The 144,179-nt window shown below is 46.4% G+C and overlaps 1 protein-coding gene and 2 long non-coding RNA genes across 8 annotated transcripts; 1 reads left to right on the plus strand and 2 right to left on the minus strand.

Moving 5' to 3' along the window:
- Positions 1 to 31,097: 31,097 nt before the first annotated feature.
- On the minus strand, positions 31,098 to 34,735 carry LOC149328916 (uncharacterized). The gene is made up of 3 exons (XR_016285809.1): positions 34,386 to 34,735; positions 33,804 to 33,871; positions 31,098 to 31,267 (listed from the first exon to the last, which is right to left on the minus strand). It is a non-coding gene; the product is annotated as an uncharacterized LOC149328916 (long non-coding RNA).
- Positions 34,736 to 37,294: 2,559 nt separating this feature from the next.
- On the minus strand, positions 37,295 to 60,126 carry LOC149328917 (uncharacterized). Of its 6 annotated transcripts, XR_016285515.1 has the most exons (4): positions 59,997 to 60,126; positions 54,912 to 54,983; positions 54,275 to 54,312; positions 37,295 to 39,495 (listed from the first exon to the last, which is right to left on the minus strand). It is a non-coding gene; the product is annotated as an uncharacterized LOC149328917 (long non-coding RNA). The 6 variants fall into 6 exon arrangements; XR_016285511.1 differs by lacking the exon at positions 37,295 to 39,495 and having other exon boundaries at positions 47,186 to 54,312; XR_016285513.1 differs by lacking the exon at positions 37,295 to 39,495 and having other exon boundaries at positions 47,186 to 54,312; positions 54,811 to 54,983.
- A 767-nt stretch (positions 60,127 to 60,893) lies between these two features.
- On the plus strand, positions 60,894 to 106,014 carry LOC149328918 (venom metalloproteinase Antarease-like). The gene is made up of 15 exons (XM_089559139.1): positions 60,894 to 61,050; positions 70,092 to 70,252; positions 73,096 to 73,188; positions 75,058 to 75,199; positions 77,603 to 77,659; positions 81,086 to 81,142; positions 84,615 to 84,751; positions 85,050 to 85,121; positions 85,727 to 85,854; positions 89,426 to 89,475; positions 90,348 to 90,456; positions 93,451 to 93,618; positions 99,340 to 99,475; positions 103,550 to 103,666; positions 105,907 to 106,014. Exons 1-15 carry the CDS (start codon positions 60,990 to 60,992, stop codon positions 106,012 to 106,014), a joined length of 1,596 nt encoding a protein of 531 aa, XP_089415265.1. The 5' UTR covers positions 60,894 to 60,989.
- Positions 106,015 to 144,179: the final 38,165 nt, after the last annotated feature.

The raw sequence follows: 144,179 nt of genomic DNA on the forward strand, positions 1-144,179 counted from the left end.
TTTAACCGCAGTTTTTAAGAGTTAAAAATCAGTTCTACTCGAGCAGTGATCCTACCAGTGCGTAGGTACAGATCGTACAGACAAGGTGTGCACATTTTGAAGCCAAAGCCTCATTACGGTACCGTGGGCTTCAATCACGGACCGTCTAAATTTCACCTTAAACAGAGCGAGATGTCAAACCATGAAAAAGAGAAAACAAATTGAATCACTATCTATCAGTGGGAGTCGAACCCGCGTCTACGGGACCAGATCATTTTTAAAGGCCGCTCACCGAGACCACTACCCTATCGCATTTTTCTTCTTCAACATGGCACTTATAGCTCATGTACCCAAACTAAGTTGTTAAGCTGGAAGCCTACGGCGCCAGTAGCTCCTTACCCTCCTTTCGCCTGTAACTGCCGTGTCCGTTGGAAAGTCTGGAGGGTTTGACAATGATGGCAGCGCGTCGCACGCTTCGGACGCTGTCCAAGGCTACGGGAAACGGGGACCAAGGGGCTGACGACCCCTTCCCATTGAAAAGATCAGCTCTCAAGGGGTGGCGCTCAGTGGGGTCGGCGACTTCTGAAACGAACTAGCGGTGGACTTTACTGGCGCCTCGTTAGGTTGCATGTTCAAAGAAAAGTGCACTGTCCGCCGAGTCGGGCTCTGGCGAGCACTGGGCCTCGGCCACTTGTATGTACAGATAGTAAATGAGTCCTTTAGAGAGGACTCCCCGCATTTGTATGCACAGTGCCATTGCAGCAGTATTGGTTGAAATTGGGCGAGAGCAGATTTAATAAAGCTCCGCCCAATTATCGAAGGTATTAAAACCCGCTGCAAAAAAACAGCGAAAGAGGAAGCGCTCCGAGTCCCTGTCTAGGCCGCTTTTGCCAGCCTTTCTTTACACTTCGTTTCTCTCTTGTTGACTTTATTTTTGGTCTTGTTTTCAATAAATAAGTTTTGTCTATAAGAAGTTTGGAGTGGCCGCCCCAACCGCTAACGTGTCGCCAGACAAGTGGACGAAGGCGCGAAGTGCCCTTCTAACCGCTTACCACGTACGAAAATAGACGAACGGGCCATTCCTTCCGACGACGTTTACGGAAGAAAGTTAACTTAGGCTATCGCCGCAGCCAACACGCCTCATGTTATACAGCACCATACTCTCGGGCTGTGCAGTGGAAAGCGTCGTCTTCATCAGCTTCCATCGGCTCCGTCCCGCGGCACTGCCTGCTCACTGTCGTCTTCCTCGTAGTACAAATCCGTGGTTTCGGTCCGACTCGAATGTAGTATACACCCTCTGCAATTTTTTTAAATGAGCCCGATTTAGTGATTACCGTGAATAAGCAGTCGACGTTTTTCCACCCAATGCTTCCAATTCATTACCTTATTTCGTTTTTGAGATGAGAAAAGAGGACTTAACTCTATACAATGGCTTCACGTGGGCCCTTCCCTTTACACGCTTTCGTTTTATACAGATATCGCTATTCAATGACTTTTGGAAGGGTTATAAAAAGCACGCGTATTACTACCACACGGTTGGGCAGTGACTGCGAATCGAGCAGTAATCGAAATTGGAGCATGATCAAGAAAAAAAGAGAAGTGTAGTAACCAACCGGTCATGAGTAATGGACATTGAAGCATATTAGCATGTTATTTATCCTCAAAATTAGCGCGCAGTTTTCAAGGCGCATACCGTAAGGAATATTCAAATAGGCATTTAAGCTTTCAGCGTAACTTCAGCGTGGTTCCGTTTGTTGCAATTTAACCCTGCGAGGCCTGAAAGTTCACGCATCACCATGCGTTCCCGTGTTGTGATGCGCTCAGACGGCAAACACTCCGCAATGAAAATACTTCGATCACACAAAGCTGCAATGAAAAAACAGCCGACCGAGAACAGCGATGGTTCCGCGACAAACCAAGGTTCTTCTTTTTCCGAAAGCTATCAGGCTATAGCATGGGGGGGACCATGTTTAGCAGGGCTATTATAGATTCATTGCTTGGTGATAATCCCAGCGCTCTAGAAAATGTTCCGTTGTCGCCGGAAATAAGTGATCATAATATACTGATAGCTGCCATTAATGGTAGCTTATTTATCGCAAATTATTCCTCGAGACTAGTTTATGTACTCACCCTTTCTGTCTGCTCCGGTAACGGACCCAAAGGGTAGCAGAGGCCGAGTAACACGTCGGGCTGCAGCCATCCGAACATAGAGCAGGTGTAGCCAAAACAGAAACGGTTGGACGATTAGAGAGCTTAACAGGGATTTATTCACAAGAAGACAAGAGAGCAAAACTTTTTTTAATATAACAAGGTTTGAACAGAGATAGTCTGGGCTTCTCTCCCGGGGCCTAGGTCTTCCTTGAACTCTATAAACACCTTCCTTAAAATCACAAAGGTAAAGGCGCTCTCTCAGGATGGCGGCCAATCAAACATCTCACGCATACATCCAAGGCGGGATCCTATCAAATCAGCACAGCACTACAGCAGTAGAAAAAAAAGCTTTTGTTTAGCTCTCGTTAAACCTGGAGCGTCATTTTTCGAATTTTGAACTTTGATTGCGGTAATTTAGAATTGAAATCGAATTTAGCGGTTTCCATGCTCTCGTTCATGAACTTAGCATTTCAGTGTATCCCACTAAGGCGAGCCACGGTCATCACAGTGGGAGTTTAAGCTCCTGGAAAAGCCAAGTGTTAATCTAGGTTAAACTGTAGGTTGCAAGCTGTGAGCAGACAAAAAAAATCATTTCATATGCAAATTAGAAAAAAACGCGCTCTTGGAATTCTAGTTGAGCTGAAAAGGTTAAAGCTTCGTTATAAATCGTTAGCAGCGACAGCCAGAAATTCTTATTTTTTAAACTTTCCGGCTCAAAGGCTAAAAGTAATTCTTAAAATATCCTCGCCGCCATACTAAAGATGAGAGTTCTAAGTCAGCATGGGATTGCAAAACAGGGCAAGGTCCCTTGACGCACAAAGGCAGAGACCTTCTCTGTTTCAAGGTGGTGTTGGCCGAGGCCAAGGGTGATTTACATGCGCAGACCCAAGACGTGCGCTCATGGTGAAAGTCGCCAATGAAAGATTAAAAGATCTTAAATTATATGCTCGCCAAGCGGAAGCCTCGTGGGAAAGACGTGAAGCGTGCTACCCGTGTAGGATTCATAATACTCAAATTTGCAATTTATGCAAGACGAATCTGCTCGCCGCGGAGACTCCGTGGTTAGCACGCCCGTCTACCGAGCCGGAGTACCCGGGTTCAAACCCGACCGCGGCGGCGGCGTTTAGATGGAGGCGAAACGCAAGAGGCGCGCGTGTGCTGTGCGATGTCAGTGCGCGTTAAAGATCCCCAGGTGGTCGAAATTATTCCGGAGACCTCCACTACGGCACCTTTTTCTTTCTTCTTTCACTCCAACCTTCCTCCCTTTCCATATGGCACGGTTCAGGTGTCCGCCGAAATATGCGTTACAGATACTGCGCCATTTCCTTTCGTCAAAAACCAATTTACCAATTTAATGTACTCGCCGCAGTGGTTCAGTGGTTTTTTACATAGAAAAGAATCTGAAACAATAGATCACGTGTTTTTAGATTGTTGGGGTGCGTTTTTCTTCTGGGATGTGCTTCAAAGAACCTTAAAGAAAGATTTACCGCTACACCAACATGGCATCAGGTTCTTACCGGTAGGAAAACAGGACATCCCTTATGACACTATTATGCTCCTTGCCCTCCATAGTTTATGAAAAACAAGGACACAATTCAACAATGCAGAAATAGTTGTGAGATCTCCACGCGAGCGTTTCATTGGAGGTGTCATACGTTTGAGGGAAGTGTATCAGTCACTGCCTGATCAGCCAACTTGGTTAAATGTGTTGGATGACTTGGTTGAACTGAAAAACTTTTAACCTGCCGTGTCAGTGCAAGTGTTGCTGACATGTTTTACTCCTTTGTACCCGTTGTGAAAATGAAATTAAAAAAAAGCAGTGGCTCAGTGGTTAGGGCGCTCGGCTACTGAGCCGGAGTACCCGGGTTCGAACCCTACCGCGGCGACAGCGTTTGGAAGCGAAACGCAGAAGGCGCCCGTGGGATGTGCGATGTCAGTGCACGTTAAACATCCCCAGGTGCTCGAAATAATTCAGGAGGCCTCCACTACGGCTCTTCTTTCTCTCTTTCTTCTTTCACTCCCACTTTCCTCCCTTCCCTTGCGGCGTGTTTCGGGTGTCCTCCGAGATATGAGAAACAGATACTGCGCCATGTCCTTTCCCAAAAAACCATTATTAATAAGACTAAACTTCACGAAATTTGTAATCAGAGAAGCAGAACTGTAAAGTATGCAGTGCGCTGCATCCGCATTATCACTATTAATTACATTTATACATATGGGGAGGTTCAAGGCGAGAAAATAAAAATAATTTATTCCGGAAATTACCCGATGCAAACCGCAGAGAGAAAATTTGCAGCTCTCTTCAACGCTCACAGTGCTGCCTTCAAAGAAGCAAATGGTCAGCTTCCACTATTAACGGAGCTTTATGACCTGTAGATACAGTTGTGAGTGAGAGTTGTATAGAATAAATGCGCTAACGTTGACAAAATTACTCCGGGGTGTGCTGAGAAGGAAGACCTTGCGCAAATAAAGCGAGAGGCGAAATTCTGATTTTGGTTTCCTCGAACTTGAATCAATAAAAGCAGCTGATGCCTAAATGAATTCGTGTTTACAGCGCCTGCTGAATGTCTTGGTGTGAAACGTGCTCCTTTGAAGAAAATTATATGGACGCCATAACAGAAGTGTTATGATCAGCAAACGCAACTGAGTAATGTCAAGATTTAGGGAAGTAAACAAGAAGTTAAGCCACAAACATGCATGTGCCACTCTCTTAACTATTATCCAGATCTCTTGCTGCATACCTGCCAAGTGTCCTGGGGGAGATGCTGGACGACACAGTGAACTACGTTTACACAATCCTAGATATTCAACTGTTTTTCGAACTGCAAATGTGCAAGCTGTCAAAGCCACCTCTTACTCGGTATCCAGCTTTGTTCAACTGTGATCCAGCAGCTCGACAAAAGGGTTCAAGGTACAAAGTTTATTTTTGAGTCCATGCTTGGTTGAGGAGAAGCAAAAAAGCCGCAATTCAGGCTTATCCCAACCCCTATGCTCGGTGGAAAAAAAATTGTTAACCCGTCCCCCCCCCCCAAAAAAAAAAGAAAAAGAAAAAAAGCAGACATTGAGCAATAAATAGAATAGTCAGCACTCTCGGCGCCCTTACAATATACACATTCGAGCGAAATTCACAAACAAGCAACTAATTAAAATGAATTGCAAGAAATCAACTTCTGATAATGGATAAACGGCAAAACATTTCACACAGTACACTGCACAGGCACGCAAAAACAACACCCTGCAGCAACAAATTTCAGATTAGTTGACCGTTACGCCGCAATTTGGAATCATTTGTTAACTCAAACTTAATTAAGTAGAGAAGGTAGCACATATATTAGAGACTGGAGACCGTAATTAGTTCTCGGACGCGGCACGTGCCAGTATTCACGGTGTCTTGTTGTACGGGGCACTGAGTTGTTTTCCAGGTAAGTATTATTTATTAAATCATTTCTAATCTGACTTGAAACTGAATTCTTGCTGCTTCTTTTTGTTGCGTTCTGGTACTGCTGACCTTGCGAATCTACGGGAAAATACCGCTGTTCAAAACCAAGACACTACGAATATTGGCATGTACCTTGTCCACGCACAAATTACGGTTTTCAAACTCTCAGGTATGTGTTGCCGTCTTTCCTGAATAGAAACACTTTCACTAAACAATCCATTCCTTCCGTTTCATATAACGCTGTCAGAAATATGTTCTTACAAAAGAATGAATCATATCCAACTGTAAAATAAACAAAGTATCCATGTGCTGTGATTAAACTATCATTTTCGTGGGTGCAACAGTACAGAGACTATTCTGGTGATCTTTTTTGAAGATATTGTAGAAATTTGTTAGTTCATGCATTCTCTTGTTATTTTTTTATTGCTTTCTGTCATCGCCGTGCCAAGCCGCTACGGGAGATGGGAGCTTTGTCAAGCCGCGTGCGCGGCTTTTTTTCCTTTCTCCTCAGCCATTGTACATGACTGAAATAAATGCACTGAACTGAACTGAACTACTGACGGGCTTCCCCTCTTGTAATGACCGATAATGGAAGAAGCATTGAGATAAGAATCTCTAAAACAGACCGCAACTGAATTTAAACCTAGAGATCCCCGTAGTTAAGCCTCAATCACATAGTTTCCGGCACGCACCCAACTAACTGTAGAGAATGGTGCCGACCACCAGCACGCCCAAGCTCTCTTACACTGGCCTTCCGCTTTAGCGAACAAGGGAGAGGAAGGTGTTACACATATAATAAACCCGTGTGCTGGAAACCTACAGGCTTGCAGACAGGTTAGCCAGACACGCCCCAAACCTCTCTATGTTCTAGACAAGGCGTAAGAACACATCCTCCACAGACTACCAACTGACACTCCCGTTACACCTCTTAAACTCCACAAGTAGCACCCGTCACACAACAAAGGGTACCCACGATATGGAGAAATAGCAACGGCTTTCACGTGGCGTGTACATGCCAATTCAATGCCACTTTCAGCGGACTTCGTAATCGCCAACTGGTACAGTTGGAGGCTATCTGTACAGTGGGAAGAACACCGACCAGCAACGAGGACTGATTCGCAAGGCTAGCGCTGTGGCGTAAGTCTCTTGCCTGCCCGATTAGGCAGAACACCTAAGTCTCCGAGAATTCCCGATTGCATAGCTAAATTACAAATCAATCAGGTAATGAATGAATCTGCTGTCCCGATAGCCAAGCTACTTAGAAGAAACACATTGGCAGGTGGCTGCCGTATTGAGTTTTCTTGCTGCAAACAAAATGACCGAGCAGACCACCTCCTTTCTACACTATATTTCAGGAATTGTATAATGAAATGTATTATTTCAGAAATGTTTGAAATTCACGCACCCTCCAGCAATCACAATCGCCATAACGGTGTTCAATTCCAGCATACCACATGAGCATCACACACGATTAGGCTTGCTAAACTCTACAGCCGAAAAGAGCCCAAGGAGAATTATTTCACAGCTCAAGCGTTCTCCACATTCCACCACAGTTGTGATGGAGGAGTAAGGAAAAAAAAAACGATGTGCTATTGCTCTTCTTTGCATCGCTTCGCCTATTCGGAAAGCGCTGAACTTTTCCGAATGACGTGTCAAATGGGTATATTTTTAGAACATGAACAATTCGTTTCGCACGTCATAACAGCGTGAACAATTTTTCTGTTCGAGTATTTTGCATCACATGAAACGAATCACAATGTGGAATCTGTAACCTTTGCAGGCTGCATTTCTAGCCAAATGTCTCTTGGAAAAGGAGATTTGGTTTTGCCGGTTGCTTTCCTTGCTCAAGCTTCTCGGCTTGATATCAATATAATGAAATTATATTTTGCTTTCGCTACTCACACCTGATACAATCGATGGATAGGCGGCATCACTGGAGGGTCATACCATCGGAATATTTTCGAATGATTGCATCACGGCACTGCCACTAATTATAATATTTAAAGTTTTTCGTCTTCTTTCAAATTTTAAGTAGCGCAAGCTTGCACTCAACGCATCACTTGTGGATTCACGAGTATCTACATCACACTTGTCAGCACAAATATAGCTGCTACGGACGCCTTTTGATCGCTATGGAAGTGCGGAGTTACACGAAATTACATCCATAGTCACTTTATTATTGTGTAAGGCAGAAGAAAGTCCGCGCTATTGTGATACATTCCAGCGACTAAAAAGACAGGGACGAAGGTAGACGAGACAGGACGAACGCCGGACTTCAACTGAGGTTTATTTCACAAAGAGCGATAATATACAAAAGGGGGGGGGGGGGGCAAGGAAAAGTAATCCGTGACAAGATTAACCCATTTTTTTTTATTATGAGTTAATCTTGTCACGGATTACTTTTCCTTGCCCCCCCCCCCCCCCCCCTTTGTATATTATCGCTCTTTGTGAAATAAACCTCAGTTGAAGTCCGGCGTTCGTCCTGTCTCGTCTACCTTCGTCCCTGTCTTTTTAGTCGCTGGAATGTATCACAATAGTACTACCAACCAACTAGCCCAACTTTCTACGCTTAAAGAGAGTCCGCAGTTTATGCAGGGAGTCGAACTTCTTTGTTAATATCAGGTTTCCAATTTCCGATCTTACGAAACAATGTGAACAATTGAATATAAATGACACGTTGATATCAGAAGCAAAAGAGCAAAATATTTGGAGGGGAACCTTAAGCTCCTCCTTAAGTGTATAACGCTATAGTGGATTGGGTTAACTTCCTTCTATGCTGAAGGTCATACTCTACTTTGCATATTTATTTATTTGTTCATTTATTCGATACTGTCACTCCCTTCAGGGATCGTAACATGTATATCATAGATCCGTGGGAGTCGTCAGGCCCCTTCTGGCGCAGTGGGGCAGAGGTTAAGTGATGCTATGGCAGGTGCTCGCACTTGTGCGGCACAGGTTGCTCCGCCCGGGCTCACCGTCATTATTTTAAGTGGGACCTGCCAAAATGGGCAGGTTATTCACTATCAGGTGGGCAGGTCGTGATGACGCCGCAAGGTCATGCCACTTAGGGGGCCCACCTGCCTCCCTAGGCTGCTCTCTTGTCACCACCTGCCAGAGTCATTCACGGGATTTTTCTCTCGAGTCGCCTACGCCTAAAATTCCGACAGGGGATTTTCTGGACAACAGGGCCTTTAAAGGGAAGCTGAAACGGTTTTTTGAGAATTCGAGGTTATTCAAGAATTCGAATCTATCAAGCTTCTAGATAAAGCATGAAAAGTATTTTTGCACTAGCATTTAAAATGGTGTCACAATCATCGATTAAAACCGCGACGATGTTTGGGCTTCTTCTCACTACGCTGGAGGAGTGCGGGGAAACTCGGCAGTGACGTCATTGTTGCCGAAATTTCAGATGTCCGCTGCCTACGCCTGCAGCTGCTGTGTGTCGTCAGGTGGCGCCAAACAATGCATCATGAGCTTCACCTTCGATGGCGTCGGTTTTCTTCCATGGAATAACCGTTTCTTCTTGGGAAACGTACGGCCGTCACACTTGACGTCATTATCGGGGCCTCTGCCCGTCGCTGTGCACTTCAGAGAAGCCTGAACGCCGACGACGACTTTATTCGGCGATTACGCCACCATTTTAAATGCTAGAGCAAAACGATTTCGCAGGCTTTACATGCCCGTTTTGCACATTCGGCAACCTTAAACTCATCGAATTCTAAAACCGCTTCAGTAGCCCTTTAACGCTACCGCTTTAAAAGGACAGGATGAGGTGAATGAGAACAGTCATTTACGCCTCTTTCTTGCTGTCTTGTTTAGAGCGCTGCTTTGATTCTTTGCGCTTTTATGAACAAAATGACCAAGCATGATTATTGTCATGAGATTGATTCCAACTTTAACTTAATTATGATGTGATAAAGGTTGCCGTCTTACATAGGTGAATTTCCTGTACGTAATTTCAAAATGACACATCAACACTACGCTCGAGCCGCTAATTGGGCAATTTGGCACCTTGATGCGCAAATTGCAAAGGGCCTCATTGTGAACTGCTCCGTAGCAATGATTCAATCAAAACTGGCTATTTTAAAACCCAGCATTTGTCTGCGACTACTTCACTGGTCTTCGAAAAGGCCGCGCGTGTGTCCAAGGATTTAAGGTGCAAATTTCGTCGATCGCCAGAGGTTGTTAGGCGGATAAATCGGAGAGGGTTGGGTGTTGAGTAAAAAAAAAAAAAATCAGCTACCACCTTGCGAGATTCACGATTTTCCTTCATGTACTGCTAATGCTTTTTGAGCTATAAATAATGCCTGAAAGTACACAGTGGTACACCGCTATCAAAGGGTCCACCGTCTCTCCAGGCTCCTTATTTCCTCACTTTCTTAACTTCTTCCTATCCCTGCGAGTAATTCCTACTCTACAGCTGGGACGTGCATTTCAAGGATACGGATCTTTTTCAGATCAGATCGATTTAAAAAATTGAATTGGACGTAATTTAATTGATTTTATTATAGGTCTGAACGTATAAGTCCAGGCCCTTGTTACTGTGTACTTCGAACAAAGGGAATTCCAACACATCGAGATGTGCCTCCATAGCAGTCAGAGATTGAAGTCTCACAGCTCTGCCTACACTGACCTCTAAGGAATGAGCATTAAGATAATAATAAACAAGACCACATATGTCAGTGTCCGTGTTTGTCCATGTTGCTGCGAAGCTGTGCGGATTATTATAAAATATCAATCTCTAACATTCCCCTTCTGGTAATGCCATTAACATAGATCGTACTTTGAATTATTTCATGTACGAAAGGCGTCATATCATTTGTTCGAGAGCGTTTTCAGAATTCGCGATTATTTATGCTCCAGATCTCTTACTCAATAGTTCAAAGATCCTGGCAATAAGTACAACACTCCATGATCCGTCAGCGGTGCTGCGTTCGCCTGCTCGGTACGAAGTCGCTGGCCCAGCATCGGCCGCTGCAAATGCACTTCGATGGAGGCTGAAGGCAGAAATGTCTGTGTGCTGTCCGATGTAAGTACGTCTTACAGAAAATTTCACGGTGGAAATTATTCCGGAGGGTCCTCTATTACAGCCTCTTCACAGCTTACGCCCTTTTCACATGTTGACGCCACATATTATACCATCCATTTTCAGCTGGTCCGTCTGGTTAGTATTTACTTTTGTGACAGCCTGCAGCATTCATGCGTAGCGCTTGATAATCTTGCAGGAAGCGGAAATAACTTTATTTTACGAAAAGGCGTTAAGGGCCCTTGGGCCCAAGCACGACCCTACTGCACTCAATGTTCAAGAGTTCATGACGGTCGATGATCGTCAGTGGGCCAGTCCATCGCGATCTTCTGCGTGGCCGGATCCGCAGTGCGCAACAGGGTCCCCTATCAGGCGCTCCAAGCACCGCGGGCAATGATCCGTTGGACATGAGGAAAGGACGTGGTTAAGTGTGGCAGGTGGGTAGGTTCAGAGAGAACAGAGAGACAGAAACAGAAGGACGCAAAGGTAGGGAGGTTAACAAGGCGACGTCCAGCAGGCAGCCTTACACGTGGGGAGGGGAACAAAGGGGAAAGAAAGGAAAACGACCTGCAACAAAATAAGTTTTAAAATTGTCCATCGACCACTATGAGAGGGGAACGCAAGGCGCACGCTTAAGGCTTAAAGTTTATACAAGGGAACACAACCCCGAGTCCTTTACGAACCTCAGGAGCGCTCTTATCGCTTTCCTTTGTGATAAAGATTTTTCCGAGGCCCTAGAATCTTGGATTGTGTTAAACGACAAAGTCCAAGCGGCGGAGAGTAGCAGCCAGTACGGCGGGCTCTCGCTGAAAACGAGGGCAGTCACAGAGTAGGTGCCCGATATTTCATCGCAACCGCACTGCTCACACGCTGGAGAGTCTGCCATTCCAGTGAGAATGGAATTGGTGTTTGTGAACGCCACTACCGGCCGCAGGCGCACAACAGCGTAGGACATAGCGGGGGAGGTCAAATGGATTTTTAACGTGAAGCAAGGGGTCGAAGTGGTGCGAGCGGGGTGTTCTACCTCCAGGGGTAGACACGACTGTGCAGTTACGTCAGAAGAAGTAGAGAAAGCTTCGTCAGAGAAAGCAGGTGGGGGTGTAGTATCCCGGGGGAATCTGGGATAAGATATAGGAGGATGGGAGGGTGCGCGTCTGAAAGCGTTATCAGAGAATTTGGTGGAAATTATCCAGAAAGGGGTAGAGTGGGTGATAGAGTTGGCGTTCGGCCCGATATGCTTGCGTCAGCTGCCTGAAGTTTTCCATGCGCTCCCAAGAGGAGCCCGGCTCGCATTCTGCCACCTCCCGGTTTGTAAGACGACGGGCGTGGTCATTGGCGGCCGCGCTGCCGGGATTTGAGGAGTGCACAAGCACCCTGTTCTGCTCCACATGGTGATGCGGGTACGCGGGAAGCGAGTTTAGAATACATAAGCCCGTCTGGTGGACTCACCCGCTTGCGAAATTTTGGAGGGCGGTTTTGGATTCGGTGATTATTTCCCGAACTTCCATGCGAGTAAACGCATGGAAGTATAGGAGGATGGGGAGCGTAGCAATAAGTTGTAGGGTGTTGTCGATAATTGTTGCTGCGGCTTCAGAGCCCGTGCATGTTATGTCTACATATACGACACCAGGATTGGATCCATAGCATTTGCTGCAAATCCGTAGTTGCAGTTTTTCGACTTCGAACTCTCCTTGATACAAGACGGAATTTGCTGGATGTGTCACCCTTGAGCTCAAAAAGCGCTGTTGTCATACAAATCGGCCGCCTCCAAGACAGTCAAGCAAGGCACAGTCGAAGCAGGATTAGAGTCCTCTATAAGGATGTCACTATAGAACACTGCACTCAAGGAAGCTTTCAACTTCAGATGGCATGTCTACAGAAGACAGGCTTCTTACAGACTTTTGTATTGGCGGTAACTGCGTTCTTGTTTTTAAAAGCAAGAGGGTAAAAAAGTAATACCACTCAGGATGATTCAACGAGGGTGAAACCTGCGGGACACCCACAAGCCCAGCCTGTTGCACACAAGTTGTAAAGGGTTGAAAACAAGGCCAAGATGCTCGTAGTTTTCCCGCCCTTGGCAAGCTGGCTTCCTTGTGCCCCCCTCCCCCCTTTCCCCCGGTTTAATCGCAAAAAAATGAAGAGCTATCCTGTGAAACTTAGAATGCCGCAGTGTTTGTCAGGTGCAAGGAAGGGTTGGTTTACCAGATCCCATTCATGTAGGGTAAGGTATAGACTGGGTAAACAGGAAGTTGTCTGAACCAGTCTCTGAGGGAGAATGACGTCACATGAGAAGGGTATTACATGTTGCCTCACGCTTCATTGCAAAACGCGTAAATACATGCCTCGCTTAGATGAAAGCGATGCGCAGGACCCAAGTCGAGACAGTGTGGCTTGCAGGTCCAAAGAAGCTTTCTTGACCGAAAGAAGTGGCTTTCTTGATCAAAAGAATATCTGTACGAGAGGGAACCTGCCTTTTTAGAAAGCAGCTATTGAGTTTCGAACGTGAGTTTAAGATGGGTACCACGCGCGCCTGTTTAGCCGAAAGTCAGTTTTTTGTGAATGTGGTTGCAAAACAGGTCGAGGCAAAACAGTCGCGGAAAGATTTGATAATGCCCTCGAGGCAGCGTTTCTGATGAGACCGGAGGTTCGGGTTCACGTCGGTCTTTATGGGAGTGGTCGGCGCCTCCACTAATGCCGGGATTTCGGACAACGCGTGCTGTCCCGCGAATTCACAAAGTTCTTCGAAATACGCAATAGCCGTTTTGCCAGGCAAACACTGAGGTTCAGAACAAAAATTGGTCACCAAAAGTTCGCTTCGCCCACTGTTCAATTCAATAATTCCGCGAGCTACACACACTTGCCGACCCAGGAGCAGCGAGATGTTGGCTTCAGCGATGCCACGAGTGCTGAGGCTGTTATCGCACTCTACGGTAACAAACATGCTGGCTCTTGACGGGATCAACACCTGGTCATCACAGACGCACAACTTAGCCCTGCGTAGCACGGTATCGTCGTCGACAGGGCCTTGGGTGGAAAACGACACGATTAGCTCCTGATGACGGCACCGTACTCCTGAAGGAAATCCAAACCGAGTATGAGGTCCTTGGAGCACTCGGGTAACACAGCAAAGCAACCAGGGAAAGTAACACCGCGGATCTGGATTCGCGAAGTGCAGACACCAATCGGAGTTACGACATGGCCACCAGCTGTCCGGATCTGAGGCCCAGACCAAGGAGTTAGAACCTTCCTCAGGGCTGTGGCTAACCGACTGCTCATTACAGAAAAATCGGCGCCGGTATCCACGAGTGCGGTAACGTCATGGTTGTCGGCGGATACCGGAATTTCGGCGGAAACCAGTCGGTCGCAGCGCGTCGTTGATGTCGTCGGGTCACGTCGTCGTTGATCGGAGCGTCGCGGCGAATCTTCGGGTGGAGGCTCTTGACACGTTCCAGTAGCGGCGGCCCTACCCCCGGAGGACGCCGTCTTCAGTTTTCCCGATGTGGGGACGCGCCTCTGAACTGGCCAGAGGACGACGGGCGGCCGGGCGAGGAGAACCGCCTTGGGGATGGCGATCGGGACTGGCGTCGCTGCGGGGTCGAGGACTGCACGTTATCAGCCAGGTACAGCTCGATATCCCATGGTCTTTCACCGTAGCCTGGTCGAGGTGCGTCAGGTGAAAACCCCCTTAAACCCATTCTGCGGTAGGGGCAGTGACGGAGGATGTGGCCGGGCTCCCCGCAGTGGTAACAGAGCGGCCGATTGTTTGGTGTACGCCACACGTGCGCTTTGCGCATGGGGGGCCTGAACTCCTGCTGCACGGGTGGTACTGGCATGGCAGGTACTGGCAGTGATGGTACTGGCACGGGAACGACGGGGGAAAAGGCTTGCATCGCTGGCCTAGGACTTCGTAGTGCTTCGCTGTACGTCATAACGGAGGGCGCCGTGTGTGGAGCGGGAGGCGGCTGCACAGCTCGTCGGATTTCGTCACGGACCACGTCCGTTACGGCAGCGACACTGGCCTGTGGAACTTCAAGACGAAGTTTTGCCAGTTCCTCGCGAACGAGGCTCCTTATGAGCTCCCGAAGCTCCTCGGCGGGCAGCGACGTAGGCGTGTACTGGGAAGCGGCTGCTACGCGAGCCTGACGTCCGTAGTGCGCGCCTCGTTCCTGCAGAGAGCGCTCGATACCTGTTGCCTCCCTTGTGAAGTCGGCCACTGTTCTTGGCGGGTGACGGACCAGTCCGGCAAAGAGCTGCTCCTTTACGCCGCGCATTAGGTGGCGCACTTTCTTGGCCTCGGGCATAGCAGGGTAGGCTCGATTGAAGAGACGCATCATGTCCTCAACGAACATGGTGACGCTCTCATTTGGCTGCTGCGACCTGGAGTGCAGAGCGACTTCCGCCTTCTCTTCTCTTTCACTGTTGCCGAATGTCGCCAGCAACTCACGCCGAAAAACCTTACAGGTGGCAAAAGAGGTCTCGTGGTTCTCGAACCAGACCTTTGCCGAGTCTTCTAGCGCGAAGTAGACATTCCTCAACTTGCGCTCACCGTCCCACTGGTTGAAGGCTGCCACACGGTCGAAACTGGCCAGCCAATCTTCAAAGTCTTCAAACCTGTCTCCGTGGAACGTCGGCGGTGACCGGGGTGCGTGGAGCACGAACGGAGCGTCAGCTCCAAGACGTTGAGTGGTCTGGCTACCAGTGGTTGTTGTCATCTTCCGTGACGGTTTTGTCAGGCCGCTAAACTCTGGCTGTAGGCCTAGCAAGCGGCGGCTCCCTATGTGCACGGGGGTTGTGTCTACGCCCTGCGAACTGGCTTCAAAGGCGTCTTCGGAGTCGGTGTACATGGGACGTCTCCCAGCACCTCCACCAAATATGTCACGGCTAGAGAGTCGGGACGGCCAGGACACGTTTTAGTGTACAGCGTCAGGCAGCAGCGGACTCCCGAGGGGACCACACAGAAGAGACGACGAAGAAGAAAACACTGCCCGCCACCATGGCTAAGGCTAGCCAGAATAGCGGGGAAGGCAGTTCGGCCGGGAGACGGCGCCACGAGAGTACCCAGGAATGTGGCAATATGTAGCTACACATTTTTGGAGCCGATTATAAGTTTTTCACCCTTCTTTTAATTTTTTCAGTTATTTTCTTTATCATGCATTTTTCTGTCGCTTTTGTGGCCCTTCACATCATATAACGTCTACTGCCGCTGATTAGTCCTACAACTGTGCGCCTATATAATGAGGGTCTTGAATAAATTATCAGTTTTAGAAAGCGCTTCTCTTATTTATATTATTTTGTATTGGTGCTAATTTTCGTTACAAAGTATTTCCAAAACCGCTGGACTTCAGAAGTGAAGGGTATATGTTTGGGCTTCTTGGTTCATATTTGAAAGGTGAAAAACGTAGCGCAAAGAGACGAGGACACAGAAAGACGGACAACACACGGCGCTAACTTCCAACAATGGTTTATTTCAGAAAGAAAGGTGGTTTTATAACGACATCACGACAACACGCCGTCAAACCATGTGCTAGCAAAGCGTATCAGCCAGATATGGGAGCTCTTTTGCCATCAATGATACAGAGGGGGTACTAACACAATCATCATTCAAAAGTGATATCCATTCCGCTTCTATGATTTCTCGTGTCAACCGGTTATTGTGCACTTTTAAAACCATGCATTGTTCAAGAAGCGGTATGCAGTGACACGAACGGCAGCGGGCTGACAACCCTTTTCCACGCATATCATCTACATCACGCCCATGCTCTCGAAGCCTATCATTCAGGCATCTGCCGGTTTGCCCTGTGCAAAAAGTTAGACCTTGGTTCTGTTTTGAAAGAATTACGGATTGTAAAAAGGACTTGCTTCATGTTTTCTTCAATGCAAAAACCCATAAAACTGATGTTCCTTTCCGAGGTATTGTATCGGAGATTGGTACTTGGCAAAAATCGGTTGCCACGTGCCTACAAGAAAAACTAAAGCTGCTTTCTATTCAGGATCCCTTTCTTGTCCGTAATTCTGAGCAGGTTCTAGATTTTTTCAAGTCACATGAGGGACAATGCGTATGCGCTTTCTCTGTGGACATAAAGGATCTGTATTATTGCATTCCGCATGTTGCTTTGTTATCCTGTATTGAAGAATGTATAGACCAGCAAGGGCCGATTGCTTTTCAAAATGCTTCTGGCATCTCGGTGAATGAATTTATAGAACTTTTGAAATTATATCTCAAGTCAACGTTCATAGTATGGGATGAAAAACCTTATCTTCAGAAAGATGGCATCTGTATAGGTTCATGCATTGCACCCATCCTCAGCTATTTGTTTTTAGCACGTTTGGACAGGTCTTTTGCTGATATTGTAAAAGATACCAATGTAATCAAGATTTTTAGGTGCGTTGACGACTTTCTGATTGTTCTTAACAGTAATGACAGTTCCTTTAAGGATGACGTTCTTAATGTTCTCACTCTTTTTCGTAATCATTTTAGTCCTCTTGAACTAAAGTTTGAGCTACCTGAAAACAGGGTTATCCAATTCCTTGGCATCAGCATCACAATGCATCATGACCGGACGTGCTGGATGTTCAAACCTCGCGGCGAAAAACAATTGTTACCTTTTCATTCAGCCCATTCTAAGCTCGTAAAAAGATCTATTGCTAGCCTTTCATTTTTTAATTGTTTTAAGAAGTCTTGCCCGCACCTCATGCATGAAAGTTTTTCTCAGCAGTGTAAGAGGCTTGAGAATGCTGGATACCCTTGCCATGTCCTAGTGTCTGTGGCGGAAGGTGTTTTGAAGAAAGTCTGCAATAAAAAAGGCCAGGATAACCAGGAAGCCATGAGTAAGAAAGAAAAAGTTGCCGTCATTCCTTATTTTCATAAGTTTTCTCATAATCTCAAAAAATAGCGCAACGTTCGGGAGCCAGAGTGGTTTTTTCGGCGCCTAAGAAGTTGAGTCATCTGTGTACGAAACATTTCAAAAAATCTAAAAAGGGTGTTGGTTGTACGAAAAAACATAGGAAAAAGTTTGTCAATTGTACTGAAAATGTCATTTATCAGATTCCTCTTTCCTGTGGCAAGCAGTATGTAGGGCAAACCGGCAGATGCTTGAATGATAGGCTTCGAGAGCATGGGCGTGACGTAGATGATATGCGTGGAAAAGGGTTGTCAGCCCACTGCCGTTCGTGTCACTGCATACCGCTTCTTGAACAATGCATGGTTTTAAAAGTGCACAATAACCGGTTGACACAAGAAATCATAGAAGCGGAATGGATATCACTTTTGAATGATGATTGTGTTAGTACCCCCTCTGTATCATTGATGGCAAAAGAGCTCCCATATCTGGCTGATACGCTTTGCTAGCACATGGTTTGACGGCGTGTTGTCGTGATGTCGTTATAAAACCACCTTTCTTTCTGAAATAAACCATTGTTGGAAGTTAGCGCCGTGTGTTGTCCGTCTTTCTGTGTCCTCGTCTCTTTGCGCTACGTTTTTCACCTTTCAGAAGTGAGGCAGATTCAGCCATGTCGTGGAGGTTCCAGTTCGGCATCGTAACGGAATGCCGTACATTATCGAAGTGTTTGACTCGCTGTGACCGTGAGCGACGCAACATTTTATACTGGCACCGACTCAGCCACTGCCTTAGAAGTCACGAGAGTGATTCGAGTGGAAAAAAATGCGGAAACGAACGTGAGGAACGGCAGCAAATATTCGCGACTCTGCAGACAACAAGGTAGAAGAACATGGAACTGGAAGAAAGTTACTCTAAACGAGTCGTAGGTCTCATAACAGTAACCCGCACTGAATTGAGAAAATGCTCTTTTTTCTTAAAGAAATCCCACGTGTTCATTCAACACTCAAACATGCTGATAAAAATACTATCTTCGCTTTGCTTTGCGAAGCACCACCAATTAACTCTCCGGCTGTACATAATTGTCAAATAGCTGCGATATAAGAGAAAATGTATGTTTGTATGTACTAAGTCCGTCATACCGAAAGTAAAGATGGCACTTTTCAGAACTCGTGTCATGGCATTACTGAAAACGACACTTTGTAATTTTATTTTTAGAGTTATTTCACAATTCTCATTAAAGTCCTTATTTCACCACACACATTTACACTCATCAAATCATCTCCATTTTCATTATTATGCACAGGTTCTGGACGTGTCGTTCTTTTGCGGGCCTCAGTTAACAGCTGTGGAACGCAGCTGTCAGAAATAATTGTGCTAGCCTAAACATTTATTAAAGCGAAAGCCTGTTATGGCTTATGAGCGGCGCGGAGAGGAAGAGTTAGGCTTTCTCCAGTCCATTCCCATTCCACAATCCAACCATTAGTCACGCAAGTTGAATGAAAACACAACACCACTTAACTTGACACAACCTAACTAAATGGGGGCAAGGAAAGACAAGACATCAGAGCAGCGATTACCACGGTTCGGCGTCTGCACCTGAATAAAGTCCCAGTATTGCGCGCTTTCAGACTCACGTCGCAAGCACTGTTGGTCGTTACTTTTTTGTCGTTACTGCTAATATTTAAGCCACTAATCGCAAGACATTTTGCTTGACGTAATGTTTATTGTTCCTTTCGGCATGATCATCATGCTCATCATCACCCTCACTACGCGCACTGCAGGGCAAAGGCCTCTCCCATGTCTTTCCAATTGCGGCCACCGTATTCCCGCAAATTTCTTAATCTCATACGTCCACCTAACCTTCTGCCGCCCCTTGCTGCGTTTACCTTCTCTTGGAATCCACATCGTTACCCTTAAGGACCAGCGATTATGTTGCCTTCGCATTACATGCCCTGCCCAAGCCCACTTCTTCCTCTTGGTTTCAACTAGGATGTCATTAAACTGCGTTTGTTCTCTGACCCACTCGGCCCTCTTCGGATCCCTTAACGTTACACCTATCATTTTTCTTTTCATAGCTCGCTGCGTTGTACTTGATTTAAAGATTATCGTTTTCTTTCAAGTTTTTTATCAGCACCAGAGCAATCTTGGTATTCCACTATTGCTTTCTAATTATGCAATGATTGACCTGACAGAATGCGCTACAGCGGCCAAAATTTAGTTGCAGTCGTATTCCAATTTAGGGTGTAGAAAATCATGTGTGTTTCATAAGGCTATTTCCTACATCTTCTCGGAAATTTGTTGAAGTGTGATGACGTGCTAATATTATTTAATAGGTGCGCAAAAGCGGTTCCTGTTCCACCAGGCGGCAGATTCAAACCGCGATGAAGGTGACAAATCACTTTTTCCTTTTCCTTGGACTTCTGACGGGAAAAACATGCGGAGGCAAGTTGTTTTCTTCATTACAACATCGTGCAGTTTTTACGTTCTCTCACGTGAATGGGCTTATGCCGATGTAACTCTGGCAGTGGCGCGGATCACTGATATGTTCTCAACGTTAACCTTCAATAAAGTACGTTTTGTACATGCTAACGCTGAGATGTTGACATTGGTTACAACCATCCGGACGGAAACTAATCACAGAAGTGCACTGCCGCGACATTATGTTCTCAATCAAAGATAATAGGAGATGGATGTTGAAGAATGGTTGCATTTTATTTTCGACCAGATGACACAGCCGCATTAGAAATACTAGAAATGTTTAATAATATCTATATATAAGAATCACCTCTGCGAAGAATTTAAAGAATCAGGGAATGTAGCAAGTTGCTCTCCCTTTCGTGACGTTCATTATCGTCCCATCTTTCTTCTTCTGAACTGTCATGCAAGTCAAATAGCTAAGAACCATTTTTTATGCTCTCAGATTTCCGTGACTTGCACTGATTCTCCAAGAAAGGCTGCCACAGAACTAAAAACATATAACTATTGCGGAGGAAGAGCCAGCAAGCGTAAACCTGAAAAACTCATATTCTCTTAACTGCCCTAGACGAGCAGTAAGCTTCAGTAAGGTGTCCTTTAATGACCGAACTTGACAGGTCCAGAAAATAATCCAAGTGATCCCTCTAAAAACTGGGCACTTTCAAGGGGATGCTACAAAAGAGTTCAATCTCTAAATTTTGCGTTATTAGCAGCGTGAACTACACATTACAAGTGACCATGATCATGAGCTCTAAGATGAAGAAAAAGAACAGTCCAAAACGTAGTGCTACTCCTACATCGCAGAGCGGTAAAGCATTTATTTGAAAGGAAATAGGGCGAAAACACACCATGTTTCTCAGAAGTCAAGAAGAGAGCTGTCATGAACAAACATTATTCGATAAGCCTATACACCTAAACGTAGACCACTTTAAACATATATAGTCACCATGCTTGTTTATTCATTTTTACAAGCGCAAAGCCAGACATCGTTGCTGGCTCAGAAGGAATCTGCATCAAGTCGAAGTGACGTCATGACAGCTTTCTAAACATCTCTATCCCCTGCAACCTGCTGACGACCCTGGTGTGCATTCAATTGTCCCAGGAGGTAGCAATGAATATGTTACAGCTCGAGGTCGTAGGGAGGATGATGTGGCGTGTCCCACTGGAAGTGCGGTTGTGGTGGATGCGTACTGATGGCTATGGTCAGGCATTATTATGAATCATTACGAAGCCAGTTGTGGGCCAGTATCTGTCCGAGCTCACTAATGCTCTCATGACGAAGGAATCAAGCAGAAGCCCATAATCTTTGTAGAAGTGGCGTTCGCTACAAGTTTGCTAGTGCTGATGTTCTGAAATTCTCAGAAGGTAGGAACAATGTATGTGTCCAACCAATCCTCCCTATAACCCCAACCCGAAGCGGAGAGGCAAATATCTAGAAGAATAATAATGAAGTGGAGTGCGCTTGCAACGCATTCACCGATCATGAATGGCAGTCTGCCAGTATCGTTCACGAGGAAAGCATATAAAGGCTGTAAGCTACTGGCACTCACCTGTGCTGTAGAAACGTAGAGTTTGACAAGAGGAGAAGACTGTTATAATTTACCAAGTGCGGGCGAATTTCACGTTGGGACTCGTTTTAGCTGATGTCTTGCATCCTTTTAAGGTATCCGACGTTTTCAATGGATTAATATTATTGTCAAAGGAGAAAACAGTGTTTTCAAGCTAACTTCATTTTGTACCTGCCCTTGTTTCTCTCTAAGTCTCTGTATCTGAAGCTCTATTGTTAAATGCTAGATCAAAACAAATATGGAAAGAAATTCGCCAGCTTCATGAATATTCCCGCCTAAGTGATAAACTGCCCTTCAACTCCTGCGGAGTCTGAAGACTTCGTATTTAGGAATGTTTTCCCCACTATACGCAAAAATTGTTTTTCCTTCCTTCTAAGCGCAAAATCCAGACTCCTGTCTGGATTTTGCGGCATCTTTGACAGAAGCAAATGACCGCTTCTAGTATTTCACTCCTCTTCCAGCCCCGCCGCGGTGGCTCAGTGGTTACGGTGTTCGGCTGCTGGCCTGAAATACACGGGTTCGATCACGACCGCGGCGACCGATTTTCGATGTAGGAGAAATTCTAGAGGCCCGTGTACTGTGGGATGTCAGAGAACGTTAATGATCCCCAGGTTGCCGAAATTTCCGAAGCCCTTCACTATAGCCTGAGTCGCCTTGGGACGTTAAGCCCAAATAAACCAATAAACGAAACTCCTGGCTCAACTAAAATTTTTTTCGTAAAAAGCACCACCTGCTACAATAATGCTTTTCCCAGAGCCAATTTTGTTATTCCCAGCGGTATTTTGGGGATGAGGTTCTCGTTTAGCAGGTAGAGTAATAATTGCGTATAAGCGCTCAAGGCATTCAAACTATACTCTGTTACGTTATATTTTAAATTTTGGTTCCGTGTAAAACTAGGGTTCTGCATCTGCAGACTGACGTATGCTTCCTTCTATTGTTCTTCGAACCGCTTCCTCGAGACGTATTGCTGCGTTTATGTGTTCTATTTTTGTTATACTGAATCCGAAATTTTCCGCATACACTCTGTATAAACTTTATGGTTATTTTCTCGTGCGCTATTCTCGGGTTTACTGATTTCGTAAGTGCGCGTGTACCGAGTTCGATGTTCCGGCCACCAGGCCGCTGCCCCTCAAAGTGCCAATAGCTTTAGCAGGCCTGAATACAACTACCGTATTTATTAGTTTGCTAAAAGTACGGTTATTATTAGTATTTATTTATTTATTTATTTATTTCACCAATACTGCCAGCCTTCAAGGGAGGCCTTAGGCAGCAATGATCGATAAATAGTTAATGCTGCTTTTCAACACTGCCACTTTTTCTTCTTTTTTCTACGCAGATTTACGTGTGTACCCGAGAATTTTGGAAAGCAGAAACGAAGAGGGCAATTTAGTGCTACAAATTCACACAGGACTAACGCTTAACCTCGAAAAAAGTTCGATATTGGCAGAAGACCTCATGGTTACTTTATCAGCAGCCGATGACTCTCCAATAGTTGTAAGTTCACGGCGGTTCATATTTGGGAACACAAAGGCAATGGGCGCAACAGAATTGGAAAAAGGAATAAAGTATTTGCGTTTCAAGTGGTTCTATATTTTTTACTAAATAATCTTAAGGCGGATCCTTTCAACATTAGTACAGAATGCGAATTTTAGACGGTTTTCCAAAGAGAGTGAGCTGATCTATCAATTCCACGTTGACTTTCAATAAAAGAAAAGAAAACGCTGAGTACTTCACTTAGGCAATGTACAGGAAGTATACAAGCAGTTCTGCTGTCACTTCAACTCTGCTACAAATGTTAATTCTGAAATCCTTGCATGCGTTGCCATATGAAACCAATAGACAACATTTACATTGAAAGCAAACATATCATCCTTGGTATTTGGTATACAGAAGACGATTCATGATTCGTGCACAAAACTCAGAACAGTCCATCTGGACATCAGTTACGGACCAAGAGGCTCTCAGAGCAGAGATAAATTTTTGAACACGTTTTAGTTAGACAGATCCGAAAGGCGACGCTGGTATGCATTTTCGAAACAAAACTATTGAGATTTGTTCCTCTCGCTATAACAAAATTTACTCCGGTTGAAAATAATTATATTTAATTTCCGACCTCTCGAGGCCCACTGTGCCAGTAGAAATATTTTTTGTGCACTGGCACCTAATCCCACATTCACGGAAAAAATGGTAGGCTTTTAAGCTCCTTAACGGGGTACGACGGGCGAATGCACTTGAGGCAACCGCATGTAAGGGCCTGTCATTAGCCGCTATCGACCGCCGCGCGCGGGGAACGAGAGGGGTGGGTGGCCCCGCAAGGGAAATGGTGGTGGGAGGAGGGGTGGGGCAGCTGCGCAAGGCATCTGTCGCTGGCGCTCCGTCAAAGGTCAAAAAGTTAAGGCTTCACACATACCTCGGGTTTTCCAGCTTTGCCAGAGAAGTAGCGCTTTCGCACTAAAAGCAGCTTGTAATTCATGTCCTCCGGGGGAAGGTGACAACCTGTCTACCAGGTTTCGTGAAACCTTCCCAGATGTGTATGTATGTGTATTTATATGCAGGGCGCCGTATGTAATTAATATCAGGTTACAGCTCAGAATATGGTTAATACACAGTGAAAAAATTGCATAGATTTAGTGTGTCAGACAAAGCCTGTAATTTACAAAGTTTCATGCGCGCCTAACTTCTTTACGTATCACAAGACTGAGCCCTTTACCTTGGATTGCAACCGTGACTGATATGCATGCATAGAACGACTGAAATGCGCGCAACACACAGAATGCGATCGAAATACTAATTTAATCGCCTACCTATATCATGCTTACAAAACATAACCAGAGTAAAAAAATACAAATTAAGGATAAGCAGTGATCAACAATCATCGCACACCTCTAACGCACCTAATTTGCAATTGGCCAACTACACAAATCGACCTTCATTTTTTCAGCTAATTACGATCTTCGTTTAAAACACAATTTTCCCTAAGAAAGAATCTCTCACAATGTTTCTCCTCTCTAACTGCGCAGTTATATGGGCGGAAACTAGAGGAGAACTTTTACCACGACAGTAAGCTTCAGTCTGCTGTGGCCATTAAGAGACTTCCCGATGGCGTGGAGGTGGTAAGTATTTTTTACACTGAGGTAATTTTTGAACACGTTTTAATTATACAGTTCCGAAAGGCGACGCTGGTATGCATTTTCGAAACAGAACTATTAAGATTTGTTCCTCTCGCTATAACAAAATTTCCTCTAATGGAAACAGTGTTCCAGTAGAACACTGTTTTCACTTCCGAAAATAAATTGGCGGGTTGTCATACAATATGATGCGAGAAATCTGCGTTTGCAGGATTGGTTTTAATTTAGCGTTTATCTCTTCGTATTTGCAAATGAGTCCTTCCCATTCCTTTTTTATTTTATTCTCTCCGGCTCTTTTTCCTTCTGCTGCTTACTAGGTTTAAGATGGCTGAAGGCTTCCGGAGGTTGAGATAAGTGGCGGGTGTAGGTTTTCTGTAGGGTAGAGATGACTTCGCGGGTGGCGGCCTCCTGAAAGGTGTAGGTTCGTGGATAGGTCGCACCTTCAGACGCACAGGCAACGGCACTTCTGCGAGTCACACCTATACCGCTAGCAGAGTAAAAAAAAAATACCTTGTGCTTGGAGCCTTGTAACGCTGAATTCAACGACATATGGAGGCTTGAGGCCAGTGCAACAGAAATCTCTGTCACCGCCGGCTGTCTTATCGCGCATTCTGGAGAGAGAACCTCAAGTATCCTGCTTATGGCGCTGTAGTATTGTCATCTTTGTCCCATTGTATGATGAGAAGAAGATGAGATACATTTTGATACATTGAGATACAGTGGCGCTGAGATACATTTTCACAACGCCGCTGTTAGTGGATTGTTCTTTGTGTATTCGGCGTAGGCCTCATCATAGAGCTGGTGAAGAAGGCTATCACGTCACCGGCGCTACCCACGTGTTCAACGCTGGCCAGCTGACGCTGCGCCGTGAAGTCACCGCTAACATTCGTTCGTCAGAGCGTAACCAGTGATGCCCACTTGACCGGTGTCGGTCACGCGACCCTGCGTTATATCGTCAACCCGGGAATGGGACCATACGAGCACGCTCCCCGGAGTCTGGCCACGTGACTATGCAACGTTTCTGATTCGCTGAACCACGAGCGCCTCGACTGAAGTTGGCACATTGATTAAAGAGGAAGAGATCACAGCAGGGCAGAATGCAGGTCGTCAGCCGCAACCGATGGCACGATGAGGTGATGGTGTTCGTGCCGCAAGAGTGCGCAGTAGCTGCACTTGTCGAAAATATTGGTCAGGCAGCTTAATACTAATAGAAGAAACGTTCAGAACAAAAAGGTTTGGTTTGGTTTATTGGGGTTTAACGCCCCAAAATCAACTTAGGCTATGAGAGACGCCTTAGAAAAGGTCTCCAGAAATTTCGACCACCTGGGGTTTTTAACGTGCACTGACATCGCACAGTACACGAGCCTCTAGAATTTCGCCGCTACCGAAATTCGGCCACCGCGGCCGGGATCGAACCCTCGTCTTTGGGGCCAGCAGTCGAGCGCCGTAACCGCTCAGCCGCCACGGCGGGGCAGAACAAAAAACTGCGTGCAGTCCATCTCTCCAAAAGAGCATAACACATGAATAAATGCTTCTGTCATAAGTTTTAAAATGTTTCAGCAGAAGTTGCCAGTTCGTGTTTAATTGATTTTCCTCTGGATAAAGTTCAGATTTTACTTATGAGATCAGCGTCACATATAAGGCTTGCCTTAAATTGCAACTAGCACATTTATATTGCGGATTGAGAGGTATGACTGCGAATGAAATAACCACCCAAAATTATTTATTTTCAGCGAGGAGTGCTCAATGGCAACCTGAGGATTGCTCCAGTTTCCGGCGTTCATCGGTCAGAGGGCGGTGCTAAACTGCACGAAATTATTAAGCTGAGCGAGAGAACCAACAATTTTTCTGAACAACGTAAGCTACTTCATCATCTGTGAACGTCTTTATGTTTCTAAAGAACAGCGAAACTACATATAAATGCCAAATTTCACGCTTCGCAAATAAGCTTTACGCAAGCTTCGCAGAAAGCATTCCTAGAAGGGCAGACTTTATAAGTCTCGAAAACAGAATATCACAACAGTGGAACATCACCGCCTGTGCTCTGTATATTAGCTAATATTAAGCATGGAATGTTTTGAACTCCCATCCTTGCAAACAAAGGCGAACATCAATTTCGGCTCAACTCAAGCCGACTATCACGCTCAATGTGGCGCTGAAGCTGTATGCCTACAAAGCTTTCGGCGGCGCAATTCCGCTAGCATCCCACCTCTCGAAGACAGAGTGTGCACAATCTAGAAGTTTCGCCTTGTTGTTAAGGTATACTTTAGAGAGTTGAGTTTAACGAGAGAAAAAAGGGGGATGAGAGAGGCACAGGCGAGCGCTAAATTGCAGTTTAAAGAGTTGGAAGCGAAGTGACGTGCTCGAGGAATTAAACACGCATGACCAGCTATCCACTGCTTTGAGTACGCGACCAAATATCAGTGCAAATGAAATTAAAATAACCAAGTTCCTAAAAAAATCAAAGACGCATAGAAACAAAACAATTAGCGCCTCCCCCATCTTCAAACAGCCACTACAAAGAGGTTACCCGCGATTTTGCAACATGGATACTTATCGTAGCAAAACAACAGACGTGTCACTGACGCACTTATTGCTTCTCGACTTATGAATGAATGAATGAATGACGCCTAAGAAACTCTCTTGCTTGGTGGGAAGACAGCGCAAAAAAACGACAACCACAGGGGAGGACAGAACACAAAAGAACGCTACTATCAACTGATTTATTGGTCGTCAAATCATATATTTATAACCGGACAGTCACATCACATGTCACATTTTGCGGTGCCAGCAATCCTGGACAAACAGAAATCAAAGGTGCTATCACCTCATCAGCTGTAAAAGTAGCTATAGTTAGATACAGATTGCAAAAAAAAGAAAAAAAATGAAAGAACCACGCATGACAAAAGACCAGGCAAGTAAGAAAAGATTGCTACAAAGATTGTTACAAGAATTCTTCCAAAAAAACGCGCTCCGCTGTGTACAGGCCTATAGACGCATCGCTAACGCAGTGGTCCGCCTTCTTGTCAATATGAAACGCTTCAAGCAGAAGTCTTGCTTTTGTGGATAAACTCCTGCCCAGAACCTTCGCCCCTTTGAAGTCGGGTACGCATTTGCAAGCCAAAACATGTTGGCGAGCTTATCTTGTCTTATTATATTTAGAGAATGCTCCCCTAAGCGGTCGTTAATGAACGCCCTGTCTGCCCGATATAGCATTTTCCGCAGGACAAGGCGATCAAGTAAAGAACTCCTATGGCACATCTAACAAATGCTTCATCATGTTGCTTTTTGCAACCGCGCTCGCCCTCAGCGCATATGCGGGGGAACAGTTTAGCCAACTTGTTTGGCGCAGAGAAAACAAGCGGAACATTGTGCCTGCTGGCCACTTTCTTCAGGTTGTGAGACACCTTATGAATGTAAGGCATCACCTCTGGTTTGGCTTTCGCGCGTTCAGAAGCAGCCGCCTTTTGACGGGTACCATGTTTCTTGAGGAGTGTTTCAGCCACAGCCGTTAAGACCGTGCAAGGGAAACCAGCAGATAAAAGCCGGCGTACCTGATAGTCGAAGCTATGCATCATTCATATTCATTTCTGCATTGATTAATTGACTGCTGCTGTGCATGAAGTGGTTCTCTTGCAAGTGTACTGCGGAAGCCTTCAATGCGCCCTCTCTCTGGCTGTTGTCAGTAGACGTTTCTTAAATGTTAAATAGCACGGTGTATACTTGCCGCATTTAGACACAATCGGCCCCTACCTAAAAGCTGATGCCTCGATATCTACCAGTGTAACTGCGGTTAAGTTTGAAGATGTGAAAAAGAGAGGATGCTAGTGGTAAAATCAACTGACTTTCAGGAGAGGAAGCTGCCGGGCTAGTTGCTGAAGCATGTTCAATAGAATTCAGCGCAAAAAAACAAACAAGGGACTAAGAAAGAGACACAGAGACGTTCACGAGCGCTAACTACCAACTGTTTATTCATGCTGAAGTACAGGGGATATACAGTATACGAAGGGAATGAAGAGCCTGCGCGTAGAGAGGTACAGATATTGCACATCCGTCAAGCAAACGAGATTCGTTTTTTGATTAACTCGTTTGCTTAACGGATGTGCATTATCTGTACCTCTCTACGCGCATGCTCTTCATTCCCTTCCTATATATCCCCTGTACTTCAGCATGAATAAACAGTTGGTAGTTAGCGCTCGTGAACGTCTCTGTGTCTCTTTCTTAGTCCCATGTTTGTTTTTTTGCGCTGAATTCTATTTATCAACTGACTTTATTTTTGGCTGTTATTGTGTGCTGGTATTTAATCAGCCGCAAAAACCACACGCTACGCAGTCAATCACCCTCAGTAGAGGGATTAGTTTCCAGCTGGAGAAAAGGCGATATGCAAGCGGTCCTGTTAATTTTGCATTTGGAACCTGACTCTATACTTTAGAGTGCTATCACCTTCGCAAACACACTCTGCCTCTCGCCTATTGCGAGAGATCTTGCACTCATCACCGAGGTCTCGAGGCTACCATCTTCGACCGGTCTTGAAATACCCTGAGCCGTCTAGAGGGCCGGTAAGGTTGCCAAAGAAAACCAGCCCCTCCAGTAACGTGCGAAAAACAGGGGAGCGACTAAAATATAGACATCATTATCTACTCGCATTTCTCTTGAATTCGTCGTACTATCTTGATCTATGCTGCAGTATTTAGGCAAACAAAATCGACTGAATCCAATGACTCTTTTATTCTTTCAATTTGTCCCTTTTTTCACACGCGATGATGGTTCTCTCTGTGATTTAGTGCTCAATGAGAAAGTGTGTGTGGGGAGGGGGGGGGGGATGAATCGTTTCCTAAAGCGGCCACTAAGCCAGCTTTTACAGCGCTCTTCGGGGAGCTGCGGGCAGTATAACTATTTCTAGCGGCTCCCGTCAGCAGATGACGCTCAACAGTTTTTGAGGCAGCCAGTCGAACAATAAAATTGTTTGAAACTTGATTACACTTTAGATATTTTCGTGTTTCCAAAAATACATTCTTACCATAAATTACGAAGATTTCTACGTACGGAAACTTCAGCAACAGTCCGACTGAGGGCGGTGTGAAATGACTGATGAGAAAATATTTAAGGTTTGTAACCTATATCACTTTGACTGTTCATGACCTTACTTAAAGCAGATTAATGGCATTGCGCTCACTGGTTTCGTCTGCGTCATTGCTGTTCTCTCTATCTATATAGCAGTGAGAACTGACAAAAGCCCAAAATGATATCGAAACGAAACAAGTTAAGCCAATGGTAAGCTTTGCCGAGAACGTAGCCCCGCTTTAAAAGCAAGCCCATTTAGAATATCGCTGACTGATGGGAAAAAATGCAACCTGAAATAGAAGCCATCCCTGAATCACTGAGCTCATTAGCTTCCTAGTTTCTTTGCCCATACTAACCTCCTGTGTAATATTTTTTTCCCTTTTCTTCTGTGCGGATAATAATGACAGCCCAGGGTCACGTGGACAAAGAGATAAAACTAATAACCCAAGCTTTTGGGCAATCTCACTGCCAATACCGCTCAGGAAACGCAGCAGCTAGAGTTGGAACAGCGTTACATTTTGGGCGTGTTGGTACTGCATACTTTTGTGGAAATAATTGCGTCCACCTAAGACAATACTTGCATGTGCCCCTTGTTGCGTCTGTGTGCGTCTATTTGCATGTCCTGTCTGGTGTGGGCGCAATTATTTCCATAACTATACGGGTGCGAAATCCGCAACTATGGACTAACGGGCGTTAGAGTAAAGAGCAAAACTTTGCGGCAACCGCGAAGGAGCCAAGCAGCGATGAAATTGACATTTTATTTTACATATCTGCCGCCCCGAAGAGGCCGGGGCTACAAAAATAAACATCCATTGTTTGCGGAGCGGCGATGTTCACAGCGGCGCTGGAATCGTGTCTTCTACAATAACAAACACTAGATAGTTGCCTAACCTTACGATTTCGACAATTTCATGCTAGTTTATCAGGAAATAAGGCAGCAGAAAAGCGTCAACAAAAACGTTGAGCGAGATCAACATAAGATAATAAGAATTTTAAAAACATATAATGACCACGGTGTGCGTGTGTATGTGGACCACGTGTGTGTACGGGTATCTGTGCGTCTATGCGCGAATGCATCAGAATTGGTCAATGGACCCCAATCAACCAGTGTACATTCAATGGACGTCCGAGGTATGTCCTTTACTGGATATACGGATATCCGTGGGAGATCCGCCGACGTCCAACGGCTCTCGCACGGACCTCCGACGGAGGTACAAATATAATTATTTAGACTGCCAACAGATATCCATCTCGGATATCCGCCGGCGGATCTTTTGAGGATATTTGCAGGTAATGCATTCTTCACCATTATGAGGCAAGCCAGAACTACAACCACCAATCAGTGCACCTCCCAGGGCCACTGGGCTTATTAAAAGCCCGCAGTGTCTGAAATCGGACATACACCTTGCTGTATGTAATCTGCATGAATCTGTAAAGCAATCGACCAAAATGGCAAAGCATATCAGTCGGGATGATTTTATTATGACATAAATGCCGTCTTCAGTCTTCATGAGGAATTCATCAAGCCGGCCATACACAGCATCAGGAAGGATACTGTACAGGCCATGATGAATTTGTAGACAAGCCGGGGACGTCTTCTGCAGAAAACAGTAAACATTAAGTTCAGAATATGTCATTAAAGCAAGCGAATTTGACAGACACCATTCAGTTGTATGCAGTAACTCCACCGTGCCAAGTAAATTAGTCATCTGCAGCTCCGAAAGCATGTTTACATCTTGAACAACTAGTAAGTTGTAAGCAACAGAGGTGAGAATATTTCTTGCAATACAAAATATTTTGCTGTTCCAAAAAAAACTGCAAAAACAAATGCCCCACTGCAAAGCTTTGTACCAGTTCATGAAAAATGCGTATACACTGCAAGCTCGAAGGAATTGGTGAGCGCTATAAAAACACGGAAAAGGGATGAACACACAGGACAACTGTTTAATCTCGGAAGAAACATGTCTAAATACACGCATTTGACTTCATATACACAGAAGAGGGAGGAACACACGCGCTGACAAGAATGAAGGAAAAACAGGTAAAACTATGCGCGCTTACAACAGCCGAAGATTACTATTCTTGAGGTAGGTTCTGTTCCCCCTAACATCACTGAAGGGGAGCTGACGCATTGCTTATCTGGAGCAACGTGCATTGCAAAAGCTTCGATAATTTCTCGTTCCCGTCAGTTTCTAGCCCTACCTATTACCTTGGTGTTTTTTAGCAAGGGTATGCATTTACAGTGTGCGAAATGAGGTGCCAGATTCCCGGATTTCACAAGTTGTTCGCATGATCTTTTGTGTTCCCGGAGCCTCGTAAGGCATCTTCCTGTTTGCCCTAAGTAAGTTAGTTGGCAGCTGAGCGGAATGCTGTAAATGACGTTTTCGTCACACTTTACATAGGTGTTTTCGTGTTTGATGTTGCACCCAGGTTTCTTTTTGTGGTCTTCATTCTCGTTGACCTTTTTACACATTCCAATGAGCTTATTGGGAGCTGAAAAAACCACCTGGACTCCGTACTTGTTAGCTGCCCTCCTTATTCTGTGGGAGATATTGTGAACATACAGCATCACGGCAGGGCGTCCCTCGTAGCTCGTTTTCTTAGTTTTGTGGGACCCAGTAACTTCTCTTAGTAAGCTTTCAGCAGTACAGCAAAGTAACTGCTACGGGTAACCGCTCTCCTTCAATCGGGAGACCTGTTGGTCTACGCTGTGAATTATCAGTCATTCCAGAATTGTAAAGCGAGCTGTAGCTACGTCTTGCCTGAAACCAGCTATAAAAAAATCTTGCCCCCAGTCGATAATTCACAGCGTAGACCAACAGGTCTCCCAATTGAAGGAGAGCGGTTATCCAGAGCAGTTACTTTGCGGCATTGCTGAAAGCTTACTAAGAGAAGTTACTGGGTCCCACAAAACTAAGAAAATGAGCTACGAGGGACGCCCTGCCGTGATGCCGTATGTTCACAATATCTCCCACAGAATAAGGAGGACAGCTAACAAGTACGGAGTCCAGGTGGTATTTTCAGCTGCCAATAAGCTCATTGGAATGCGTAAAAAGGTCAACGAGAATGAAGACCACAAAAAGAAACCTGGGTGCAGCATCAAACACGAAAACACCTATGTAAAGTGTGACGAAAACATCATTTACAGCATTCCGCTCAGCTGCCAACAAACTTACGCAGGGCAAACGGGAAGATGCCTTAACAAGAGGCTCCAGGAACACGAAAGATCAAGTGAACAACTTGCAAAGTCCGGGAATCTGGCACCTCATTTCGCACACTGTAAATGCATACCTTTGCTAAAAAAACACCAAGATAATAGGTAGGGCTAGAAACAGACGGGAACGAGAAATTATCAAAGCTTTTGCAATGCACATTGCTCCAAACCAAACCAAACCAGATAAGCAATGCGTCAGCTCCCCTTCAGTGATGTTAGGGGGAACAGAATTAACCTCCCTCAAGGACAGTAATCTTCGACTGTTGTAAGCGCGCGTAGTTTTTACCTGTTTTTCCTTCATTCTTGTCGTCAAATGTGTGTATATAGTCCTGTTTCTTCTGAGATTAAACAGTAGTTAGAAAGCGCTTCGTCCTGTGCGTTTGTCCCTTTTCAGTGTTTCTATAGCGCTCACCAATTCCTTCAAATATGTATTTCCAACTCGCCCCAGTAGTAGCTCTTTTGTCTTTTACATTGCAAGACACCACAGCTACTCCCACAGGCAGTCACTTCCACACTGATGGTCAAAAAAATTCAAGTGCAAGAGTAGGGATCCTTACCACATCGTTGCAAGCTAGCTAATGACTTAGGTTGGGCACAAGGTACACTCATAGAGAAAAGTTTGCTGGATGTCGATTTTCCGAAAATATTTATTTTTGCATTGCCTCGCCAGGCAGTCAGCTAAAATTTGTTCAATAAGATCGAGTATCCATGTCCCCTCCTGGTTCTAGGCTTTTGATTAAATTGCTCTGGCTAACAGCACAGAGAAAATGTTTCACAAAGAACCCTCATCCCACAAATTTTTATCCATTATTGTACAAGTACACTGCAGTATAGCTAGATACCCTCCGCTGCACAGAGCAAACAGAATGAAAGTATCCATTATGTGACAGGGTCAAACTTGCACTGTAGTTCAAACTTACCTGAAGGTTGCTGCTGTAAGCTGCAGGTACTAGTATATAGCTGCTAGCTTAGGTCAGTCACATCCACACTGTATGGACAAGAAAATAAAGTATGAGAGAGCACCTTATACTGCACGTTGTCAACGATGCAGCAAAACACAATCTCTGTCGAAACTACAATGCCCACAGGGTTCACTGATGAATCACGCATCAGGGCACTGACAGCATATTTGATGATCTACAGCGGCACAGGAGTAAGGAAGAGAGGTCTGGTCACAATCCAGGAACATGTGGCTCTAGGGGTGTCATATATGGTCCTGCTATCTGGCTCAGCATTGAGCCCTGTGGGCATAACATGTTTGGCAAAGTTATACCAAAGCACTGCAAGAGCTCATTGCACTCAGTGATTGGGAAGTAAGTGAAAAATGTGACTGAAGCTCGCAAATTTAACACAACAGTTAAGCTGTCCTAAACAATGCCACTGCACAGTGCAAAGTACTGTGTAGTGAGTGGATGGTTGGAGACTTCCATTTGGCAAGCCTAATAAATAAATTGATAAGCTGTGGAAGTATGGAGAACTTTTATATGACATTTTCAACCTACCTGTGCTTTCCACGGCTTGGCATAATTAATGTAGGCACCAATACACTCGGTAGCCGGGCCACATCCACACTGCAAAGGCAACAGAAAAGTAAGAAAAACTAAGTCGCGAAGCACTGAAAAACTAACACCATCCTGGCACTTTGCTTTTCGTGCATTCTGTTTTATCGCAATTATGAACCTACGCGCAATTGCCTTAAGATTCACACCATATGCAACTACACACCGTCTCAACTTTTTTTCACAAACACGAGAAACACGTTTGCGGCAGCTAATGCATAGTGCTTGCAATTTCCACTCCGTGGCAAACAAGTAGCGCAACAGAGTACAGCTGCGTTAATGCGGTTTAGTCATCCCACAGCAACACCCTGAAAGTAATTTTCAAGCAAAGTTACTTACCTCGCAAGTGTTAACACCATGGCTGCTTCTTTCATCCAAAGCAACAAAGCATGTCTCGGCAAGGGGTCAGGCGACACCGGAGCTTTTTCACGAGAGCTTCAGAATCAAACGAACGTCTTTTCGAGCGCGTAGATGACACAACACATTTGTAGCACAGCCAAGCAACCACAGAGCGAACAAACCGCACATTGCAGCAAAAGTAAAGGTCGAAAGGAGCACCACGCGACGAAAACCAACGAGACCATCCATAGACCATCGCGCTACAAATATTGGCTTGGCTGATAGATTGGATTGGGTTGACTTTTAGGCTACCGCTCTGCCGCGGCCATAGAGTTTCTATGGCCGCGGCCCCTGGTAGGAGTTTATTAGGGTTTGTTTTCATGGAAGGCAGCATGCATGGCTACATGCCTCGGTTACCTCGAAGGAGTGCTGCAGGATAAAAGGGCGTTAATTATGAGCACTGGCGCCAGAAAGCCAAGCGATTCGTTTAATTCTGGTTCTTTAACATCAACACCATAGTTGAGTGATCTTAATCAATCTGAATATTAAACTAGTTGGTGGTAGAAATGTGATTGTATGAATTTTGGCTTTGGCAAAATAGAATTTGTTTTAAAATGTTCGTCTGAGGGAAAACAAATTATATATCCCATGTAAGCTCACATCCCAAGAGGGATGTTTACGGATACTCCTCGGACATCCGCCGGCGGATGTCCGCCAGCCATCCAAAAACGAATGTCCCTCGTACATATACAGAATCTCCGATGCGTATATCCGAATATGGACATACGTAGGCATGCCCTATGGACATCCCAGCCTGGCACTGGAGATTCGGACCTTACTCGGACCTACCACGGATATCCGTGGTTGACTGGGACCAGAGAACACTCGCGGAAAACAGTCACAACCTTGTTTTCTGTGCGACGCATGGTTAGGGGACTTCATGTCCGGTTTGTAGATAACCGGACTGGGAGGTTGCCTGCCGAATCACAGTCTTTTATAGAGCCAGAGAAGGGCAGCAAAAAACATTACTGTTCGCTCGATAACTGGAGAAGCGAACGACACTTATTGCGTAGAAAAGCCTGCTGTAAAAAAAATTAAAAGGGACAAAAGACAACGTTAAGCTGTCATTGTATCTTTGTTCGCGATTAAAGCGTCGCAGTCTCTAACATGCAAAACCTGTGGCATCAGAGGCTTTCTAATTTCTTCCAACATTTTTCTCTGATCGCATATAGCAACTTGTATTCAGTCATATATCCTTACGATTGCAGAAACTAAAGGCATGGAACCAAAGGAAAGTCCTTGGAAATTTGTCGTTGAAACATGCTTTGTTATCGACGAGGCTTATACAAAGGCATTTAAAACACTGTTCGACCTTATCGACTACCTCGCTACCATGTTGAATGCAGTATGTATATTCATTTCATTTTTAGGCTCTTCTAACTTATTTATCACACATAAGTAGAGGCCACGGACAAAATCCTTTTTGAGCTTGGCTTTGCTCTAACCAAACTTCTCGCCCAATTCGAATCAAGATTTTTCTCATTCCGCTAAATACAAGGCGGTGAATACTATGTCAGAAATTACAAAACAAACCTGAAATACGTCAGTAATTTCAAGCATAGCTGGGTTTTAAGAAACTGCGCAGTGAACATGCCTGTCGCACATTCAGTAACCATGTTCACTTCATTATTAAGGGCCGAAAGAACACAGTTATGGTGAAGCTCAATTAGGCATAAAGCGTTCGCAAGAATGTGTATTATCTTTGATTATGGGTTGAAAAAATTATGTTTTCAGCATATCATCTTCGCAATAATGAGACCGGATGCTTATTAAACCACCAGGAATCACGGCACGTGCCAAGGCATTTCTTCAATGGCAGCTGGTGCGGCTCTGTAAACATACCAAAGATTTGCCAGGCGACACATTTCAAATGCAGTGAATGCTTTTAGAAGTTCGGTTGAGCCTTGACCATGGGAGGTGCGTGTATATAACATCGCTTGATTGTGTCAATCAAGTTCGACGACCACACTCAAAAGCAAATCAGCGCCAAGAAGTTCTAACTCTTCCTCTTATATAAAATACATTTTCCCTGCTGTATAGAGTGAGAGAAATAGATATGCAAGAAAAGGAAAGCAGGAAAATCAACCTGGCAGAGCCCGGTTGGCTGGGGAGGGGACGAAGGGAGCAAAAGAGAAAGAGACGAGCGATGAAATGTATGTTCTGATCGCAGTAATTCCTTGGTAAGCGTTTATTTCACCTCCGGCATCCTAGATAGCATATCAGTCCTATCACTTCACGTGGTGATGTGTCGCATTCGTACCTATCTTGCCGCCGCGTTGGCTCAGTGGTTATGGTGCTCGGCTGCTGACCAGAAAGACGCGGGTTCGATCCCGGCCGCGGCGGTTGAATTTCTCTGGAGGAGAAATTCTAGAGGCCCGTGTACTGTGCGATGTCAGTGCACGTTAATGAACCCCAGGTGGGCGAAATTTCCGGAGCCCTCCACTACGGGCGTCCTTCATAGCCTGAGTCGCTTTGGGACGTTAAACCCCATAAACCAAACCAAACCGTACCTATCTCGGCACCAGGTGCTCAGAGATCAGCAGATGTTCAACTGCGCTCTTAGCACCCGGCTGAGCACAGAATTCTTTATGCATCCCTGTTCTGTCTGCGCATAACCGTTGATGGAATGGGCAATTCTGAGCACAGGACTTCTATACGTCACTGCGCGCTGAACCGGAAACCTATATTGCTAACCTGAAACTGCTGTAGCCATCACGTAAACCGCAGTGGAGTATGTGCTGTCTGGTTTGCATGTTACCGAGGTTTTCGTCCTTCATTAAAACTCGAAGGCGACTTAGAACAGAGTAATTTTTATGGTTTATATGTTTTAAGCTGCGCGTGTTGTACACTGGTAATTTTGGACTATACTTGCAAGGTGAATGACTAGTGGTATTTCTGATGAAGCAGGTGATGGTTGCCGCGTGACGGACAGAAAAAGAAAGGAATGTTTATTTGAGTTCCCAGTACAAATATTTACGGTTTGGTTATTTCTCAGTAGACAATGAAGTAGCCAGGGGCGTTGCTCTTTTTCGGAAAGCCCTTCTAATTATTATTGGTGCTGAATTTTCGCAGCAAATTATTCATCTTTTCTCGCCCTCTCATCAAGCTTATTCTTTCGTTATAAACTCCCAATGTGTTATTGTACGCGTATATTGCGCGATTTTTTGGCACAGGTTAATTATTGGGATTTTCTGTTCCATAAAGGTATCCCTCAGGTTCATTGATACAGAGGAACCGAAAATAAGCTTCCAACTTAACCGTATCATGACGAATATGGTAAGTGTTTCCCCTCAGCAGCAGGAATCATCAATTTTCCTGATGCAGACCTCCACAAAATGCATTTATGTTAGATCTGGGAAGAAAAATTGTTCTGCACAAAATGAAACTATGCGGACATCTTTTAATTAATACTTCTGTTAAATGGCAATGCTCTAAGCCACGCATACTTTCTATCACGCTATCTTTTCAAGAATTCAGCTACTTGGTTGTTAAATCAAACAATATTATTGCATTAAGGAATACTAGGCAGGATGATAATTAGGGTCTGCTCTGTCAGTTCGTTGTGTGCATATTTTTATTCCTTCATGCGTACGTCCATCTCCACCATCACAATCATTAAGCAAAACGTGCCTCACCTCAACAAGAACATCTCTTATTATAACTATGCAAACAAATTCAAATTGACGCTCAGCTAGGTAGGACAACCGTGTAACATAATAATGCATTGCACCTTGAAAGAACAAGATTTAATGCAAGGAGAAAAGGACTTTTTGTAAATCATAGTTAACCATTTAATACCAATATCCCAAAAGTTAAAGATTAAAGAAAAATTAAAGAAAATTATGTTGCCGAGAAAAGCGTATGTGGCAGGGAGGAGTCAACGCAGCATGGAGGAGACAGAAGCCAAGATCAGAGAGCTTGATCTCAGCAGCCACGGGAGGGGGTGGGGGGAGTTCCAGCACGACCTCTATGAGAAAAAAGAGAGCGCGAGCGCGATATCACGCTCAGTTAAGAAACACAAAACCTCACTGCAGTAGTATTGTTGAGCAATGGCTGAAAATTTTATTATGTTGATTCGTATCGTAAATCTTTTATTCATGGTAATATGATATCTGGATATGTATGCATGCATTTCTTGGTTTATAATTTGTGCCGAGAACTACAGTCACATCGTAATTATTTCTCGTGCTAAATAAAAATTCCATGATTAACGTTTCAGAGTAAAGAAGTTATAAATAACACAAATGAAAACTACGTGGATATAGCAGTGACACTGAAAAACATGCAAGCCCTTGCACATCGTGGTGCTTTCAACGGTTGTGACCTGGCCTTCTTCTTAACATGGTATGGATGGTCTCTGGAAACAAACGACAGCCATTTGCACTTTTTGCTTTGCGCAAGCATTTTCAGTTCTGTAGCGCTTCCAAGTTCAATTAATTCCTTCTTAAACCTGTTTCCGGTATAGAATATTGTTACCGTTACTCTTTCTTCGTGGCGCTGTTAGAAGTCCATAACAATAATACAATAATAATGCTAGAATTTCGCCTCCATCGAAATTCTAGAGGCCCGCGTCTTGTGCGATGCCAGTGCAAGTTCGAGAGCCCCAAGTGGTCGGCGTCCCTCATAGCCTGAGTGCCTTTGAGACGTTCAATCCCTGTAAACCAAGATTTTTTTTACCATGCTTTGCTGCTGCTGTTTTCAATTTTTTTTGTCAAAGGGCAGCAAAAACGCTGTTTCATCAAGACGCAGGATACAACAGAACAGGGCACAAAGCAACCACATCACTAGCAATTGGTGGGAACGTTAGGCCGGTTCATGACACCGCCTCTCTGACATTCGACGCGTGCACTGCCGATGCGAAATATGTATAAAACAAGGTGTGTAAATACGAAAGTGTGTCGCCTCAGGAGCCGCATCAATGACAGCTTTGCAGATAATAAACTAAAGTTTTATGGCCCTTCATAAACTCTCCGCGGGTGAAGAACTTCGATAACATAGTCGTCATATGCCTGTGAGCACATAGGCCGGCAGCGAATTAACCGTGAGGTATCCACCGTTGAACCATACTCGAAATATTGCCTACAAAACCTTCCTTAAATAAGATCCCGAGGTACATTCAGGTGAGAACGAAGCATGTATGCACAGAGATTGCAAGTAAAAAGCAAGCCGATGTCAAAAAGCAATCCCCAAAGAACGATGAGTGGAAATCTATTTTTCCCCGAACGCCAGAGCTCCCTGGCTTTTCCCTCATCCCCGTGAGAAAAGCAATGGGGGTCGGAAAGAAACAAGCACAGTTTTAATCTACAGAGCTTTCTTATATATTTACAAGCATTTTTCAGCAAGAGCTTATAGAGAAGTTATAAGAGAGTAGTCATTATTTTTCTTGCCCCTACACCAAAAACTCAACCTATGAAAACGGAACTTTTACTCGGTGCACATCAGTAGCCGCGCAAAAGTGTTTTCATATCCATTTGAAAATTCATGACGACCCCTAAATACAAAAAATTCGCTATTTCGATTTAACAAAAAAAAATATTTATCATTTTGTTTAGCCAAGACCTATCATACACGGGAGGGCACTGGCGTCAAAGACGTGTTGAAGGTAAGGAAATATTTATATTTACTACAGTGATCGTTACAACAGTATTTATTTTACTTTACCCGAAAATACTGCTGCTAGCCACCTCTAAACCACTCAATACTTTCACGCTGTCAGAAGAGATGATTTTTTGGCTATCCATCGCTCCCAAAACCCATGTACGACTTTAGTACGCAATGTAGTCGTTCCTGGTAAGGCTAGTACGCAGTGGACGAACCGGTGATACACGAAGTAAAATGCACCTGCATACTGTGGCGCCTGAACATGGGACTATAAACACAGTTGCACAAACGTTCGGCATGCGCTACACGTACAAAAGAAAAAAAATATTGTAAGGCTTTGTCTGCTAAATAGATAAAACATGCGCTGTTGCAAAGTGTACAATAGAGCCGGTTTTTGAACCCAAAAGGCCGCCATTTAGTTCGGCCAGGAAATCACTGGCAGGTAGTGATAGTGGACGACCACTTGCATCGCATTTCGGCATCATATCGTGGGGTATCTCTGTCCATGTAGAAGCATAGGCACCGCCAGATTTTAAAATGAAACTAATTCATACAGGTTTGTTCTCAGCCTACGTATGTAGGCTAAGCTTTGTTGTCCAAGAAAATATACTGTATTGTGAGTGTCCACCCGCAAGTATTTATACACCGACTTACACATTTCTAACCTACTGAGCTTTGAACGTGGTCTAAATTAGTAGCAACTGATGGCCGTTGTGTATCTGTTTGGATTTTAGCTGCTTCGATTAACGTCGTACGGGGCACATACAGTATATGTTAACTATCTACGGGGAACAGACGACTAATTTGTTTCTGATAAAAAAAAATCTTTTTCAGGTATGGCGTATATTGGTGGTGTCTGTGGAAAAAATAACGTCGCTGTCGGAGAAGACAAGCCCCTTTCCTTCATTGGTGTAACCACGATAGCCCACGAGCTGGGTCATTTGTAAGTTCCCAAGTGCCTTACACTATGCAATGATTTCCGGACGCGTGATACGCATTTCATGTTAAAGCGAAAGCTTTTTATGGCCCAGAATCCGCAATCACGATCCGTAACCACAAACTATGCGAGTGGGTGAGAACAGGTGAGAACAGTGGTGGAGGCCAGCGCTCGGTTCTCTTAGCATCGGTGGGCGGGGAAAACAAAGTGGAAGTTGTAATGTTGGATGCTCTGGCGAGTTTGTTCGTCATGATGAAACTTCTAGCACATGAAGAAACGGATGGCTACAGACAGCGGCCGTGTTATCTACTTCGCATCTGTACGTTCTTCAAGCGCTAGGAGTTTTAAGGCGAAAGCCTTTAATGGCTCATACTGTCGTTAGCAGACGCGTCGGCAGCCGTGTCGACGGACGCGTCGGCATATGTGGCCGCCTTTCGGCGTCACTGCTTAAAAAGCAACTGCGCCGAGGGTGGCAATCGAACTAGGGCATTTGGCATTTGAAGCGGAGACGCTACCACTCCGCCACGAAGGCTCAGGGTTGTAGCATGAATAAAGGCGCTGCTAGTGAATCCATGGGTTTCATAAATAACATAAAAGGAATAAAGTCAAGAAAAAGGAAAATAAATGATAAACATTAGAAAATAAACAAAAATAAAACCAAAATAAAATTAAGACATGAAAATAAAAATAAAGAACAATAAAAATAAGAAAAGGAAAGAAAATATAAAAATAAAGAAGTAAATAAAAACAAAGAGTGCGCCAGGAAACGCTTTCCCCTTGCAGCACTTTAGAGAGCCAAAGTGCCCCCTGAATTTTGGTCATGAAGGGGAAAGAGAGAACTCGAAGCAGAGGTGCTGTCTGCTTGCCAAGCAGGGAGCGGTGGAGGAAATCCGCAGTTGAGCTTGGAGGAGGTGCAGTGGGGATTCCTGCAGACAGTGATAAAAAAAACTGTCAGAACTAGCTAAAACATATTTGTGTCCATATGCAGCTCAGCTGTCGTGCAGTTCACACCGTAAAAGATTTATTACGTATCAGAACCTAGAGTCATAATATAACACAAATTCCGTGCATTTTTTTTTGTTACAATGAAAAGGAGCATTCCATTTCCGCGTCATGTTTAGCTGACTACGGCGTAGTCACCGATTTGGGAATATATCAAATAACTTTCTGTGGTCATTCGAACTACGCTACTTCAAGGTGACCTAATAAATCCTAGAAAGTAATGAAATAATACTATTAACAAAGGTAGAAAACACCGCTACGCTTTCCATTAGAAAATAAAACTGACGATATGCAGCACTGGAAAACTTCTAGAGGAAAACTTCTAGGAAAATTTCTAGTAGCTAGAGCAGAGACGTGAAGATTTGGAAGACTTTTTGCGGGCGCCTCGACACCATCACCCAACTACTTTGAGTACAACTAAGAAACCATAAAAAAAATTGGCTTTGTTTTCGACGCCGGTGTACGCAACTCGGTTCCTTCCTTTCGGAGATAGCAATGTTCACACCAGCGAACAGTATCAAGAACAAAATTTTCTACAATAGCATGAATGATTGTTTCAATGCAATGATTTTTTTTCTCATAATGTTTTCTGCCTGCGGCACAAGTATTATCTTCATGCCTAAAAATTACATAGCTTTATACGCAAAAAGTCAGTAACACCTGCCAAAGATAGACGTTCCATGCTTTATCTAAGTGTCTAATGGTTATTCCCTTTGTTTTGGGGGTCACATTTTTTCATGCCTTTTTCAACCTGTCACTGAAAGGCACACTCACCTGGAAAAATGCAATGGAGCATTTGTCGGCAAAAGCTGCGGCGTTGGTCCAGTTCATATTTTTTATTTTTTTCATATATTTTTTCGGATACTCTGCAGTTAAACTTTTAAGATGGTTGCGAACATGTTCGCTATCACTTGACTTGTGCTTGCTTGTTTCTACTACAAGAAGGAAATAAGTGTCGCGCGTGGGATGAAAGCGAGAAAGGAATGCATGGCCTCGTTCTCGGTGGGAACCCACATCAAACCGCTGCTCCAATCTTTTTTACTACTGCTGAAGCAGTGCACCGACCTAATTTGCAGATAAGTGACAATTACCGGGATATATGCGGAGATGAAAGCCTCGGTTGTGTTCAGTGAACAGGCGGATTGCTTTGCTTGAATAAAGCGTACGTTTCGAACTGAGTTTCTTCCATGTCATGTGACATCCTTCTCCTATCGCTTTCAGATTGGGAGCCTTCCACGATAACACAAGCGACAAACTTTCGGGTTATCCAGACTACCCAGGGGCGGAATGCTGTCCCTCGATGGACGGATATTTAATGAGCCAGTGGGGCTTTGATAGCAACAAATACAGGCTATCCAACTGCTCCAAAGAACAAATACGGGTTGTGTGCAGGTGAAAACTCCACGTTTGAAACATCCAATGCTTAACCTGTGCTTTCATGCGTACATACCCCAATCGCTGGCGCCATCCAATCGAAGTTACAGCTACTTAAGAGCTGCGTGTGAAAACGACGTAGTAGCCTCTGCACTCAGTGCGCAAAATATTTGCAGCAGCGTCGTCTCACGGTAACATCACTAAGTGTGGCAGCTGACTGCAGTACGTAGGTGAATTCGGTATGTTTATGCGTGCGATAACTCAGAAAGTGGTGTAGATTTTATTCAACGCTGCCGTCATATTAGTTTTGTTAGTTTTGATGGAAAGTTAAGGATATTACGAGACCCTTCACGATGGCAATCGAAAGGGCGAGATCAAAACAAGCAACAGAACTCTATTGAAATACCTGAAGAAATCAAGCCTGCGTACACAGATATTTACCGTAACACCGTGCCATTAACTGGTATTTCTTATGTAGTAATTATTTTCTAATCAACGAAGGTATATTTGCTAACGCAAGAACATTTGTGATCGCGTAATGAACGAGAAGTTTCTTGCTGCTTAGTAAAAACCCTGGCAACGCCGCAAGAATATCTTTGTGAAAACCAGTGTCTTGTTCTTGGGCAGGAATTTGTCAAGTTCTTGCACTGAAGTCAGTAAAGAGGCTTGTTACACAACCGAGTCATTCCCTGGGCAAGATATGACGAGTGAAGAGTTTTGCAGACTAATACATCTTGGTGACCCCACCGCAGAGCCAAATAAGGTACGTTTTTGGTAACCACTGTGTGTTCTCTATGGCATGTTCTTTGCTTCCTTATGTACTCCATCAAAGCTATTTTGCCTCCACTGCGCGTAGAGATTCTATTATGAGAACGTGGTTTTAAGCTTATTCTGGGCGCTCCTCAAACAGGAAGTGTGTTCTCAAAAGTTTGCGTTCCGGGTAATTTATTAAACAATGGAAGGTGGTGACTGGTAAACTGTTTCTTTTTGCACCTTTTAATTCGTTATAAAAGCAATTACTTTGAGGTTCTTATGAAAGCGCTTCCTTGTAAAATATTGCATTTTAATAAGCACCCTTCACATTAGCTCCTGAAAGCAACAAGAAGGGCTATCTCGATAATAATCGAGAAATTCATGTCATGTGATCAGCCAAACAATATTTCATGTGGTCAAAAAACTTCCCCTCCCTTAGGGCAATAGTCACTCACATTTTGCCCGATATCTGAGGGGCAGAAATCACTACCGCATGTTTCTTCCAACCTATCAATTATTTCCACCGTCTGCGCTGCACTAGCCACATTTTGTTTCGTTGTGACTTCATAAGTTTATGATATCTTACTTTTATTTTCACGATGAAATGTCTGCTACTAAGATTTGTTTTCTTTTACTGATTAACTTCGTACTGTGCATATTTCTCAATACTAATTTTTTGACCTATCACTTGTCAATATTTGTAACTGGATATTTGTTCAGAGGATATTTCCTAGTCTTTTCTTTGGAAATTTAACGTAATGACGTTAAGGGCCGCTTCAGCCGGAAACTCGGTGTCGTCATCGACGGCGGCGGCTTGAGTGAATAGAAAGGCACACCTAAACTCCGCCTTTAGGGCACGGCGCGATAGTGTTATTGGTTAATTCGAATACATAAAGGAAGTCATTCTCTACCTCACATTAATGTAGATCCTTGGGAGTCGTCATATCCCCTCCTGGCGCAGTGGTGCAGCGGTTAAGCGACGCGCCACTGCCCTGCGGTTGCAAGTGCTCCCCGCGGTAGGCCTTGTGCGACCCAGGTTGTTCTTCCCGGGCGACGAGTTATTAATTTAACTACTACTTGCCACGGTGGCCGTTTTCTCATTATCTGGCTGTTGTTGTGTGGTGTACAAACGGCAATAGCCGGCTTTACCTAGCAGAGTGAAGCTATCGCTTCACTATCGCTTCACTACCCAGCAGAGTGAAGCTATCGCTTCACAGGTGACCCTTTGACATCCCCACAACCTGCCCACCACCACCATGGCCGATCGGATGGTAAGAAAACTACCCACGGTGGCAGATGGGAGTTAAATTAACTTTTGGTCGCCAGAAGTTGCTCGGGAACAGCAATCCGGGTCTAAACAGCCACCCGCGGGGGTAAAGGCTCATCCCTTCTCCGCTTAACCGTTGCTCTATGAGTCTTATCAAGACTCCCAATGATCAACGAATGCAGAGACTATATAATTCTGCATGTATATGGGCACTAACCCGGTATCTCATCACACTTTGAAAGAGAAGTTTGTGTGTCCCTCTAGTTTTCTTTATTATTTAAGCGCTGCCTTCCATAGCAGCAAATATTTGTGTTGAGTGAGGATTTGATTTGGTGGAGAAAAAATGTTTTCACTGGCATTTCACTCTCCACAGGAGTCCTCAAGTCTACGTAGCAAGTGCAGAATTCAGTGCTGCGTGTGTGACGAAGAAATAGAACTGACCGTGTGTGATGAGTACAGCATGCCTGACGGAATGAATTGTGATGCTGGAATGGTGAGCCTATAACTGTATGGAAAGTGTAGCCTTCGGCGAAAATCAGAGCTCGTACAAAACCTTCTTTCCCGAGTGTTCGCTTCAGGATACTGCTGTGCAGGATGCCCGATACTGCGAAACTCTGAATCTGCCTGAGCTCTGATTCTGATTTTTCGAAGACCAAATTTCCTCCTCTCTACATATCCACTTTCATTGGGTCTGGAATCGATCTGAATACCCCACCATTTGGGAGTCACCTTATGTGTTTTGTGGGCGGTCTACAAAGTACGAATCCTGTGATCACACTGTCGGTGCTTCTTTAATTTTTTTTATCGTTCCAATGAGTGCATCACCTGTGTAAGAAAATTATTTAGAAAACACTTTTAGTGCATTTTTATTTAGTGCACTATTGTACGAGTACAATACTTCTTACTGTGCAAGATGCGTACTGAATGCGATTCAGAATAATCAGTAATTTTTCTAACAAAAATTCAGGGGGCACTTTGGCTCTCTAATGTGCTGCAAGGCGAAAGCGTTTCCTGGCCACTGTTTGTTTTTATTTACTTTTTTATTTTTCGTGTTTTTTTGCTCCTTTTCTTAATTTTATTGTTTTTTCTTTTTATTTTCACATCTTATTTTTTTTTGTTTTGGTTTTTGTTTATATTCTTAGTTTTATTTTTTATTATCCTTTTCTTGACTTTACTTCTTTTACTTTATTTATGAAGCCCATGCATTCACTAGATGCGCCTTTATTCATGCTGGAACCTTGAGCCTTTTAAGCAGCGGCGCCTAAAGGCGGACGAATCTGCCTACGCGTCTGTCGACGCTCCTGCCGACGCGTCTGTCGACACTCCTGCCGACGCGTCTGCTAACGACAGTATGAGGCATTAAAGGCTTTCGCCTTAGTACGTTCGCTTCATCAGCAGTGGGGGCTTTGTCTTTATGCAAAAAATACAGGAGGGCGAAGGGGAAGGGGGGGGGGGTTTCTTGTAAGTGATTTGCTTTCCGCAATCATGTGTGAAAAAAATGAAGCAGCGCTTACGGTTGACGGCGGAGGAACGGCGAAAAGTTTTCGCCGCCGGTGCACTTCTTTTTCTGCTTTAGGAATTGCTGCCCTCGACTTCGGTACTTTATTAACAGTGGCGACTGTTCCACCTTGCAGAGATGACACACACACACACACACACGCACACACACGCACGCCCGCACGCCCGCACACACACATACACACACACACTAGTGGAAAATCGATGATTAACCTCGTGAATTCGACATGAAAGCATTTTTGACACTTTAGATTCCGAAAGTCAATATGCGCCTTTTCGCCTGTGATCATAATGATTAGTATTTTTCGGGGCCTAATTTGCACTTATGGGCAACGTCGGAAGCTTTGCTCTGTGTACATTAGATTATTTTAGACTCTGTCTTTATAAATACTGTTTATAACGGTTTATTATAGCCTCACTAGAACCCATTCAGCAATGTGGGATTGGCGGTAGGTATAGCTGAGGGCTAGTTCGCGTCTGGTCACTTTTAACACATTTCACCTGAAATGGTGACTAATGTTTAAAAATTGCGCTCACAGCGACACATACAATGACTTGACATTTTAGCTATCCATCTTTATTGGAATCGTTTTAAACTCAGGTCCTAGCAGTTTTCCACTTACCTGTCCTCGTGTACTCATTTTCTTGGACAGAAAATATATTTAACAAAACAGCTCTGAAGGGGAAAGCAGGAGAAGCTTCCCAAAAGAAACCGGTGCTTATTTATGATGAAATACCGTCAGGGGCAGTTCATCATAAATGACATAAATAAGATGAACTACCGTGAACATTAACTGGCGCCGAATGGCCAACCTTTTCCCAGGTAGGCTATTTTCGATTTCCCAGTGTTCGATCATTGCGATAAAGGGCGTTGTTTTGGTTGCTTGTCAATGCACTTAGCAGACATTTAAATGTGTCGCACTTGGCTGCTGCTCTTGTTTAAATGTGTCGCACTAGGTTGCTGCTTTTTCGCAGTTTTCTAGCTCACGCATGGAAATCTTGTTGACTGCTCGATCATGCCTGGGTTATACTTTAAAGGGGCTTTCATTCCAACATATGTGCAGTGGAAAGAGACCGCGAAGTCTGTGATGCTGCCGTGACGTCGGAAACATTTTTTATTTGAAGCGCTGTCGGCCGCAGTCTTTCGAACAGCGCGCCACCACTTCTGCTCTCTGCGTCGCAGACGTACCTTATACAGCGACTCACACTTATCTGGTGAGGCCCAATGTATCGGTGTGAGCCGACGGCTCTCTGTAAATTTCCGGTCCCGTAGAATCAGAGTGCACAGAAGACACGCGCTTCTGTTGTGAGCGATTGAGGACCCACAACCAGCGTCCACAGATTGGGTTCTCGCCTACCTCGTCGCACAGCGCGCGGACGTTTTTGGGGGGACAAAATGACGCAACACTTTTTGTGGGTAATGTCATTTAACGACTCCAGCCGGTCATATTAACGCTTGCGGCCACTCGAAGCGATGGTCCCAACAACTGGTGCTACCGCCTTTGCCATCACATCATGACATTCCTGATTTAATTCATGGGCTTCCATCATTCACGAATTTGGGCCTAGTTAACCCGTCAATCAAAACCATATTTCACATCCCACACATGGCATGTAACTTTTATGCGCGCAGATGCTGCGGTTGGTCTATGCCCAAAGTCCTTGTCGGCTGCACCAAAGCAGTGGTGACCGGCAACAGCAATCTTGGCCGTCGAAATATATAACGGCTACAAGCAGCTTCATCACCGATCAATCCGACCATCACTGTAAAAACACATAATGCATGGACTGTCGTTTGGTTTCTATGGCATAAGAACACTATAACCTGAATTTTAAGCAAGTAGCGCATATCAAAAAGCTTTCAACGTGCCACTGCATCTGCTTATAAGCTGTTGGCCGCGGACAACAACGGTGATGTTATGGAGCATGCGCCATTGTTCGACAGTATCCTATCACACAGCTCTGTCAGTTGGCATGGTCGTGGTTTCATGAAAGGCTTAGCGAAAGAATTCATCGTGTAATCACTGTCCGTGTTCTACCGTGGATCGAGAGATATTGATCCAGAAGTGGAAACGTGCCTTTCGCGCGCCCAAAAAAGGCGGGCAAACAGCTTCCGGCGAGTGAATATACAGACAGCGGATAAGTCCCGATATTACTGTTTGCAATACTGCGTTTAAGCGGCGCTCGCGCTTTACATTACGGAGTCTGGTGTATTTGAAACATACACGTGGCAGGCGTAGGCTGCGCTTATGTTGACGTACGTCCCATTATCTCGACACTTTATTGTCAGGTGTTTCTGCGCGTGCCACACTATCTTTGTTGAGTGAGTGCCCTTGCACAAACTCGGGGAAAATTCATGATGGTGATCATGATGATGGATGATGAAATTTTATGGCGTAAGGGCAGCTTAGGCCAAACAGTGCCATGCTGCAAGGTATTTTAAATTCTTCAACTCACAGTGGGCTCAACGACACATTTCCCAAGCATTTCACCCTAAATAAGCCGAGTACCAGGTCAGGGGAAAGCTTGTACCCGTTGTATCACCGGTGGGAGCCCGGCGGCACTGGGGATCGAACCCCGTACCTTCCGCATGCTGGGCGGATGGTCAGACCACTAGGCCACCTCTGCGGTACTCGGAGAAAACTGAGTCGAGAGCAGAATTTGGGGAATCCCGCATAGCAGCCAAGGCTTCAAGATACATTACGAGAAATCATGATACCGTGCGTACACGTCACCCAAGTCCAAACAACCATAAATGGTCAGGCTCACAAGAATAATTGGTGGCACATTCCGGATAATGGCAACCCGTTTGCCATTATTCCGGTTATCACAAAACCCTGAGCATATTTGTCATCGGGCAAAAGATGAAATCGGTCTACCCCATTGTGTCATGACAATATTCTAGTGAGAGAGTTTGCCAAAACAAATTTCTCATGCCTACATCGTAGTAACATGAATACTACAGTGAAAATAATAAAAATGCCTTTGCTTCTTTCTGTTAACGATGAAGGGGGCGTAAGAGATGTTATATATGTCGGAAATTTAAACGGACCGCAGAGGAGGGATCCGACTTTATTTCTTGAAACTGGACCTAGTAGTAACGGCCTACTCAGTCGACAAACGCTAACCCTCATATCGTGCTGTTATCACGCAATTCATTTTTTTTTGTCTGATGTGAAAGTATCCTGGAATAAAGTTCAATCTATTCCGTCGTTCGTTCATTTGTCCAGGGGCGCTATGCCGGAAGGCCCGAGTTTGGCGCTCGCCCGAGTTTCATCCGAGTTTGCGATGAGGGCAGTCAGTGAACGAAGATAGCGCGGAACGTGCGCAGGCAGCGGACAATGAAATGTAGAGATAAAGCCACGTAAAGACGATACAAGCGCACCCTGCGCGCCTGTTTCACACTTCAAACAAAATACACTGCGCAATACCAGGCCGCAGCGCTACCTGAAGTTATCAGCGCCATATCAGCAATCGCGAAATCGTGACTTCTCTGCTATCTATCTGCACACTCGCCGCTAGCTGTTTGACACGCCTTTTCGGGCGCGTCAAAGGCGTGCCTTCTCTTTCAGCTCTATCTGTCTCTCCATTTCCGAAGACGAACAGTGCGCACTAGATGCACTCTTGTATCAACCCTTTCTCTTCTCTCGAATACGTTAAAAGGCAACAGATAATATTATGAACATTTTGTTCATTTCCAAATGTATTTTAAAATCTGAATCCAATGAAGCGTTGTTGAAAAGCATAGCTTTAGGAAATTAACAAAGATTTGACACTTTCTTCCGCTAGAGGCGATAGTGAGGCCATTGCTTGCAGCGTGGCTTGCATACAAACTAGAGCGGCAGCCCACCGTGTCGAAAACGAGAGAGCTCCTGCGCTGACACGCCGCCGGTAGCGCTGCCTTCGACTGGAAAGACTGGGCAACTACTACACGCTGAATCTGTCTTATTTTTCGGCTATTGCGATAATATATTTTATTGTGTCGTATATCAAAATATAACAGTCATGCATCTTCTGGCTTCCATAATAAACAAAAGCAAAAAACTGAACTTCACTGCACCCCCGCGTCACTGCTGCTCTCTTCACTGACCTCAGGTGGAGCTCTCCGCTGCTGCGGCCGCTGCCGCACCCCGCTATGGCCAACCATTGCTTTTAGTACGCTCTTGGCGAATCTCAGCGGTAGAAATTGGCCGTGCGAGCGGCTGTGATGCGGTGTGAGAAAAAAAAATTGCTGTTTGGCTCTATTCAATGATTCATTGCGTATGCCTGTTGTGTGTGACGCCTCTTTAGTGCACTGCGGATGCGAAGAGCGTGCTACCCAGCGACACAACTCATCCTATGTCATCAGACGCTGACTAAAAGCTATGAAGGGGGTGGCGCGCGTATCTGCGTAGTATTTGTTAACGTCGCGCACTTCAAGGTTTTGCGGACTGGCTTCGTCACTAACGTCGATCGCCGTTGTATACCGCAGGGACGTCGCATTCATATCATTCGGGCAGGTGAGGGATCCTGTTTGTAATAATGGAATCGGACTTCGCAACAGAGAACAGAGAAAGGTGTTACGGTTGTGAAGTACGCAGTGCTTGCGTGCTGGAAATTACAAACACTTTATTGCACTGGGTCTGGAGCAGCGATCGTTTGTCCAACCCAGATGTGTTTGACACATAGATGCTGAGTATTATCACCGATGAAGGGACGGCCAAGCCAAACACCTGTGATGCGATGTTGTTGGAGTAGGACGTGCTCCAAGCACCGGTTCGTCGTCGTGCTCCGTGTTTGACGCCTTGCAAGTAGGTGTGACGCGCCTTCAGCGTTGTACTGTGTCTTACGTGGTTGCAACAGGCTATAGTGTTGTGCAATCTTGGTACGCGAGCGAAGAAATTGGCGGCTTTCGCCACGTTGCGTGTCCTTCGCAGAAGTGCTTAGATTTATCAGTGATGACGTTCGTTTTGCCTGTTATATTTCGATGGTCAACATCGTCGATGTCTGTCAGCGATCAGCACAGCCGCGCAGCATACCTGTAGCCGGCAGGGATGTTGGGAGTGGCCCACCCATAGCGCGTACGCCTATAATTTATGTACGGCACGCCGGGGGCGTGACCAATGGTTTTGATTGACAGGTGAACTCGGAGCTAAACTCGTGAACGGTGAAGTGCCCCGAATTCATCTCGGGACTGTCATGGCGGCAGCAGCAGCAGCCTGGGTAATCGCTGCTTCTGACGGCAAATCTCAGTACGGCCGGCTGGACCCGTTTACTGCCTTGGCCGACGATGAATTCTAACGACATTTTCGCCTCTCCAAAAAATCGGTACGATGGTTGTGTAAATAGTTAGGCGACGACCCACGCCTGCGGAGAGTGCGTACCGGGCTTCATTCGCTTTCGGTCGAAGAGCAAGTCCTCTGCGCCCTCCGGTTCTTCGCGACCGGGAGCTTCCAGGGGAGCGTCGGCGCAGACCGCTTTAATGGACGCCAATAAAGCACTGTGAGCCGCTGTGCGAGGGATGTCTCCGACGCGCTTATCGACGCGGCTGTGCAGAAGCGGTGGCTCGCTTTGCCCACGACTGCGGCCGAGCGTGCGTATGTTGAGGAGCGTTTCCTTCTGCGCTGCGGCATCATAGACGTCGTGGTATGCGTACACGGGACCTACATTGGCGTAAAGGCCCCTTCGAAGTCCAGCCCTGACATGGTGAAGGCCAACTATTTCACGAGGAAGGCACATTATGCATTGAACATTGCAATCAGTAAAAAATAATTGTTCTCGCCAAGTCCTTTGGGCTACTCTACAGCACAGTGCCAAAGTCGGTCCCAGACTCTTTTGGCGAAGACTGGATCAGCCGCTAACCGGTTCCACAGAACAATTCATAACATGCCAGGTACCTTAAAAGAGGCTCACAAAAAAAAGTGAGCTCCTCGGCAACGGCGAAATCGAAAGTTGCAGATGGCCACTTGTTAATCGGGCCACTGCAGAGCACTCGCCACTGTGCTAATTAATTAAATCCGACGAATGAATGTCATCTTGCGCACAAACCTCTCACTTGCATCTAAAAAGTATAGTCACAATGCTGCAGAATCGGGAAGATAACCGCCACTGCTGACCAAAAGCCGGTGCGAGCTCATTGACAACGAATTTCGGACAGCTCACATTAACGCGGTATGCATGAAATGAACAGATGCATGCAGTTCATTTAAGAACACTGCATAATATTCAAGCGATTCTGAACAAAACGAGTTTTCTCATTGAAGACACGCGAAATTCAACTTGCGATGAAAAAAAATGTGCAATAAAAAAGTTACACCATGCGGGATTTGAACCCACGCGCTCCCATTGCCTGTCGACTCTCCGGAGCGACGCGTTAGACCACACGGCCACAGAACAGCGCGGAGTGATACACCTCTCTTTATTTTTTTTGGCGGACTACTTCCGTAGCTTTGCACGTGTACCTCGTCGCCATTGGCGGTCAGCTGATGACAGGCGTTGGTAGCGTTCCCTCGCGGTACAAAGCAAAATTTAATAATGCATAAATCAATCCAAAGCGCTTTACATCCAAATCTTGCACACTATAAAATGCTTATAAAGGGGGTTCATTATAAAATTCAACAACCCTCGTTTGTCTAATTGCACACGCAGTGCACTTGGTGGAGCGACACACAATGAAAAGTGCACCGGCGGTTGGCTCACGTGACCCGTTCTTTGTAGACCGCCCAAGAAGCCGATGAGGTGGCGCCGATGTGATGATAAAGCACGGAATATATCCAGATAACCTAATGAAGTTGGACACGTGACGAGGGTGGGATTTTGTCTTGCTACCATTAGTTCACTCATCTGAGGGCGTCGCCAGAGCTCGGGAAGATTCCGAGTTTCAGCAAACTCGGGCCTTCCAGCATAGCGCCCCAGCTGATACTACCGCACTACCTTTACAACTATAGGAAAATCCCCCTGTGGGTTCACAAGCAACCTTTGAAAGTATTTGTAGCAGCATACCTCCTGTGTCGTCATTTCGTCAGACATATAAAGCAAGCCTGCAAAAAAAAAAGAGAAAAAGGACGTGACAGCACTCATTCCCTACGATATTTCAGTGCATGTAACCGTGATTTCAGTGAGCGGGGCTCTCACCCTGAGTCATGCCCTAGTGAACATCCGCCACTCATTTTGACGGGCCACGAAAGAAAACAGAGGCTGCATTAATTTGCGCTACTCTTATTCTGCTGTCCTCTAATTTATAAGCCAACTCCTCCCCGTCAACAGAAGCCATAAATAATGAGTTACTTTCCCTTATTGCTGCCATAGCCTAAGAGACCTTGAGCCTCATCCCCTCCCCTCTCCTAGCACGTGCCTCATGCTCCCTTTAGTGTCGTCGGCGATGAGGGGGGTCAGCTAATCCTTGATTACGGGGCCATCTCATCTCATGTTCGTACTGCAAAGCTGGCTCTTCGTGCAGTCTACAACAATGGTGCAGTGTTTTAAGGTAATACCCCAAAGGGAATCTTCACTATTCTCAAAAGCCTCCGATCACCTACCTTCATGATCCACCAGCTTCCATTCGCCCGAAGCCTTCATTCACCAGAAGCCCAATCTGCGCCGGAACGAAAGGCCCACGGTGAAACTAAAAAGCACTCACCACCAGCTTAACCTCGTTCCGTTCCAGAAGCTCCACCAGCCACTTCCCGCAAAAGTTGGTACCCAGAGACACCTACAAATCGAGGCCCCCGTAATTCAAGGGCAAAGATGCAGTATATTTTCGTCATCCTGCGTAACATTAAGAATATTATATACAGTGGCATCTAGTCTCTGCACTGGTGACACTTCAGACTTAGTTCGCAGCAGAAGTCGAGAAACGAGCGCCCTCATTCTTCCCGATGTTGAAGAGAGAGAACGCCTTTGTGGAGATAATTGCGCTTCTAAGGAAAGGAACAGTAGAAGTGTTACTGCGGGTGTACACCTCTACACCTCCGTAATGGAAGGAATCAAGTATGGACGGGAAGGAAGATCTGAAAAGTAGCGGGAACGTTTGCAGTAGTTTTCAAAATTGGGCTATTTATACAACAGGCGTAACTTACATTGCGTTAGCTCTAGAGCGTTCGTTCAGTGGAAAGCCTGTTGCCTGTGTGTGCATGAAGTCTTGACCCTCTGGTACCACCATCCGTTTAGTGCATCTATTCGGTGCGCGGCGGCAGAAATTTGCGGCCACCCTGCAAGTCTGTGCCCGCCAACAACTCCGCCGATTTCCCTTTCCAGAATTCTAAGGGCGATTACGATTCTCTTTAGTGCGAAAGTTGAGAGCAGCTCGGTCGGTATATCAGGCTCTGTAGGCTCATTGTTTTACTTTCTTGGGTCGTCGGCATGTCTCCCGACGATATTAGTTCGATAGTAACCTTAGTTCAAGAAGACGACGCTCTGCTAAGCATAGCGCGCGAGGATGTGAATATGAGGCCGATAGCAGTATTAGTAGAAGAATACGACAATTTCCAACACACAGCGCAAGAGTACGTTGATGAGGACAAAAACAACAATAGTTTAACATGAAGCGGGATTCGCTACCGAGTGCTATTAGCAGTTTCCAGCGAAGCTGATCTGTTCTCTCCGCCGTGGGTTCGAATCCCGGTGGCGGCAGTGTTTATTCTTTTTATTTATTTATGGTTTCCCCTCGGTTACACCTACGGCAGCGACGGGGCTTAAACTACTAACGGGCGCTGGAGGTGCGCCCTAAAACAACGACCACCGCCACCCATCCACCTACATCCTTCTGAAGGCCTCCATTCTCCTATCTTCCTCAGTCTCCTATTCTCTTCAGTGCGCCAGAATCTTCCATCCAGCAGACACAAACTAAGCACCAGAACGAAAAAGCCGCGAGGAAAGCCAATTCAAACAAGCAGTGAGAAGGCTCTCAATTTAAAGTAAAACATATAACCAGTATTCATTAGACATATCAAATCAGATATTTTTGCAGGTGATTTTTTTCAACGAAGCCTTAAGTCTTCACTATAACCTTTAAAACATTGTCCCGCGCTATTTTGCGGCACATTGGGTAGGAAGCAGAAAGCGGTCTCGCTATGAAAGCAGACCGCCCAGTCGCTAGCAGACTCAGGCCTTACGTCCACAGACATACATAATAAAGTTTATGAAAATTCATACTCCACGGCCGACACGACTGAGTGAATATTCAGGAATTTACTTTTAAGCTATGTAGTGGGAACGTTTCAGAGTCCGTGGAAGTATTCATTGCCACATAAGTGACGAAGACGGCGTCAACCGACTAAACCTTCAACAGGATTGTAACGCTCGTGATGCAGAGGAAGCCACCCTACACTGCTAAGAAAAACTTACCATGTTCTTACCTTTTTGTCTGAATTACGTGAATGCGAATTGCGCACACACTATATCGGCAATAGATATACATCACAAACTAATTAAACAGAAATTAAACGCGTTAAACTCGAGTGTCGCTGGCGACGACTTCCTGTGTAAGGGATGCTGCGCAACCATTTACAATGTTAGGCTAGAGGAAGTCCCATTTGCCGCTACCGTTGTGCACAAATCCTCCTCACTTAGCGCAATGGCCATGAATTTATTTACACTTCCTATACATGCAAAAATCACGTTGCCAGATTCTATGCATTTTCTACGACTCACAAGGAAAACGGGCCAGCCTAAGTATTTTTTATCTCTTTTCGTAATCTATTTTCCTGATCAAGTTTTCATACTTTTATTTGTTTGTGTTTTCATTAAATTATGCTAGTGTATTCTTGACGAGTGATTTTGCTGCTTGGTAGATAAGCAATGTTGTCCGCTGTCTCGCACCGCCCTGATTCTTAGTAACAGCATATGTACATAGTATTTTCGTAAATCAAAGCCTTATGATTATTATACAGTATAGAGCTGCCGTACACAAACACTTCCTTATCCTTCAGAGTTAAATGCTTCAAGCATGTAGTACAACGAGGATATAAGGAAGTAAGCGCTCCAGATATTAGCCGCTTCAATTTGTTTCGTTGAAGTAGAAGTGAGCTTTCAATGCGAATCGCCGTGAATCCCCGACGGCGGAAATTCTAGCCCTGTGTTGAGTGAAACAATTAAATAAGAAACTCCGTCCGGTACTTTCGCCTCTGCATTCCTGCGACATTCCTCTTTCTCGCTGACATGTTTTCTGCTCCACAGACCCATAATTTAGAGAGCAGTGCGATTGTGTGAATATCTTTCCTTATTCTGAAGCAACCAAGTACCTCAAAGTACTCCTATTAGAGTATCTAACACTTTGAACACCCCCTAATATACAAATACGGGCAGTTTCACGTGCTTTTCGCATAATGAGACTCTTTGTATGAACACTCTTTCATTCTCATTCACAGACATGCTGGCGTGGTGTCTGCGGTCAACAGAAATGGAACCGGACCAACACACGGCCTATGCAGAACAAGTCCGAACACTTTGCCCCCAGATCGCACAAAAAAGTATTTTAGAAGCATTATGTTCTCTAGGTTAAAGTGGTTTCTAAAAAACTCCAAAGAATAATCCTTACAATAAGCAACGCTTAAAGTACACTGCTAAATGAGCAGCATCAATTTTCGAGTTTAAGTTCTTCCATAAAGTGCCGTTCCCAAAAATCGGCTAAATAAACGGAATTTTTTTTTCTAAAAGTCGCGCGTCTTGTCACTTCCACGATTAAACTCAGCGTAACTTTCGCTCAGATAAAAAAGGCCAAGGTTCTTGCGTGAACGAAAATCATGTGCAGGTGGAATATGTCAATATTAACGCTGTTTAAGGAGGATGTTTAATAAAGGAAGGTAGTTTAAAGAAGGAATAATAAAGAAGTTGTTCTGTGGTTGCAGGGCCGCTAACATAAATTGTCAGGTTTCCGTTTTAGTTGGCTAGGCAGGCGAACAGCAGTCAATTCGGTGATTTTGCTAATCTCTAAATCAATCGACTTCTGCATCATTTCGGAATGAATTCACTGGGAGCGGCTAATGAGAAATACCCGTGCTATAAAGTCACGAGCACTACGAATTAATTGTCTGCCAGAAGCTTTCCTATCAAGTGGCCTTTCGCCCATAAGCAGTTAAAAAAACTTACATTTGCTAGTCGTTTACTATCGAGGCAGGTGCACCACGCAGCAGTTAAGCGTCATTGAATTTTGTAGCCAGGCTGATGACGTGGTACACGGCTGGTGGAAACGTACCGCCTTCGTTTACTGAAGCGGCATGCTAGACGCGGCTGCTGAGCCTGTAGACGTGACAGTCAACGCTGCTGCCTTGATCGATCGCGAGGTAGTTGTGATCTTCACCAGCGTTCGTGTTACCTCTGGCCTTTCGCCTCGTTGTCGGCGGCACCATTGCTTATAGAAGCGCATATACAGAGACTCCACCCCTAGCGATGATGGCTCGCGATGAAAAAATGAGCTGTCTATAAAACTGGCTGCATGCGATCCGCTATGATCATATGCCGGAAACGCTAGTAGTGTTTACACTCTAAACTTGAAATAGTATATATATCAGTGAAAAGGGATTAAGCTGTCCTGTAGTGCTAATGCTTTAAGATGGGCTAATTGGTAATCGGTATCACATATATTGACTAGCGAAATTCACACACAGGACCTAGAAGGCGACAGAACACACGCTAGACTTGCAACTCAGAATTTTACTGGACGAGTAACGTATATATACAAGCGCAAGGACAAGTTGGCTGTACATACCGTATTGTGCGTTTTTATCGTAAAGACTTCCAAAATTTTTCTTACCTCAACTTCTGGCTCGTTTGCGGTGAAACTGCACACAGAGCTTGCGTATTATAGTAACTTTTGCATCGTAGCAAGTTTTACAACGGTATTTACATAGTTGAGCCGTGCATGATGCAAAAGCGTAATTGTCTGCGTCGAGATCGGCGTACCGAAACCCAAAACACCGAGTTTTGCTGAAGGGCGGCATTAGCGCCTTCTGTCTTCTGCAGTGGAAAGCGTCACATGGCGCCAAGGCGAGCGTTGCAAAGAGTGCGGGCCCTTTGAATACGCCGTTCCGGCCCTTTCGTCTGCTTCAACTAAAGCGCTTTCTGAGCGAAAAAAATGCCAGAAACAACTATTTTAACGAGGCTATTGCATTAAAAGAATATTGTTTGACGTCTTTTTTTCGTCCATTGAATTTATCCAGTTCAACTTGTACCACCTGCTTTCGTGGTTCTCCTAAAGCGTCGGAGGACGACGTCGCGAAGTCCTGAGCTGTGTTTTTCTTGCTTAATTTCATTGTGGAAGACAGATGGCGCTACTGCCGCTCTTAAGAAAAACTCGGTGTTTTGGGTTTCGGTTCACCAATCTCGACACAGACAATTACGTTTTTACGTGATGCACGGCTCCACTAAGTAAGTACCGTTGTAAAACTTGATACGATACAAAAGTTAACATAATACGCCAGCTCTGTATGCAGTTTCACAGCAAACGAGCCAGCGGTTGAGGTAAGAAAAATTTTGAAAGTCTTTACGATAAAAACGCACAATACGGTATATACAGCCAACTTGTCCTTGCGCTTGTATATTTACGTTACTTGTCCAGTAAAATTCTCAGTTGCAAGTCTAGCGTGTGTTCTGTCGCCTTCTCTGTCCTGTGTATGAATTTCGCTAGTCAATATGTGCGATACCTGTAGTCACTCCCTTTTAGGGGCAAGGTATGTTGCCTAGGACCTGGCTTAGATTAATGAAATTAAAATATTGAGATACGTACGGTTGGCAAAAGAAGCAGCTTTTCTTTTCCACTGTACATCAAAAGCTTTGCGTCAGAGGGCAGACGGCGTGACGAGCTCCTCTGAACAATCGGGAGGATCGAGACAGGGTGTGGGTGCAACTTCTTTAAGAGAACAGTGACTGCCGCTTCACGACTGTATATTCGAAGAATGCCGCCGCCCTTTTTGTTTTCTCCAACATTTTAATCTTTTTTCTTGAGCCTACCGCATGCGTTTTCTCGGATCGCAATCCCAGTTGTATTGTGAGGAAGACGACGAAGCTGGCAGTGGCGCGAGACGGAGCGCTCGGGAGAGACGAGCAGCATTCAAAATCATCCCTTGTTCATCGTTCATCATGGCTCCGTCTGCAGCTGGCCGCATCGTGACAATATTATTAATACAGCTGTATTATGATTTATGTCTCTTTATAACATACACCTTTGTCACACTTTCTTTTTCCTTCATAGCAATGCACGCCGTAATGTGAGCATAAGAGCATAAATGCACGGGTCTAAAATTGCAGTTTTCCTACAAAAGTCACCAAATATTGCCTGAAGTGCTTTTCCAATCTTTACTTTTATTTCGTAAGTAAGGATCTTACGTGACCAGTGGTTAAAGAACACTCAGAAAGTAAGTTCATGTGAAGCGAATTCCTTAGCAGCTGCGACGGCCTATTCTGTCAACAGCTGGCCGACCTTTTCATACCACAGCTGCTTATATTTCAGCTGCTGACAACTTTCACTTCTAATATACGCGTGGAGAAGTCTGTTCTTTTATTTTCATTGAACTTTTTTTACCATGGATTTAAATGTTCTCATGATGAAACACTATTCAATGTATATATGAAAATCCATCCCTGCTTGAGAAGATTCTCTGCCAGAGTTAGTTGGCGCAAGGCACGAAGTGCTAAGCCTCGTGTCATGTGCTCCTGTCTCTGTCTTTTTTTTATGGTTGCTGCTAACGTTGTTTGAGCAGACGAAAGAAAGAAGCACATAATGCAGACTGCCATTCTCTTCTCTGTTCAACTTGTGCTCAGCGCTATGGAATCCTGCGCAAGCAAGTATCGTCGTTTTTCCTATACAACTCTGTTTAACCGCATGTATGACGCGGCGCAGTGTTTCGACAACATTTTCTAAGCAACAATCGTTTGTAGGGTCAGCGACGTCTTAGGAACATACTACTGTAGGCTACAATATCAGTTCTTCACCACAACTTTCAGTTTTGCCCTCCTGCTAGCAAGTAATACTGAATACCCCCCCCCCCCCCCAGATCGCTTCCCTATTGATGGATGATTATCCATGCATTGAACCTTTATTTACAGGAATCAAAATCAAAACTCCCTGACTGTGCACAACCAAGACTACGCTGGAAAGGCAAAGGAGAAGACAGAAATCAAACGGGAAAAGAGCACTAACCTCTGTTATATGCTATATGCCGCATGCCGTAGTAGTCGGCATTTCTCTCCTCTTTATCCAAGTTGTCTGTCCTAGAGCACATTGTTCGTATTCTCTTCAACATAACGGCAATTGCAAAAGAAAACCGGCTGCAGATCGTTTGGTAGTGCTGTTCACGATGGTGCTTAAAACGTTTTCGAGAAAGGCTTTGTTACAAGAGCGACTACTAACCATGTTGGACCACGATAGCCTTTGAAATGGTCGCCTAGCACAGCAATGCACCAATTCTAGCGTTCGTCTCAATGCTGGACAGCAGCCTTCACTTAACTTTTCGTAAGCTGTTCCGAGAATTTTTCTAAATCGCAATGCGTATTGGCACTGGCGTGAAAAGGACGACTTTGGGCTGCATCTTCAACCCTGAGAAACAAAATCATCAGGTGTAAAATCTTGCGAGTAGGATGGGTACTAAAACATTAACATGTTGTGCTTGACGAGACACTAACGAGCAATAACTGCTCTGGGAGTTCTCACGGACACGTTGCTCCTTCAGCTCAGGGGTTAGCAATCCGGAGATAAACTTGGCAGTGACACCCGCATGCGTATTCTGAAGTTAAGGTTGTGGCACTGACCCTTGCAACGCACTAACAATGCCTGTCTGCAATCCCCTTGACTGTTCTTTGACCATCTGTAAGCACGAGTCGTTTAACACGCTCTATGCATTGCGGGATTTTGCTCGAGGAAGGTCAAGATTACTTATTTTCTTAAAGGGGTGGGCTTTTACAACTCAAGCGCCAGTGTAACTTAAAATATTGCGTACAGCTCCTTGCCCTACGCTTGCCAAAGCGTGTTTCACGTCTCTAAGGCCTATTTTCCAGTTCACGCACAATTTCATACTGCATTCATCTTTAAACATTTCTTTTTTTATAATTGAACCGCATACTGGGAACATTTGCTTCCAAAATCATCTCAAGAACAGCTCTCGGCGGTGCAGCAGCGGAGTCTATCCGAGTTTACACATCCGTCTGGCCCAGTTTTTGGCGGGCTACAGAGCTATTCAGGAAACTTTATGACATATCCTTGTACGCCGTATGCACCCAAACAAGGCAGTACAGAGAATGCAATGTGTGTAGTGGCTCGTTCAGTTTCCCAAGGCACAAGTAGGAGCATGGAGTGTGTCTCCCGATACGACGCAAAGCCCTGAAATCTACCAGTTGTATGTAGCCCGTGAATCTGTTTCAAACGCTTGCATACATTGTCTCGGGCATTGTCCTCGACATTAACGAAAAGCGAAACCGCTCTTTGAATGCGAAAGAAGCCTCAACAAGCTCGAGTCTTATGACCTTTATTCGCGGTTGCTTAGACGGCGTACCGCCTGTTTCTTCAGGGATTGTGTGGAGATGTGAATTTTTCTTCCCTCGCAGGGAAACAGCGGTGGATGAAAACATGTAGCTCTCCTGGCAACTGGGCATCGTCAAAGGTGTTACCAGAGTCCTTGTTGCGGCACTACACAAGCAAGCGCTCATAGGAAGCAGGAGTGTCTAGCAAGCGGCATCGCACATTAGAAACAGACGATCGCAGGCTGCGATCCAGAGCTAACATAACCGACAAGAGACACAGAAAAACTTTATTTGAAGAGGAATTCGGGGCACGCCCCAGGGTCCCCACACGACACGGTCGCACTCAAGTGTTTATGTTCCTGAGGTCCATAACACTGGCAGCCCGGCCGGTGGCAATGGTCTGCACGGCCGGGTCTTCCGAGCACAGCAGGGTCTCCTAGTCCTCCCAGGTCTTGACGTTCTCTAGGTCCCGCGGGGGAGGGTCTGCCGGGCAGAGGGAAAGGATGTGGAGGGAAGAATCGAAGGGTTCTGGGCACAAGGCGCATGCCGGAGTGGGGAAGGAGGGATGATAGTGGCCTAGGGTAAGGGGTGATGGGAGAGAGTGTGTCTGTAGTCTGCGCCCGAGTGTGTCTTGTTTTCAAGGCGGAAGCCTTTAATGCCTCATCGTTGTAAGCAGGAGTTGCCGACAGAAATGTCACGCTTTTCAATTGGTCAAAACGGTCGTGACGTCACAGCGCGCGAATTTCAAATGGGGCCAATTGTACTTCGGTTAGTTACCATGCAACCAATTAAAGGGATCGTATAGTGATGCTGCAACAAAGGGGGACTGAGTTTAGTTAATTGCTTAATCAACCAATTAGCCTAATTAAGATAGAGGCGAATCAAGACGTCAGAAGAAAGAGGAAAAGAAAGACGCGCGTCGCAGCAACTACAGCTACTGCAAAAAAGATAAGCGGCCGAAACCTCCACCACCAACCATTTCCCCGCCAAGTTCGACGCTGCTCGTTTCGACGTTTCTCGTTTCATATACATTGTGTGGAACATCCTAGACAGTTCCACCATTTGACAGGTGAATGACAGAACACGATGGATAGAATTACAATAATGTAAATATCAAATAGCCTAATTAACCTTTCTAGTCAGACCACATAAATCAATAAAACCGAGTAGGAAATTGGTCGAGTTGGGGAATCGAACCAGGGTCTCCGGAGTGCGACACGAGCACGCTAGTCACTCCGCCATGACAGCTGAATGGTTTGGAAGAACAAAGGCGCGTCTAGCTAATACGGTGTCTTCGTTCCCTCCCATCTTCCCCCCTTCCCTTACGGCGAGGTTCAGATGTCCACCCATTTCCTTTCCTCAGAAATAAATTTACCGTCCAGCAAGTCGTAGAGCGGAATGGCCGATGGCGTTCTGTGGACTCCCTGGCAGCGTTGCAAGACGCTGTCGCGTTCCATTCTCAGAGGCGAAGCTTAACATCTTAACCCCACATCAGTGACACAAGCAGACAGCCAATGAACGCTTAATTCGCTGGCAGCACTTGAATCATCATTCACAACCACATTCGTGGGAGAATGCTGTACTCAGGCTTTCGCCTTGCACCACTTTAGTCGCCAATGTGTCTCCTAATTTTATGTATGGAGTACTGGTCTCCGTTCTTCACACCTGGGTCCGGCATCAAAAAAACTTGGCGTCTCCTCCCCCCCCCCCCCCCCCCTTTACCAATAAGAATTTGGTGACTACCACCATTGCAGCAACCCGCACACTGTGGCCGTGCGCGTGGCACCCGCCTACGCCTGGAAATGGAGCTACGCTGCCGTGCCCTTCTTTTTGTCCTGAACCACCAGAAGCAAGGTCTCGCGGAAGTCGAGGCCGTCGTGTTCGTCAACAACGTCACATTTTAGGTGTGGCCATTCATTTGATTAAGTATAGCCTGCAACCAAAATGAGCCGTGCGACCAGCTAAGCATCCTTCTGCCTGACGCAAGCCTTCTCCAAACACAGAGAACTGAATTTCATGGGCATTTCGGCGTGCGATAATAATTTCAAGATGTGCCAGTTCACAACGGTACAGCGCAACGAGCCGACTCGACGCAATGCGCCACCAATCCTCAATTTGCCCCTTCGCCTGCGGAGCATCCTCAGCTTGTACCGACGTTCCTAGCAAGCATGCACGTGCTGGTATCTTACGACGATGAGATGCCTAACTAGCCGAACTCACTTGCAAGGTAACCTCGTTGCGCAAGTCTCTGCCGCGGTTCGCATCATTGATTTGCGGACTCTACTTGAAGCTATGATGTCGCATCCACGATGGCCTGCTTCTGGCAAGGAACCGCAATCTTCATTTGTGGCCGTTACCGTGGAAATCTCAAGTGCTCTCTTGCTCTGGCGAGCGGCATATCAGCCCTGTTCCGTGCACATCCAAGCCTCTGCCAAACCCCGTTCTCCCAATCGTTGGCAACAGCAGTGTCGACATCACTGCCTCCGCTACGGACCATCTCAACGACCCTGTCACCATCGTGTGCAGCCCGCTAGTGCCTCAACTTCACATTGGAGATATCGGCATACAAGTAATTTTCGATAGCTCAAGTTTCCCGTCCACTCTGAACGCTCCACTGCCTTCAGCGTATTTTTTGAGTGCTTGTACAACCGCATCTAGCAGAGCAGTTTCATGGCCGTCTCCTGTTCGCAGCGAGAATTAGCCCCACACACGTTGCCCAAGTCTCAGGCCGGCTAGGTTACCACCGGCAGCACAGCTGTACCACGCTGCCTGCTTTTCCCGAGAACACCTGCAGCCACTACCTCCTCTGCCATCGCACCTAACCCACCGTCTTTCCCTGCATTCGGCAGGCGTCGCCACTCAGATGGCGACGAGACCCTTTTACACGGACGCCGTTAGTCAGGATTCCTTGGGCTCGCTAAAGCCTTGCGCACATCCTCGCTCCACGTTGACGAACTCTCGCCCTCGGCCAACCTCTTAAAATGTCGCAACAGCCTGATACACGCGCCGCCGCGCTATGTGTACCGCAAGCACCGTGCTTTGCCTTTCGCCTGAGTCGAGCTTCCATAATTGTCCCAACAGCCTGAAAATGCACACTGGACTGTACATGGACTGCAAACTCAACTCATAGTGAAGGCCCAGGATTGCAGTTTAAGGGCTCGCGAATCGTGATCTTGCCCCACAAGTAACGTACTACCAGCAAGGTTTCAACAGCGGTTTTTTCAGGGAAGAAAAACGCTGGCAGCTGCAACATACTGCGGAACCGGCTATATGCCGGGCTGGTACTATTTTAACCCGACCACACCTCGCTAATCCCAATCATTAGAAGGCCTGCCTTAATCGAGCACTCAATCGTTATCTTCCTCCGAGCCTCGGTTTGCCCCGGTAATACCACAGCTATATTCCCTTTAGCCGACTGCATCCTACTGAGAGCAACAGCGTGTCGGAACATTTCAGCTGCCGGTTGGGAAGTCACTGTCCGCATTTAAATGCCTCTTTCAGTTCATGGGGAAGCCACTGCACTCTGAAACTATTGCTGCCACAACACAGACATTTCACGGAGCCGCCGCAATGACACTTCCACTCCAGGACGTTCCACATCATGCCTGCGCACCATGGCACTACCGCGAAACAAGTGGTCCAGCACCCCCCTCCCCCCCCCCCCCCCCAAGACCACCAATGCAGCTTGCCAAGGGCTCCCGCCTTGCCCTCTGACTGTCGCCTGGTTGTCATTAGCCGAAACCACCATGTGTCGTCGCTTGCAAAAGTTTACAGCCAAACGCGCCATTTGGATGAACTGCGCACTGCCCTTCAAACTTTTGCAACAGAGAGTACATCCTCGCCGTCACATATCGATACCTGCTGATAATGTGCGTACTGCAAAATGAGCTGTATTGCGAGCTCATTCACCCTGCACCTGTCCAACACGTCTCCGCTTCATTGAAGGCTGTGCTTTATGAGGATTTTACCCCTCCATCACATTGTCATCATGAAGTGACTGTCCACACCTCTTCATATCTGGCCTCCCGTTGCAAAGTTGCACGAGAAAGAACACTCGGTCTTGGTAATTAGCAGTTTAAGTTCGCTGGGTCCTAACGCTTTTTGACTGCCGTGATATTCTTGAAACCCAGCAAATTTGGAACGTCGATTTTTTCGAGATTCCTTGGAGCCATTGTCAAGTTTCCTCATGGACAATGAAGATAACCCACTCTAAGTGGTGAACAGCGCCTGCAGATTTTATCCTAATAAACGCAAGCCTTCCTTAGGTGCCTTCCTTAGGTGCGCGTGAAGGAAAAGCACTTGCGATGGACATACTGTTTTCCACTGAGTTGCAAATCCAATGGCCGCTGACTTCAAGGACGCCGTCTCTGAAGCAATATGTCTTGCAACCTGTCACTAACAGAATTCGAGAAACGGGGGAGGGGGGGGGGCTGCAGTATCACGGTTATAATCTAAATATAAGTCTGTTCCTCTTAATGCTCGACCACTGACATCACACATACAAAACAGTTTTCACAGAAAGGTCAAACTGCCCCACTGCTATGGGGTGCCTATGTGGAAACATTTCCTTTTAGGAAGAGTCCCTGTTTTGAAACAAAAAGAGCTCTTATCGTGTATCCTTTCGGTTGAAAATGGCTTTATTTTCCTGTCATCAACTAGCAAATGAAGTTAACAACCGCGACCATCCCATACCTATGCATGTGTAACAGGTACCGTAATCGGCCACAATTTAGTGCCCGTGATGAGCATAGTTTACATCTCTGAGTAGTTGCTCTCTTCCTATATAGTTCTTTTTTTTATCCACTAAGGAGATGCCATAGACAGAGAGGAATGGACGTCCTTGCAACAAGTAGTGGCTGGTAGGTACTAATTAACTCCGAGGGAAACTGGAATATCTTCCGCAGAACCCCCCTCCTTTCCAGAAGCTTCGCCTCCTTCTTAACATAGCTTCATCACAACGTGCATTCAGTGTAGCATGTGGTTGCTCTTTAGGGAGCGTTTCTAATGTTATCTCGTGGGCTTCGACTCAATGCCTGTTCCTCTGCATCAGGAACAGTAGCGGAGGCAGGATGTCTCCCACTAGAGGTGATTGCCGCCCAGGAAACTATGCGTACCCATCTCCGCCATGTTCTTCAAGGGAAGAAGCACTTCCTGCACCGTGTCCACCTAACTCACAGCAACTCTAGCTTTGGCCAGGCAGTGCAGCTCCTGCCCATCCCTACTATTAATCAGCCACAGAAACTACTACCTCTGACCTTTCCTCCATGGACACTCTCTCCTCTAAAGGTGAAGAAGTTTGTTCCAGGTGTGAATGCAAAGAGCCGCATGCCACAGGCAGCTCTTCTGCAAACTACTCTCGCCTACTTAACGGAGGAATATAGGCAGCACACCCATATCTTCACCGATGGTTCAACTACTAAAGAAACCTCTTCATGTGGCCTTTATGTGCCCTGAATAGGCCATGCCCTTTCTTACCGGCTGCAGCGGAGGACATCCTCTACGACAGCTGAGCTTCACGGCATTAAGGAAGCTGTTTCTTACATCCTGCGCCGAACCGCCGACCGTTGGGTTATCTTCACCGATTCGAAAGCATCTCTTCAGATCCTGGCCAACCTGCTGAAGAAAACGAATCACCAGCCAGTTTCCCTGGACATCGGATATCTACATCATTTAGCTATTGCCGCAGGCCACTGCATAACATTTCAGTGGGTACCTGCTCACTGTGGCATTCAGGCTAATGAAAGAGCACATGAAGCGGCCCGTAAGGGCCACCAACATCGGAGATACATTAGAACTTTTTTTACGAAATCTGATGCGTCCCAGGTGGCCAAAAGTTTTGCTTCCGAAGAAATGTATCGGCTTTGGAGTTTGCCGACATATCAGTACCAATTTCTTCACTCAATCGACCCACATCTTAGATCAAGACTCTCACCCAGAATTCCTCGCCATCTGGAAACACTTTATCATCGACTTCGTCTTAATGCTGCATATACAAACGGCTTACGATACCGTTTTAGACAAATGGACAGTCCGCACTGTGACAACTGTGCCGCGATAGAAACTGTGGAGCATATCTTGCTTGAGTGCCCTGCATATGCCAACGAGCGTGCGTACTATGAACATTGCATGCAGAAGCTCTGCTTAGTGCCCCTTACAATGGACAAAGTTTTAGGTCCCTTAGCCTGCCTTAGGCAACAGAGACTTGCAATGACTTTTCTATTCACATATTTAAAAGACATTGGACATCTTGATAAGCTTTAAACTCACTTGCACGTCACCTTCATGCATTCTTCATGCAGTGAACTTCGTCAGCCCATTTGACGGACTATGCACTCCATCACTCCATAGGTTACATCAATTCTCGCCATTGCATCCTTAGTACCCATTTCATGGCCGCATTTTATTTCGTTTTTTTTTACCTCTTCCACTCTCCTCTCCTTCTGTCTTTATCTCCCAAATTCCCCTCCCTACGCAGAGTAGCATGCCAGCGATTTTTAAACGCCGGCTAAATTCTCTGCTCTTCATTAAAGAGTCTCTCTCTCTCTCTCTCCCTGTATAAAAACTTCGGTGTCATTGAGTGGTTTTTCCTTTCTTTATTTTTCATTAGTAAACCACGCAATAGAAAAATGCCATGTTATGTGCAGAACGCATGTTATGTGCAGAAACAGGGGTTCGATCATTAGTGGCGTGATCTTACCTCTTGCTCTAAAGAGGTAAAAACTTATCGCGGTCGTGGTGCTCGACTTCTCTCGGGTGAAATGCTTTGGCAAATAGATCTTTCAACTATTTTCGTTTAAAAAGCACACTTTCCTTTAACTTCCTTTCTGTTTGTTTAGCTCCTTCAAATTTATTATACATTGGCTAAACACCCTAAAAATCTGTGTTCGTAAGAGCTCCCTCTCTCATTCATGTTTCTTTTGGGAAGAACATTTGAACGGAATGAACCTCCCACTCCCCGCTGATCACAAGCGTTAGCCGTCGAGCTCTTTGCGCAAGATTGTCTTCCGCCATTAATAAAAAATTGTCATAAAAGCGCACATAATTCAGTAAGTTGGTATAATAATAGCCTCGATACAGGTAATTAATGCGCAATTTCGTTATTCCTGTTGAAATTTTATCCGGCGTGAAAATAAATCAAAGCTAGCTTCAAATATATTATAAAGATGTTTTTGTACCAAATTTCGCATGATTTAAAAAGAGGGCTGACCGGTAGGGGAACAGTGACATTAATCCGCAACGTTGCGCATTTATCCTTTGGAGTTTTTCTCAGGGGGTCAAACCATTTTTTAATCTTGCCAGTTCAATGACGGTCACACCACTTTTTAATCCGTCTGGTAAAGTGACATCGTGTTGATCTATTTTGCAGGTTTTCTTGTGTACCCAAGGATTTTCGAAAGCAGAGCTGATGACGGTAGCCTACTATTACATATTCACGAGGGTCTAACGTTAAGTCTAGAAAAAACTTCGATACTGGCAGAGAACATTCTGATCACTTCATCAACGGACTTCGACTCCGACGCAGTCGTTGTAAGTTCCCCGCTATTTCGGTAGACTAGATACTAAGAGACATTTCGAAATGCAATTGTTCGGTATTTATGTTATACAGACCAAACTGTCATATTATTCTTAGAGATATGGCCGACAAAAAAGAAGTTTACTGGAAGCAAGTCCTGCTCGGCTCATCTGTGAAGCAGGTGGATTTCTTTTCAATCAGCGCCCCCAAACAGTTACTCTGTCTTCGCAAAGTGCAAAAGGTCTGCACCGATAACATCTCAAAATAGTTCATGTCCAATATGCTTGGACATAAATTTTTAAAGTTGAAGAACTGTAAGATACTTCTGCGGAAAAGTTGAAGGCAATGGTTCATTCTTCTGATATGTCACAAAACTTTTCTTTTAAAGTGTTTCCATTGATAGCATTGAATAATTAAGACTGGCATAAAAAAACACTGAGGAACGCTTTTGACGGCAGCACAAAAATTAATAGAAAAAAAGCGTCTGCCGTCGGCTCCTCTGCCGATATATTAATTGTGAAAGTGAAATCTTACATTTTACGTAAAATTTGCGTTCATAATTGTCTTTCCGCACAAAAATGCTTTTGTCCAGAATTATTTGCCTTCGTTTGAAAGATAGTAGCTGGAAAGGCATGCGTTTTTTCTATTTTTTACCCGTCGTGCACGAGAAATTGTATTCGGAGTTCTTATTTCTAATAATATAAACCTAACTGCAGTTCAACGGGCAAAACTAGAAAGTAGTCAAGAATAGCGATAAAATCTATAAACTTGATAAACTGCGATACGTATAAGCGATGAAACTGCATTTGTTTCCTAAATAGCGAGCGCATATTCATGTTTAACGTATCCGAATCTACTCGGAAAGTAGGTTCAGATGATTCAGAAGTTACTCTACCCGGTATATCAAATAACATCAAATCTTATCGTTATGCTAAGACTGGGTGATTGGCAGGCAGCTTACCAATGAAAGTAGGATTTATCCTCGAGTGTTTGTGATTACTATTTTGTGCGGACGCAGCAAGAGATGATCCGCTTCGTTTAATGATGATTTGGAAGACACCGCACACCTAGATTCGCAGTCCGATAGCTTTTGGCCTTAATGGAGTTGCTACACTAGTGCTCTGTTTTACTAAAACGTTCTGCTCTCCATTTACAGCCATGGCTCCACACACGCTTAAATGAAATTGCTTCATTTTACCACGAGCCTCTCCTCTGTAGATCCTTTTACCCCTCTATTAATTAGAACGTTTTTGTTTCAAGCGGAAAAGCCAATTCTCATATCTTCGTTAGTTCAAGATCATACTGCCACTTGTTACTTTCGCGCTTTTTGCACCTGTAATACAGCCAGTTCAAGCAGACAAGGGAAGGGAATTTAAGGGTTTATTATAATTATCAGAGCAGCCAACAGCCACAAATACCAAGGAGAGATTTGTCTTTTTTTTAATTTGTTCTGTTTTCAATGGAGATTACTAGTGAATATTTTTTCGCCAAAGATAATTGATTAGAAAGACAAATGAAAAAATGACCACATGCAGCCAGTGGTATCCACGCCCACGACCTCTGTGCGTACGGACTTACTTGTGTGGAACTAAAGTGGCATGTTTTACATTTATTGGGGTTCTACTCAGAACTTTTATAAGGAAAAAGCGGTTATTAATTCTTATTTTGACCAACGTATATTTGCTGTATTCATATATCCTTCCTGGAAAGTCTTCAAATGCTTGATAATTGTTTTACAGGGGCAGGAAAGTTCCATTCTTTATTGCGTATCGTCAGAAGAAACGTTTTTGCTGGGACTGCGGCGCCGTCTCGTAACAAATCATAGAATCCGCACATAACGAATTGAACGTGGCACTGCTCTTAAAAGTTCACTCATTTTGACTTCATAACACTCAGCGAACAACCATTACTTAGGGCTCTCCCAAAATATATAAATCACAAACAGAAAGGAGCACTGCACTGTTCTGAGACTGAATTTCGCCCACCCTCCACGTGACTGAGCTCTGTGCGTGTCTCTTCTATACAGGCATACTGCTAAAAACCTTACATAAAGTGCTCCCGCCGTCAGCTATCGCACGACCTGGGCATTGCGATTTTAGCTTTTTTGTATCACGTTTGGTGCTGCATGCCTTTTTGACATCATCACTTGTGTATTGAAAAAGCTCCTCTGTGCACCATTACCAACCTTCGGCTGCATGCATCTTTTATGGAGTTTTTTTTTGCTACTTGGCTCTCCACATTTCTTTTAAAGTTTATACTGCTTTTCTTTCTTTTATTTCTTTCTAAGTGTTTAGTTCTCCTTCATTGCACTAGTCTTGATAGCCTGTTTCTTTTTCTAAACCTTTTTCATTCCTCTTCCTCCTGAAGCCGACAGGTGGAATCCTTCTACGCTTGCAACTTGCTCGCCTTTTACTTTCGCTATTTCTTTTGTCAAGTCTCCCGTAATGACTATGTATTAGAGAAAAGAGTCATGGCAGTATGATGGCCAACATGAGGCGCAAGGAATGAGAAACAAATTATTTATTTTTATATTAAACAAATTATTTCTTATTCAACCTCAGAAAAGATCGCTAGTTGAATATTTCCCTCTTCTTTGATGCGCAAGTACTATCGGGGTCAAAAGTAACTGACTCCCCGTCTCTCTGCAAGTTCCGAACAGTGCCACACTGCACGGCGGCGCAACATGACGATGCACATCTGGCGCCCGCATTCAGTACAAAACGGTTCAGAACTTGCAGGGGGGTCAGTTATCTGTCGCCTCGATAATACATTGAAAAAAAAATTGAATCTTTACTCCTTTGAGAACCAATTACTAAGTAAGGTCCCTCAAGATATATCTCTTCATTTTCTTTAACAGCTATATGGTCGTGAGCTGGAAAAGTACTTGTACCACGACACGAACCATCAGGCCGCTCTTGCTATTAAGACAGTGGACGGGGGTTTAGAAATCGTAAGTATTTTGTTTTTGATGGAGGTATCTTTTCGAAAACAAAAGGAGCGGAAGAATCAGGATTTGCACAGCGGAAGAATGACTGTCTCTGTAATTGCTAAACCCCAGCTCTGACAGCCAGTGCTTAGGCCATAATACAGATTTTAGCTCAGCGCGTATAAGTTACGCACCGCTCCCAACCCACTACGGAGCATCGCGCGGAAAGTTAGTTTTAGCACTGCATCTTCTCTGCCCGCCGGAACACAGATAGAGCGATGTCGAGCGGAGTGCTTTGTTGCCCCACTTAATAGTTGCAATTGGAGTTACCATAAAATTAACAAGAATCACGTTTGCTTTGTTTGTGCTAAAACTAATAAATAGAACTGACATTTTGTTGTTGCAGTGTAATGTTCGAGAATAATGGTGGTCTGAATCTAACAGTGAGGACATCATGTTAGAAAAAAATATATATTGCTACAGTCAGAGCGCAGTCAAGCCGTAGCTCAAAGCAAGTTGTTTGCTGGTGAACGTTATCTCAGACTGTACTGTGAGCGCGTAAAAATATCTTTCGCGAGTGAGGATGCCAATCTGCCTCCGACACCGCCTACTGCTGAGTTAGCACTGTGCTGAAAAGCATTGTGGTAAGACGCGACTTTAACCACCTTCCGTGTGTGGGCGAGCTGGACGGCGACGTGTTCGGTACGTATTTTCGATTTGAAAAGGAAGACGTAAGCAGGCTGCAGATAGCATTGTTCATGCAAGAGAAGGTGGTAATAGCGGTCTTCATGAGCGGTGGAGCAGCTGCGCAGCTTTAAACACTATAGCGTTATCACGATAGCGCACCTGAAAAGCTGGTGTCGGCGTTATTGGCGTGGCGAGCAAACAATCACGGGCATCCGTCTGGCAGGTGGTCCCCACCCCATAGGGCACCCTCAGAGGCAGGTGGGCCAGCTTGGTCACGCAACCTAGAGACTTCATCATAACCTGCCCGCCGGATAGTGAGCAAACTAGCCACCGTGGCAGCTGGCCTTGAAATTAATCATTGGCCCCTCGGGAACAATAATCTGGGACCCACAACGCCCACCGCTAGGAGCGCCTGCCATCGCAGGGCAGTGGCGCATTGCTTAACCGCTGCACCACTGCTCCGGGATGGATGTGAGGACTCCTAGGAATATGAATGCAAAGTAGAGAATGACCTGCATATATGGGTAGAAACTCATTACGCTGTCATGTGGTGTTCTTAAGGCGGAATGTGCCCTCCAATTTTTTCGCCTGCAGGCGTGGTAGTGCAGCGTTTGTACACGGTAACTACAGTGTTCTAGGGGCCTTCTAGAACACTAGCGATGACGCTGATACGCCGACGCTTCTGCTGGAAGTATCCCAAGTAAGTCTCCGCATAGACGCTCTCTCGATGCGCGAGGTCCTCTAGGATGTCCAGACGAGCGGGCGAGCGCGTCACCCTGCAAATCCACTGTCGCGTCATTGTTCTGCGCATGCGCAGTGGCGTCCCTTCTATTGAACTTCGTTTCACTTCGCGTTAATCAATCCGCTCAGTTAAAGGTCTCTAATATGAACATACAGCCTTTTCTTTATGTTAAAGCATCGACCACCTTTTCTCAACAGGCAGGTGCGTAAATTATAAAGAAACCAACTTTTGCCTTCCCATTACATCCAAAGCTCAACAATCGCAAAGGTTGTGCACCTTCTTTTTGAGTATAACAACTAAATACGAGATTTCGAATACGTTAATACTGCAGAGCAAAGCTGAGAGCTTTGGAAAACCGTAACCCAGTACTTAGTAAATCATCTTGCTTAGCAGATGAAAGTTAAGTCGGTGTGGCTTCTGTAGTATGCCTTAAACTAAAAAGGTGACGCCGTCATTTTTTTCAGTGCGGTATGCTTAATCCCGATCTGAGAATGGCTCCAGTTGTCGGTTCCCAACGCTCAAACGGTCTTACCCAACACGAAGTTGTTAAAATCATGGAAAGAGCAGACTCTTCGTCAGAAAGAACAGACTCTTCATCAGAACAGTGTAAGCAAGATAATCTCTGCAATCATTTTTGGTTGTTCACAAGAACGTTACTGCATTATAGTGTCGTTTCTTGGGATCAAGTTTACGCAACCTAAGACACCAATGCTTCAAATGCAAAGCTGCTTCATCACTTAACTTGCTCCTTTCTACGGAACACCCGAGCGGACTCCATACCGGCCAGCAGGACTCACGCACTTTAGTGACGCTTCGTCAGCCAGCCCGAAACATCTGTATGTCTTTCTTGAAGACATCAAAAGAGGAGGTAGCGGGACCGGGGGGGGGGGGGGGGGGGGGGTGAGATAGCGTCGCACTGAATGCCTCCTCAGCATTCCACAGAGCTCGCTTGCAGACATAAGCATGGACTCTAAATACCTAGGGCGTAGTACGCCGTCACATCTACTGCATGGTGGGTGAAATCGTGTACAGATCAATGCAGTTGCAATTATAACGCCGCGTTTGAATGCAAGGCAACAGACTCTGCGCAACGGAAATAAATAGAACACAATGTGCGTTAAATTTGACTTTATTTCTCATCGCTTGTAAATTTAGCAGCACTAAACAGATTGCGGTAAAATTGCTGTGATCGACATTCACGCCGCTATCATAACGAGGAGGAAATTCGACATAGTGAAACTGGTCATTGAACAGTGTTCCCTAATTTCACTTCGTTAGCAAATCCCTGCTTCTCGAACATATCGATAGAGCCCACCGAGTGGCCGTGTTGCATATATTATGTCGGTTAATCTCATAATCTCGAACATGTCTACTTGAAGTTCATCATCATGAAAACTCTTCGCTATCTGCACACTTAGCAGTATAGAAATACTCTGTTCCGCAGCAACCTTCGTTTAATAGTCGCTTCAAAATAACATGCCATTTACGATATTATGGAAAGGAAATAGGGAGGCATGCACACCGGTACTAAGCTATCTGCACTGACTGGCTCAGCACGTTTTATTAAATATCACTTGCACGAAGCTGTAGAATAAAAATCCCTAGGTCTACAGCACGCACAAAAGAAAATTATGGCACCATCACAGGAAAGGCGTAGGCTATAGGAGACACCATGGGCATATGCAAACAGCGTCATGTTATGGCAGCGAAAAAGGGAAAAGTCGAAAAAAAAATCTAAAAACTGGACAAGGAGGCCACTTCGGTGGCTCAGTGGTTATGACGCTTGGCTGCTGTCCCAAAAGACGCGGGATCGATCCCGGCCGTGGTGGCCGAGTTTCGATGGTGGCGAAATTCTAGAGGCCGTGTGCTGTGCCATGTTCGCGCATGTGAAAGAACCCCATCAGGTCGAAATTTCCGGAGCCCTTCACTACAGCGTTATTCATAGCCTGAGTCGGTTTGGGACGTTAAACCCCCATAAACGCATGAACCAAACATTGAACACAGATGTACTGTAGTCCGATACAACACCAGAATGAAGCTGCTTTTTCCCGCCAAAGGGCCTCCTTCGAGCCCATGGAGTCGGCCGATTCTGATAAGCTGCTAGCTTACCGATGCAGAGAGTGGAAGATGAAAGGAGACAGTCCCCTCCCTCCGTAGTCGCTGTTAGTCTCCCCCCTCGATTTTTACACCGATCCTAGCACTCGCACGCTAGCAGGTTCATGAGAACCGACCGACGCCAATGACTGGGAGGGGGTCCTTTGACGGCAAAAAGCCGCTTCATTCTAGAGTTAACTATAGCTATGCGCGAGAAGAAGCGGGAGGTGTTCTTTCAGACTTTGAAAGAGTGGTCTTCATTTCTTTGAAAGAAAATGAACTTTGCCAACAATCAGTCAAATTTTGCGTAAGTTCCCCGTAATTGTGTGTTCGCGTGTCGCTTGTCTTTTCCCCATTTCATTTCGTGCCGATATATGCAGAATAGAAATTGAACTCAAAACTGAACCCTGCGGTATACACTTCGCCACCGTTTCCTATTGCTCATACGTGCACGAAATATCATTTTTCCAGAGAGAAGCCCATCACAGAGAATAAAAAATGTTACTGAGCCTCTGCACAAATTTTTCTGGGCTGCCCAGTTTCGAAAAAATTGTTCATAATTGTATGATATATTTGAAAAGAACAAAATATTACTGCAATAATATTTTCAAAGTAAAAACAATGAGTCGAATAGTTCTTGGGTCAGTGCAATTCAAACACGCACTACGACAAAACAATGTTCTCATTATATGCTAAGGTTTCAGGGAAACAAGTGAGTGTCCTATGAGCTAGTCTCTCTCGGGGCAAGTCAGTGGAAGAACAATTGGGCATAGCAATAAAGTGAGAATATAATATAATTTGTACAATATTTTCAAAAATACAACCAGTCATAAGAACTTTTCTAAGTTTTCAAGCAAGATGAGAAGCTTTGGAATAGATTTATTGGATCTTTTTCATCCGTCTCGCTCTGTCTAGTGGACAACATGGACAGCACAGAAGATTCCGACGGATATGAGTCTGATCAAAATGATGGTAAGGAATTTTTAATTCTTGTTTTGTTGGTTTAAAACTTATAACGAATATACTGTCCTGATGTAACTTTCTGGGTTGCTTATATAAGGCATTTTGGATCTCCTCAGAAACAAAACTGTGTTACGAATCAGAATCATGCTGTAGTTATTTGCATTTTGATTTGAATATTTAAACCTGTCAGGGACAAACCGCTGGTTTCACACAAAGTGCAAAGCTCTCACCTTTTATTTGTTGTTTTTATCAGATTTTCTAGATGGCGAAATGGACACCACCACACCGACAAATACAAGCATTGCATACTACGGTGAGCTGTCCTGTGTGCTTTACTTCCCGTTGTTTTCTCCAGAAATATTACACATGGCAACACTACACCTGCAAGCATTTCATGCTTGTGTTCATTCTCAATGTAAGCGTAAATCGCAAAAATATTGGTTCCCGTGCGCATTTTCAACAAAACGAATATGCTTAATGCCTTCGCGTTTCGCACGGACTATCTGTAGTGTTTCTGAGAAAGTGATGATCCGAGGCATGGACACCCAAAAGGCAATCACAAAAGTTGAAAAATGAAGTTCATTTAAAATATAACCATTTCAAAACACAAGACATGAAGAAGTAAAAACATAAGGTTTAGGGCTAGCGTGTCTGCAGCAAAGTCGAATACAATGTTTGACACAAAGACTCTAAAGCCAATTCATAATTTTGGCTCAGTTAATGACTGACATTGGGTAGTAATATCATTTGAATAACAACGGCTTCAAACCTTCATAACTTATGAAGGAAATATTTTCTTGCTAAAACCATAAATAAGCCGCGATTTTCCCAGCTCTCCATAAATAGCGAAATGAGATTAGCATTCTCTAGCCACTACTCAAGAAAAATCGCCTTAACTAAAGAACTGCGTCATATCACAGCCTTTCAAAGCATTCGCGGCACTGTCAGCGGCACCTCCTATGAAAGACATAGTCTAGTGCAGACAGACATCTTGCTAAGCGCGTTCCAGCTGAGCACAATGAGATCGGCGCATTAGTTTCATTCTTTTATAATCTATGTTGCGGACAAGAACCTATTCTTCACTAGCGATGCCGCCACGTTGAGAGTATTCACTATGCGTACACGATATGATTAATTATTACGTGAGCCCTCAAGACGATAAGCTTTGCGCGTGACACAGAAAGTAACTTCTGTTACGCTGGGAGCCTCAATTCGCCATTGCTCTCGGTGGGCTTTACACAAGTGTCTTCAAAATTCTTCTCACGAGAAACGCCTGATGAGACATTACAGAAGAAAAAACAATGTAGAGGTTCATCGGACGATTCCAGACCACTTGCTCGGCTTCTCTACTCAGCAGCATACTCGGACATTTCAGACGCCTGTAATCATACCAATGTTCTCAAAGATGAGAAAGATGGTTTTCCTAACGCCTACACATATTTTTGAGTTTCAGGGGGGTCGCAGAAGCCTCACTATACAGATGAAAAGCAGCCCCTGTAGCCTGGGAACTTTTGACGCAAACTCTAAATGTAGCTGCACTCCTTCTGCATCCAGCTCTGTGCGTCTCAAGTGTGTAGAAGTATTGGACACAGTTCAAAAATACATTGGTAAGACGTGGACTAAAAGGCAACTCGACTATGGTAATAAAACAACATTCTATAACGCATACTAATGAGCGTTATCGCCTCTCAGTCACTAATGAAAAATATCAAGCTTATAACATAGAAAAAATATATTGTTTTAACTCCACGCTGCGAGCCAGGATTATAAATTTAAAAATGGTAACGATAATTTTGAGAATTTCAACAGATCACACAGCGTATTCATTAATGCGAATTTTCTTAGTTCTTTAACACAAAAACCGTCGCATTCAGTAGCTATCTCTAATGGCGAAATCCTGCGTTCGGTGATGTTGCACGGCACAAACTTCTATGTTGCGCGAGATATGTGTCCTTTCCCGAGTTTGATGTTTAAACATAATCGCAACGTATGGAGATGGCTGCTGATTGCTCTGAAATGTCTTTGTGAAGCAATTAATCATGACACAACTTGTGAAAACGTTATATGCATGCCGGCTCCAGTGCCTTCAAGTTCCAGTAATTAAACACCATCTTATGTTTTCAATTCTGTGTGACGATAACAGTGCCGAACGGCTTTGAACCAATTAAATAATACTCATAACGTACAATAGGAATCGAAAGTCTCCAAAACACGTGAAAAGTGGTACAAACTCCTTTGGAGCGCACGTTTGCCCGGCCTCTTCATATGAAAGCAAGTGAGTTTCACCCTACGCGTCCACACGACAGTCTGGAGCCATCGAGTAATAACAATGCTTTTGGCGATAGTTTACGCTATCACTTCCTGAAGAATTTTTTCCTATAATGTATGTCCATGTAATGCAACCATTTTGCCGCACATTGTGCTTTTAGTTCAATGACGGGAACTTAGGCAAGACTACTTGGATCAGCAAAAGCTTGTTGAGGACTCTGTTGCGAATATTTAGATTTCATAGCAAGGGTTCCTAAAAAAAGCATTTGCTATAAATTCAAATCATTCCTTTGGTGTTTCGAGGCAAGGCCTATTCAGAAAGCGCGTCAGTTCTCTACAGCCAATAACAAAAGTGTCTAGCGAGAATGCGTATTGAGAAAGCAAGAATTTGAGGGCATGATCTTTTTAGCACGCATTTCTAATAGAAATAAAGGAGGGAATGAAACTGCAAAGTGCAATTCTCTCTTTTCATAAAAAAAGCATTCATTAGTTGTTCAGAAGCACTTTTGTACAGTGCCACCACAACTAGCAGGCAGCCTGGAATACCTATGAACCTCTCAGGAACTAGAATGCCAGGCACAATGGATACACCATATTGGGCATTTGAGCCGAGCGTTAAGCAAGAGATATTGTGGAGTACAGAATCTCATCTTGCAGGGGAACACTGTTCGCTAAGCCCATTATAGCGATTTAGAACCGTCAAGGAAGAAGTATGGTCTTATTGAACGTGTATATCACTTGTCGGATAAAGAGCCACATCCAACTGCACAAAGAAAGGTAACAATGGCAAAACACATCCTACAACCTTGTAACTTGGCAAAATATAACCATGCGAAACTTATGAAAGATATGAAGAAGGCATAATTTGCGCTCTCGGTTGAACTGCCATTTTTACTTGCATGAAAAATTCAAGGCCAAAGATTTCAGAAGGTATGCACCTTTGCCATAGTCAGCGTATATCCAGGTATGTTGCAGAAGAGTAGTATAATCCTTAGTGTCCTACTTAAATTTTGATCGTATGAGGGTAGACAATTAATTTAGCAACTGTAAGAAGTTGCTCTGCGTATTGCACAACATTCTTATCCTTCGAGATCATCATGACTACATTAAACAACGTCTTTCAAGAAGTGGTATGTCCACATACCCTGCCTTTTTTTTCCTTGCCAGATGAAGCCACTGAAGGCGCTCCATTTCTGGAGGAGGACGAGACAAATGAAACTGATGGTCAGTATTGCTGAGAATGCAACCGGTCTTATTCAGCAGTGCAATTTAAAGTAAGTCATGCACAACCCAGCTGATGTGTGTGGTGAAAAGCAGTGGCAGTACCTCTCCACCTTATACATATGCACCTTACTGCCTGCAATTTATGTTTCTGAGGATTGAAAATTACATAAAGGCGTCAGAGCACGCACTCTTGTGAGAACCAGATCCAAAATTCATAAATACTTCTACCACCGCTCACTCTAAATGTTTGCCTTGACGGCCTTGAACCTCATAGCATACATCTGCATACAAATAAGTGTGTCAAACTCGTTCACTTAAACAGTCACACACAGTCAGCAAAATTATGAAGATGCATTCTAATAAAAGTTATTTGCAATATAAGCATTTTTAATCAAAGAAAATATTCGGTGCGCATATAAAGTAATAAGCATTTTTTTTTTCATTTCTTGCGTCTACTCTCCGATACCGAATCTCTTCTTCTGGATATTTTCTTTCTCGGTACTATACAATTCGCATAAAATACAACTCGAGCGGCTCACTTTAACATTAATAACGAGTGCATTGTCGCAAGTTTATGCCGGTGCGTTGAAAGAAAAGAGCAAAATATTTACACATAGCCGTGGCTCATCCGCCACCTCACTATGCTCCAGATGCAGGCCTGTGCTCGCAATGTTAACATGCATGCTTTTTTAGTTCAGTGGCTTTTAGTCGTATATCCAGATCCATCTCTTCTGCATTCAGGATTTTTTGAGTCGGCACGTACCGTCCTTGCAAAAGTAACCGGGCAATGGTGGTTTGTTTCTTAGCCACTGAGCGAAGCTCTTATGTCAGCTCTTAAGTTCTGAGTCTGTTTAAATGTGAGCCCTTGTCCTCACGTTTTGACACCTTTCTGTCTTTAGGGTTGCCCTAACATGTTCTATTATACGGTTCAGAAGCAATAGCATGTGCTCGGTTACTTTTGGCAGAGGGGCACATTCTTTCAGAGCGAGGTTTGCAATCTGACCAGAAGCGCCTAGTACGAGACGCGGGGCAGAAAGATGTTGGTGTGCACCAGGTGTGCACAGGCCAGTCTTTCTAGGCAAAGATATTTCCTCTTCAATGACCTCATTGAAGAGGAAATATCTTTGCATAGAAAGTCTCCGTCAGTCCATTTTTTCTCTTCATACAGCTCTCCGAACACTCGTCCTTACTTTAGCAATTATTGTGTTTCTAAAGAGAAAAAAAAGAAAACAGTTTGGCACTGCTTACAACTTTCATTTTCACGCCAAAATTCATCCCTCTCCACCGTAGTCAGTGCATACATCGTTAGATGGTGGGCAGCCCGAGAAAAATAAAAATAAGAACTGTCCCGCCTGCTCCGCCTTTGGCCCAACCAGTTTAAACCAATTTAAAATAAGTAATGCCGTGCAATAAAATTACAAAGAAGACAGAGAAGTTTGCTTAAATTCTAGGATCATGCGGAAGCAAAATTGCATGAGCGATAACGAAGATGATGCAGAAGGAACAATCTCGGTCTGTGTCTAGTCACTCCAGATGGAAGTTGGTGAAGACGATTTCCAACGCACAGTGCGAGAGGTGCAGCTTAACACCAGTTGTGATCGGCTGCAGCGAGAGCCTAGTGCTCTCGTGGACTGGACATTGATGCTGACTTGTTCCCTCAACCGCGAGTTAGAATCCCTCTCGCGGCAAAAGTTATTTCATATAATATTGTTTATTTAGTTATTTCACTTGGTACAAACCCAAAGACATCGCAAGATGTAAATTTTGTTTTACCTGTCTGAAGAGTGATTTCTCAATAAAATGCAGCATATTGCATGTCATGCAGCCAGGCTGGAATTAAAGCCTCTTAGAGGCGCTTGTGACACTCCCAGAGTTTCAGTTTTTTGTCACAGACATCTGAAAACTGAGACATGAGACTTCAACCGTAACATCACGTGCTCGCAAACAACTCATGTCGCACAGAATACATGGCTCTCTTTGTACCCAACCTCTTTCCACTGATTCGCGAGGATGTCGCAGTTGGGCGTCTACTTCGCGAAAGTTGCTTGCATTCTGCCTGGTTCCTGGCTTCCAGAGAAGCGCTGCATATAGGGGCGTAAAGCCTAACATTGCTTTGTGGAAAAGCCAAACAGATTTTGCGCAAGATAGCATATATACACTCAGTTAGCTTGTGCTTGCGGAAAAGTATCGAGCAGAGTACAAAAGCCAAATCGTGTTCCCAAAGTGTTTTTTTTTCAGACTCCAGTTGTGTACTTATCGTGGGAAGTGATTTCACTCGCATGTATAAATTCTCGGGATGTCGAATTTTTTGAAATTGCACTGAGGTCAGGATTCTTAAAAAGTGACCATTGGTACTCATTCATATTTTTATTAATAAGAAAACATTACTAGTCCCCTTGCGAGAAAAACCGAAAGCGTGTTTTAATGTGTACACTCGCAGATGATACAGAGAATTACAGCGATGGCAAGAAAAATAGGGTGACGTCACCAAGCAGCCGAGAACGTACAGCAGGACAAACCTTTAGCTGGCGTGCGTGACGGCCGCTTTTTCCATACTCTTCCAGCTTATGACGGGGCAAAATTGCGAATATATCAAATCTAAGCGCAAGTTCACTAAGCCCGTGCTTAATATTGAGCTTTCCGCAAGTTTGCTTCGTCAAAAAGAGCAGGAGTGCTGAAAAACCGGCCGTCGCGCACGCCAGCTAAAGATTGGGCCTCTTTACTAGCAAGCCGAGCACAGCCATTTCACACAATCATATACAGTCGTTCGTCTCCATATCCCCCCCTGGCTGACGTCAATGTGTAACCAGTTTTCTAGACTACATTCATGGTAAAATTGTCAGCAACCGCTTGCCCTACAGCATTGCGGGCGGTGTCGTGCGATTTCTCGTTGCATGCTTACATGTGCTAGTCAAGTTCGAGGCTATAGCTTTCTACAGAGATTCGAACCGACGACATATGCATCTTCAATTGCATGGATCTAAGCTACGCCTTCTCCTAAGGTGCGGTTCAGGTTTCCCCCGAGATCTGAGGCAGTTACTGGGGCACTTGTTCTCCCCAGAAAATATTTTTTGTGCCGAAATAATGACCCCTTTGCTACGGCGTCTCTCATAGCCTCAGTCGCTTTGGGACGTTAAACCACTTAAACCAAACCAAACCAAACCAGTGACGCAACCGCTCCTCGTACATCGTTGCAGGTGGTGACATATGATTTCTTTCTGCACATAGCATACATCTCTTCGGTTGGGGGCAAGCTCGTGACAGGAATTCGAAGCGAGGGTCCGAGTGTTTCATTTGGACCTTTGTTGCACTTTCGAGCTATGTGCAATCAGCGTTCGGAGATGCGTCTTCGTTGCATTTCTGAGTGAGCAACCTGCTTCGAGGTCGGACGCTCACGATGGCCCACTATTGCATTCGTCTTCACAGCAAGTCCGCAGCCTTAATGCCTTCTGATATTTTTTTTTCCTTACAGAAACCCAAACCGAGAGACCCAAAAAGCATCCCATGAGGTTCATTGTCGAAACCTGCTTTGTTGTGGACCGTAAATATGAGTCTGCATTTAAAGACATCTACGATCTTGTACAGTACATTTCTAAAATGTTAAATGCGGTAGGCATCTTTCTTTTTATTCTCAAAGTATCTCATACCGGTCCCCTCAATTCCTTAACCTTGTGAACCATATCAGTCATGGCACTTCGAGCTGTCTCTGTGCCCACAGAATAACTAAACGAATTTTCATTCAATTGGGCAAAAAAAAACACTTCGCCAAATTTAACATTGACATTGAAGCACTTTAAGGTGTGTGGTTGTATTCGCATATCAAGGTGAAAATTCTGAAAAGAGATGGTTTCATAGAAAGCTTGCAATGTTCTTTTTAATACTTGTTTGTTTCTTTTTTTGGGTGAAGGTAGCCCTCAGGTTCCTCGACATGACACAGCCGAAGGTACGGTTCCAACTTAACAAGATCATACGAAATATGGTAAGACATTCTTTTCAAAAATGCAAAATATCATTCTCGCCTCCAGTCTGCTGGATTAGAGGATAGTCTTGCCATAAATATGGATTTAAAGATCTTCAACTTGCTTCTGACTTCCACGACTATTTCACCTATGAACTCATCAGTATGTTTGCACAAAGTAGCTGTCTATTCTGCTGCGAGTTCAAAGATCTGCTTGCTCGTTTTTTCCTGAACATCAGTGTAAAGGAAGAACTTGCTTCCGCCTGTGCCTTTAAAATTTCGCGAAGGTAGTTTGGCAAATGATGGTGTCATCATAAGCTGACGCTACTACGGTCGTTTTCTAGCACACCTTCTTAAACGTGTAACACAAAAAGGAGAAATTGTTAGGGCATCAAAACATATTACCAAAGCTAACCTCTGTTTTCATAAAGCTGAGAATGATGAATTAATGAAGCATAAACTGCTTAAGATTGCAGAATTTGTTAACTAAGCTTGTTCGGAAAAAAAATATTTTCTTGGGTGTCGTCTGCGGTTTCTTCTCTAAACCAATTTTTTAAAACAACAGTGCATCGGCATTTTGTCCAACACTTTCTTTTTCGCTGCTACCGTTATTCTTGCTATTCTAGAGTGATATTATCACCAACAGGACGAATAACGGGACGGACGTGGATGCGGAAGCGACATTGGATACCATGAAACAATACGCACGTCGAGGTGCTTTCAGTCATTGTGATATTGCTGTTTACCTGACCAGGTACGTGTACTTGGTTTGAAACATTGTGCTTGGCGCTTGTTTTTTGTGTGAGAGGTTTCAGCTTTAGCACATAGGTCAATGGAATTATAAGACAGGAGAAACTTTTTGTAGAAAGGACGTTCAACGTGTAAACGTCTTTCCCACTGGCTTTTTAGAAGATGACGAGAAAATTATGTCAGTGTAATGAGGACGGCAACATGCACGAGCACATACACTTCCTTGGAGCACGCACTGAAATGGAAACTGCAGCCAACCGTACGGGACGCTGTACTACTATTCACCGTATTCCTACTTAGTCTCTCCTGTGCTTGGGCTTTTGTGTTTGTGTCTTTTCGCGCTGCCCTTCTAGCCATGACACTAGACCAACAGACCCACACCACAACTCTAGTTTCTCAGAAGGCCGACGTCTTCTAAGAATTTCAATAATGACCTGGCTAACGTGCGCCTTTTACCTCGCGTACTTTCCGGTAGCACCACGTGAGCGCGGCTGCCCAGTGTCTTAGTTCAGCTCCTCGGGATGCGCACGAAAGCCTCACGCTCACAGGAAAAGCGTTGCCGTATTAGCGGACAATTTAGTATGTGCTCCTCAACAGCACAGTACAGGTGTATAACTGAAGAAGCACCACGGTTATTGTGCAGCTGCGTTGGCAAGGATGCAGAATCGGTGCGCAGATTGTACAAGAGAGTGACTTTCTCTAGACACGGGCACCATGTTTCGCAAGAAAGCAAAAAGCCAGTTGAAGCGGAGTGGTCCGCCACAAGCTACTTGGCAAAAGGATACCCAACAATTCTGGTAAAAAGAATTTTTGAGCAAGAAACAATTTATGAACAAGTTCTCTTCAAATAATTTACGATTTCACTAAAACCGTCGCGGTGACTCAACCCCCTAAAAAACGCGGGTTCGATCCCTGCCGCGGCGGTCGTATTTCGATGCAGGTGAAATTCTAGAGGCCAGTGTACTGTGCGTTCATACTACAGATTAAAGAACCCCAGGTGTTCGATATTTCCCGAGCCCTTCATTACGGCATCCCTCATACCCGGAGTGGCTTCCGGTCGTTAAAGCGTTGAAAGAAAAAACAAGCAGAAAACTGCCGTCGGGTGATGTGCGGATATATTTATTGGTTTGGTTTATGGGGTATAAACCAAACCAATGAATATATCCGCACATCACCCGACGGCAGTTTTCTGCTTGTTTTTTCTTTCAACGATTTTTATATCGTCAAAGGCGTTCCTTAGAGCTTTTTAAAGCAGTCTAAACTGTTCATATCGATCGATGGAAGCACTTTAAAATAAAGATTTTGCTATATATGAGAAGGTTGGATCATTACCTTCAATATTTCTATAATGGTTTCTCGCGATTTTGAAAAAATTGGTTTTGAGCAAAGGAAATGCCGCAGTACTGTCTCACATATCTCAGTGGACACCGGATCCGCGCCGTAATGGAATGGAGCAAGGTGGTAATGAAAGAAGAAAGAGAGAAAGAGGTGCCGTAGGGGAGGGCGATGGAATAATTTCGACCACCTAGGGATCTTTAACGTGCACTGACATTGCACAGCACACGGACGCGCCTTTTTCTTTCCGCCTCCATCGGAACGCGGCCGCCATGGTCGGCTTCGAACCAGGGTACAGTGGCTCAGTAGTACAGTGGCTCAGTAGGCTCAGTCGGTGGCTCAGTAACCACTGAGCCACCCCGGCGGGTTATTATAATTTTTCAATATTCAAAATTTTTGTATGACATTGTTTGAGATACACCACATTTTGAACTTGGACTGACGGGAAGCGCTACCGAGCGCCTTGGGAAACAAAATACACTGCTCTGTTTCCATGGCACTGCAGTACGAGAGGGAACCCACTGGATATTCCCCATGAATCATTTGTGGTTCACTTTACTTGATCAACGATGGAAGGCTGAATTTATCTAAGGGAGTATAGTGACGCAGACTATCTAGAGCTGACTGCGGGCAATTTTGAATCAGCACATGTTAAGGTTCTCTAGCGAAAACCATGTGAGAAATAATGCAATGGTCAAGAATCATTGCGCTGTAGATGCGTACAACAAATGAAGTAAACCTTCTTCTATTAGAACAAGAAGATATAAAGCGCGACATAGTCATCTAAGGTCTGCTCTCAAAACGGTGCAAGCCGATGGTGGAGACAAAACCTGTGATGCTGCAGCATCCAGACGATGTCTATGGAAATCATGCGGAGGGAAGGCAGCGCAAAAAGACAAGGACGAACAGAACGGAGCCGGCAAGCCTGTGGTTGAAGCCTGTCCTACCTGTGTCTTTGTGTTCGTCCTTGTATTAGCGCGATCCCTCCCCTATTTCTATGAAATCTGACCAATGAGCCTAAACCTAACTTTTAGCTCATTAGTTTTTGAACGTCACCTGCATATGTACACCAATGACTCAGTAAGCAAACCTGAGCAGTAATGCTTTGGTGCATTTGAGATGCGCAGCCTCCAAATCTGACAGTGTATCGTCAAGTAAAAAGCGCACCTTGTTTTGAATTTCATCGGGCTATGCGATTAATACTTTTCAAAAACGAATCAAATAAGAACTGTGAATGAAATAGGAATCAATTAGCGACAGAATAGAATCCAAAACGAATTGACTACTTCTAGCAGTATTCGTGCAAGACAAATTAAATGCATTGCCACGAAGCGCTAGCTGCGGCGCTGCAGTACCCGTTTACAACTTACGGAGTTGAATCTACACCTTTCAAAAGACGAAACCCTGATCTGAGCTAAGAGTGCACAAGACGGAGCGTATTACTTCAAACATATTATAAAAGTGCCTTTTGCTATCGATGACGACACATTCCATTCATTTCGGATTATTTTAAGCATGCACTACTGGTTTCTTCAGCTGATCGAATAGAAGGATACTTGATTGACTGTTCGAAAATTTAAAATATTCGCCAATGCCTAAAAATTCAGTAACGCTCTCTGCGCACAAACGGGTTAGCATTAGGAATATAAAAAAAAAGTTTTCTTGCCTAAATTCCCCGAACGTGATCTGGAGCACCTGAGTACGCTTCGTAGTTTGGCTTCAGCGCAAACAAATTGTGGGAGGAAGTATGACACCCTGCATCAAAGAAATGCTCAGTGCGCGCTTGAGCAAAATAACAATTAAACTTTACGCTCCAGCCGATGGGGCGCAGAAAAAGCGCTAGAAAACAAAAGCGCGAAATGGATGTAAAGAACATAAATCTCGCGGAAAGATAGCTTTGAATCACTGAAGTGCTGTCGTGCTGCAGCTGGCTGTACATATGTGAATGGTGCCCAAGTTATATAACATATTTCAGTGAAGGAACCAGAAAGCTAAGAAATTCTCATTGCGTGGGTATTACATAGACGTCAATTCTGTCAGCAACAAGTGACAAGAAAATTACAAATTCAGTGCTGGTAATCCTTGGCGTATACAGAGTGAAAACCAAAGCTTAAGAACCCCAAGGCTGTTTGTATGGTAATTATTTGTAATGGGTCAATGTGTTTGTTCTTAATTTCTGAATGTTTTTTCATTGATTTTATTGATAAAGCTGTGAGTTACAATGGTCTTCATTTTTTTAGCGAGGACCTAGTGCTTGTAGGAAATGACACAATTGGAAGCGACGTTGATGGTGAGTTGAAATTTCCTTTTGTACTCGCGAGTTTTGGGTTGGAGTAATTTAAATGAAATTTCGTGAAAGGAATGTAACCTATCGAAAACTACTCGAATTACCTAATGAAATTTGCCCACATTTTACGAGGGTTAGGTGCTAGCAAGCATGAACCTTCCCCGGTCGCAACACGTAACACAGGAAAACAACCAGTAAATAGATAGATGGAAACAAATGACACCAGGAGCCCATTAGGTTGAAATTCCTGACATTTACACTAATATAATTGGACTTGAAATAAGAGCTACAATTTTCCACTCGCGCTAAGCGTAATGTATAGGGACCGAATTCAAAAAAAAGGAACTCAAGGTGGAACACAGTGGCGGTCTAATGTGAGAACCACTGAAGAATTCGAGATTCGGGAATCTCATATAATATCTACGTTGCACACCTATAGAGCACGTGTGGAGACGCCAAAATTGGGTTTGACTAGCTGATGCCCGTAGGTCTGATATCGTTATATGCAGAGCCAACATAGACCACACTGCCGCATGAAGCCCGCAGCATCCCTCTTTCGTATTTGTGAATTCATACTAGACGCTTACAAGGGCTCGGTGCTGTAAAAACCTCAAAAAGCCCAAATGGCTCCGCTTACACAATTTCGCAGTTGTCATTACATCGGCTGTGGCGGTTCTTTACAACCCATTCAAGAGTTTCTTCCCTGGTCTGAAAAGCACCTTATGCTGGCACCTACTTATGTACAGAGATAGAGCGCAAGTGACGCTGGTGCTGAAAGATGCATTAATGAAATTTCTAAGAAATTTTTTTATTACAAAGCTAAAAGGAAACAGTGCAGACCGCATAATGTGCTACCCAAAAAATTTATTTTTCAGGTATCGCTTTCATTGGCGGCGTTTGCGGAGATGAAAAAGTCGGAATTGTAGAAGATAGGCCCCCTACTTATGAAGGCGTGGCGACACTAGCTCACGAGATCGCACATATGTGAGTACCGAAAACATTTAACATTACACAAACAAAAATTGCATCTTAATGAACTCTGTTTTGAATGCAGTATAAAGGCAGTGCGTACTCATCAGATCGTCTGTGTGAAAATTTCTACTGCGCTCTCAACCTTTTCGCATTATTATTAGGGCTTCATCTCAGGTTGGCATCAATTATCGTTAAAGCCCGTAATGATCACATTGTTCTCAATATTTCTCTGTTTAAAGCTGTGTAGCAGTAATAACACTACATTTGCTGAACAACATAAACTTCTATTACCCAAGGCCAAAACTAACTGCGAAAACCGCGCAATTTTCAATCCTCTCTGTGAGGAATTCATTGTCATTACAAATGCTTTCGCTCCATATTCTGCACCCATTTCATCATTCATTTAAGATTTACGATTTTTTTTTCACCGATCAGGGTGTTTTTTCTCGCTTGTTTTTTTTTTTCGTTTTGACATTCTTTCTGCACTTCGACTTTGTAATGTGTTCTTTTTTGTGGCTAATATTGCATTGCAACACTCCGGTTTCAGACTACTGTATGCTCATCGGTTGTTTTGTTGCATTGTAAGTTAACGACCAACATTGCTCATTTTCTCATAGGAGGTTCCCCGGACTGTGTTTGCTTCGGGACCTACTCCCGTAATACCGATATCTATGTATATTCATGTATTTCACACCGAAAATAAGAATATTCATGATACTGAAGCCTGCTTCTCCAGGAGCTCCCAGAAAAATAGCTAGTATTACAGTTCCCTAACCAAAATTACTATGGGTTTGCGGATGGTACTCTTTCATATCCAAATCAAGTACAAAACTGTGTATGTTAGCTACGAAAGGGAATAGAGGGCATTGGTTTAAATAAATCGAGCGCACATCAAACAGTGACGGAACCGAAACAAATACAAATGAAGCATTTTTCTCAATATTGCATGCATGTGCGAATATTCGCAGTATAAATTAATCGTGCGCAACCGTAAACTGCTTGCAACAGCAGTGCGCTACTGAACATTTGATTACTACCAGCACGTACAAAACGCTGAGCCCATATAATACTTTCATAACCGTCGGCCAAAAATATAAGAAAAATCATATTCTGCTGATGACGACGGCAAATTAACAGGTGTCAGGTCACATTAAATAAGAGGGTCGTGAGATACTTCTAAGGCATGACCTCCGAGATAGTGTCCAGGGTAACGCTTTGCCGAACTTCCCTGAGCTCTGCAAACCAACCCCAATCATGAGGCCATGTACGAGTGCTCGGAGTGCAGCAATACAAATGGACCGCGCCGCCGAGCTGTGTACTCTTTACCGGGAAAGACGATCGCAGCATTATGCTGTGCATCATTGGAATAGGCCCAGCCTTTGGAGCAGCCGTCAAATAATGCGACGGTGTGCCTTATTCGAACTTCGCGCCCATTATTCGAAAGCAATTCGAGGCCATGCTAGTCTGTTCTATTCGTTTCAAACAGTTTTGCGCGTGCTCTGTTCGATTAGTTGAGCGGATGAAATACAAGTACGTTCGATTTGTTCCTCAAAACTATCGACTATATGGACACGCCTAGAAATAACTATCCCGTTCTAGACCGCGAAAAGGCGGGATGGTCTCTTGCTGTATCTTACACCAGTAATGATCACATAATTTTCCTTAAAGCAGCCTCAAATAAACGGTTAAGAATGTTCGAACAAGAACGAATTAGCATTGCCTCCACAATTCTCCCTTCTAATAAAGGACACAGTTTAGAACACTACGAAAATGTCCCATACTAATTGTTCCGAATTGGCGACATGACCAGCCAGCTAATTTTAGCCGGGCTATCAAAATTGTAATATCGGCTGTTGAATGCAGCTACGCTAGCTATAATGCTCTAAAACTCCTTAATTTTTCTTTTGCTGCCTTCGTAATTTGGTTAACAAGGTTATTGGCGCAAGGAAGCTGGTCTAAACAACGACATACCTATCGTGTTTGGTCTGCAAGAGGTGAATTTCAAAGTTCAGTTTTTGAAGAATTTCAGATTTTTTAAAATAACCACCAAAAATAAAAGTTGAGGCAGACATGCACCTGACGTAGTTACAGAAGGGAAGAAGGGAGCCAGGCATGGGATATCCGTGTAATCATTGGAAAGCCGATAGGTGCCTACGGCTACAACAGATCGAATCCAACACTTTCTACATAACTGGTGCATGAAACAGGGTGGTCACCATACGCCATAGATCTCGATGTCAAAGAGGGAGCCGTGGCTCTCGGCGTCTTAACCAATTTAGGCTTCTGTGATTTATTCCGCAAGCAAGAATTCGTAATGCATAGTAAGATAGCTTTGTTGCGGCTTTTTCGCACTGCACTAGACGCACCATCGAACAACTTCGAAGTAGTAAAAGTGTAGGAGACAGTATTGCAAAACTAAAACGCAAATAAAATATCAAGATAACGGAAGGCGCATCTTACAGGAGCAACAAGTGGCTGTGGTGTTTTGTGGATATGCATTCACGCCTTAAGGTCCCCTGTAAATGAAGGGCACACTATGCGAGAGATGTTAAACAAATAAGGAGATCACTAGAGCCTACCTTTCAAAACTTTCTTTAGGTAGTCTAAAGGCTGTCTGTAAAATCAGTCAGAAATTTTAAGGTATGCCCTCTTGGAGATAGCCTCGTGTCCGCCACTGACTGGCGCCAACACGACCATGCTGGTGCCACTAGAGCAAAAAAGTGTCGCCGTTGGCGTAGTAGCGCGAAAGAAAAGAGAGGCTATGAAATAATAATTTCCCGTGAGCGCCACTCGTGGTTCCTCTACCAAAACCTCAGTCATGAAAAGGGCAACTATACGAGTGGAATTTCTCAACAAACAGTATTTACTGCACGCTGCTTGAGAGTAAAAGCGTCAGCAAAGTGCATCCGACCCAGCCTGCAATATGTTTTTTTAACAAAATTCCTGTGTACTTTATGAATTGTTTGCCCAATCTGGTATGAAAGCCTTCTTATTGCAATATTTCAGACTAGGAGCCAACCATGATAGCACCAGCACTCTAGAGGAGTTTCCAGGCTACCCCGGAGCGGAGAACTGTTCTTCAAAGGACGGCTACTTAATGAGCTATATGGATGGCGGCAGAAAAAAATACAGGCTATCCAACTGCTCCAAGGATCAAATACGATTTATCTACAGGTAAAATATGCGATTCAATTCAGCATCTATTCAAATATATAGCTTTCGCTCACGGTTTCAGTTACGAAAATATCTGTACAGTGTATGCGCTGAAAGTGAAAACAATTTCAGACGATGGGTGCATTGGGGCAGCAGAGGATGCGTTAACGTTCATGGTTCCTCCGGACGGAGCAGCCACTGCCGCTGGCGGGTTCAAACCGTGCAAGTCGGTCGGCGTGATCCAGTTGGTTGGTGAACCTTTGACACTCCGTACTCCCTCTACAATCTCCCCATGTAATCCAGCAATGAGAGTGTAGCACGCCATGCCGCCTCTCTATTCTTCCCCACCCGCCACCCGTCGCCTCCTAAGCCTCTCTCCGTCTTGCTCCCCCTGACAGTGCAGAGGGGATTTCCCGCTCTCTACTCTCACACCAGTTTCTTCTTTATATCTGGCAAACTTTACCTCTTTAGATACAGCTTCAGAGAGCCTCCTTCCTCGGAAGGTTCCTACAGTTCATTAGCCTCTGCAGCCTAAAGTAGGCAACACTATCGACGCCTCAAAAATAGCTTACCTCAAAGTCAATGCTTTGGAGTTAGACTGAACGAATGAGGTTAGTCAAAGCTTCTTAAGTCATTACACATGAGATTCAGATTTAGCAGGTCCGACATCTTGCTTCTGGGAAGCTATGAAACGGTCGCCTTTCCAGAACTTCACGAAATTCATACCGAAACTTTGTGACGTCTGGCGTTACTATAGCCTTATCAGCAGGGGCAGAGTCTAGCCCGGAACTGCTAAGTGTATTGCTGTTCCAAAAACAAAATTGCACAGTGTTTAGCTATAAGGCTTAAATAGCAAAGCTTACTGGAAGTTGTGCAGTAACAGGAGCTGCCTGGGGGTTCCTGACGCCTCGCTTGCGACTCCTTCCTATGCTCCTCCGCTAGCCACGCTTGTGGGTATATGTCTTGACGTTCGAAATACCCTCGCTTCGTACCCGCAAAGCTGGATCAGTGCGGGACCTTTGGATGGCCTCTCGAATTCGAGCCCACTGGGCCGTGGCGCAATGAGACACAACTTGGATAATGTCGAAGGTAATGTACTGACTCTGTGAACTCCCTTCCTCCTCTAGCTTCCTACATGACATACCCCGTCTTTCGTAGAAGCACCTGCACGAGACTGAGTGCGGAAGGGGTAGGTAGGGAATCCGCGCTCTGACAACTCCCCGAACGAAACCTCCTTCGTGCGTATCGCAAAATCTGTATTGTTCGAAGGGCGCCCATTGTGGACGCTGCGAAATTATGACGCATTGGCATGTGTTCCCTTAGGATTCCCTTTGCGCAAAGAGCTCCCCCTTATGAGCATTGAACTTCGACATCGCCACCTGTGACTCCATCTGTAACAATGTTTACAGGGCAGGAGGTGCAAGAGGTTCGGTCACGTGAGCGGTGTCTGCAACAACTCCATCGTGTGCGCTAGATGCTCCGAGCCACACAGCGGCGAAAATTTCTCGGGCGACTGCCTTGAACTGCGCAGCCCTCATGACTCTTCCTCGAAAGACTGCCCCCGTGTTAATTTAGCGGACGGTACTCAAGCAAATGTTCCTAGACCATTCTACGTACAGACATGCCGCGGCAGAGGTGCCTAGACGTCATTCGCGTCGCCGAATGTTTTCAAAGAAGGCAACTTCATTTCATGTGAAGGCCCCAAGCGCCACTGCAGTGTGCCCGCTTCCTCCAGAAATCACACAAAAATAAGGAAGTCCTGCGCCTTGTGACGGCGAGACTCCTGCCTCTGATAATATGAATGCGACAGCATTTCTAGGCAATGTCGGGGGTCGTGTCATCAATACGAGTCCGCAAAACGTGTCCGCAGCAGTTGTGATGTTCTCAGAAGAGAACGTCACAACTGCTGCCGTCGAACGAATGGTTGTGATCGATAGGGAATAGTGTAAGGATGCTGCGCAACCAAATATTAATATGACGATCAGTTAATTAATTGCAGCCAAAAATTTCAAAAAAAAAAAAACATCGAAATAGTGCGGACGTGGATATAGTGAGTGGATGAGAAAGCAGCCGTGTTCGGCAAAATAGTGCAGAAATAGGCAAAGGAGTGAAAATAAGCTTTGAAACGACTGGAAAGGAATGAAAATGAGTGATAATTATTCCAACAGGAAGGTTAACGGCCATAGCATAAATCATTGGACGGTTGAATAGGCTTGACGGGATTTAGCAAGTGGACGCCAAACAACCACGGAGTCAGATTTTAAAAATCAAAATGGTTGATTGAGATAAAAGAAGGTATAACCAGAGTAAATGAATGAATCCTTAATTAAATCATAAGATAATTACGCCAGTTCAGTAGTTAAATGAATTAACGAACAAAATTAAAAATTATAAAGAGAGGCAAAAAGTGGCGACGATTGCCGAGGAGGCGTCAGTGCATTCGCATTCTCCCAATGCCGGTCGGCGCAGTGATCTCTAATTTTTTTTTACCACCAGTACTGAAGCCTTGTACGCCTACTGGGACGTTGCCCAAACCGCGCTGCCCAACTCCTCAGACGGCTTCAGACAAAAGCCACGATGTGGGCTGTGACCAAGTTCTACAAGTAATTGAAATGGTCACGTCCACCATGAATGTCATGCGTGCTCTGCTTTCCAGCCTGCGCACGCTAGCAGCACGCAATGCATTGCAAGTACTGGATGCGCTACATCTAGTTCTTGAAAGTTCTTGTCGCTCAGCTGAGCCACAGCTGAGCCACAGTTTCTTGGATGCTGAACTGCAGCCCGAAGTTCAGCATCCAAGAACCTCCACATGAACGACTGGGATTGCCGACAGCTTTTTGCGACTGAGTGACCCACTGTGTTGGGTTCTGGACCGACTGGATCTTCGCCCATTAACAGAGATCAAGATTCTCGGACCGTAGCTACAGCAGTCGACTGTACTCAAGGCCTACCATGGCATTCATGAGAGTAATTGTGCTCCTCACCCCTCCTTCTTTTCTCTTTTCAATCCCCTAATCCCTCCTTTACAGCGCAGAGTAGCTAAAAAGAATACCCTTCTGTTAACATCCCTTCCTTCCTCCGTTCTCTTTATCTCTCTCGCTATTATGAGAAAAATTCTGACTTCGAAAAGAAGCACCTCACAGCCTCTTATGACCAGAACATATTAGTCATAACTTAATTTTCCAGACGAACAAATAGTGACTGTGAGCATCTAACCACTAGCTGCGATGGCTCAGTGGCTTTGGGATACGTCTGCTTGTCGCAAAGTCCCGGATTGGATTCCCGAATATGGCGACCGCGGCTGTCGTATTTCAATGAAGGCGAATTGCAAAACCTCCCATGTGTCGTGTGATTTCCGCGTGCGTCAATCAAACTCAAGTGATTTAATTACTCCCAATTCTTCCTCTAAAGCGTTCATGAGCTCATAAGAACCTTCGGGCTAATACACCCAACCTGACAATATTTTTCTACTAAACACGCACTAAACACATGTCTGTCACTTCTGTTCAAGACACATTTACTTTTTCGCATATTTCACTCAAAAAATATATATAATGCAACAAATTAAAAAACGAGCGGTCTGATATGCACGCATCATCAGCCTGACTACTCTCACTGCGGGGGAAAAGTCTCTCCCATGTCTCTCGAATTACGCATCAGCACAGTGTTTTCTCCCCTAGCTGCCAAAACTTTTAAGTACTCTTAGTCTGTCAGGCAAGTGTCAGCTTGTCATTTCCAGCAATAACCACTCGTGTACCTTTCTCATCATAGTCATCATTTTGGTTCATTTTAATATAATCAGGTGGCTGAAATTTAGTACTTATTGCGCAGGGTCTAGTTTTAGCACTGAACGTCTGATAAAAGCAGTTACCTACTGAGATGACATTTTTTTGGCGTCTGGAAGTCAAGTTCCACGTTATATAATGCTCCTAGGTGCCCCTTAAAGCATGTCCAAGCGTACAAAGGTGCATCTTGATGCGAAATAGCCGCATGAATACCCAGATGACACCGCCTATGTCTTATAAGATTGTCATCACATTTTAATGATTTTTAGCGCCGTGGATGTGACTGCGAGCCCGTGCAGGGGATATGCGCGCACATGCATGTCATCTCATGTGCGTGCCTCCCCTCGCATCTGCGTGCCATTTATCAGCTTTTCTTTCCCATGCCGAGTTCTGTAGAGAGAGACGAGAAAGGCTTAGTCTCGTTTTTTTTTAGGCAACGCTCCTTCCTGCTCAAAAACGAACTGTCAGAGTTTTGCAGACTTCCTCATGGAACGATCCAAAAGTTACATCTTTTCCGTTCACCTGGCAGTTCGCCGGTGAGTACAATGTTTGGTTTAGTTTTTGGGTTTAAGGTCCCAAAGCGACTCAGGCTATGAGGGGCGCCGCAGTGTACGGAGGGCTCCGGATAATTTCGACTACCTTGGGTCGTTAACATGCACTGACAATCACACAGTAAACGGACCCCATCGAAATGCGACCATTGCAGCCGGGAACAAGCCCGCGTCTCGGGTCAGCAGCCAAGCACCGTAACGCCAGAGCTGCCGCGGCGGCTCTTGTGACATCCGTGTGATTTGCCCGGTCAGTGCGAAAGTACCTGATTTCCATAAGGCAAAGCCGTCTCCTCGATGAAATATATGATACTCAACCCCTTTTTTAAGATAACTTGAGATGTACAGACACTGCAACAAAATAAACAAAGACAAATTGCATCTTTAAGGGTGCAACCCTCCAGAACGCTCCTTTTCAACGTCCTTATTTTTGTCATGTATTTTTAAGAGTGAGATGAGCAGACCAACACCGTCAGTGCACCCAAGCAATGCACCCATGAGTGCATGCGAGTGCACTGGTTTTGCATCTTCATGAAGTGCAACGGTTTATATGGGTTCTCTCAGACCTTTTCAACAACTTTGCAGTTCTCTAATCAAGGGTTCTTTAAATATAATGTCAGCTATTTGATCTTTTCATTAAAGCATAGCTGCTGTACTGATGTGTGCAGATACGACAGCGATTAGAGACACCATCATTCCAGAATTAACTCCAATATTCCAGCAGCAACTTTCAGGCGCCCTTGTCTACAAATGGGGGTTTGCTCAAAATGGCGTATATCTAACGCGGAGATTGAATGCACGTGAAGTGCAAGTACAACGTGCGCCCGTGGTGTCTTCTGTGTTGAACTGCATTATCTAATTAGCCTGGTATTAATCCTATAACGCTTTCAGCTGGTTGTATTCCTCTGACAATATGTGGCGCATGCTAGCTTTAAGTTTGCTGAAAGTTCGCCCACCTTGAATGCATTTTGTTTCTTTTTTCTATTAAATTCCACATAATACCAAATGAACACTGAGACATCTTAAATGTGATTCCACGGCAAACAGCTAGGCACATACACGCCGTGGAAGACAAATTCGGGTTCCATACTTATAGCTGGAAAAGCCGTAATTCTGGTGTCTATTGAGACAGGTAGTCGGCGGCTTTTCGTAGGGACTCTACGGCTTCTTTATAACAGCGCACACAATACCATATGTACCAGCGGTCTTTTGAAAAAGTCCCTGATTCTTCAACTGTGGAGCAATCAAGACTTGCGAAAATACAAAAAAGATCTGGAATCATACTTTTCGCCGATTTTGGAGGGTGCAATGATGCGACTTATAGACAAGGAAACGTGGCCTTAATAGTGCAAATTTCTTTGCAATGTGCACGATAATTCAGTACAAATGATTATCTCTACTTTGTGCAGGAATTTGTCACGGTCCTGCATTAACGTGAGCAGAGAAGCCTGCTACTCAAGCGACGCATACCCTGGCCAGAACATGACGCGTAGACAGTTTTGCCAGCTGCTTCACCTGGGTGAGGTCGGCGCGAAGCCTAGAAGTGTATGTATTCTTCTTGCTAATTATTCTATATATCCCGAAATTTGCGTTTTTCTTATGTGTCGAACAAAAATTGTCGTTTTAATTAAACTGGATTGCATTTAATTGCTAGATTCCCTTTCCCTCTGGCCACAAATGGCAATGCTAGATTTTAACGGAAACCCAAGAACAAAGAAAAAGACTTATAGCTCATTTACTTTCCGGTCTCTCACATTACAAATTTACGCTTTCGAAAGAAAAAAAGTAATGTGCCAGCAGGCCTAAGAACATTTACACTAGACGGTTCTCGGGTTCAAGGTGGCCAAGATATACACAAAATAGAAGCGTAACTTTCATACAGTCCGGCATGACTAATACACGGCGGCGCATGGAGCCATTAGCTAGGTAGGGGTACCAGCCTCTTCTATAGAAATGCCGCAAGAGATACTTTGTCATGATACTTACGATTACAGTGCTGATTACAAGACAATTTTGAGAGTTGTTAATATTTGTATCCCAAATTGTTCCTATCCCAGATGTCATGTTCAAGTTGAGATAGTGTGAGATGAGCTGTCCAAACCGTTATTGATTTCCAGCGCACACATATAGGTAATCCGTACGATAGCCTGTCCACTGTCATTAAAGGGGATTTGGTCACTCTCGCTTGCAGATAGGAAATAGTGGGCCGGATAAAATTAAATTGAAGCAGAAGAAAAATTAGCACGCCCGTCGCAGCCATCATGGGCGCCGAATAACTGGAACTATTTCAGCCGTGAAAAAAAAAAAACCTGAGCTCTTTTCGAACGAAAAAATACTAGGCTCAGGTACAGACTAAAAAAAAACACTTTGTAATCACTTTCAGAAGCAGCAGTGGCGAAGAAGCAACCAGATTATTAATTTAAAATGTCGTAACTGGCACGTTTCTTAAGGCACGAATCAAATTTGTACTCCTCTCAAGTCCTACGCACGCCCATGCGCACATCCACTTCACTGCCTGGATAGAGGAAAGGATTACAAATTCACGCTAAGATTATAAGTTACCAAGGAGTAGCTTCTTAATTACAAGTAGGAAAATTCATTATTTTGGTTTCTGTAGTGTACAATAACAGAAGATATTGTTCATTAATTCCGCAATACAACTTTTTTAGCTCTTTGGAGCTAAAAACTGGCCATCCTCTACTTAACTGGTCATCCTCTACTTAACATTCATAGATTCCTGGGAGTCATCATACCACTCCTGCGCAGTGACGCAGCTGGTATGCCATGGGCCCCTACCCTGCAATGGCAGGTGCTGCCACCGGTGCGGGCTTGAGCAACTCACGTTGCTCTTCTAGAGCAACCTCTGGGGCCCAGTCATTAATTTAACTGCCGCATGCCACGGTGCACAGTTTGCTCTAAGTCCGGTAGGGAAGCTGTGATGACGTCACAAGGTCACGTGACCTAGGTGGCCCACCTTCCTCCTAAATCCCTTCTCTGGAAATTTGCGAGCATTTTTTGCTCATGGCCAATGACGCCGACGCCGGATTTTCGGCGACACGATCTCGTTAACCCTATCGCGTTAATAGGTTCTTGGCATGTATGCATCGGCTCATAATCTCTGCAGATACAGAAATTTGTTCAGTTAGCTAAGTTTATTTACTCAGTGTTATCCTGCAAATATTTAAAAAATGCGCGTCCAAGAACACTTCCAAGAGTTCCAAGAGGGCTTGGCATGACTATGAACAGTCGGCTAAATAGATACCAGTCTCTTGAAGCGTACACTCTTAGAAAAAAGGTAGTAGTACTTACTAACTTTGGGGTAGTAACTGGTTGTCACATATGTTACTACCCTGTTAGTAACTGCAGTTAGTAACGGGGAGGTTAGTAACAGTTACTAACCCATTGAGTTAGTAACGGCTGCTGCCCGCAGTTAGTAACGGGAAGCTAGTAGTATTTACTAAGAAAATGAATAGAAATTCGCATACGCTGCTAGGTTCTTCGTACGGTGTGCTGGCGTGGCTTGTCATATTTGTGCGTACTCGAAAAATAAAAAAGCTTCACAGTCAATTTGACTAATTCCGGAATCCAGACAGAGCTATCAGAGCGTGATGGCAGTAAATCACACAGTTAGGTTTAAGCTTACCGCGCATTACATGTAGAAATTATGCGAGATTATGGCATCAACAACCTCAGCACAAATCACAAAGCACAAATCAGGAAGAGTCACACTCGCGCACTGCGCATGCACATGTAGATAAATCTTTCTCAGGCTTATATACACTGTAAATCAAGCTCGCATTTACGGCCTAGTTGCTCGTACCGGTTGAGCTGAGATACCAGCTTCAATTATGAAGTTGATATTCTAGAAACGGCTTGATCTACCTCACCGCCTGCCCCTGCAGAAATGTTTAATTAGAAAACCAATTTATTGGCATGACAGTCTGCGTCAGTTACATTCTTTGACTTTATTTTGACTCTAATTTGGGGTAAAAGGAACGGTTACTAACTAGGTAGTAACGGGTGACCAGAGGTAGTAAAAAGGTAGCAAGGGCTACTTTTACTAACTATACTTTGAAGAGGGTAGTAAGTAGTCAGCAAAAAGTAGTAACACGAAGTCAGAGTTAGTAAATGCTGCAGTTACTACCTCTTTACTACCCATTTACTAACTTTTTACTAACTTTTTCTTAAGAGTGTACCGGAACGACACAATCGCCCGCACGTAATTCGCACCAATACGCCAAATAACTCCTCTCACATACAGAACAAGAGAGCGATAAGGCCAAGCGTAAGCGCCGATAAACAAGACATGCCGTTGAGTAATAAAGGCTTCAAGACACGCGGCAAAGAGAAACCCAAAAAACCGCGCAAGCGGGCCGCAAGCAACTTTTCATCCCGTGACGTTCACCAATTCCTATGCGTTTTCAACCCTTATATCGCTATCGACTCCGATACTGCTAAATTGTCTTTTGCATCACCGAAATGCCTGAGCGTTTCTTGATATGGTATAGAAATTAAATAATTTTTCTATGTCATGTAGTAGACCAAGTTCTCTGAGCTGACCGCTAAGAGTGCCAAGATTGTTCAAGATGCTTTCGTCAATTTAACTTTTATTGGCTAGCTAATTTATCAAAACACTTCGAAGAGATCTATTGCTCTTCGAAGCCCCCTTAAGCTTAATGAGGTTTGAAATCGAGAATATACTTGGAAACAATTGAGAAGGTACACCCTGCACTTCGTTGTCCAAGCAACAACATTTATTGTAGAAAAAAAAAGTCACCGGCTATTGCAAATGAACGTCTCATGGAGACCATTAATTGCTTCCTCGGTCTCGCACGCCAGTTGCGCATCGCTTAATCCCTGCACCACTGCGCCAGGAGTGGTATGAGGACACCCAGTACTCCATGAATGGTAAGTAGAGGATGACCAATTCTGCACACATAGCAACAAGCCATTAAAGCTGTCCAGTTATACCGTTAAGGTGGAGCTTAAATCTCCCCTCCGATTTTCTATGTATTCCGTGCTTGCGCTAAACAGTTTGTTGACAGTGAGCAGTTGGTACTGTTCGTGCGCTCTGTGTGTCTTCTTACTCTAACGACGCGTACAGGCAAATTTCTTTTTTTATTTTTTTAACTGCCCTTCCTACTCTCTGCGTGTGTTCTTTCACTACGATAGAGTAGCGGTGCGGGAAAGGGCATCCACTCCAGGCCTCACCTTACCAAGTGCTGTGTTTCTGGCGCTTATCATAATCATCCCTGCCAACTCATTCAAGCTACTATCTGCATGTTACATAATTTCTTGTGCAGATTGTGTAATTGATTAGATTAACGTCACTTCTGCATTACTGGGTATAGCATGGTTTTTATGACAGAGCAGCAATAGATTTTTTACTCCATTTCCCTAATTATTGCTCGTACAGTTTCTGCGAGCTCTACTTCTCATCGCTTTTCTTTAACCATGAAAAGTAAATTCCTCTATTGTAGACCTTTCTGGACGCAAATAAATGCACAGAATACGAAACCCACGCGACGGCGAAGCTGAATTATTTACGCTTTCTTTAACGCTGCTGTGACATGGTGCTTAGTCTTTGTTATATATGGCGTTTTGTTTCGCTCCACACAGAAAAATGCAACAATGCACTTACGATGCCAGATTGAATGCTGTTGGAAGGACGTAGATTATGGCCTGACTTGTGGATTCTACAGCATGGCAGAAGGATTGAAATGTGCGCGTGGGAAGGTGAGTGTATGTTATTATTAGTGAATTTTTGTTGGCTCAAGTCATGGTTCTTATGGATTCTTCAGGATCGCTTTCTCTCTTGGGGTACAAATGTTAGCTTTAGTATAGAACCACTGTTCAACCCCGCTCCCCCCGCCCTTCACCTTTTCAGATGTATTAAATCAGTTCACTAAGGCCGACATGCAGCACAGCCCCAATGTAAAATAATACAATTAAGGAGAGGAGGTGCCATTTTCCTGCAGGGCTACCTTACACCCCAACTAGGGCCCTCCTGAAATTCAGCCCAAGCTCAATTACATGTTTCAGATAGGTAGTCAAAGGTACAAAATAACATGTATGCGAAAGAAGAGGGGATCTGGTAGAAAGGTAATAGCTGGAGATAGCAATGTTGAGAGCGCTTTAAAATTACAGTAGGGAAGGCGTGGATGCGAGCACTCATCATCAGCTCCTTCCCATCCAAGGAAGCGAACGTGGCGTCAGGTGGTTTTTTTTTTCGCAATCTTTCTTCATCCTCTGCACTTGAGCACAGGCAGCATGTTCTCGCGACACGGCACACAGCCACCGGAGGCACCGTCACGCTTCGGCGCTGATGGCTGCGACGTGCGTCTGTTCTTTTTCTCTCCCTTCTTGATCCTGTCAACAGCCTTCTTGACAGGATCTTCTGTCAACAGTATTGCTGGCAGTGATAATGACTAATTTGGTAACAAAAATGAATATCGTGTTTTATAAAAAAAAACGGCGCACAAACTATCTCAACCGCGCGGGGGTGGAAGGCATGAGAAGAGAAAGTGCGAATATGTGCATGGTAGAGAGCTCCAGAACAATTTCAATCACCTGGGGATCTTTGGCGCGAGTCAATATGCAAGTGAACCTTCATTTCTTCCCTGGTAAAACCATCCAACACACGCTGCTCAATACTAATTCCCTGAAATTGTTGGTACTTCCTCGCGTCATCTTCTGGGGCACAACCAACCACACTGGTACCAGGATACCGCCGACTGTTCTGTCGCGCCGCGAGTGCGGTAGAACTCGTTGCAGGTGCGGCGGCGGTGGCTTCGAATCACGTGATACCAACTGCAGTGTGCTTTCTGACGATCCATGCTCAAGTTTCACAAGTATCGCTGCACCTTAGTAAATACAGCTCTCCCTGTAGGAGCGATTATGTTGCAGTAGGCATCGCAAAGCAAGAGAGCTAATAATAAAAAACCTCCAAGCTGTCTTTTGCAATCTTCCTCTACAAAATGGGGAGAGGTGAGACTCTATCCCGTTCATATTTCCCCTTGTCATCACATTCCCTACCACACACCACACTTTAGATTCGATGAACACAAACGCTATGTCCTTGAATAATCCCCCCCCCCCACCGGCATGACCGATGTCTGCTTTACTCACGTGATCATATATTGCTATTGCTTTGTCTAAGAGCACACTCCTCGAACATACCGCAGCCTACACTCCATATGTCCACATCGTGTATAAGTTAAGTAAGGAACAGTCGAACCAGTGCGTTTTGTTAATGGCATAACTGTCGGTGAAGTGTGAGCTTTCACTAAAGGTTTTTTGGGTAAAAGAATCTCCCTACAAGCTAGTTTACGTATGCTTGGTAGGTAAAGTCGCGGAAAGAATAGCAAAAGCAGGTTAAGAGTCGTAAGACGCCGTCTTGTACAATTAACTGCTTTATCCAGTACAACGATCTTCATAGGGCAATTTTTCAGTCACTGATCTTTGTCACTTTGTCACTTTACTTAGTAGGCCACTACCAAGAACATTAAACAAGCGTGTGTCCGCTTGCAATACTGTATGCCCTGGACATTTTCTGTTTGCAAATATCTTACGGCTCAGCACGCTGTCTTCAAATCTGTTCACTTGCTATTCACGCCCATTACCTCTTTCTAAAAGGATCACGTCAGGGCACGTTGTTACACAATCTCGAAGCTCTTTCTGATGCAAAGCTCAGTGCGTTTGGAGTTCCGCTACCGATCCCAAGAACGCGGGATTTCTGTGGAGACGACAAGCAGAAATTCCCGTGGCGTGTTTGACGTCATCGTGCGTTAAAGAATCTTTATATAATATTATTAATCTCGAGCCCTTCTCTGCGGCTTTCCTCGCAGCTCATGTTGGCCCACAATCTTTTTGGTATAAATATATTGTTTATCATTTGCACCAAATTTTCAGCACCTTTCCGCCCGCTACAGTCTTGCTCATGAATGGCTTTCCTGTTATTCTTTTTGTTTTCGCAGACATGCAGGCGCGGTGCTTGCGCAAAACATAGATGGACGAGGAGCAGACGGTCCACAGAGTCTACGGCCAAAAAATTACCAGTCATTTTACCTAACAAAGCTGTATAGCCGCACCTGCAGTGAACGCAGTGTCCCCGCTCATAACAAGCCGCATGGATTCAACCAAGATTCCACCTCCGATCCACAGAGCGGCTCGGCTTAGACATACGGCTTGTATAAAGCTGGTGTTAAAGTATAATAATTATAACAGTCATGCCTTCTTACTGAAAGTTCAGATCTGACTGCCAGACCTAATAAACGTCCTACAAAATACTCCAAATACTATTCCGCTGACAAAACAAGATTCTTTTACTTTAATTAAACGTGTTAACCTAAAGGAAAGATCCCATGGAAGGGCCACGCCTAACTTGCTGTACACTAGTACACGGCGTGGGTGCCTGTTTATTTCGTGAACATGGTTAGCAGTTGAAGGTCTAGCAAAAGCGCGCAAGAGTACACAGATGCGTGCTACTCAAGGGTTATGAACTACGCAGCATAGTATATACACCGTAGGATCTCATAGTAATGAATTTTTGTAATGTAGAAGTACACACGGAGAAGACTTTTCTAGTCTTAGCGTGAAAGCTTTTTCTCCTGGAATCAGTACCCTCCCAGTTGTACGACCAGAATACAAGTGGAAAACTGTCCTGTATTATTGTCACTCGCCATCGACGCGGAAGGATTTATCCTATACTGGCAACAACTCAATTTAGAGAAACGTTCGGAAAGGTAAATTCTAATTGTTCTTCTGCACATACATTATTATTTGCTAAAAATTACCCTCATCTCGAGCTAATCATTTACATACGACGGCCGCACTCCTATCACCTAAGTGAACAAATTAACTCCAGTAAGACTGATATGGCTGGCCAAGTATAGATTATAAGAAGAGCATTCTTTTCTTCAGTTCACCTAACTCAACAAGAGAAGTGGGCATGAAGCATCTAGAAAGGACAAAAAGTTTCTCTCGATTTGCGCATCACCCAGTCAGTCTGTGTGGCGCCGTCCAGTACATCATCTTCAGAAGCGCAAAATAGGCGCAACCTCTCAACTTTGTTCAGGTTATTACCGACCGTTGAGACAGGCATTGCCAACAAGGGCTTAACGGAAAAACTGTATGGAGGCGACAGCTGGTAACAAACATCGTAGCAGGGATCCATGCAGTCGGCGTCGAGATTCACCATCTTGCCTCATTCGCTTGAGATAAGGACTCAAAAATGTCGTCCCACCAGACACCTTTAGTGCGGTTAGAAATGTTAAAGAAACTCGGGGACATCTCCTGCAATTACTGACTGACGCATTGACTTTTCTGCGGAGCAAAAATGTTTGTAATGGTAACTAAAAGCAATCTCTCAGCCTTATGGCACTTCCGGCTTCAGTTGATTTTCCCTTCGGTGTCGCTTCACAGTTTATTCTTCAAGATATCACGTAACCACAGCCCGAAGTACACTGATCTCATTTAATCTTCGGTGTTCATGTGTTGTATGTACTATTCAACATTTTCACCGAAATTTCAGATATCATGCTGCTCTCAAGGCCATCCTCGTTTCTTGTTTTTTATTCAGGATGGATGATGAGTTTTCTTAATATACACGATAAGGGTCTCCTCTGGATTATGTTACACTTCTGTCTAAATGGGCATTCCGCAGTTTTATGATATAATTACATCAGAGTGGCTGTTTCGCAAATGCTTCATACAGATATTTTAACTTGAATGTAATCTCTGATGTCCGCGCGACAACCCCGCTGGCATTCCCTCCTCGGAATCTTTGTCATCCCCAGAAAGCTCTAGCGTAAAAAGAAAAACTAACCCCAGTTTACATCGTTAAACGACGTAGGTGCGCTGGCAGGATGTGTATACCCTTTGCAAAGGTTACTTATGACGGTTTCTCACACAATGTAAGCAGAAGATGGTGCGAGGCGGTTACACGTGGCTACGGCTGCCGCCAAAGCGGTTATTCACCTTCACCAGTACACCACCAGGCTTCACCCGGACACCTAACGTCTTTTTCGCTAGTGACCCACCTAGTGCTATGCATGACAAAGAAAGGGGATTTCCCGCTCCCCAATTTGCCACCAGTGATCTCTCGCCAGTCACTCTCTCTTCGTCTACCTTCTCCTCTTAAACTGTAGAGCGGGATTTATCTTTCTACACTTAGTCACCTGCCAACCATGGCAGGTGTCACGTGGCAGATGAAGGCTCACAAGAGCACATAAAGGCTCTTTTCGCTAGTTCCCCAACTAGTGCTGGCTACCTGCCATCTTCCAACTAAAGCAGACACAGGCTGGCAGGTGATGGGTTCATCTGTAGACATGACGGCTTTCTTACAGCGAGCCAACTGGTGCAAGCGCACTAAAAAGAAGGGCGTAAGGGAGAGGAAGACGAGCGAAATAAAGCACAATGCCCAGGGGGCAGCTATCATACATCCATGTGCCAACCTAAGTCGTCCATGGAAAACTGCGCTCCAAGATACTCTTTCTAATTAGGTTATTCTGTACACTTGCGGTGCTCAAATGAAAGGCAAAAAATTATTGCAGAACCGCTTTTACTTCAGTTTTCACATTCACTTCTATCCACCATTTATTTCGAGGCATATATAAACCGATAGCATCAGGATTAACCTCCAGCAAGCCTGGGATGTTACCGTACGAAAAAAGTGAAAAACATGAATAGTCTACATGGGTAGTCTTCGTAAGGGCCTCACAATTTTTCAAAAAGTGTGACATAATCCTGAATTCAACATTAGGGATGGTTTTTTAACTATATTTGTATCACTTCGATCTGCCACAGAAGAATTGCCGTTGTCTTCGACAGCGTTTTATTGTGTCGCAGTGAACAACTCCTGCTTTATTCTACTTTACGAATAGAGTATTGGCCAGATTGATGACAACATAGGCATTGTTCCAATTGGCCTGTGTTACAAGGACATCGGCGACAGGACTAGCGAAAGTCGGCTTGTATATATTGATTACTTGGTTTATTGCCAAAGACGCTACTTCCCCTAATAACGGAGTATTATAGAGTAGTAAACACTCAACGTCCCAAAGCGACTCAGGCTATGAAGAACGCCGTAGTGAAGGGCTCTGGAAATTTCGACCACCTGGGGTTCTTTAACGTGCACTGACATCACACAGTACATGGGCCTCTAGAATTTCGTCTCCATCGAAATTCGACCGCCGCGGCCGGAATCGAACTCATGTCTTTGGGGTCAGCAGCCCAGCACCATAACCACTGAGCCACCGCGGCAACTATATGCCTGCCACTACCACCAAACGTCACCGCAGATAAACTGAATGACGTCAGTGCATTCTAGAGAGCAGCAGCAGCACTTAGGCGCCCGTTTCCACATTTCGTGGCATCGCCGTCGCCATCGCCGTTGTCCGTTGTAACCAAAAGTGGACACCCTTAAAGCTGCAAAAGCAATGGAGCGGTAGCTTGGAAAGGAGAGAGTCAAAGCGCAACCTCCTCCCCTCCCTAGCAACCGGCGCGCATGTGAGGGCGTAGGTGTGCATAGCAACCGTGGCTTCACACAGTAGCGGTAAAAAGAGCGCGCGCCCGTCGGCAGGGTTGCCAGGTTTGGCTACTTTGCGCCAAATTGGCTACTTTTGAGAGGTCTTGGCGACAAAAATTTGAGCTTGGCTACTTGGCTACTTTTTGGCTACTTTTGAAGTGCTATTTATGAACAACATTATCCTGTTGTACCTGCCTTGTTGTCGATAAATGGGGAACACATTAGCGGGGTTAGGACAAATGCGAATTAGTTGTGCAGGCACTTCGGTTTTCACTTCGGTTTCGGTTCGAGGCTCGGTTTTACACGTCAAGCAGGCTTCAGACAAAGATCGGTGTCTTAATCAGACTTGAGCTCCGTCTTAAGGGCATGACGAGATATCATTAATGAGCTAATGTCCAGATATGTGGAATTGGTCATTCTCTACATTTACTGATCGCTGAGAGTCCTACCACTCCTGGCGCCGTGGTGCAGTGGTGAAGCAATACGCTACTGCCCTGCGATGGCAGGTGCTGCCATTGGTGGGGCTTGTGCCCAGGTTGCTCTTCCCAAGCAACCAGTCTCAACCAACCAGTAATTTAACTTCCACAAGCCATGGTGGGGAGAGTACTCATAATCTGGTAGGCAGTGCTTCACTCCTAGAGTTCCACGTACGCCTTCACGTAGGACTCACAAGGGCTTCACGTAGGGCTTCACTTTGTTTACCCATCACGAAATCGCGACATGTCCCCTCTAATGCTCATGCATAAATAACTATGACTGCGTCAAAAGAACACAAAGTATTTGCTCTGCCGAAGAGAAAATGATTTATTCTGGTCACTTTTCAAGTCACGTCATAAATACCTCTCATGCTTCCAAGTTATTTACAAGCATTGTTCCCCATAGGTTGCCCACTGTCTTTAAACTGTAAATTTCCTGCCTCTGGTGACGTTTTCTTGGTGTCTTGGCGCCAATTCTGGCTACTTTTTAGACCGTGGCCGTAGATTGGCTACTTCTTGGCTACTTTTATCATTTTCTTGGCTATTTTTTGAGATTAAGACCTGGCAACCCTGCCCGTCGGCGATGGCAGCTGTACTGCCGCTCCTTCGCCAGACTTCTTGTTGCAGTGGAGTGAGGCGGCCCAGCGATTCCGCGCCAAGCGGTTCGGGGAAGCGGCAGTGGGATGACCACAAGGGTTTCGCCAAGCACACTTTAGAATTTCTAAAGTGTCTTCGGTATTTTAGCTCTATTTTATTTTAGCTTCGGTTTAGCTCTTTGGCGGCCGTTACTCAGTTTCGTGGCGTCGCCGTCGCCGTTGTTCGTTGTAACCAGCAGTGGACACCTTAGTCGCGCTTTAAGCTAGGAAACCATTAGAGCGGGGGCTTGGAAAGCAGAGGGACAAATTTGTAAATTGGTTTTTGAGGAAAGAAAATACGCAGTATCTGTCTCCCACATCTCGGTGGACACCTGAACCAGAGGAAAGGCGCATAAGTGCCCTCTTGGAACAGTGCACACCTCAGTCGTGCTTTAAGCTACGTGGCGGTAGTGACAGATGCGCTTTCGAATTGACAACGTTGCGCCAGAAACGCTGCCACCTGCCAGGGTGGCAGGGTGGGTGGGGAAGTTAATGTAGATATAAAGACAAGCGGGAATTTCTTACCACTTATGCGGGAGAACATCCCGTTCCTCTCCTTCGTAACAGCTCCCACAGCTGTGACAACCCCGCGAAATACTTGTCCAGACATCGCCTTTGAGAGCCAGGAATTGGTGCAGCAAGCCGAGCATATATCCATCTATTTCTCCCTCCACAAAGCTTCCTTCATGACAATCAAGGACTGTCAGCAGAGTGTTTCTTGAAGAAGGAATATGTGTGAAAAATAACAAGTTGTCTGTAATTGTACATACATTTCCTGCTCAGCTCGTCAGCTGAAAGAGCTGATGAGCTGCGCTCAAATTTCGCATTAGGAAGTAACGTAATATTCGGCAATGTGTTTTTGACGGAGCTCACTTAATGTGTTTTTGACGGAGCTCGCTCTTCCCTGACCCTACTCCCATCGACTTCACGTGGATAATGAGGGAGGCCTTTTCACCATTATTTTTTACAAATGCAAAGAACACGCACACTCATGGCAAAGACAAAGATGGCCCTGCACTTCAGCCGTTTTGCTATCGCCACGTCAGTGCTCGACCTGGCTGACTTCGGACTGTCTTCGTAGCTGCTTCCTTCTTCCCATTTACTTTCAATAATATCCTGTCTTACATTAGGTGGAGGAACTTCTGGGTAACAGCCCTGAAACTCCGCAGCCGTACTCTCCCGGTACCTGCGATGCCTGAAGACATTCAACACCAAGCAGTACAAATGGGCCCAGCTGTTATCTGCGCCGGCTCCCTTCGATTACGAGACCTGGCTATCTTAAGCGGTACCGATGAGCAGGATATCTAAGACTGGCTCACGTCTTAGAGCGGATGAGCCTTTACAAGAACTGGGACGATGCGACAAAGCTAAAGAACGTCATTTTTGAACTCACCGGCGCGACTAACCTCTGATATCGGAACCGCGAGGTGGACATCCGAACTTGGTCTGCCTACAAGATGACATTCTCCGAAGTGTTCGGTAGTCCTGCTGTCAGGAACCTCCGCGCCGAGCGACGCTAGAGCAAACGGTCTCTGCATGTCCATGATGTAAAAATAGCACACAAGGAACACAAGGGACGGATAGGAAACGACGCAGACAAGCGCTATCCTTTGCTCTGCATGTCGGCCAAAGATTCACAAGCTACATCGAAGACGTCCATAGATTATGCAAACGTGTCAACTTCACCATGTCAGAAATTGACAAGATGAAACACGTCCTGAAGAGTATTGACGACGATGCCTTTCAGATGCTGTTAGCACGCGATTTGCGCACCGTTGCTGAAGTCAATGCCCTCTGCCAGAGCTTCGAGGAGCTGCGCAAGCAGAGGCGACAGGTCACCACCCAGCTGAAGTCAGTGCTGTATCGTCTTGTCTTTCTTCGTCCTTGTCCTATGAGCGCGCTGCTTTTTCCCAAGATGAACTACCAACTAGCCCGCTCTTCCACCCTTGCATGCTCTTGTAAAGAACAGAGCTAAAAAGCCGATGGAACTAGAAAGGACAGACCCCACAAGCGCTGAGTAGCAATTGATCCTTTATTCACAAAACGTAGAATGCATACATATTCTGAAAAAAGTTAACATAAAAAGCAAGAAATCTTTGAGGCGCGCATAGATATAATAAATCACTTTCATGCAGGACAACTGATGGGTCATTAACACATGTATGCTCCTTCTTACAGATATGATAGTCCTTTGACACCTCCCTTGTTAACTGATTGAAGTTCAGAAATGGAATTCCGACTTGGTCTATAGAAAAGGCGTTCACTACAGTCCTTCCCTAGATTGCAAACAGCCACAAGAGAGCGGAATTTTGTTCACCACCAATTTTTCGCATGTCACGTAGTCGTTTGCACGGTTCACTACACTTCCCCTAGTCCTGCAACGCGCAACACTACCAGAGCATGTGCTGAGCATAGAATGAATTCTGCCATCTTTTTTTCCGGGACGAAAATGTAGATACCGTGAATATAACTGCTGTTGCGACAAACGTAAATGTTGCCTGAAGCTGTTCTAGAATTTTCTTACTTCTAGCGAGCGGCGGTTAGTAACTTTGGAAAAAGTAGGGTACTTTGTTAGGTTTACCCGAAGTGCTATACAAGTAAAAAGCCGATAGTGTGAAGAAAAATAATTCCGTGCCTGTTAAGATCAAAGTAGCAAGCTCTGCATCTTTTATGTAATTTAAATCTAGAGCACGTGTGCTCTCCGCTCCATGCGCAGAGCTGCGATTATTGGAGAAAAACACGATCACGTGTCATGTCAAAAGAAGAGGCATAAAGCTGAGTACCAGTGGCCTTGGGCATGAACGAATAAATATATCAATCCTTCTCGGCAATATGCTGCAAACGTAAAGCAAAGATCGCCAAACAGCCTGCGACCCCACAACGATAGAGCAATAGGGATATGAACCATCCTTACCGACGATTGTGAGACATTTCGAAGCGTCTTTTTCGATGTTTATCACCCATCAGAGTGCTCTCTACTACACTACATTATACTACACAATTTCCACTTGAGTAATGCACCACAAACTGGATTCATCAAGCAAGCGTTCGAAAATTACACAGCAGGAAACGAGCGGCGAGCACAGGCGTACCGCAGACACACTTTCAGCGTACAACGACGCATATCGAGCATCCAATGGAGTGGCTTCCGTAGGCCCTTAGTGATGTCATGCCATGTGATTACATCCTGGGTGTCGTCTCAATAACCCTACAACCCGGATACTTCTCGAGTCCGTCTGCGGGGCATGGCTTGGCAACACGCAGCCTAGCGCTGCACCACGGCCGCTTCTCCACTGTGCCGCGCGCACGATAATTAGCGACAGGACACTACGGGCTCGAGGCCGGGTATATACAGTGCACTTTTATGTTGCATAAATAACCGCAATGGACTCTCACGTGCCGCTCCACATTGGACGATACCTGGACACTCGTGCGCGACAAGTGGAAAATATTTTACATTTTGTATTTGGTAAATAGTGTACATAGCTCTCCCCTATCTATTCTTGCTATCGCTACCCTCTGTGCTGCTTTTAGCGTCAGTATTCTTTGTATCTTTAACGTCGCCCGGCTGCCCTGGCACGCACCAGTGATCGCTTCCTATACGACTCCAGTGAAGAGACCCGTGCACTTTCCTTCCCGCTATCTTCTATTCTGTTTCAGGGTGGTGTCGGATCTGAATGTGAGCTGCGACGCATTGCCTAATTTTTTTCCGTCTACTTTGTATATTCTACTGTGTAGGGTTGTTTTCAACACAACCCCACCCAGACAACGGAGGCAGCAGACGCATATTTCCTGCTGAAAGCATAGCAACATGGTGCAGTTAGCAAAGGAAGAAGAGTTTTAAAGCCGGAACTGAAGGTTACTGAGGTTAGCGAAATGACAAGAATGAAATCCTGGTTGAAAAAAAATACGCAGACTGTTTACGGCATCCGAATCAGTGTGAAAGCACGGAATCTGTTCGCGCTTTCGCGGGTCCGACTCTGAGTCGTGAATATTGTCCTGATTTCTTTTTCTGCCTCTTTTTTTTCAATGCTCCCGGCGTGGCCACAAGCTATGCGATTTTGCTAGGCTCTGAACTTGCGGATCAGTAATTTCCCACTAATGTCATGGTTACTAGAAATTGGCATGTTTTTAAGAGGGAATCTGCTTGCGTTCTAAACTTTGTGTATTCGCTATTTTTACGAAATGGAATTTACCCCAGCGCTTGAGCAATATACTCTGCCCCTTTTATGCGATACACAAGAGGATAATTTACTTAATTATTACTTCTACAGAGAGGAATCAACACTGAGATCTACAACTAATTCCGCACCGACTCTAAGCTACAGAATCTAATTGCAGCCCTTTGGTACTATTCAACTTAAAGAAGGAGTTTATAGAAGCAATGGCCTAGAAGATGCTACCTTTGAAAGTAGTGAAGGAAATCAATTGTAGTAGCACGGCTTAGAGAGGAAATTTTTTATCAAGAGATACCACGAAACGTTTGGTTTTGCTTTTAGGGGTTTAACGTCCAAAAGTGACAGAACTTAGGGAAGGACGCCGTATTGGAGGTCTTCAGATAATTTCGATCGCCTGGAGCTCTTCAATGTGCACTGACATTGCATAGTGCACGGGCCTCTAGCATTCCACGTGTATCGAAATGCGACCGGCGGCAGTCGTCGCATTGCGATTTCTTTTTTTTTTTAAGCACTACTAACCTCTCGCGAGTAGAACTGCGGGCTAAAACAGTGCAACATTGTTCCGAGGAAGAGATGGCTGAGATTAAATCTAGCGTATGGAACGCGTCACCCAGGACGCAGACACGAAGCCTAGGATCAGCCGGGGTAACCCACTACATTATAAGGATGGCATGCGGCTCTCGCCACTCAAAAACTGTCCATGGTGAGTTGCACGATGGGCGAGGCGACTAGCACAAAGAACGCCTCGTGACCTGCGCGAACGACCGAACCTTTGGCCTATTACGAGAGCAGCAGAAAACGAGAATTTCGCAAACGAATAGAAAACTATTTAAAGCAAGCAGGGTAAGGTATTGCAGGAAGAAACTCCACAGTTCGTACTCCACTTTCCCGCTTCTTTCCGCATTCGTGCATCTGGGTTTATGTTTGATCCTTACCAGTAAGTCGCCCTCTTTGACGGCCCGAAAAAATCTTGTCAGTGGCTTGATGGTTTCCAGACGCTTGCGAGTAACAAAACCAACCAGCTGCATTCTGAGCAGTTCCTTGAACTCTGCAACACCTGGAGAAACGCTCTTTACGTAACACGGATCAATCTGGAAAAAGTAGCAGGCACGGCCGTAGCCTAAGGCGCACTGCAGGCAACTGGCAAGGCTATCGGCAACCAGATTACCGGAACCGTGGCGCCTGTAGCCAGCTCGGAGCTTCCCTATAAGTGATCCTTCACCAACTTCACCATATTTCGTAGTAAGCACATGATGCATTACTGAACGGTTTTTTAAGCAAAGGGTCAACTCATCTTTGTCCAAGGCATGTTCCAGTTCCTGTAACGTGTCCATTCGATCTGCTGGTCTCTTTATCGTCACCCTGGAAGTCAGCTCGCTGCGTATGTACACAGACAGCGGAAGGATGCCCACGAACCATGCACCGCACAGAATCCGCGTAGCAAGAGTGTTACGTTGCCTTGCTGGCTGCTGCTCTACCGATGTCGATAAAAATGCAGCTATGAGTACCGTAAACCTACCGACGATGTCATCCAAGGTAGCTCCCGTTCCATCAGCAGCGGCTATAAGAACAAAGGATGTGACGAGAAGCACTACACTAACGGCTGAGACCAGTTGCCAGGATTCGCCTGCGACTTCCATGAGGGAAATTACACGAGTAGTGCTCTCCTGGGAGTAGAATGTTTCGTAGGCATGTATTATGTAAAGGAAATCGAAGTAAGGGAGCAGTGACTCCTGCAGGGCTGGATGATCGAACGCTATGTCAGCTTCGTGGAGAACTAATGCCGTCATGTCACTCATCCTCTTGAAGGCGCGGACGAAAATGGAAACATTCTTTTCCTGCAACATAGAAATCACCAAACGGCTAGATTCCCACCCGCAAGAGTTCGTGTTGCACGCCACAATCAAGCGCTGATTGGAAATTCTTTTTGGTTGAGATTTAACGATTTTGAAGTTTGAAATTATTTCACTGAATAATGCTTTCTTTGCGTTTGTGGATGCCTGGAGAAATACGGAGCTGGTAATTTTGCCTCCACTGACACTAACTAAAGCTGCCTCTTGGCAGGGTGGAAGATCTGACCAACGAAATGCATGAGCCGTCTTCAGGTTCGACCGCCGGCGAAAAAATATCCACCGCAAACAGTTGCGTCTCACGTGGAGGCCCCGCAAGATCACTGGTACTCTCTTTAGATCTATCCCGTCGTCCGGTTCGAAGACCACGCTTCTTCTGTTCTGCAGAATGGCGCTCAGTACGTAGTATCTTAGGCCATTGTTCCGGACAAACCAGGCAGTTCTTGTTTGGTTCAGGATTCGCGAGAACGAAGCGTGAGATTCGTTCCACTTTCCTTCGAATGAAACGAGTATAATGTCGGCATTTTTACCCAAAAGGTCTTCAAGACTTGCACCTTTATGACTTCTGCCTATGATGGGCGCAAACCACCCGGAAGCCAGTGAAAGCGCAGTGAGCAGAACTATCTTTCCGTAGAATTGGACTGGGTGCATCATGCTGCTTTTTCTCGCTGACAGAAACGGTACACAAGACGACTTGAGTGGACAACTAAGCCTTCCAGGCAATGAATTATCGGCGCTCAACTCTCTCTCCTCGCATTATGAGAACCTGCGCCTTTAAGGTGAGCGCTGTTTTTGTGCCGAACGGAAAGCGACGTACCGGAAATGAAAATATTCTAAGATAGCGGAAAGCTCTCTATCTCCACAGCCCTTTCGGAATAATTAATGCTGAATGGGAGCGCAGTAGCTCCTGCTGCTTTGAGTATTCGAGCGCATTAAGGAGGGCTTCGATGCCATCGTTCTATTTAAAAAGCCGGAATAATATCGGTTCATCTCAGGAAATCTGTTTCCTAAATGAATTTCTGCGTGTTTTTGTATTCATCAAAGCAAAAACATTGCCTTGATCATCTATTCTTTTGTTCAGGACTTCAATTCCAGTAAAAGATTTGCGCAAATTTTTGTTGAAAAACATGGCACACTTCGCTCCCATCAGGAAACAATCTGGACAAGATTACAGTCAACAGCAGCGCGCTGCCTGCTGCAATATTGAGTGGCTCGTGAAAGCAGCACCGTCATCGATTCAATTCTCATAGGAAAAACACATGTTCGCAAGTGCTTCTCACTGATTGCGTCTGCGCTTCTAAAAATATCATCGCCTTCCAGAGGAATGGGGTGGTGACAAAATTAGGTACAGTGTCAAGAGTGCTACGAGAAGAAGAAAATAGTGACGGCGGGAAAAGAAACGTAAGCACAGGCAAATGTGCGGTGCGATGCCACAAAGTTGCGACATTAACGTGCGTCGATATCTGTAAACCTGCTGTCTCTTTCTGCTTCTAACTGTCTTGCCCTGCCGCCGAAGGGCTCTGCTAAAGGGGAAATGTATGGGAATTCTATGAGATTCTATGATTACTGGCTAAATAAGGCAACGCCTAGAACATGCTTCGTCATATCCGAAATGCCACGTACTCTACCTGCTACCCTGACAAGCTTGCACGGAATGCTGTGATGCAACTGTTCCTCTTGAAACCGCTAGCCCATCAAACGAATTATTCCTCGTGTTTTTTTTTTCAACAGAAACGCGGCGTTTCTAGGTAGGTGTATGACTACCTTTATTATGTATTAGAACGTATTTAACCTAGGAGATTAATACTTCAGCCTCAGTGGCCAACTTGAACATGAATACAAACTCTTAACACGCGTCCGTCGCGTCTTTGTTGTTCACATTGTTATCATTATCCATCGTCGTCTCGGTTTCATCTTCTTTCGCTTTCCACTATTTTTTGCTCAAAATTGGTTGCCACTATACTACCAGGGTTAGTTGGTATCTCCCTCTTTTCCTGCCAAGAACGTCCGCTGCTTTACCGTAACCACATCACCACAGGAACTAGGACTCGCACTGGGAAACCGTGTGAGAGGCGGGGTGAGAAAAGTGAGCCTGATGCGTAGAGATGTGAGGGTTAGAAGAAGCGGGTTTGGGTACGTCAGCTTTGTGCTGTGGGATTGTTCGAGGGAGTTCCGTGCGCCTAGCTGCGCTAGTTGCAGGATCCCGCTTCTTCTAGATTTCCTGTATGGTAAGAGCTTATATTTGTGCGCAACGTAGAACAAGCAAACGAGCAGAGAATAAAATTCATAGTTCGCCGTGAGTAGCAAAGCGTACAGATTGCTACCAAAGCATTTGCTTAGTGAGGACCTAAGGGCATCTGTACTTACGCGCCACAGCGCAACCTGTGCAGCTGCCTTAACGCATTCAAGAGAGTAGGCGGACTTCACAGCGCCTGAGGCAGGCTCTGCAGAGAAGCAGCGGCAAGACGAAACAAGCAGTGCTCTCGACAAACGTATGGGCCCGGCTCCCAGCACTGTAGCGTGTGGCGCCAGTATTAGCGCGTGTCAAGTGTGGCAGGCTCGTAGTCGGCTGAAACCTGGCAGTAAGAACAACAAATCACGAACAAAAGAATAGTTGAAGCCAATGGCGTGTCCTGATTGCAGCTAACGCCGAAATGTTGCCTGCCTCAGCGGCGAAGGTGCCAGTACTCGCAGAACAGTTTGATTTCTCCTCCTACATAGATATTGCTACGGACGCTGGGAGGACGACGAAGTGGTTTTGTTCGAAGACGACGCTGAGGTGCGAGCTTGTGTGCTGTGAGTCTACTTCAAGCCGTCGGTCCCTTGCGTAGCAGATTACCTCTGCTGTTTCTATTGCTGCTTCTAGCCGCCACGTATCATTTGGTGGAGGTTGCTAAATTCGATCCCCGACCTCAAGCTGGCTCTCCGCCGTGGCCGCCGTCTCGCCACCATGTCTAACGAGTCCGAGCCATCTCCCTCTCCGTCAACACCGCCAGCGGTCGTCGTCGCCCACCACCGCGAACCGGGCACGTTCTGCGGTACAGACGACGTTGATGTGGACGACTGGCTGGCCCTTTACGAACGCGTCAGCACGCACAACAGGTGGGATCCAACGCTGATGCTCGCTAATGTCATATTTTATCTGACCGGCACCGCGAGAGTGTGGTTCGAAACCCACGAAGAGGACTTGACCTCATGGGACATCTGTAAACAGAAGCTCCGCGACCTCTTCGGAAAACCTATCGGCCGCCAACTCGCCGCCAAGAAGGCCCTCGCGTCACGCGCCCAAACTTCCTCCGAGCCCTACATAGCGTACATACAAGACGTCCTCGCCTTGTGCCGTAAAGTGGATAAAGACATGTCCGAGGCAGATCGAGTTGGCCACATACTGGAAGGCATTGCCGACGATGCCTTTAACCTGCTTCTATGCAAAGACTGCTCAACGGTCGCCTCTGTTCTTGAGGTGTGCCGGCGTTTCGAGCAAGCCAAACACCGGCGCATTTCTCACCGTTTTGACCGGCTGCCGAACACTGCTGCTAGCTCCTCCTGTGAAGATCTGCCAACATTGCGGCAGCCTTCCGACCCGGCTAACTTAACCCGTATCGTGCGCCGCGAACTGGAGGCGATGACGCCCGCTGTTTCTTCCTTGCCACTGCCGGACAACACCTTGGCCCTCATCCAAGCCGTCGTTCGACAGGAGGTTGCGAACATGGCCGTCCCTTCTCGCGTCGTGGACACCGCTCATGCCAGCCCGGACCCTCCAGTGATCGCAGCTGCCACTTACAGTCGCAGCTTCTCGCCTCGGTACCGATATCGCAATCCTGCCGAATGGCGTACCTCTGATGACAGGCCGATCTGTTTTACCTGCTCTCGCGTCGGACACATCTCCCGTCACTGCCGCAGCCGTTGGTCCCCGCCACCTCGCCCCTACTCCTTCGTCGACCGCCGCAACGACTACGGCCCGCGCCGCTTCACCCCCCGTCCCGATCCGCTCCGTGACGAGCCCGCTCCGCACGCTCGTGGGTCCAGCCGCTCACCTTCCCCATTAGGCCGCCGCTCCCGTTCTCCTACCACACGCCGCAGCCCTTCTCCTTCGACCTCCCGCCACTTCTCGGAAAACTAGCCGATGCAGCCCCCGGAGGTGACGCTGCATCATTGACCCGGCCTGAAAATCCTCTCTTGACCCCCGCTGCCCAACGTAATCTCTTGAATGTTCTCGTGGATGGTGTCCCGGTCCTTGCCCTCATTGATACTGGCGCCCAAGTGTCAGTCCTAAGCTCTTCTTTGCGCCGCCGTCTGAAGAAAGTTTTAACGCCTGCCGCCATGTCCACGGTTCGCGTCGCCGATGGCAGCCCCGCTGCCGTGATTGGAATGTGCACTGCGAGAGTCAGCATTGCCGGACGTCATATACCTGTTCTGTTCACCGTCCTGACCAGGTGCCCTCAGGACATAATCCTTGGCCTTGACTTTTTAACCGCCCATTCAGCTCTTATTGACTGTTCCTCGGGCCTTCTCCGATTGGATCTGCCCCTGTGCAATGACGACTCCACCAGCTCACCTCGCCTTCAATCCACCGAGTTTGCTCGTCTCCCGCCACAAGCTGCTGTCTACATCCCTATGTCGCCTTCTCCTCCCGTCCCTGATGGAGACTACGTCGCCTGCCCTATCACCGCTGTGATTCTGAACCGTAACGTCCTCTTTCCCCACACCATTGTCCACATCACCAACAACTGCACCTGCCTCCCTGTCCTCAACTTCAGCCTGTCCCCTCAGGTACTTCCGACCGGCATTTCACTTGCTGATCTGTCCCCATTGACCGATTGCACAGTCTCTGTCCTGGCTCCTGACCCAACGACTGCCGCATCTAATGTCCCTACATCGCAGCCCTCCAGTGAGGATTCTATTTCCCGGATGATAGCGGCCGATCTACCCTCTGCTGATTCTATAGCTCTTCACAGTCTCTTGTCCTCCTACAGTGATATTTTTGACTTTGGGGACCGTCCCTTGGGTCAAACCTCTGTTGTCGCCCACCACATTGACACCGGCGAGGCCCGCCCTATTCACAGACGGCCCTATAGGGTCTCCCTCGCAGAGCGCCGTGTTATTCAGGCATAAGTGGACAAGATGCTCGCCCGCAACATCATCGAGCCTTCGAGTAGTCCTTGGGCGTCCCCTGTCGTGCTTGTTAAAAAGAAAGATCAAACTTGGCGATTCTGCGTCGATTACCGCCATCTGAATGCCGTCACAAAGAAAGACGTCTACCCTTTGCCCCGAATTGACGACGCTCTCGACTGCTTGCACGGCGCCAGTTACTTTACCTCCATCGATCTTCGCTCAGGGTACTGGCAGATCGCTGTCGATGAACGGGATCGGGAGAAAACCGCCTTTGTCACCCCGGACGGCCTGTACCAGTTTAAAGTCATGCCTTTTGGCCTGTGCAATGCCCCTGCCACCTTCGAGCGCATGATGGACTCCCTCCTGCGCGGTTTTAAGTGGACGACATGCCTCTGCTACTTAGATGACGTGATTGTTTTTTCGTCCACATTCCAAAGCCATCTTCATCGCCTTTCAGCCATCCTTGCCGTCTTCCGCCGCGCTGGTCTTCAACTGAACTCGAAGAAATGTACCTTCGGCCGCCGACAGCTCAAGGTCCTTGGCCACTTGGTCGATTCTGCTGGGATCCAACCCGACCCCGACAAGGTCCGTGCCGTGCGTTCATTTCCTACGCCGCGCTCCTCCGGTGATGTGCGCAGCTTTCTCGGCCTATGTTCGTATTTCCGCCGGTTCATCCAGAACTTTGCGGAAATAGCCCGACCTCTTACCACGCTCCTCAAGAAGGACATCCCGTTCTCTTGGGGACCCCCCCAAGCTGACGCCTTCAGAGCCCTTATCAGTGCCCTCACTGCTCCACCTGTGTTGGCTCACTTTGATCCTTCAGCCCCTACGGAACTTCGGACCGATGCGAGCGGCCATGGCATTGGTGCCCTACTTGCTCAGCGGCAACGCAACAAGCTTCGCGTTATTGCGTACGCCAGCCGTCTCCTTTCTGTGTCAGAGCGCAACTATTCTATCACCGAGCGGGAATGCCTGGCCCTGGTTTGGGCTATTGCAAAATTCCGCCCTTACTTGTTTGGGCACCCTTTCTCTGTTATCACGGATCACCACGCCTTATGCTGGCTTTCTTCGCTCAAAGACCCTACAGGCCGGCTGGGGCGCTGGGCTCTTCGCCTTCAAGAGTACACATTTTGTGTCGTCCACAAGTCCGGCCGCTTGCACCAGGACGCGGATTGCTTGTCCCGTTACCCTGTCGATGCGCCTTCCTCCAACGAATGCGAGGCTGACGCCTGCGTCTTATCCATCTCGGCCTTCCGCAACATTGCGCACGAACAGCGCTTGGATTCTTCGCTACGTTCCCTCATCGACCGCCTCACTGCCAACCGCTGTGATGCGTCCCTCGCCCCGTTTGTGCTCCATGAGAACGCCCTCTACCGGCGCAATATGCGGCCTGACGGCGCTGACCTCTTGCTCGTGGTCCCGCAACACCTGCGCCGCAGCGTCCTTGAGCAGCTTCATGACGTTCCCACGGCCGGTCATCTTGGAGTCTCCCGCACCTACGACAGCGTGCGCCGCCGCTTCTTTTGGCCCGGTCTATACCGTTCTGTCTGCCGTTATGTGGCCGCTTGCGAGCTGTGCCAACGACGGAAGACGCCCTCGGTTCTCCCTCCCGGACACCTTCAGCCGATTCCCATCCCCGAAGACCCGTTTTCCCGTGTCGGCCTCGACCTGCTCGGCCCTTTTCCGGTGTCTGCTATGGGAAACAAATGGATCGCGGTCGCAACGGACTACTCCACGCGCTACGCTATAACGCGAGCGATCCCAACCAGCTGCGCAACTGCTGTCGCTGACTTTCTCCTGCACGACGTCATACTCCACCACGGTGCTCCCCGTCACCTGCTCACCGATCGCGGCCGCTGCTTTCTTTCCAAAGTGGTCGCCGAACTGCTCCGCTTCTGCTCCGTCCGTCACCAATTCGCCACGGCCTACCATCCGCAGACGAACGGGCTCACTGAACGTCTGAACCGTACCCTCACCAACATGATTTCCATGTACGTCTCCGACCATCACCGCGACTGGGATATTAGCCTCCCATTTGTTACATTCGCCTACAATTCTACGCGTCACGATACAGCCGGTTTCTCGCCTTTTTATCTTCTCTTTGGCCGCGATCCTTTGCTGCCCTTCGACAGTGTGCTGCCCGCCACCGCCTCCACGAGTCCTTACGCTCGGGACGCCATCGCTCGCGCCGACGCTGCCCGTCTTGTCGCCCGCCAGCGGCTGTCAGCCTCCCAAGTCAATCAGAAACGACGTCATGACTGTCGCCGTCGTGAAGTCACCTACTCTCCTGGTTCTCTTGTTTTAGTCTGGGTCCCTTCCCGCCGTGTGGGCCTTTGTGAAAAACTGCTTCCCCGATATACAGGCCCTTATCGGGTCGTACGTCCGGTGACCGCGGTGACTTACGAGATCACCCCGCTACATCCGCCATCCCCGGCCGCTGCACCCCGCACCGACATCGTCCATGTGTCCCGCCTCAAACCTTACAACTCGCCGTCTAGCTGGCCTGTGTAGTGCGCACCGGGACGGTGCTTTTGCCGCGAGGGGGGTCATGCTACGGACGCTGGGAGGACGACGAAGTGGTTTTGTTCGAAGACGACGCTGAGGTGCGAGCTTGTGTGCTGTGAGTCTACTTCAAGCCGTCGGTCCCTTGCGTAGCAGATTACCTCTGCTGTTTCTATTGCTGCTTCTAGCCGCCACGTATCAATATTTTTCTCCCTCCATATGTGCCACTGCTATTTTTCATCAACTCTTCTATCAAGCAGATTTCTCTCTTCTGTGCAAAAAAAAAACAAAAAACGGCAGAACCTACCTGGGCCCACCTTCTTTATTAATCTCGCAAATTCAGGCCTACGCATAGGGTGAGAGAGAATTATAGGCCCGGTCCTAAAAAAAAAAGTTCAGCTTTGCCATTCCTCCGTCCAGTACAGAGGGCAAAACTCATGTCTAGAACAAGTTCTGAACGTGTTTCGGGCTGATCACGCGAAAGCTAGCGATAAGATTTGGTTAAAAATGGTCTGGATGTAAACATGTGCAGTTAAACTCATAGAATTTAATCGTCAATTTTTGCCTTCTTGGTAGCAGCGGCTTTGGGAGCGACGGAAAACACAGTTTGGTTGTTCTAGGCATGTCTTTTGCCCTCTGTACACCATTTCTATGTGCTCAGTTACGCTCATGTGACTTACAGTAGCCTTCCTCCACTAGCCATCAGTGGATTTCGTCAATTCAAGAAAGGTTAGTTCAGCAGATGCAAAATTAATATGGGCCATTTGCACTCTACTGCAAATAATTTTCTTTCTATTCGGTAATTATAGCTGCGTAACTATGTTTATATCGCTTTGGTCTGCCCCAGAAGATTTGCCGTTACCTTCGGCAGCATCTAACTATGCGGCAGTCAAGAACTGCTTTATTCTGCTCGATGAATAGAGTACTGTCTAGATGGATGACAAGATGGGCAACGTTCCGAATGAGTCATGGACGTTTTACAAGGATAACGGAGACAGGATTAGCGAAATTCAGCCTATATATCACAACCCATCACATCTGGTCATCAAGGCTTCTCTCGTACCCTGCTTCGAATTCGGCAGCGTTTTTATTGGCCGCAAGTTTATGAGACCACCAAGCAGTACCTTGCGACATGCGAGCAATGCCACTGACTTAAGGCACGTTCCTTAAGGCGGCCGGTCCTTTGCAGCCCGTCAAACCACCCACTTCCCTTTTGAAAATATTGAAATTGACCTGCTTGGTCCTTTCCCAAAGTATTTAGATGGACGCCACTGGGTGATTGTATGCGAACACTATCTTACCCGATACGCGGAAACCGCTCCTCTCGCTACCACCAAGGCTGATGATGCTTCGTCGTTTCTTCTACACTCTGTTATTCTTCGCCACGGTGCACCCCATGTTATAATGAGGGATCGTGAAGGGCGATTTACTGGTGATGTCGTGGAAAAAATGCTCCAGCTTTGGGGATCAGACTACCGGCACTCCACACCGTACCACCCGCAGACCAATGGTCTCACTGAACGCAACAACCGCACCGTGACTACTACCGTATTTTCCGGTGTATAAGACGCGGCTTTTTTTCGAAAATCTTGCTGGTGCGTCCTATACAAGGGTGCGTCTTATATGCGAATTTTTCATCTTTTTTGCGAGTTCATCGATTACTCCGGTTCATGCTCAAGCTTTTTTCACCTAAAAAATATCACTACCAATAACGCGGTTGTAACACGGTTAATACTTCAATACCAGGACCGCCTTGCGCGACATTCTAGGTGATCTTTATCATGAAACGGCGGGATGACGACTTCCGGGATCACAAACGCGCGGCTGTTTCGGAGGCCCCAAGCAAAAGTAATGAGAAGCGCCAAAAGATGGTGACAATCGCGCTTCTCGCCATTGTCAAGACAAGCCGGCGTTCTTTTTTAGTCACCCTTTGCAACTTTTTTTGCTCCGTGTACGTAGTGCATGTTTCAGCCGAGTTGCTTCCAGAAATGGGTGAACCTTTTGATAGCGCATCTGAAGATGAAGACTTCGAAGGTTTCAAGTAGAAATAAAATGTTGTTATGGACATGTGGGGAGCTGTATCATTTTTTCTTTCTTTTTTGCTAAAACGTGGACGGGTATGGCGTGAGTGTTGCCTTTTTCGATCACTTAGCGTTGCTGAAGAATTGCTCACAGGTACGGTGCATTTCGCGATAGTCGCGCAAGCGTGTTTAATTAAGCCTCACTAGCCTAACTGGGTAAACTGGGGTGCGTCTTATACACGGGTGCGTCTTATATACGAACTTTTTCAGTGACAGCTTGCATATATGGCAGGTGCGTCTTATACAAGGGTGCGTCTTATACACCGGAAAATACGGTATGTTGTCCTTGTATGTCTCGTCTGACCATCGCAACTGAGACGCAGTGTTTCCGTATGTGACGTAGGGTTATAACAGAGCAAATCATGATGTCACCGGGTATTCTCCCGTCTATTTGCTATATGACCCAACTCCCCTTGTTTTCCTTGTTACCATCTCCCCGTTTTCCCTCAACGACAACGCGTACGTTGCCCAGATACTCTGCTGTGCCGAAGAAGCCCGTCGTACAGCCCGTTTACCTACAGCCGGCCAAATCTTTAGCTGGCGTGCGCGACGGCCGTGTTTTCCGCGCTCCTGCAGCTTATAACGGAGCAAACTTGCGAAATTATCAAGTATAAGCGTAGGCTCACTAAGCCGATGCTTAAAATTGAGCTTTCCGCAAGTTCGCTTCGTCGTAAAGCGCGGGAGCGCAGAAAAAGCGGCCATCGCGCACGCCAGCTAAAGATTTGGCCGGCTGTACATTAGCCTCTCAACGCCGCTTGAGAGAATACTGCGACCTACATCATCGTGCCGTCACTTCCTCTCCTCGGGACTTTGGCTTTGGACAGCAAACCATAAAATAGGATTTTATCAGCAGTTTCTGTATAAGTACGCTGGCCCCTTCGTCGTGGTTTACCGACTGAATGACGTAAATTAAGTCATCGCCAAGCTAACAACGGATAAACGCCGTTCCCGCACGACACAAGTCGTTCATGTGGCCCGCTTGAAGAGCTGCCATCATAGATCTGCCTGACTTTCTCAGGGGCCAGAATCGTGTGCCCCCGGCGAAAGTGTTACGCCGTGTTGCAGCCTACTGAGGATTTCGAGGAAGATGAGGGAGGGGCGCGCGCAGACTAATCGACCTGGGACGTTTGCGGCAAGCTCTGTTCCCTCCAGCTCTCACCTCTATTAAACCTATTTCATCCGCTACATTATATATATATATATATATATATATATATATATATATATATATATATATATTGCCACGTATCATTGTAGTGTTTGTTCGTTCACGCTCAAGGCTGCAGGAAAGGGTTGTTATCACTTTTGTTCGTGACACGAGAAGCGACCGGACTAGTCTCGATTGTTCACAGCCATGAACAGCTGCATCTACGTGTTTCTAGATTACTCTAGATAATCTCGACCTGTTATCTCGAAGTTTCCTTGCTGGCTTTAATTTGAACGATGCCGCGAGCAGCGGGCATTCATATTTCGGCCACTGACGAGCACGCTTCTTGCTTACGCCGCCACGGAGTGATTCAGTTCTTTTGCGGGCGCAAGTCAGCCCAAATAAAGAGCTTCGTTTGCAAGTCTTTCTGGTGTTTTCCTGACTGCTGGACTGCCGTCACTACAACGTGACATCTGGTGGAGGTGCTGGGTAGCCTTCCATGTTCCGGACACCCCCTACAAGTCGTGACGCCAGCCCTCTCAGTCATCTACCGCAGGACCTGAGTCCAGTCCACCGCGCAAGCCGACGCCTGCAAGGGGACGAACCAGAGTTCGGGATTCTGCCGGACCCTACCCGAAAGCGGAAGCCAGCAGCGACGTCTACCATGAGCTTGCCCCAGACAATGACTCCAATCATTCTTCAGCAGCCCCGGGTGCCACCAACCTTCGACGCTTCGCCTGCCGCCGACCCCGAAGAATGGCTGGAGCAGTTCGACCGTGTGGCTATCTTCAACAACTCGGACGGTGCCACGAAACTTAGGTACGTCTTCTTCGCCTTGGAGGGACCAGCAAAAGTCTGGTTTGAGAATGAGGAAGCTAACCTCACGAACTGGGAAACCTTCAAGGAGCAGCTTCTAAAGACCTTCACGAACGTCGTGCGAAAGGATAGAGCCCAGCAGCTGCTACAGTCTCGCATACAACACCCAAACGAGACCGTTGCTGTGTACACTGAGGAAATGAAGCGTCTCTTCCGGCGTGCCGACGCGAGCATGAAGGAAGAAGAGAAGGTGAAGTTGCTTATGCGAGGAGTTAAAGAGCAACTATTTGCCGGCCTCGTTCGCAACCCACCGAAAACCGTCGCGGAATTCGTAGAAGAGGCATCCACAATGGAGAAAACTCTTGACGCCCGAGCCCGCCAGTATGACCGCCAGCAGCGCTTTTTGTCAGCAAGCTGCATGGACACCGCTAACAACGATAACCTGCGGGAGGTTATACGTGAAGTTGTGCGAGAGGAGCTCCGACGATTGCTGCCAACGGGAACGCAGCCGCAACTTTCATCGCTCACTGACGTCATCCGGGACGAGGTTCAACAGGCCTTGGGTGTGACGCCGACACCCACGCAGCCTCTGCAGCCCCCAGCCATGAGTTACGCCGCAGCTGTGCGCCGTCCTGCACCTCGACGACGGGACCCAAGCCCCTATCGCCCTCAGCCAGCTGCGTTGGACCGCCGCCCACTCCCCCCAACCCGCCCGTCCTACGAGCGACGCGCGCAGCCGAGGAAATGCGACGAGTGGAGAACTCCCGACCAGCGCCGCCCACTATGCTTCCACTGTGGCGAAGCCGGTCACGTCCTCCGGCACTGCCCATACAGAAGACTGGGCATCCGAGGGTTCTCTTACGACGCTCCACGACCCCGATCCGGCCAGCGACCAGCCGAAATCGAGGAGTTTTTGCGTCGGGAAGAATACTCATCGCCGAGCCGCCTATCACGTTCCCCGTCGCCATCGTCCCCGCGCTTTGTTTCTCCTAGCCGAGGTTACGCCATGCGTGGACGCTCCCCCAGCCCCCGAAGGTTAAACTAAATAAAGCAGCCTCTGGAGGTGAGGTTGCTTCTAAGCGCAATGACAAAGATCCTCCATCGACGAGTACTCAAGACCATGCCTCAACTACGACGACAACACCGACGACGACGACACCGACGACGACGGTGACGCGGCCAGACTTGAAGCTTTTACCGCTGCCCAGTGAAGTAACATCGCAGTACGCCCACCGCAGCCTCACTACTCGACGAAGCCGAGATCGGACACCGAAGACAACGTACAATACGAGAACGCGAACAAGTGACCTTGAAGTTACGGTCGACGGTCACGCGGTTACTGCCTTGGTGGACACTGGAGCTGACTACTCTGTCATGAGTGGCCCACTCGCTGTCCGACTCAGGAAGGTAACAACAATCTGGGATGGCCCGCTGATCCGCACCGCAGGTGGCAACCTGATTACGCCGGCAGGACGCTGCACCGCGAGAGTTACTGTAAATGGGAGAACCTATGCGACAACCTTCCTGATCCTACAGCAATGCTCGAGAGACGTGATTTTGGGAATGGACTTCCTGAACGAACATCGGGCCATCATCGACCTTCGATCTAAGTCGATCAAGCTTTCCGCGGAAAAAGCCATACCTGTTAATACGAGCGCGACTCATCACGTTGCCTTAAACGTCCTCGATGAAGCATTGAGCGTGCCGCCCCGATCAAGTGTTCTCGTCGGCATAGGTACTGGAGACATCGAAAATGCCGAAGGCGTTATCGAGGGCAACACCCAATTACTCCTGGATCGAGGATTGGGAGTCGCGAGGGGAGTCGCCGAAATCCGAAATGGCCAAGCCCAGGTGTTGCTAACCAACTTCACCGAAGAATACCGGCATCTGAACAAAGGTACGACGATCGCTTTCCTCGACGAGCTGGCAGACATCAGAGACGTATTTGCCCTACCCGACCAAACCGCAGAACTATCTGAACAAGGCCATCAACCCGCGTTCGACATCAACCCGGCATTACCCCGAAGCAGACAAGACCAAATACGCAGTCTTCTTCAAAGGTACACCGATTGCTTCTCATCAGCATCGAATGTGCGACAAACCCGGCTTGCCAAGCACCGCATTGTCACAGACGAACAGGCACGACCACTGCGACAGAGCCCCTACCGCGTATCGCCGCTAGAACGCCAAGCTATCCGCAAGCAAGTTGAGGAAATGCTTCGTGACGACGTCATCCAGCCATCGAGGAGCCCCTGGGCAGCACCGGTCGTCCTAGTGAAAAAGAAAGACGGCACCCTTCGCTTTTGCGTCGATTACCGCCGCCTGAACAACATTACGAAGAAGGATGTCTACCCCCTCCCACGCATCGACGATACACTTGACCGGCTGTGCAACGATAAGTACTTCTCATCGATGGACCTGAAGAGCGGCTACTGGCAAATTGAAGTCGACGAAAGAGATCGCGAGAAGACTGCGTTCATCACGCCAGACGGACTCTTCGAGTTCAAGGTGCCTCGGCCTCTGCTCTGCCCCAGCGACGTTCCAGAGAGTAATGGATACGGTGCTCGCAGGCTTGAAGTGGCAGATTTGCCTAGTTTACTTAGATGACGTTGTTGTCTTCTCCTCAAGCTTTGAAGACCACCTCAGATGGCTTCGGATAGTGCTGGAAACGATCAAGTCTTCAGGCCTGACACTGAAACCAGAGAAGTGCCACTTCGCCTACGAGGAGCTGCTGTTCCTTGGTCACGTCGTAAGCAAGGATGGAGTTCGCCCACACCCCAAGAAGACGGCTGCGATCGCAGAGTTTCGACAGCCTAATGACCAAAAGGCTATACGCAGATTCCTTGGATTGTGCGCTTACTACCGGCGATTCGTCAAGAACTTTTCGCGCATCGCTGAACCTTTGACCCAACTTACCAAGGCTGACGTGCCTTTTAAATGGGAAAGGCCGCAAGAGGAAGCTTTCAACGAACTGAAGCGCCGCTTACAGTCCCCTCCTGTGCTCGGGCACTTTGATGAAAACGCCGAAACCGAAGTTCATACCGATGCAAGCAGTGTGGGCTTAGGAGCAGTCCTCGTTCATAAAAATGGCAGACAGGAGAAAGTTATCGCGTACGCTAGCCGTTCACTGTCGAGAGCCGAAGCCAACTATTCGACGACAGAGAAAGAATGTCTCGCCATTATTTGGGCCACGTCCAAATTTCGCCCCTACCTATACGGACGACCATTCAAGGTTGTGAGCGATCACCATGCTCTGTGCTGGTTGGCCAATTTGAAAGTTCCCTCCGGCCGCCTTGCTCGTTGGAGCCTGCGTCTTCAAGAATTCGACATAACTACAGTCTACAAATCTGGCCACAAGCATTCCGATGCAGACTGCCTATCGCGAGCCCCCGTAGACGCAGCACCGGAAGAGGAAGACGACGACGCTTTCTTAGGACCGGTAAGCGCCAGCAGTTTCGCGCAGCAGCAGCGCTCGGATCCTGAGTTGCAAAGCCTAGTTGATTATTTGAAAGGCAAGACCGCATCGCCTCCCCGGGGGTTCAAGCGCCAACTGTCGTCCTTCGTCCTTCACAATAATGTCCTTCTGAAGAAGAACTTCGCGCCCAGCAGGACAGTGCATCTTCTTGTCGTGCCCAAAAATCTCAGGCAAGAAATTATGCAGGCATGTCTTGATGAGCCGACTGCAGGGCATCTCGGGAGTGCTCGCACGTTACACCGCATCCAGGATAAGTACTATTGGCCGCGGCTAGCTACCGACGTTTCCCATTACGTGAAAACGTGCCGTGAGTGTCAGCGACGCAAAACGCCTCCGACTAGACCAGCCGGACTCCTGAACCCCATACCACCGCCAACTAAGCCCTTCCAGCAAATCGGGATGGACCTCCTCGGCCCCTTTCCGACTTCATCATCAGGTAACAAGTGGATCATCGTGAATGTCCTTCTGAAGAAGAACTTCGCGCCCAGCAGGACAGTGCATCTTCTTGTCGTGCCCAAAAATCTCAGGCAAGAAATTATGCAGGCATGTCATGATGAGCCGACTGCAGGGCATCTCGGGAGTGCTCGCACGTTACACCGCATCCAGGATAAGTACTATTGGCCGCGGCTAGCTACCGACGTTTCCCATTACGTGAAAACGTGCCGTGAGTGTCAGCGACGCAAAACGCCTCCGACTAGACCAGCCGGACTCCTGAACCCCATACCACCGCCAACTAAGCCCTTCCAGCAAATCGGGATGGACCTCCTCGGCCCCTTTCCGACTTCATCATCAGGTAACAAGTGGATCATCGTGGCCACCGACTACATGACCCGCTACGCCGAAGCAAAAGCGTTGCCTAGTGGTACCGCAACAGAAGTTGCAAATTTTTTGTCGAACAAATTCTTCTCCGACACGGCGCACCCGAAGTGCTCATCACAGACAGAGGAACAGCATTTAGAGCGGAGCTGACGCAAGCCATTTTAAAGTACAGCCAGACAAGCCATCGGAGGACAACTGCCTATCATCCGCAAACCAACGGTCTCACAGAGCGTCTGAACAAGACCATCGCAGACATGCTCTCCATGTACATCGACGCCGAACACAAGACGTGGGACTCTATTCTGCCCTACGTGATCTTCGCCTATAATACTGCCACTCAGGAGACAACCAGGTTTACTCCATTCCAGCTGGTATACGGCAGGAAGCCCACGACAACACTCGACGCAATGCTCCCGCAAGTTTCCGACGAAGACAACCTCGACGTCGCCGCCTACCTTCATCGCGCCGAAGAAGCCCGAAGACTTGCGCGGCTTCGCATTCAAGACCAGCAGCACACCGACGCCCGACGCTACAATCTGCGCCGACGAGACACGCATTACAAGCCAGGTGATCGGGTTTGGATATGGACGCCAGTTCGCCGCCGTGGATTGAACGAAAAGTTGCTGCGACGCTACTTTGGCCCGTACAGGGTTCTCCGTCGCATCGGTGACCTCGACTATGAAGTCATCCCCGACGGCACGACAGCATCTCAGCGACGCCGCCCAGGCCCGGAAGTCGTACATGTCGTACGCCTGAAGCCATATTATGAACGCTAAAGGACTCGAAGTTTCATTCTCAGTGTTTATTTTCATTTTAAAGCATCGAGACGATGCTTCTTTGGAAGGGGGGTAATGCCACGTATCATTGTAGTGTGTTCGTTCACGCTCAAGGCTGCAGGAAAGGGTTGTTATCACTTTTGTTCGTGACGCGAGAAGCGACCGGACTAATCTCGATTGTTCACAGCCATGAACAGCTGCATCTACGTGTTTCTAGATTACTCTAGATGATCTCGACCTGTTATCTCGAAGTTTCCTTGCTGGCTTTAATTTGAACGATGCCGCGAGCAGCGGGCATTCATAGTTCGGCCACTGACGAGCACGCTTGTTGCGTACGCCGCCACGGAGTGATTCAGTTTTTTTGCGGGCGCAAGTCAGCCCAAATAAAGAGCTTCGTTTGCAAGTCTTTCTGGTGTTTTCCTGACTGCTGGACTGCCGTCACTACAACGTGACAATATTGCCACACTGCTGACACTCTGCAGGCGCCACCTGGTGGCCGAAACTTGGCTCCCAGCGCGTGGCCGAGCGTCATCTTTGCCTAGCATGAGCTCGGCGGTCCGGAGCCTCGTCTGAGAATACGGCTCTGCTTCCCGCTTCCTGGTGACATTTGGTGGAGGTTCCGGGTACCGTCCCATGTGCGCTGACCCCGACGACAGCCGTGACGCTTCTCCCCAACGCGCGGACACCCCACTCGTCCACAAAGCGAGCCGTCGACTGCGAGGCCTGCAACCCGAGTTCGAGCCACTGACCAGGCCTGTGCGAGCTATGACGTCCACCACTGGCAGCCAGACAGGTCAGTGCTCCGGCAGTGCCCCACCGTGCGTCCTTCTCGCACCTCGGTCGCCACCATCCTTCCACGGCGACCGGTTTGAGGATGTAGAAGACTGGTTGGCCAATTTTGACCGTGTGGCCGCATTTAACCAGTGGGACGACGAGCGAAGCTGCTGAATGTATATTTCGCACTGCTCGACTCGGCGAAAACATGGTTCGAGAACCACGAGGCGTCCTTCTCCAACTGGGCAGCTTTTCGCCGCGAGTTGCTCGCTACATTCAGCTCGAGTCAACGGAAGGAAAATGCTGAGATCACCCTTCGCTCTAGGTCACAGCAGTCCAACGAGAGCGTGGCCATGTTTATAGAGGACATGACACGGCTCTTCAATAGGGCCGACCCTGCCATGCCCGTGGCTACAAAGCTGCGGCACCTTATGCGTGGGGTGAAGGAGCAGCTGTTCGCTGGCCTCATGCGCGACCCTGCGCTAACCGTCGCCGCCTTCGCCAAGGAAGCTACCTGCATGGAACGTTCGCTGCAGGAACGGAGTGCCCAATACGGCCGTCAGGCGAATGTAGCGGCCACTCACTACTTCGCGTCCTTGCCAGGCCCAGGGGACGAGGCTCTGCGAGAGGTTGTACGGAGCATTGTCCGCGAAGAAATGCGACACCTCCGCTTGGATGCTCCGTCGGCAGGTATACCTTCAAAAGCGGACGTCATCCGTGGCGAAATCCAGCGAGCGGTACAGTCACTACCAGCACCACTACCAGAGCCGCACGTCATGTCGTACAGCGATGCCCTGCGCCGACTTGCCCCCGTGCCGCAAGCGTTTCGCCCCGTTGCCGGACCTCGACCACCCCACCGTTACCTGCGCCCCGTCGAGCAGCAGCAGGATCTGCGCCCTCCTGTCAGCAAAGCTCACGTGTGGCGCACGTCCAACGATCGCCCCCTCTGCTACCACTGCGGGGAGCCTGGCCATATTCTGCGGCATTGCCCGTACAGGCGTATGGGTTTGAGAGGATTCCCGCCGGACGCGCCTCGACCGCGCTATGGTGAAAGACCGCAGGACATCGACGAGTACCTTGCCGCTAACGTGCTGCCCCCGACGACCTCGCAGCAGCGCCAATCGCGATCGCCGTCCCCGAGGCGCTTTGCTTCGCCCAATCGGCCCTCCACCTCTGGTCAGTTCAGACGCACGTCTCCTCGCCGGGAAAACTGAAGACGGGAGAGAAGACCGCCTTTATTACCCCTGACGGTTTATACGAGTTTAAGGTGCTTCCTTTTGGCTTGTGTTCGGCCCCTGCCACATTCCAACGAATGACGGACACGGTGCTGTCTGGCCTGAAGTGGCAGCCGTGCCTTGTATATCTCGACGATGTCGTGATCTTCTCCGACACGTTCCATGAGCACCTGAAATGTTTGCGTGCTGTTTTCGAGGCCACACGTTCAGCTGGTCTCTCTCTCAAACCGGAAAAATGTCACTTTGCGTTTCATGAGCTGAAGTTTCTTGGTCACATTGTCAGCGCTCAGGGCGTTCGTCCAGACCCCGAAAAGGCGGCCGCCGTAGCTGCCGTCCCCAAGCCCACCGACAAACGGAGCCTACGTCGTTTCTTGGGCCTCTCCGCCTACTATCGCCGGTTTGTTGCTAATTTCTCCAAGCTAGCTGAGCCTCTGACCCGCCTGGCCAAAGACGCTGAACCCTTCTTCTGGGGCCAAGACCAAGAAAGAGCCTTCACGGAGCTCAAGTCGCGTCTCCAATGTACGCCTGTACTTGGCCTCTTCGACGAGGAGGCCGACACGGAACTACACACAGATGCCAGTAACGTTGGTCTCGGTGCGGTTCTTGTTCAGTGGCAAGATGGCCTAGAACGCGTGGTTGCTTATGCCAGTCGCACTTTATCCCGCTCCGAAGTCAACTATTCCACCACGGAAAAGGAATGTCTGGCTGTGCTGTGGGCCATTATGAAATTTCGTCCGTACTTGTATGGCCGCCCATTTCAGGTTGTGAGCGATCATCATTCACTGTGTTGGCTGGCGAATCTGAAAGATCCCTCGGGGCAGCTTGCTCGATGGAGCCTTCGTTTACAAGAATTTGATGTCACCATCGTGCACAAGTCCAGACAGAAACCCAGCGACGCTGACTGTCTGTCCCGCACTCCTATTTCCTGCCTCGCGGACGAGTCACACGACGATTCCGCTTTCCTCGGTGCTGTCACCACATCCACTCTTGCCCGCCAACAGCGGGCCGACTCCGAACTGCTTCCCCTCACCGAGTACCTCGAAGGAACCGCTCCATCTCCTCCTCGACTCTTCAAGCGCGGACTGTCATCGTTTTGCTTGCGTTGTGGTGTCCGCTACAAAACGAATTACAGCCCAACGGACACTGTCTATCTGCTTGCAGTACCTACAGCGCTTCGTGAAGAAGTTTTGCGTGCGTGCTACGACGACCTTTCTTCGGGCGACCTCGGGTTTTCCCGCACGTTGGCGCGCATACGTCACAAGTACTACTGGCCCAGGCTTGCTGCGCTTGTCCAACGCTACGTACGAAACTGTCGTGAGTGCCAGCGCCGGAAGACGCCGCCGACTAAACCAGCCGGTCTCCTCCAGCCTATTGATCCCCCGCGCCTCTCATTTCAACAGGTTGGCATGGACTTACTCGGTCCATTTCCGGCGTCTTCCATGGGTAACCGGTACATTGCTGTTGCCACTCACTATCTTAGCCGCTACTTTGAGACCAAGGCCCTTCCCCGTGGTACCGCAGCCGAAGTCGCCGATTTCTTCATTCACAACATTGTGCTTCGTCGCGGGGCCCCTACAGTCGTATTAACAGACAGGGGAACCGCGTTTACGTCGGCATTAACGAGCGAGGTACTTCGTCTCAGTGGCACCAGCCATCGAAAGACAACAGTCTACCATCCGCAAACGAACGGACTGACTGAGCGGCTAAACAAGACAATCGCCGATATGATTTCGATATATGTCGACGGTGACCATGGGAACTGGGACCGGATACTGCCTTACATCACCTTCGCGTACAACACTGCGCTACACGAAACGACACGCTTCACTCCGTTCCATTTAGTGCACGGTCGCGAAGCCCTGACCATGCTGGACGCCATGCTTCTTCCGGACCCTGTTCCTTCTTCTGTCGTGGCTGCTGACCAATTTGTTCGTGACGCCGAAGCCGCTCGCCATGTGGCTCGACAACGAATCCGGCGCCAACAACTACGCGACGCCAAGCGTTACAACCTCCGCCGCAGGGAGGTGATTTACACCCCCGGTGACCAAGTCTGGGTGTGGAGCCCGATCTGTTTGCGAGGGCACTCTGAGAAGCTTCTTCGCCGTTACTTTTGTCCCTACCAGGTGTTACGCCGCCTCAGCGCAGTGACCTACGAGGTGCGTCCTCATGGAACTGTCCGGTCCTCTCGACAACCGACGTCCGAAGTAGTCCACGTGGCAAGAATGAAGCCGTATTACTCCCGATAGCCCCTCTTCACGGAGACACTCGCGCCGTTAACTTTCCGCCCTCCCTTTATTATTGTTTTTATTTCCCCGCTCGTGCGGCATCGAGTCGATGCCTCTTGGAAAGGAGGGGGGCAATGCCACACAGCTGACACTCTGCAGGCGCCACCTGGTGGCCGGAACTTGGCTCCCAGCGCGTGGCCGAGCGTCACCTTTGTCTAGCATGAGCTCGGCGGTCCGGAGCCTCGTCTGAGAATACGGCTGCGCTTCCCGCTTTCTGGTGACAATATATATATTGAAAAACAACAGATTTATTCAACGTTGCAACTAGCAACTGGTCGAAACATTGAATAAATGTGTTACGTTGTTTAATGTGACTTCGCCAACTGATTACATTTTTCAACAGTTGCGTTGAAGTAATTGGTTTGGTTTGGTTTATGGGGTTTAACGTCCCAAAGCGACTGAGGCTATGAGAGACGCCGTAGTGAAGGGCTCCGGAAATTTCGACCACCTGGGGTTCTTTAACGTGCACTGACATCGCACAGTACACGGGCCTCTAGAATTTCTCCTCCAAAGAAATTTCAGCCGCCGCGTGAAGTAATTGATATCCCTTAAATAAATAAATATGTATATGTATATATATATTGATTACCGCATTTTAATGCCAAAGGCGCTACTTACTCTTATAAAGGAGCTTTTATAGACTAATAAACATAAAAGAAACCATACTGCAGCTGTTGCTACCACCAACCGTCTCCATAGATAAAATAAATGATGTCAATGCATCGTTTGACACTGATCACGGTGCCTAGACCATACTGCTATCCATGTCACATGGGTATTCACGGCGGCATTTTCACCATCAATTTTAGTAAGAACAAAATTTAAATGGAGTTGTCCTCCACCCTAGTGAACCTGTGTGGGCCCAGCTCAAGAGAGATTTGTGTCACGCGGCCCTCGCTTGCATATTGTCAAGTTGTAGTGGAGGCAGTCCAGCGGTCAGGAAGACATCAACAAGACTTGCCAACGAAGCTCTTTGTTTGGGCTGACGTGCGCCTGCAAAAGAGCTAAACATCACGGCAGTGGCGTGCCGCAACAAATGTGCTCGTCGGTCGTCGAACTACGAACGCCCGCCGCTCGCTGCATCGCTCCATTTAAAGCCGGCAAGGGAACTTCCAGATAACAGGCCAAAATCAACTACATAATCTGGAATAACGTAGGTGCAGCTCTTCATAGCTGTGATCAATCGAGATTAGTCCGGTCGCTTCTCGCGTCACGAACAAAAATGATAACGCCCCGTTCCTGCGGCCTTGAGGGCGAACGAACGGACACTGCAATGGTACGTGGCATCGCCCCCTCCCAAAGAAGCATCGCCTCGATGCTTTAAAATGAAAATAAACACGAAGAATGCAAACTTCGAGTCCTTTGGCTTTCATAAGGTTTAAGGCGTACGTCATGTACGACTTCCAAGCGTATACGACCTCCAGGCGTGTGCGTCGTCGCTGAGATGTTGTCGTGCCGTCGGTGATGACTTCATAGTCTAGGTCAGCGATGTGTTGGAGAACCCTGTACGGGCCAAAGTACGGGCCAACTCCTCAATTTCGGCTGGTCGCTGGCCGGGTTGGGGTCGTGGGGCGTCGTAAAAGAACCCTCGGATGCGCATTCTTCTCTGTGGGCAGTGCCGGAGGATGTGACCGGCTTCGCCACAGTGAAAGCATAGTGGGCGGCGCGAGTTCGGGAGTTCTTCGCTAGTAGAATTTTCTCGGCAATGTGCGACGCTCGTAGAACAGGCGGGTTAAGGCTAGAGGGTGGCGGTCCAGCGGAGCTGGCGGAGGGCGACAGGGGTTTGGGTCCCGTCGACGAGGGGCAAGACGGCGCATTGCTGCGCCGGAATTCATGGCTGGAGGCTCCAGCACCTGCGTGGTTGTCGGCGTCACACCCAAGGCCTGTTGAACTTCGTCCCGGGGGACGTCAGCACAACTTGACGTATAACCTCCCGCAGGACCTAGTTGGTAGCGGTGTCCAGGCAGCTTGCTGAGAAAACGCGCAGTTGGCGGTCATACTGGCGGGCTCTGGCGTCAAGGGTTTTTTCCATCGTGGATGCCACTTCTACGAATTCCCCAACGTTTTCCGGTGGGTTGTGGACGAGACCGGCAAAGATTTCTCTATAACTCCTCGCATGAGGAGCTTTACCTTTTCTTCTTCCTTGATGTTTGCGTCGGCACGCCGGAAGAGACGCTTCATCTCCTCACTATACACCGCAACGGCCTCGTTTGGGTGTTGTATGCTAGACTTTAGCAGACGCTGGGCTCTCCCCTTTCGCACGACGTTCGTGAAAGTCTTCAGAAGCTGCTCCTTGAAGGTTTCCCAGTTAGTAAGGCTAGCTTCCCCGTTCTAGGATCAGATTCTTGCTGGTCCCTTCAAGGCGAAGAAGACGTACCTAAATTTCGTGGCATCGCCCCAATTAAAGATAGCCACATGGTCGAACTGTTCCAGATATTCTTCGTAATCGGCGCCTGGCGAAGCGTCGAAGGTTGGTGGCACCCAGGGCTGCTGCAGAATGATTGGAGTCGTCGTCTGGAGCAAGCTCATGGTGGACGTTGCTACTGGTTTTCGCTTCCAGGTAGGCTCCGGCAGAGTCCCGAACTCAGGAGCGTCCCCTAGCGGAGGTCGGCTTGCGCGGCGGACTGGAGTCGGGTCCTCCGGCGAATGACTCAGAGGGCTGGCGTCACAACTTGCAGGGTGTGTCTGGAACATGGAAGGCTACCCAGCACCTCCACCAGATGTCGCGTTGTAGTGACGGAAGTCCAGCGCTCAGGAAGGCACCAACAAGACTTGCAAACGAAGCTCTTTATTTCTCCTGACTTGCGCCCGCAAGAGAACTAAACAGCACCACAGCGGCGTAAGCAACAAATGTCCTCGTCACTCGCCGCTCGCTGCATCGCTCAGTTTAAAGCCGGCAAGGAAACTAAGAGATAACAGGTCAAAATGAACTACAGCAAACTGGAAAAACGTAAGCACAGTTCTTCATGGCTGTGATCAATCGAGAGTAGTCCTGTCGCTTCTCGCGTCACGAACAAAAATGATAACACCCCATTCCTGCGGCCTTGAGCGCGAACGAACGGACACTACAATGATACATGGCATTACCCCTTCCCAAAAAAGCATCGCTTCAAGGCCTTGAAATGAAAATAAACGCAGAGAATGCAAATTTTGAGTCATTTAGCGTTCATAACAAGGTTTAAGGCGTACGACGTGTACGACTTCCGGCCGTATACCTGATAACGCCCCGTTCCGCAAACGAAGGGACACTACAACGATACGTGGCAGTATATCTGCTGTCAGACAGAACAAAACTAGGGCAGCTATGGAAACAAGAGCTGCGACACTCTGTGTCGTTAAATATGTTGGCGACATGGTTTTACATTACAAACCTCGGATTAGCACTTTCCCCCTATTTCTGATTGATCATCCTATCAGATGAAGTTGTGAGTGAGGGCTCTCGAAAAGGGGGCCCGCTTTATAATGTAAGGCTACTGAGCATGTCTCATGATGTGCTTTGAGTGAATAGATTTTGAGAGTGGAAACTGCGGCCCTTTTGCAGCCGTTCTCGCCAACTATACACGGCTAAATTATTCAAATGTCTGGAAGCACTCTAACGCGTAAACCGCGTAGACGCTCTCAGTCTGTTACACGGTATTAACTACCTTTGGATTCACAATGATGTGCCCCATGCGATTAATTAAAGGCTTCCTAAAGCAGCATTACGTACAGATTTCTTAGGCGGCCCTTGGCTGAAAAAATTTTAAGTTGAGTTAGTCTTCCACTCCTTCCACTGACGCGTAGTCATGTTTTTTGCCGCCGCGGTGGCTCAGCGGTTATGGTGCTCGGCTGCTGACCCAAAAGACGCGGGTTCGATCCCGGCCGCGGCGGCTAGAATTTCTTTGGAGGAGAAATTCTAGAGAAGCGTGTACTGTGCCATGTCAGTGCACGTTAAAGAACCCCAGGTGGTCGAAATTTCCGGAGCCCTCCATTACGGCGTCTCTCATAGCCTTAGTCGTTTTGAGACGTTAAACCCCATAAACCAAACCATGTTTTTTTTTCATTTATACAAAAGCCATAAAGGACAATAAGTAGTTCGTAGCAATGCCCTCATACTTCCAGCACAGTCGCAGTGTGTAAAGTCCAGTCTGCATATTGTGAGGTTCATTGGGAAATTCTCGTGGCAAAGCACCGTGCCCGGGGCGTTCCCCTGAATTTGTCTCACACTCCTTCATCACAGGAGAGAGTGAACCACGACGACCCGCACCGTCACCCGGCCAGGGGCGGTGAATATCCGTCCCACTGACGCTGTCATTACTCGCTGTGGCACGTGGCGCACAAGACGCAGCCCTGAGTACGAACAAAACACAGAAAAATACAAGATATTATAAATAGCAAATAGTAACGAACACTGACATTGAAGTTAATGGGTACAACATACTGTATAAAACAACGCTAAAAGACGGCGCAACTAGAAAGAAGAGACACCACAAGCGTTGACTCTCAACTTACCATTTATTGACGAAACGTAGAATAATTACACACTCTGTAATAAAAGTTAGCACGAAAACAAAAAAGTTAATGAGCCATTTCGGATATGACACCGCCCTTCATGCATCACAACTGAAGGGTCATTAACACATGTGTGCTTGTTTTTACAGATATGACACGCGTCTGGCACCTGCCTTGTTGAATGGTTAGGGTGCCTAAACGTCATGGTGCCTTGGTCTAGAAAAGGCAGACACACAGTGAGTGCTTCACTAGATTTGAAGACGGTATTTATCTTTTTCTCTACGTAGGTTGTGCTAACACAACAGTAGATTTAAGTACCGCTTAGTTTGTTCGATATATAAATATGTCAGAACGGCCACAGTACAGCAGAATTTTGTACACAACGTGTTTCTCGCATGTGAGGTATCGGTTTACATGGTTCACTGCACATCCGCTAACCCTGCCATGCCCAACACTACCAGAGCCTGTGCTTACCATAGCACGGATTCTACCAGAATTTTTCGGGGTGAAAATACACATGCCATGAAAACATTTGCTGTTTTGAATAAAGGCAAATGCTGCCTGAAGCTGCTGCCGAATTTGCTTAATTCTAGCGAGCAGCGGGAGTACATTCAGACAAAGAATCGTACTTTGCTCTGTTTGGCCGAAATGGTATTCAAGCAGAAAGCCGATAGTAAGACGAAAAATAATTTCAGGCCTCTCAACATCAAAGCAACGGGTTTTGCTTCTTTTGTCTAATTTGGATCTACGGAATCTCAGCTCTGTGCTCTATGAGCGCAGCTGCGATTGTTCCAGATACACCTGATCAGATGTCGTGTAGTAACAAAAGCCATAAGGTTAAGTACCGGTGGCTTTCTGCACGAACGAATAAGCATTCCAAACCTTCTCAGCAATATGTTGCAAACGTAACACAAAGAGCGCCGAACAGTCTGCAACCCAACAACGAAAGGTCAATGTGGTTACCAACCATCCTTACCTGCGATTGAAAAACGTTTGGGATCGTGCTTTCAGATTTTTATTACGCATCAAAGTACACTCTGCTACAAAGCTTCCACAAGAGTTATGCACCGCGAACTAGGTTCATCAAGCAAGCCTTCGAAAATTACACACCACTAACCAAGCGGTGAGCTGCGAGCACAGGCGTACCGCAGACACACTTTCAGCGTACAACGACGCATATCGAGCATCCAATGGAGCGGCTTCCGTAGGCCCTTAGCGATGCCATGTCCTGTGACTACATCCTGGCTGTCGTCTCGAGAACCCTACAACTGAGGATACTTCTCGAGTCCACCTACGGGGTATGGTTTGCCAATACGCACCCTGACGCTGCACCACGGCCGCTTCTCCAGTGTGCCATGCGTGCGATAATTAGCGACAGGACACTCCGTGCTCGAGGCTGGGTATATACAGTGCATTTTCAAGTTGTGTAAATACAGGCAGTGGTCTCTCACATGGCAATACACTTCGGACAGTGCCTGGACACTTCGACACTCGTGTGCGACAAGCGGAAAATCGTTTACATTTTGTTTTTGGTAAATAGTGTACATCGCTCTCCCCCATCTATTCTTCCTATCGCTACCCTCTGTGCTGCTTTTAGAGTCAGTATTCTGGGTAACTTAAAGTCCCCCGGCAGCCCTGGCACGCAGCAGTGAACACTGCCTATACGACGCCAGTGAAGAGGCCCGTGCACTTTCCGCTATCTTCTAGTCTGTTTCGGGGTTGTGTCGGATGTGAATGTGCGCTGCCACGCATTGCCTAAATTTTTCCCTCTTCTTTGTATATTCCACTGTGTGGGACTGTATTGAACACAACCACACCCTGACAACAGAGCAAACAGAAGCATCTTTCGGACTTAAAGTATAGGGACTTGATCCAGTTGGCAAAGGAAGGAGGTATTTAAACCCGGAATTGGATATTACTGAGGTTAACGAAAACGGGATATTAAAAGACCGATTAAAAACTTACGCGGAATGTTTTCTGCATTCATCAAAGTGAGAAAAACTGGATTTGCTCTACGTAGAACACTACGATGAGCAGCCAGTGTCTAGGGTGGGAGAGATGGATGTT

The sequence above is a fragment of the Amblyomma mixtum genome, chromosome 9 (assembly GCF_055824585.1).
Source record: "Amblyomma mixtum isolate Tamu chromosome 9, ASM5582458v1, whole genome shotgun sequence".
NCBI lineage: Eukaryota > Metazoa > Arthropoda > Arachnida > Ixodida > Ixodidae > Amblyomma > Amblyomma mixtum.

Coding starts and splice junctions, on each gene's coding strand:
- LOC149328918 (XM_089559139.1), top strand. CDS start 60,990: ATGCAGACTGCCATTCTCTTCTCTGTTCAACTTGTGCTCAGCGCTATG. Junction 99,476..103,549: donor TCGGCGCGAAGCCTAGAAGT/GTATGTATTCTT, acceptor CGCTCCACACAG/AAAAATGCAACAATGCACTT. Junction 103,667..105,906: donor TGAAATGTGCGCGTGGGAAG/GTGAGTGTATGT, acceptor TTGTTTTCGCAG/ACATGCAGGCGCGGTGCTTG.